Source organism: Bubalus bubalis, chromosome 11 (assembly GCF_019923935.1).
Source record: "Bubalus bubalis isolate 160015118507 breed Murrah chromosome 11, NDDB_SH_1, whole genome shotgun sequence".
In the NCBI taxonomy this organism is placed as follows: Eukaryota; Metazoa; Chordata; class Mammalia; order Artiodactyla; family Bovidae; genus Bubalus; species Bubalus bubalis.
In genome coordinates this window covers 76637036-76776981 of record NC_059167.1, presented here as the reverse complement: position 1 = coordinate 76776981, position 139946 = coordinate 76637036, and the positions used below count along the sequence as shown (strand labels likewise).

The following is a 139946-nucleotide window of genomic DNA, read 5'->3' as shown; positions in this document are numbered from 1 at the left end:
GAAGTAAGGCTACTTGGATATTGAAACAGATCCAGACATCCAAGACAGGAAATGTCTCCAGTCTGGAAAACTGCAAATGGTTTTATTTACCCAATCAATTGTTCCACTTCTTTTTTTTTTTTTTTTTTTTTCCCACTTCTGATTTACACCCACTATCCTGTGGTTCATAGCAGCCTGACCTTGACTTTAAATTTCAGTCATTTCCTTCTATTTTCTGCTTTCCTGTCAACTTTCCCTATCATTTCTGAAATCTCAAAATCTTTGGACTGTATTTGGTTCCTCCCTCCAACATAGCTATTTTGCTTTTTGCATTTTAGAACTGTATCATGACTTCATGAAATTTGGCTATTTGAGTCAATGATGATTGTTTACATATCTTTATCTATGAAGCCTATCCCAGCTCTCCATTCTCCACTTCCTGTTTCCAACCCTCAGCCGATAAATTCATGTCAGGTTTTGGAAACATGATGATTTAGTCCTAGATAAGAGAATATCCATAGCAGCTGTCAGTCCCTATGGTCTTGGTGAGTACAGTCAAGAGGTTATAGTGTTGATTCTACTTATTTCTTTAGCTGAAAGTGACATCATGAGATATTTTTAAAGCATCCTGGAGCTCATTAAAGCGGTATGAAAATCCTCTTTAGACATAAACAGAGAACTTTAGGAGGATGATTTGCTGTGTCTTTCAGGCAGGAGTTCTCTAATAGTGGTCTAGGAACAGCTTCTGTGATCTGCAAAGTCTATCAGGCTGAATTCTACACTGCCGGTGTTGATTCACAGTAACTAATAACAGCGTGCATGCTTAGTCGCTCAGTCGTGTCTGACTCTTTTCAACCCTTTGGACTGCAACCTGCCAGGCTCCTCTGTCCATGGGGTTTTTCAGGCAAGAATACTGGAGTGGGTTGCCATTTCCTTCTCTAAGGGATCTTCCTGACCCAGGGATCTAACCCAGAACTCCTGTCACTATCGCAGGGGGATTCTTTACCTGGTTAGCCATGGGGGAAGCCTAATAATAACAGCAACGAACTATTATGGAGCACTTGCTTCATGCTGGGCACCTATTGCATTTCACCCTCACAATTTGCTCATGCTATCCGTCTTTGGTGTCTGTTCTGCCCTTTCATTCTGACGTGAAGGCTGAGTAAAGGTGCTTCTGCTGAGCCCAATAGCTGTCTGGAGTCAGCAGGGATAAAACATACAACTTTATACACCATTTGTTTCTTTATGAGTGTTAACTCGTGTTGGACTCTTTGCGACCTTACGGACTGTAGCCTGCCAGGCTCCTGTATCCATAGGATTCTCCAGGCAAGAATCGTGGAGTGGGTTGCCATGCTCTGCCCCAGGGGATATTCTCCCCTCCAGGGATCGAACCCACGTCTCCTGCGTTAGAAGGCGGATTCTTTACCGCTGAGCTATTGAGAAAGCCACCTGCTTCTTTATAATTGGTTACTATTAGGGATTTGATGGAGAAGGAAATGGCAACCAACTCCAGTGTTCTTGCCTGGAGAATCCCAGGTGGGCTGCCATCTATGGGGTCGCACAGAGTCAGACACGACTGAAGCTACTTAGCAGCAGCAGCAGCAGGGATTTGAGGGAGAAGGAAGTGGCAACCCACTCCAGTATTCTTGCCTAGAGAATTCAGTGGACAGAGGAGCCTGGTGGGCTGCTGTCCATGGGGTCGCACAGAGTTGGACACGACTGAAGCAACTTAGCATGCATGCATGCATTGGAGAAGGAAATGGCAACCCACTCCAGTATTCTTGCCTGGATAATCCCAGGGACAGAGGAGCCTGGTGGGCTGCCGACTGAAGCAACTTAGCAGCAGCAGCAGCATTAGGGATTTGAAATTAACCCTTGATTCAATATGAAGAAAAGATCTATGTCTGTGGTCTAAGTATGACCTAACGGTCTAGGCTGGACAGGTTTTTAAACTTTATTTAATTTATTTATTTTGGGGGCTGTGCTGGGTCTTCCTTGCTGTGCAGGCTTTTCTCTAGTTGCGATGAGCAAGGGCTACTGTCTAGCTGTAGTGCATCAGCTTCTCATTGTAGTTAGTTTCTCTTGTTGCAGAGCACAGGGCTCTAGGCCTGTGGGACTCAGTATTTGCGGCTCTTGGGCTCAGTAATTGCAGCTCCTGGGCTCTAGAGCAGAGGCTCAATAGTTGTGGAACACAGGCTTAGCTCCACAGAATGTGTGATCTTCCCAGACCAGGAATCAAATCTGTGTCTCCTGTATTGGCAGGCAGATTCTTTATCACTGAGCCACAAGGGAAGCCCTGGATAGGTTTTTATTCTTGTTTTTTCCTTTTCTAGGCTACAGTTTTCACATCTTCTGTAGCTCTTCATAGGGATGATATGAATATTATACAATGCACTGCATGTAAAAGGGTAAATGTATTAGCTTTGGTTATTATAGTTACTAACTATGGTGGAGGTGCTGAAGATAATGGCGACCTTCTTCAAAAGGTCCCATGCACGCACTGCTGTACTCAATGCCCCCAACCCTGCAGCAGGCCACCATCAACCCACGCCTCCACTGGAGACTCCTGGACACTCACGGGCAAGTCTGGGTCAGTCTCTTGTGGGGTCACCGCTCCTTTCTCCTCGGTCCTGGTGCACACAAGGTTCTGTTTGTGCCCTCTGAGAATCTGATCATAATCACAGAAAACTAACCAAACTGATCACATGGACCACAGCCTTGTCTAACTCAGTGAAGCTATGGGCCACGTCATGTAGGGCCCCCCAAGACGGAAGGGTCATAGTGAAGAGGTCTGACAAAATGTGGTCCACTGGAGAAGGGAATGGCAACCACTTCAGTATTCTTGCCTTGAGAACCCCATGAACAGTATGAAAAGGCAAAATGATAGAATACTGAAAGAGGAACTCCCCAGGTCAGTAGGGGCCCAATATGCTACTGGAGATCAGTGGAGAAATAACTCCAGAAAGAATGAAGGGATGGAGCCAAAGCAAAAACAATACCCAGCTGTGGATGTGACTGGTGATAGAAGCAAGGTCCGATGCTGTAAAGAGCAATATAGCAAAGGAACCTGGAATGTTAGGTCTGTGAATCAAGGTGAATTGGAAGTGGTCAAACAGGAGATGGCAAGAGTGAACATTGACATTTTAGGAACCAGTGAACTAAAATGGACTGGAATGGGTGAATTTAACTCAGATGACCATTATATCTACTACTGTGGGCAAGAATCCCTTAGGAGAAATGGAGTAGCCCTCATAGTCAACAAAAGAGTCCAAAATGCAGTACTTGGATGCAATCTCAAAAACAACAGAATGACCTCTGTTTGTTTCCAAGGCAAACCATTCAATATCACAGTAATCCAAGTCTATGCCCCAGCCAGTAATGCTGAAGAAACTCAAGTTGAACTGTTCTATGAAGACCTACAAGACATAAGCATTCATGGGGTTGCAAAGAGTTGGACACGACTGAGCGACTGAACTTAACTGAACTGAGGTATATAAAGCCATGAGACTGGAGAAGACTGAGTGTCAAGAGAAGGTTGGTGTTCTACTTTGTTGCTTTTTTTTTTTAAGACAGGAAAAAATAACAGCTTGCTTATTGATAATAAAGACTAAGCAGAGAGGAAAAACTGATTAGGCAGGAGAGAAAGGAAAGAATTGTTAGAGCAATGATTCTGAGTGCTCAGACTCTGAAGGTGCATTACCTGGGTTTATGAGTGTAAATGTATTATTTTATCTGTGAATTACACTACACAATAGTAATTGGGGCATACCACATGTTTTGCTATGAGGAGTTTCTTAACCTTTAGAATCATTTCTGTAAGAACTACACTACATAATATAATGAGGAAGTATTCACTAGCAAGATATTTGCCAAATACCCTTAGTAGACTAGGCCTCATTGTGTTCTGTGGGTCAGGGTAAATGGATGCCAAGTTCTGCACACATTTGAGCACTCTGGGATCTAATGAAGATCCGTGTTTAGATATCAGGTCATCTCAAATAATCTTTCCAGTTCTGAAAAAAATGACCCCCCTCAAACCAAGACTTTTGTGTATTTGGAGGGTGTGTGAGTGACAAAAACTCTGGGGGAAAAAACCTAATACTTATCTGGCACACAAGCAGAGTTAGATTCCTTATTAGTAAGCCTTTGTTTAGCATTCTTTCTCTTCTTTTGTTTCTGTCTCCCATCCTAAGAAACTCCTCACAACTGGAAATCTTCCAGCCCAAGGCTGACCTGGATTCTTATATGCAGACAATTGTCACTAAAGAGTAACACTTGCAACTGAAAAATGAGGGGAAAATTCCCTTGTCCACAGTGTAGAAAGAACCCTGACCACCACTAATTCTTTTAAACCAGTGGTTCTCAAGTAGAGAGTGAAACCTAATACATGCTCTGCTTGGCAAACTGTAGAAATTGGAAGAGAGTTGACATCCTTGAGAGGAAGTGACTTTTTTTCCAGTTCATGCAAATGTGGTGATTAGGTTCTTTTCCTGGATGAGCCACCAGGGACGCCATTTGTTTTTCTAGAGACCTAAATAGATGGCTTCGCATTTTGGCTCAGAAATGACCTCATGTGACCCTTACAATTTCTTCACAAAGTAAGAAGCACTAGAATTTCTTTCTTCCTTCCTTCCTTCCTCCCCCACCTCCAATCTCTCTCTCTCTTTCACCAAGGACTTCCCTGGTGGTCCAGTGGTTGAGATCCCTTGCTTCCACTAGTGGGCATGGGGTCAGATTTCTGGTCAGAGAACTAGGATCCCTCATGCTGCCTGGTGAGGTGTGGCAAAAACATAGAAAAACAAAAAACTGAGGCCACACTGGTGGGTGGGTGGCAGGGTGGAAGAACAGGAATGGGACCCAGATCTAACGACTCCCACAGATTGTTCTTTCTCATACACTATCCTCCTTGACCCTGATAGTTTGTTCCAGCTGAAGTCATTTCCTCATTAATCTAGAGAACAATCAGTTACCACTGATGCCCAAAACTATCTTGCAAATGTAAGATGCATATTTCCAGCTATTGTTGAGAATTGTTAACAGTTCACATTTGTAAAATGTGATACACAGACTGTCTCACAATCTGTAGAACCCAGCCCTTCTAACCTCTGCCAGATCTTTCACTATTATAATTCTTTTATCCCCCTCTAATCACTGCAATGCTCCTAATTCAGGCTTTTACCTCTTCAGGTCCTGACTAGGCCTTGGACCTTTTGGTAGATGACCCTATGAGGATATTATTGAACTATGTCTTGTTCTTTCTAAATGAGTGACTTTGGCAGCTTCATGACATTGGAGGAGTTTTGTTAATAACATATGATCCATGAATGAGCCCACAACCTGATACAACAGGAACTTTCAGAACCAACAAAGTCTAAATAATGAGCTCCCCCAAATCACGTCCGAACCTTGACTCCTCTAAGTTCTCTGTCTTCTCACAGCCTACACCTTTGCTACACCTTTAGGAAAGATGCCAACTCACTGACATTCTGGATTGTATTCTCTATAAAAATTACGTTCATCCATTTTTATCAATCAGTGTAACATTCACTGACTTCTTTGAAACAAGCTTACAACTATCTTTTGAGACATTTTGTACAGCATTTTTTTGGGAAATGATTTATTAACTGGTTTTGCATGCCAAAGAAGCAAATAAGTTTCCCTGTAAGTTACACTACAGTAAGTCCCCTACATATAATCCTTCAAGTTGTGAGCTTTCAAAGATGTGAACATGTGTTTGTATGTGCAATCGTGTAAGTTAGTTCACTTGTCTGGTGTACACTGCCACGTGCATATATCCTCTAGAAGTGGTTGTGCTTTTGTGTAGTTTACTGTATAGAGTACAGCAGTACAGAATCTTTCAAGCCCAGGATGTCCGAAAGCAAATGTAAAAGCAGAGGTCATGTAGTTGGTACTGCTAAGCGGCACCAAACAACGGTGGAACTTGCTGTCCAACACAAGGAGCTAACTAATGAACCCGATGGAACTGGAGGCCCAGAGAAAGGATGAAGAGGACAAAAGGAAGAAGTGACTGAAGAACCGAAGAGTTTTACAATACGGGGAATGGCAAGGAGATTTTCTCTATTTGAGGAGGCACTAATAGTTTTGGGGGCACAGGATCAGAACACAGAACGATATATGAAAGTTGCAGCAGGCATTCATAATACAATCCAGGGCTACCATGTCATCTGTGATGAGAAATAAAGGGCAACTACCAGACATCACTGGATTGTTTTTTCAAGAGGGTGGATAGAATTGGAGGCTTCTTTCAGGGCTCAAGGGTAAAGAATCTGCCTGCAATGCAGGAAACATAGGCAGAGTTCAATCCTTGAGTCAGGAAGATCCCCTGGAGGAGGGCATGACAACCACTCCAGGATTCTTGGTGGGAAAATCCCACGAACAGAGGAGATTGGCAGGCTACAGTCCATAGAGTTGCAGAGTTGGACATGACTGAAGTGCCTGACCATGAGCATGACGAGATAGAATTGAATGCAGCAAGGAAGCAGAACCTGTGCCATCAGTGTCAGGCATGGGTGAAATTGCAGCTTGCCCTCTGTCTCCTTTGCTGATGATCCTGCAGCTCTACCATCTCACCCCTCCTCTCTCTCCTCCAGTCAGTAACTCTTCTTGCTTGTTCATTGCAGCCAGCAACTATATGCCGCTGTTGTACTGTACTACTGTACTTTTTAAGATACTGTACTGCAAGATTAAAAATGCTTTCTTCATTTTTTGTGTGTTTGTTTTTCATATACTACTTGTGTAAAAACTAATATATTAAAAACACAGCCCATGGGGTCGCAAAGAGTTGAATGCGACTGAGCGACTTTCACTTCACTTACATATCCACAGGTGCGGAAACCAGGAATACGGAAGGCCAGTTGTACAGCGCCATTCTATGCCTACAAGGGACTTGAGCATCCCTGGATTTTTATATTCATGGGGGTCCTGGAACAAATCCCCTGTGGATACCAAGAGATAACTGTACAGGTTTTGAATTAACACCACTTAGACATCTTTCATACCAAACCAGTGAACTGAGTCAGGATTTCTAGAATTCTTTTTGGTCAAAAATCAGATAGCTTCTGAGACTACTGACTTAAGAGCCAACAAAACAAGAATTAGCTGTATAAGACCAAATGAACTAACAAGGAACATTTGTGGTTATTTGTTAGGAATATTGTTCTACATTAATGTTAATGTTTTAATGTTCTATTCTGAATATATTACTATAAATAAGGCTTTTTTCTATCTTCTTAAACTCTCAGTAAGCCAAAGAAAACTATTAGACTCTGCTTTTTTTAACTGAAATAAACATTTAAAGATGATATTTGATTCTCACTGACCCACACACTTGAGCCATAAATTTACCAAATCTCCTTACTTTTCTTGGCAAATAGCTATTTCAATAGATTCAGTAAGAATCTGCCCTCTTTTTTACTGAAATATAAGAAAAAATCAGTTATGCAACCAATACCTTGTCCAGATATCACTTCTGACAATGATGTTCATTTAATCTGTATGATGAAATCATATTTACAAAGTCTTCTCAGGGAAACTCATCTAGGACCTGGCTTATCAGGTCCCAGGTTTGCAGGAGGTAGGAAGACCACTTACTGGCCACGGACTTTATGAAATCATAAGAACCTTGAGAAGAAAGGGATTTACCCAAATTTATATGTACTATGGGTAAAATCTGGTGGAAAAAGTTTCCTAGGATCAGGCTTGGTTTTTCTAAATTCAAGATAACAAATAATAGAGCCTTTTAAAAGTCCAATCTGAAATTCTTTAAGGAAAATTCTAGAAAGAAAATACTCTTGTGGCCTTATCAGTAGATACAACTCTAGATTTATAAAGAAGACTAAAGGAACCTATATGATAAATTAACATTCTTGCTGCACCTGCACAAATAATCAGGCCAAACCAACAGTCTTGCTGTTTTGCTGTTAATATTTTCCAGTGAACTGAGAGTTTCTTAGTCTATCCGTCTTCTGTTCTCAGTGCCTAGCCCAGTGTCTGGCATAAAGAAGGTAAGTAACATTATTTATTAGAAAAATCAATATCAGGGGACTATCCTAAGTGGTCCAGTATTTAAGACTCTGCACTTCCACTGCAGGAGGCATGCATTGGATCCCTGATCAGGAAACTAAGATTTTACATACCACTTGGTGTGGTCAAAAAAAAAAAGATCAGGTTATGAAATTGTATTTGCACCAGATTTCAACTGTGAAGCAGTCAGGAACACCAGGGAGGCTGGGCAAGGAGCTGTCCACACTTGGTTCCCAAATCGCACCTTTAACTCAGGGAGAAGGTGAGTCCTAAAAATAAATTCATAATTAGCATTAAACATACTTTAGGAATAAACGAGCACAGATTAAGAAATTAAAATGAAAGGAGAAATGAAACAAGATGGGCAAAACTCTGATTATTGTTGAAGTTGTGTGTGGTGGGCACTTGAAAACTAATCATACTTTTTCATAATAAAGTTTTTTTTTTAATTACCTTGAAGGAAAAAGAAAGGATAACAGGAAATCTGAGGGCTTTGTGTGGGAGGAAGTAAGCTCAGGCAGTTTTTCTGTTTGTTTAGGGTTTTTGTCATATAATAGTTCAAACTACTCTGAGTGACCTCTGCTTCGCCCTGCTGACAGCTGCGGGATGTGGATGGGGGAGATAGGCAAAAATGTCAGAGGTTTCAGGGAAATGTGAGCTCTGCGAGGAAGTCCTTGAGTCGGCCCTGGCAAGATTTGCTCCACATGGGCCTTTGGCTAAGCCGTGTCAGATCTGAGATGGCCAGTGGCCAGATACTGCTCTGAGCAGAATAGGAATGGAATGTTCTAAAGTCTAACAACAAGGTCGGGGGGAGGGGAATGTATGTGGGCCTAATCAGTGCCAGAGGCCAGGAGAGAGAAGAAAGGTTAGGGGGCACTGCGCCCTCTAATTGTCATTCCCTACCTCAACAGAGGGAATCTGGAAGCAGTGGAGCCCTGGGAGAAAGAAAGCAGGAAAAAGAATGCAAGTTGTTCATTTGCACTAGACTACAAACATTCCTTGGGTTTAAAGTCAGTATCAACTTGGCTTAACACAACATTGTAAATTAATTATACTCCAATAAAAATGAATTCGAAAAATTTAAAAAATAAAAAAATAAAGTCAATATCAACTTAGTGTGATTTCCTTTAACAAAGTACACTGCCACTGAGAGATGAAATAATAACCAGCATTTATGAAGTGCTGATTAAATGCCAGGGAATTTTCTTAAGCACTTTATTTACAGTCTCTCATCTAATACTGTGAGGTAACTGATACTATATCCCCATTTCATAAATGTGAAAACAAAGCATTAGGAACTTTCAGTGAAATATTCAAGGTCACAGAGCTAGGAAATGACAAGGACAGCATTTGAACTTAGATCTGTCTGACTAAAAAATGATGTTCTTGCAAGTTCTAGGATACAGAAGAAGCATGGAAATAGACCCTTAGGTCAGGGGGGCATTCTTGTCAATTCCTGTGGTGCATAGTGGTACTAGACACTAAGAGTGAGAAAGAAAAAACGCTAGGAAAGAAATGTGTGGTATGTTTGGCTCTTGGCAGGAAGGTGACCATTTGTGAAATGGCTGGAAGGTAATTGTAATACCGTTCTTTTACAATGACTGCAGAATGACACAGAAACAGTAAATTTCTCAGAAACAGGGCCAATCTCATGTCACTGTGTGGTATTTCAGCTTGAGGCAGCTGTCAAGCAAGTTTCAGTGTAAACCACATTTATCTCAAATGCTAAAAAACCTCTGAGTCAAAAGAAGACATACCAGTTAAACTGGTGACTTCCTAGGACTTCTCTGGTGGTCCAGGGTTGAGACTTTGCACTCCCTCCGCAGGCATCAGGGTTTCAGTTCCTGGGTGGGTTAGTAATGTCTGGCGGACTAGTGGTTGAAACATTGCACTTCCTCCTCAGGCATCTCGGTTTCAGCCCCTGGGTGGGGTAGTAAGGTCCTGCATGCCATGTTGTTCTTCAGTCACTAAGTCGTGTCTGACTCTTTGTGCCCCCAAGGACTGCAGCACGCCAGGCTTCCCTGTCCTTCACTAGCTCCCAGATAGTTTGCTCAGATTCATGCCCATTGAGTCAGTGATGTTATCTAACTGTCTTATCCTCTGCCACCCCCTTCTCCTTTTGCCTTCAATCTTTCCTAGCATCAGGGTCTTTTGCAGTGAGTCAGCTCTTCACATCAGATAGTCAAAGTATTGGAGCTTCAGCATCAGTCGTTCCAATGAATATTCAGGATTGAGTTCCTTTCGGATTGACTGGTCTGATCTCCTTACATCCCAGGAGATACCATGTGGTACAACCAAAACAACATCAACAACCACAACTACAAACTGGTGGCTTCTAATCTTTTAATCACCAGAGACCACGTTATTACTCCCATTCTTGCATTCTGATAAGCTACTCTTGTTAAGCTACAATGATTTCTCTGGCTTAGACTGAGGTGAGATAACAAAAGCATCCAGTGGAGCCAGATGGCCACACAGGCAGGGCTTCAGGTGGTGGAGGCAGCGAAATGACCCCGGTCACACTGGGTTTATCCTCAACTCACAAGTCCATGTTTGATTCTGTCTGTGCTTCTGGAAGTTTTCAGTCTCACAGGACTGATTCACAGCAACCAATTTCAAAATAGAACAGTAAACAAGAGCTACATTGAGAAATCTGTGTGGTGAAAAATGAGTCTGCCTCAATATTTTCTCCCTGACTTCAGTGGGAAAGCAAACCATGAACAGATGTTTTCTTGGTGAGCGGGGGTGGGGAGTAGTGTTGAGGTTCATTCAGGCCAGGATGAGGGTGAGGAAATATTTCTCAGAATTAATAATAGAGCCAGCGTCCCACTCTTGACCAGTGGTGACTTACAAGGAAGCAGTTCCCCAAATTTAGAATTTCCCTTTCTAATCTCTAAGCTTCTCAATCTCCTCCTTAAAATACATTAATATCTTGTTGGTTGGTGTTCTTTTAAAATCCACCTATTTCAAGGCAGGATTAAAGGTAGCTTATAAAACTATCCACAATAAATGCAACACAAATCAAATTTGGGTAAGAGAAAAAAGGCAGGATACACTTTGATTATATTTTTAGTTGTGAGGATGCTAAAATCACTGTACTCCCCTAAGCCTGCATTTTGGTCCCCAAACTGGAATCTGTGGAGTGGGCCACCCTTACTCCACTGATTGGAAATGTCAGTAGTTTGCTTTTACCAATGGTGGGGTCAGAGGAAGAAAAACACACAAACTAAAAGTTGCAAGCTGTGTTTTATTCCGTGAACCTATTGAGGACTATAGCCCAAGAGACAGCCTCTCAGATAGCTCTGAGGAACTGTTTCCAAGAAGTAAGGGAGGAGCTGGGGTATATAGGGATTTTTGCTGAAAAACAAACAAACTGTGGTAGCACATCCAAAGATTACTGCTAATCACAAAAACAGACATCTGGGGTTAATGATTTTAGTTCTTTGCATGCGTGGGAAGATAAACCATCTAGGGCTCACTGAAATTGCTCCTTAGATATTTATCTTAATCTAGGGCTGGTATCCTGTACTTTCCCATCTTGAATTCCCCTCGGGGGAATTCAATTGCACTGACTTGGCGGTGGCAACATTTGCCTTTTACTGGAATGGCAGGCGATGTTCTTTTTCCACAGTGGCTACTCTTTACCAACTACAGATCTAACCTGATTTAATTTTCAGATGGCACCAAAAATTTCAAGTTTTAAGGAAAGTCTGCTGCTATACTTACGAATCACCACAATTCAGTTTTCTCATTCATATTAATAAAAAAGAAAAACTTGCCAAAAAGTTTTTGATAAGAATGAGATAACCAGGGTTGCCATAATGGATTGATATCATTCAAATAGATTTAGTTTTAGTTAGTACGTGTCTTATTTAGACTAAACTTGTGATCTTCATTAAAATTTCTGAAATGTTAAAATTAGCTCACAGATCTCCGTGTTTACCTTCTTATACCCAGGAACGATTTTAAAAGGACAGCCAACAACTATATCCAAAAACAAACAAACAACAAAGTCTAAGTCAACTAAGTAATCACAGATGCCCTTCAATTTGCGAATCAGATATTTCCTTGCACAAAGAATTGTCCCAGTGGGAGCAACTCAACTAAAATTTCAGGGTAAAAGAGCTTGCTTTCTCTTCCTGAAACTGTGTCTGCTGCTCTGGTCAAGTAATGATGTTTATCAGGGCAACTGTCAGTTCAAATAACACAGACTCTGCCACATGAAGCTCCTCATATACACTCTAAGGTCAGTAGATGGGTAAGCCAGTCCTATGCGCATGATGCTCCTGAATAACAGGTTGCAGACCAAGGACAGAACCACTCACTGAGGAGAAATTCTACCTTTTCTGTACTTGAGATCAGGGACCAAGTTCACTTGGGTGGGCAGACTCGTGCAGAACGTAGCACAGAATTGGTGCATGGTAAAGCCTGGTGGAGCACAGAGGAAGGAAGGGAGGGAGGCCAAAGCAAAGCTGTCTAGCCCACAGCCTGGAGGAGAGCTGTGTAGATGAGCTCAGGGGAGAGAGAGCATCCTGGACTCCTCACAGAGATGCCCTTCTGACAGGCTTCCAGGTTCCCATGCTCTTGGGGATTCTCCTTCTTATCTCCCCTAGTACACAGCTGCTTTGATTCAGCTGACCAGGTAAGTGATTGCAGTTCTGTCTTCAAAGATGGACTAAGAATGTCACCTGCCATATCAGTAAACAAAGAATGTTGGGGTCATCAAGCCCTCAGCCACTACAGCTGCTCCTGGTGGTGAGCCCTGAGGGAACACAAAACACAGAAAAACAGGCTGCCATCAGCCACTACAGGCACTCCCAATGGTGTACCTAAGGGGATTCAGGATGGGAAAGAACAGGATACTGGCCCGAGACCACTGAAATGCATATCAAAGGAATGATTTCAATGAGCCCAGACTCTTGTATCTTCCCATACACAGAAAAATGCTAAAATCATTAAATTGAGGTAGTCACTCAGTCATGTCTGACTCTTTGTGACCACATGGACTGTAGCCTGCTAGGGTCCTCTGTCCATGGAATTCTCCAGGAAAAAGTACTGGATTGGGTAGCCATTCCCTTCTCCAGGGAAGCTTCCTGACTCAGGGATTGAAACCAGGTCTCCCGCATTGCAGGCAGATTCTTTACCATCTGAGTCACCAGGGAAACCTCAGCTTCCTTTAATAACAGTAATCTTTGGATGCTCTAACACCTGGTTTATGTTGCAAAAACTTTTATATATACTGGCTCCTCCCTTACCTCTTGGGAAGAGCTCCTCAGAGCTTATCTGAGAAGCTATCTTCAGGGCTTAAGTCCTCAGAAAGTCCACTGAATAAAACACAAATCTCATTATGCATGTGTGTATTTTTTTTTCAGTCAACAGAGAAATAAGAAAAGGGAAAGCATTTAGAATCTGCAGCAAAACATATTGATAACTAAGATATATGCAGACCTTACTGAATTAATCTTGATCTTGTGCTTAGCCATTCAGTCATGTCCGACTCTTTGCAACCCCATGGACTGTAGCCCACCAGGCTCCTCTGTCTATGGAATTCTTCAGGCAAGAATGGTAGAGAGGGTTGCCGCGCCCTCCTTCAGGGGATCTTTCCAACCCAGGGGTTGAACCCAGGTCAGATTCTTTACCTTCTGAGCCACCAGGGAAGCCAATGTTGATCTTAGGTGAGATAATGGTAATGTTATTACGTAGGAGAATGTCATTTTTAGAGACGCATGCCGATGTAATAAAAAATGAACTGCCATGATGCTTGAAACTATTTAATTTCAAATGGCTCAGGAAAAAAGGAAGTGTATATGAGGCTGATTGTTAAAAATTGATGAATTAGGTATAATAAATGGACTATTGCTTGCTATGTCAGGAAACAGAGGATGTCACAGTCTTCAGTGATTATAATTACAGACAATGGTGAGCTAATGAGCCCTGAGGATACTCAGGATGTGAAAACACAGGCTAGTGGCCCCAGACAGCTGAGGTGTACATCTAAGGAATGATTTCAGTGCTCAGACTCTTGTATTTTACCATACGTAGAAAAGCGGTAAATTTCTTAACTTGGCATATCTGGTTTTAATTAATAATAATCTTTTGATGTTTAGACTACCTGCCCTTGTTGCAAAACCGTTGTATGTCTCAGCTCCCCCACTGGCCTCCTCAGAACAGTTTTATCAAGGTTACTTGAGATGCTGCTTCCCTGGCTTGAAGTCCTAAAAGTTCCCACCGAAAAAAATATAACTCTCCACTTTGAGGTTGTGAATATTTTTTTAGTTCACAGGTGGAAGTTATGCCAGTGTTCGACGCACTATTGTTCTACTGTTCTTCAGGCTTTAAGATTTTCAAAGTAAACAGTTGGAGAGAAAATGGACTTTAAAATTTTCCAAAATAAACAACTAAGATTTACCGTATAGCATGGGGAACTATATTCAATGGTTTTTAATAAACTATAATGGAAACGTTTTTTAAGAAAGGATATATATACATACATATGTATAACTAAACTTCTTTGCTGTAATCTGCAACTAACACAATGTTGTAAATCAAGAATATTTTCAAAACTTTTCCAAAAAAATGTTTTTAAATCCATAATAAGTACACCAAACTGGTAACAGTGCTTATCTTGGCTGAGGCAACATAGGGGTTCTTTTTTGTTCTTTATATAATCTAGTTGTTCAACATCAACATACATTGTTTTTGTAATCAAATAAGATTTTTATTTCAATTTTTAAATATGTATATGCATATATTTTTTAAAGGCCACTGCAAGGACTCTTCCTTCAGCTCCTGTGGCCTCTCTCAGTGCCAAACACCACCCTGTGGCATAGCCCCAGCAAAATAAGCCTCCTACATGGCATATTTATCCACAAGTGCTTTCATGCATCTCACTAGCCCCATAACTCCCTTCCCCACAAACACTTTGCTCATGAACTACCGCCCACACAAAACACACTCCCTCTAAACTACTCTCCCAGAACAAATGGCTTCTTTTACCACTGACTGCACCTTTGCGCAAGGCTGTTGCCCATAAATCTCTCCTTTTTCAAAGTTCCTGTGTAATCCTTCCACCATCTATCTTTTTCTAACTTACTGCTTCAGTCCCCTGGTGAATTTCTCCAGGTGGGCTGCTAAAGAGTTCTCAGTTGCTGACTTGCCTGTCTGCTGAAGTAGTGAATTGCTTCCACTTTGGTCTGAGATTAATCACAGCTCCCAACTCTTCCTTTTCTAGCCTCCCAATTCCTCATCTCTTACCTTGCCGTTGATCAAGAAGAAATGGACATGTATAAAATTATATATATATATATATTTATTGCAATTATTGCAATATAATTATGTATTACTATATATATATATATATAGTTATTGCAACATGAGAGTACAGGGTAACATTTAACCTTCCTTCCGTATAACTTAAGTGTTGGAGAAGTGTACTGATGTTACTCAGGCTTTTGAAACAAGTCCTAATGTTTCAACATGTGTTGGAAAATTGTACCAGAGTTATTCAAACAAGTCCTATTGTTTCAAGCTACTTGATTTGAATAGAATTTTAGAGATTTTAAGATCAAAGAAATTCCTTTATGACTTTGCCAAATACTCATCTAGCCCCTACTTCCACACTTCAAGAATTTAATCACAAAAGAGAATATAATTTCCTTTTTGTGGAGTTCTTCACAAATTGAGTGGAGTCTGTTTTCCAGTCTAATTTTTTTTTTTTTCCTTACCCTGAGCATGTGGAATCTTAGTTCCAATCCACACCCCCTACAACGGGAGTGTGAAATCTTAACCACTAAAGTTTTAACCACTGAACTGCCAGAGAAATTCCTTCCAGTCTAATCTTAACTTTCCAAAGTTGCACAAAATAAATTTAACTCTTCTTTTACATCAACAATCTTTTAGAATGATATAAGACAGTTTTTCACTACTCCATTTCATCTCCAATTTGCCACAAAGTGGAATTCCATTGGACTTTTTCTATTAGCCTAAACATGTGATGCGTTTCCGAACATTACCCTCCCATATCACTCTCTGTAGATTCAAAGATACGGAGTCAAAAGTTGTGACTATTAGTCCTGGTTTAGTCATTCTTTTGCTGTGTGTGATAGTGGGAAACTCAAGTGACCCTATCTCTAAACCTCTTTTTTCATCTGAAGAATGAAAATGAGAATAATATTAATGGTAATTGCTCAAGTCTCCATAAATGCCCAAACTAAAAAGAACAAAGACTGTAAAATCTTTTGTCGATTGTAAAGCACTCTGTACCTGTTACATGCTGTGGTTATTCACATTAAAGATTCAGTCAAAGCAGGTGAATCTTCCCCTCCCCACACCTCATTACAGATTAAATTCTTCTCTCAGTTCAGTTCAGTTGCTCAGTGTCCGACTCTTTGCAATCCTAGGCACTGTAGCATGCCAGCTTCCCTGTCCTTCACCAACTCTCACAGTTTGCTCAAACTCATGTCCATTGAGTCAGTGATGCCATCCAACCATCTCATCCTCTGTCGACCCCTTCTCCTCTCGCCTTCAATCTTTCCCCGCATCAGGGTCTTTTCTAATGAGTTGGCTCCTCATTTGAAGTAGCCAAAGTACTGGAGCTTCAGCTTCAGCAGCAGTCCTTCCAATGAGTATTTAGGACTGATTTCCTTTAAGATTGACTGGTTTGATCTCATTGCAGTCCAAGGGACTCTCAAGAGTCTTCCCCAACAGCACAGTTCAAAAACATCAATTATTCGGTGCTCAGATTTCTTTAAGATCCAGCTCTCACATCCATGCATGACTACTGGAAAAACTAGCTTTGACTAGACAGACCTTTGTTGGTAAAATGATGTCTTAGCTTTTTAATATGCTGTCTCTAGGTTTGTCATAGCTTTTTTCCAAGGAGAAAGCGTCTTTCAATTTTATGGCTGCGGTCACCATCTGCAGTGATTTTGGAGCCCCCCAAAAATAAAGTCTGACACTGTTTCCACTGTTTCCCCATCTATTTCCCATGAAGTGATCGGACCAGATGCCATGATCTTCGTTTTCTGAATGTTGAGCTTTAAGCCAGCTTTTTCACTCTCCACTTTCACTTTCATCAAGAGGTTTTTGAGTTCCTCTTCACTTTCTGGCATAAGGGTGGTGTCATCTGCATATCTGAGGTTATTGAGATTTCTCCCGGCAATCTTGATTCCAGCTTGTGCTTCTTCCAGCCCAGCGTTTCTCATGATGTTCTCTGCATAGAAGTTAAATAAGCAGGGTGACAATATACAGCCTTGACGAACTCCTTTTCCTATTTGGAACCAGTCTGTTGTTCCATGTCCAGTTCTAACTATTGCTTCCTGACCTGCATATAGGTTTCTCAAGAGGCAGGTCAGGTGGTCTGGGATTCCCATCTCTTTCAGAATTGTCCACAGTTTATTGTGATCCACACAGTCAAAGGCTTTGGCATAGTCAATAAAGCAGAAATAGATGTTTTTCTGGAACTCTCTTGCTTTTTCGATGATCCAGCAGATGTTGGCAATTTGTCTCTGGTTTCTCTGCCTTTTCTAAAACCAGCTTGAACCTCTGGAAGTTCACGGTTCATGTATTGCTGAAGCCTGGCTTGGAGAATTTTGAGCATTAATTTACTAGCGTGTGAGATGAGTGCAATTGTGCAGTAGTTTGAGCATTCTTTGGCATTGCCTTTCTTTGGGATTGGAATGAAAACTGACCTTTTCCAGTCCTGTGGCCTGGAAGGGTTCAGTTCCCTAATATTTTTGAAGGGTATGGATGTGAGAGTTGGACTGTGAAGAAGGCTGAGCGCCGAAGAATTGATGCCTTTGAACTGTGGTGTTGGAGAAGACTCTTGAGAGTCCCTTGGACTGCAAGGAGATCCAACCAGTCCATTCTGAAGGAGATCAGCCCTGGGTGTTCTTTGGAAGGAATGATGCTAAAGCTGAAACTCCAGGACTTTGGCCACCTCACGCGAAGTGTTGACTCATTGGAAAAGACTCTGATGCTGGGAGGGATTGGGGGCAGGAGGAGAAGGGGATGACAGAGGATGAGATGGCTGGATGGCATCACCGACTCGATGGACGTGAGTCTGAGTGAACTCCAGGAGTTGGTGATGGACAGGGAGGCCTGGCGTGCTGCGATTCATGGGGTCGCAAAGAGTCAGACACGACTGAGCAAATGAACTGAACTGAACATTACCCTGCAAGGACAATCTTGCCACGCTCTTTCTCGGCTGCCCACTTGTGGATAGGTATCAAGTCAAAGTCAAAGCTATCAGTGTGGACTTATTTCATTATCAAAAGTCCCTATCAAACAGTACAGCTGTAACTGTACTATAAGCAAGTCATAGCATCAGTGATCTATTCAAGGTCCCATTTAACTCCCAGTCAACAGTAGAAATCATCTAGTTTCCTCCTTCATATTGTCTCTATTTCAAGATGTCTACCATTGGTACAAATTAAAAAAAAAAAATTAATCTTCTTTTTTTGACCTCACATGTTTCTTTAGCCACTTCTCTCCTGTGTAGCAAAATTTCTCAAATGAGTTGTTTGTACATGCTGTCTCTACTTCCTCATCTCTTATTCTTTCTGGTGTATAGTCCAATTAAGGTGTTGGAGTCGAATCTAGCCTCTGTACCCTGACACCGAAGTAAATCTCAGAGACAGAATTTTGGGTGAAATACAAAAGAATGGTTTTATTGTTTCGCTGGGCTTCTCTGGTGTCTCAGTGGTAAAGAATCCACCTACAATGAGGAGACCCAGGTATGATCCCTGGGTTGGGAAGATCTCTTGGAGAAGGAAATGGCAACCCACTCTAGTATTCTTGCCTGGGAAATTCCATGGACAGAGGAGACTGGTGGGCTACAGTCCCTGGGGTCATAAAAGAGTTGGACATGACTTAGTGACTAAACAACAATAACAAATAGTTTTATACCTAGCTTTCTGAGATACTGCCAAACTGTTTATCCGAAGTGGCTATACCATTTTATCCAAAGTGCTACATCCAGCAGCAATGTATGAGGGTTTTTGTCTATCTGCATCCTGCCAATACTTGTTAATATCTCTTATCTACTATAGACATAATAGTGAGTATGAAATGGTATCTCACTGTAGCTTTAACTTGCCTTTCCTTCCTCTATTACTTTCCATCCCCTTACTTTGATTATTTTTCCTTAGCACTTACCATTACCTGAGTTTTTTTTTTTTTAAACATTTGTATTTATTTGTCGTCTAACTCCTCAAATAAATATAAACTCTTTGAAGGCAAGAACACTGTCTTGTTCTTCTGTTTTCCTAATCCCTGGAACATTTGTTGAGGAAATGGATGGATAAACATACCCTCCTCACGTGTTTATTTTTCTCTCTGCACAACAGCCTAGAAAGGTACACTCAGCAAGTAGCTTGCTGAGACATTGAAAAGCTTCTAGCTTCCCCAAGGTTTCACGGGCAGACAACAGTTTCTAAGTTGATAATTTGGGGATTAGCACACAAATGTGTGTGTATATGCACTTGTATGTATGCACAAACACACACATATACCTCAGCATCTCTATATGCCTTAATACATCTGATTATCAAAGGGACACAGTTCAAAATAAATGTGGAAAAAATGGACAAACGTCAATGCAATACAGCATTGTCAAGTAAACATTGTGATTATCTGAGTGGCCAATATGTTGAAAAACATCAATACAGGGCAATGACTGATAACAAGACCTGACCCAAACATCACCTGAGTAAATCAAACACACTACTTATCCAAAGGGTACAGAACAAATTCAGCTCAATTAGACAGATGACGAAATCTTTCAGTTCAGACCAAAGTACAAACATCTTAGAAAACAAACTTATTGGGATTGACATTTACACACTTAGGGCTTCCTTGGTGGCTCAGTAGTAAAGAATCCACCTGCCAAGCAGAGACATGGGTTTGATTCCTGGGTTGGGAAGATTCCCTGGAGAAGGAAATGGCAACCCTCTCCAGTATTCTTGCCTTGCCTAGGAAACCCCAGGGACAGAGGAGCCTGGCGGGCTACCATCCATGGGATGGCAAAAGAGTCGGATACGCCTTAGTCACTAAACAACAACAAACAGCAATAAAAACACTACTATATATAAAATAGATAGCTAACTAATAAAGATCTACTGTATAGCACAGGGAACTCCACTCAGTACTCTATAATAACCTATTTGGGAAAAGAATCTAAAGTAGAGTGGATATATGTATATGTATATCTGATTCATTTTGCTGTACACCGAAACTAACACAGCACTGTAAATAGATTGTACTCTAATGAAAAGTTTTTTTAAAACAAAAAAGTACAAACATCTTAATTCCAACACCTTCACCAGAGGGGGTATTATTACTGGAAATGCTAAGTAAGCGAGAGTCATATTAGGGCCTATGGAACTCTATGTACTCATAAGCAAGTAAGGATATGCCCCAAGCCCTTCAGGTAGAAGCACCTCATGTGTCTGGTTTATACAATGTACAATCCTACTGCAGGGTTCAGTTTGGTTCTCTAAGGTACCTCTCTTCAGTTCAGTCACTCAGTCGTGTCCGACTCTTTGCGACCCCATGAATCGCAGCACGCCAGGCCTCCCTGTCCATCACCAACTCCCGGAGTTCACTCAGACTCATGTCCATCGAGTCGGTGATGCCATCCAGCCATCTCATCCTCTGTTGCCCCCTTCTCCTCCTGCCCCCAATCCCTCCCAGCATCAGAGTCTTTTCCAATGAGTCAACACTTCGCGTGAGGTGGCCAAAGTCCTGGAGTTTCAGCTTTAGCATCATTCCTTCCAAAGAAATCCCATTAGGCTAGTACATTCTGGTCTGAGAACGTTCCTGAACACAATATTGTGTAACCGTACCAGGGATCAGTTTTCTAGATCTTTGGGAGTCTTGCTAACAAGCCTTTAGGTCAACCATGGAGGTTTACTAAAATAATGAGCTGATAGGTAAGAAGTATTTTAGATGCTGGACATCCATAAAGAATGGCAGAATAGCAGAAGATATTCAGAGTTACCCTTACCATATTTCCATGTTTCTTTTTTAAACACTGGTGATTCCTATCCATTTGTGAAGGATAGAGGCAATTTGCGGAGGCAAGCATTCAAGGAAACCCAATGGCTTTCTTCTGTCTCCCCAGATTCAAAATCTTGCAGGTCTATCAGTGGATGTCCAGAGTGAGAACCTTCCCACCTCTAAAACAAACATATCAAAAACAACCACTGCACCAAATATCAAGTTTATTCCTTGATGGCAGTTAAATTATTTCCATACTTTGTTTGATAGAGTGGGTGGGATACTAACAATGGTAGAAGCTCTACCTTATTATTTAGAGGGAGCAGTGGAGATTAAAACTGTGAACTGGAATTAACCCGAGACAGTTTTTGAAGGGTAAAAAGAACACTGGATAGACCTAGAACATGTCAGGCTACACATAAAGTCGTACTAAATTCCAACTAATCTCTTACTATGAAATTACAACTAAAGTTCAAGTAGAAATAGCTCAAAATAAAATAGGAAAAGGAAAGACTAAGGCTAAAATCAAACAGCTGGCTGACATTCATTTTTAAAAAATGAATAAAAGAGAGAAGGGAAAGAGAACAAGAAAAAAAAGAGATTTGCAAGGGAGCTAAAGTAAACCTCCTCAATGAACACACTTAGGATGGAGTGAAAATGAAAACCAGTGGGGGTGGAGGGGAAGGGCTCTCTGACCCCAAAACAGGAGAACAAAGACAGATTAATCCCAAACAATATCAAATCTATTTTAGGCCAAAGCTACAACTCTGGAAAAAAGATTGAAAACAGGAAATTTTACATTTTTATTAAAATCCAAATTTACAATAACAGAAAAGCAAGGCAGATAGCCAGTATTTATTCAAAAGGTGTCCCTTAGAAACAAGATGTAATTATGAAAAGCAGAGGCCTATTTATAAGGAAAAGAGCAATGCAGATCTAAGCCAGATCAAATTTAGATGCAAGGCACAGCAAGGAAGAAACAGTTTCATTCTCTTTCACTTTCTTGTTTTAAAGGGACTTGTACTCCTAATACTAATCAACAAGCAGGCTGGGAAATAGCTAAAAACAAAACAAACAAAATCCAAGCATATTCTTCCTTAGGTTCTAAAAAATTTGAGATGACAGACATGTGTTCTTGACAGCATTGACCTAATTCATGAAGCAAGCACACTAATTTACTAAAGGGCAAAGATCTTCAAGATATATTAAGATAAAATAAAATAGCAAAGTGCAGAACAATACAAATAACATGCTAGCTTCAGTGTATTATAATAATAGGAGAAAAAAAATTGTATTTGTATTTCTTTGTATTTTTTTATAAATGCTGGAAGAATATACAAGAAGCTAATAAAAGTGACTCCTAGTGGGATAGGGAAGGAAGGGCAGATGGAGGACAGAACTGAGATGAATATTTTCGCTGTATACATTTTTTTTTTTTGCTTAACTTTTTAGCTATGTGATTATATCACCTATTCAAATTTTAATCTAAAAGAAGGAGAAAACTAATTTGAACTAACTGTACATTTTCATTTCTAAATTTCTTACATTCTTGCCTTTATGTTTCATTTTATAACAATATTTTCTTTCAAACACTACAAAAGACCTCAACCAGATTAAAAATTAAATATGTCACACCACCCAGCTAATTTGAGGCGAAATTAATTCTACCATCAAAAAAGCTGCCTTGGTTCTACTTAGGCTTTAGTCCATGAAAATATTTACTATAGTGTGATTTTCAACTAGCAGTCAGTTAAAAAGCCTTCAGTGGCTGGCCTTTTGCCTAGAAAACAAGATTCTTACTGCTCAGCCTGAAATCAGAGCCCTAAACAATTTAACCTCTCTCCACCTTATCTCCAACTGCTCCTTCTCATGATTTCTTCAATTTTACCATTCCAATTTGTTAAATGATTAGAAACGCCTGAATTTGACTGTGTATATTGCCTTCAGTTACATCTTCCTCATCTATCTTTCCTGTAAAGCCTACCTCAGGTCCTACCAATCCTTTTCCCACTCCCAATCCTCAGTAGCACATATGATCATTGGCATTTAGCACATGCTACTTTTCACATTATTATATTGCTCTTTCAAAAACAATTTTTCTAAACAATCGTCACTAAGTCCAAGCCCACTCTGCTTGCCGCACAACAGGCCACTAAATCTGAGAAAGAAGGTTTTGCTGCAAGGAATCCGACTTTATTTGGCAAGCCAACTGACCAAGAAGATAACAGATTAATGTCTTAAACCACTAATGCCGAAGAAGATGAAGTTGAACAATTCTGTGAAGACCTACAACACCTCCAAAACCTAACACCAAAAAAGATGTCCTTTTCATCACAGGGGACTGGAATGCAAAAGTAGGAAGTCAAGAGATACTTGGAGTAATTGGCAAGTTTGGCCTTGGAGTACAAAATGAAGCAGGACAAAGGAGTTTTGCCAAGAGAATACATTGGTCATAGCAAATACCTTCTTCCAACAACACAAGAAATGACTCTACACATGATATAACCAGATGGTCAATACTGAAATCATATTGTTTATATTCTTTGCAGCTAAAGATGGAGAAGCTCTATATACAGTCAGCAAAAATAAAACCTGGAGCTGACTGTGGTTCAGATCATCAGCTCCTTATTGCAAAATTCAGGCTCAAATTGAAGAAAGTAGGGGAAACCACTAGACCATTCAGCTATGACCTAAATCAAATCCCTTACAGTTAATATATTGGAAGTGACAAAGAAATTCAAGGGACTAGATCTGATACAAAAAGTGCCTGAAGAACTATGGATGGATGTTTGTAACATAGTACAGGAGGTGGTGACCAAATCCATTCCCAAGAAAAAGAAATGCAAGAAGTCCAAGTGGTTGTCTGAGGAGGCCTTATAAATAGCTGAGAAACGAAAAGAAGCAAAAGACAAAGCAGAAAGGGAAAGATAAACCCAACTGAATGCAGAGTTCCAGAGAATAGCAAGGAGAGATAAGAAAGCCTTCTTAAGTGAACAATGCAAAGAAATAAGGGAAAATAATAGAATGGGAAAGACTAGAGATACCAGGGGAACATTTCATGCAAAGATGGTCACAATAAAGGACAAAAATGGCAAGGACATAATAGAAGAAGAAGATATTAAGAAGAGGTGGCAAGAATACACAGAAGAACTGTACAAAAAAGCTCTTAATGACCCAGATAACCACAATGGTGTGGTCACTTACCTAGTGCCAGACATCCTGGAGTGTGAAGTCAAGTGGGCCTTAGGAAGCATTGCTACAAACAAAGCTAGTGGAGGTGATGGAATTCCAGCTGATCTACTTCAAATCCTAAAAGATAATGCTGTTAAATTGCTGCATTCAATATGCCAACAAATTTGATAAACTTGGAAGTGGCCACTGGAAAACTGGAAAAAGTCAGTTTTCATTCCAATCCCAAAGAAGGGCAATGCCAAAGAATGTTCAAGTTGCTGTGCAATTGCACCCAATCACTAGCAAGCTTATGCTCAAAATCTTCAAGTTAGACTTCAAAAATACGTGAACAGAGAACTTTCAGATGTACAAGCTGGATTTAGAAAAGGCAGAGGAACCAGGTATCAAATTGCCAACATCCACTGGATCATGGAAAACATATACTTTGTTGACTATGCTAAAGCCTTTGACTGTGTGGATCACAACAAACTGTGAAATATTCTTGAAGAGATGTGAATACCAGACCACCTTACCTGCCTCCTGAGAAACCTGTATGCAGGACAAGAAGCAACTTTTAGAACTGCACATAGGACAATGGACTGGTTTCAAATTGGGAAAGGAGTACATCAAGGCTGTATATCGTCACCCTGCTATTTAACTTATATGCAGAGTACATCATGTGACGTGCTGGGCTGGATTACTCAAAAGCTAGAATCAAGATTGTGGGGAGAAATATCAAGAACCTCAGATGATATCACTTTAATGGCAGAAAGTGATAAGGAACTAAAGAGCTTCTTGATGAGGGTGAAAGAGGAGAGTGAAAAAGCTGGCTTAAAACTCAATATTCAAAAAACAAAGATCATGGCATCTGGTCCCATCATTTTGTTAACAAAAATAATATAGTCACAACCCGAAAGTAGAGAGTTATTTTATTTGGTGGGAATGTTTAGAACTCCAAGCCCGGGAGATAGCATCTCAGTAGCTCTGAGAAAACTGCTCCAAGGAGACAGGGGAGAAGTCAAGCTAAATACAAGTTTGTAACAAAGGAAGCAGGCAGTCTGAACATCAAAGATCAGGTATCAAGAAATTTAGCATTTTGTGTGTGGGAAGATACAAGCCTCTTGGTTCACTGAATTCATTCCTTTCATATTCTCATCAGCTATCTGGGGCCAATCCTGTTTCTTGCATTCTGCTAGCTCCTCAGCAATCACTGTGGGGTGTGGTAGCATCCTCTGGATCTAAGTTTTGGAAGCCCTGATTCACATTTGGAGGCTAGAAATCACTGAAGGCTGTAACATTTCTTGTTGATTAATAGGGCATGAGATATTTTCAACAACTTCATAGCAAATAGATGAGGAAAAAGTGTAAACAGTGTCAGATTTCACTTTCCTGGGCTCCAAAATCACTGCAGATGGTGACTGCAGGCATGAAATTAAAAGACTCTTGCCTCTTGGAAGAAAAGCTATGACAAACCTAGACAGTGTATTAAAAAGCAGGGACATAACTTTGCTGACAAAGTCCATATAGTCAAAGACTACTGGTTTTTCCAGTAGTCATGTATGGATATGAGTGAAAGTGAAAGTCACTCAGTCATGTCCGTCTCTTTGAGACCCCATGGGTATACAGTCCATGGAATTCTCCATGCCAGAATACTAGAGTGCGTCAGTTCAGTTCAGTCACACAGTCGTGTCCGACTCTTTGCGACCCCATGAATTGCAGTATGCCAGGCCTCCCTGCCCATCACCAACTCCTGGAGTTCACTCAGACTCATGTCCATGGAGTCAGTGATGCCATCCAGCCTTCTCATCCTCTGTCATCCCCTTCTCCTCCTGTCCCCAGTCCCTCCCAGCATCAGAGTCTTTTCCAATGAGTCAACTCTTCGCATGAGGTGGCCAAAGTATTGGAGTTTCAGCTTCAGCATCATTCCTTCCAAAGAACACCCAGGTATGATCTCCTTTAGAATGGACTGGTTGGATCTCCTTGCAGTCCAGCTGTTCCCTTCTCCAAGGGATCTTCCTAACCCAGGGGTTAAACCAGGTCTCCTGCATCACAGGCAGATTCTTTACCAGTTGAGCCACTGAGTAAGCCCAAGAATACTAGGTTGGGTAGACTATTTCTTCTCAGGTGGATCTTCCTGACCCAGAAATCAAACTGGGGTCTCCTGCATTTCAGGCAGATTCTTTACCAGTTGAGCTACAGTTGGACCATAAAGAAGGTTGAGTGTCAAAGAACTGATGCTTTCAAACTGGTGCTGGAGAAGACTCTTGAGAGTCCCTTGGACAGCAAAGAGATCAAACCAGTTAATCCTAAAGGAAATCAACCTTGAATATTCATTGGAAGGACTGTTGCCAAAGCTGAAGCTCCAATTCTCTGGCCACCTGATGCGAAGAACCAGCTCATTGGAAAAGACCCTGATGCTGGGAAAGATTGAGGGCAAGAGGAGGAGGGTTGACAGAGGATGAGATGGTTGGATGGCATCAATGGACATGAGTTTGAGTAAACTCAGGGAGATAGTGAAGGACAGGTAAGTCTGGTGTGCAGCAGTTCATGGGGTCGCAAAGAGTTGGACTTAAGGAGTGAACAACAACAAATGTCTCAAAACAACCATCTTGTGTTTGTGTGTGTGTGTGTGAGTGCATGGGGGTGGGGGTGGGGAGAGGGGGTGTTGCTGGATGCCAGGATCTTTTATAGAACCAGAGAGAGAAGCTGTGAAGAACTAAAGTCAAAAGGTTTTTGACATTGCCTCTCTCTCCCTGAAAGAATATATAGAAAGAGAGGCAATGAGGAAGTAAAGTCAAAAGGGCTATCAGTCTTGCAAAACATCTCTGGGAATGACCAGCCTCTGAAAGTGATGTTTTAATATCTTCTCTCTTGCAGTTATTCACGGCTGGGCAGGGTTCTTTGAGTCAAGCCATTATGTAAGATTATTACAATAAAATCAGCAAAAACAAGTCAAAGAAATAGTTTCAATGTGGAGTCGGAATTGGCTCTTCCCTGCAACACAGTGACAGTATAACACACAAAAAGACTAAAAGTAGGCATAGAGAGTACAGCTAATCCACTCCCCCCCACCTTTTAATGCATTTATTCTGTCTTCTGTCTAAACTACAAGCACTTTGTCTTTTCACCAATTTATAGTACGGTTTTAAAGACAATGTTCTATATAAAGTACATGATTAATGATAGTATTGATAAAAGTAAAGATGACCCTGACTGATGGGGTGGCCTTCCCTGTGGCTCAGCAGTAAAGAATCCACATGCATACAGGAGCTGCAAAAGATGCAAGTCCCACCCCTGGGTCTGGAAGGTCCCCTGGAGGAGAACATGGCACCCCACTCTAGTATTCTTGCCTGGAGAATCCCATAGACAAGAGGAGGCTAGTGGGCTACAGTCCATGGGGTCACAGTTAGACATGACTGAAGCAGCTTCACAAGCACGCACGACTTGATGGAGTATGTGTGTTTTGACACATACGATGAGACTCAAGAAACTAAACCCACTTCTCAGGCATTCTGTAGGCCCCTCTGGAGAGTTTTTCCCCAAGAACTACCCTTCTCTAGTTGGTCCCTATCGCCTTGACTTTGTGCTTTTATTCTTTTGCTCACCTCAACTGATACATTCATTTTGGGCTGAATTGGTTGACATTTTGAAATTGAAAATACTTGATAAACCAAATGTGGTGTAGCCATACAATGGAATATTGTTTGGTTATAAAAGGAATGATGTACTTATACATGTGACAACTTAGATGAACCTTGAAAACACTAGGCTACGTGAAAAAAAACCAGTCACAAAAGTCCATGTGATTTCATGTATGATTCTAGTCATAGAATCATGAAAAACAGTCCAAAGTAGTTTACTCTGAAATGGAGAAAGACCCTATGGTCCTTGAGTGCCCACTCCCCCCACCCCCTGCCCACCCCCACGGTGTCCTCTGCCTGCCTTTCACCTGTAGAAAACTTTAGTCAAAGAATAAGTTTAATCTGAGAAGTGAAATGCTGAAACAAAGGAAAACACTCAAAAAGAATAAAAATAATAATGTAGTCATTTTAAGCATAGTCAAGGACCTTTCTTTCTTTCTCAAGGGCTTTATATAATATTCTGAGCCATATCCTGTGAGCTGTCTTATAGATACTAAAACAACAGGTAGAGAAGTTAACCACATGATGACCAGGCTGTACCCAGGACATGAGCTGCCACAGAATTGACTGCCAAGAAACGGGAACAAATGGACCCTGAAACTAAAGATCAACTGTACCAATCTTAGTGACAATCAAGATGATGCTGGTCAGATCACTGAGGACCAGATGAAGGTGACTGTTACAGATAACTATGCTGTTTCTGCATGTAACCCCCCCCTCCCAACTCTGTCTATAAAAGCTCTTACCCTCCGCTTGTTGGGAAGGTGGGGAGTAGGCCTTTGAAAAGATGTCCACCACCCTCACCCCACAGTCACCAGCACCTTAAATAAAGCAAATTATCCTTTCTATCAGCCTGGCCTGTCTATTGGCTTTTGAGCAGCCAGGGGTAGCAAAGCCTTTGACTGTGTGGATCACAATAAACTGTGGAAAATCCTGAAAGAGATGGGAATATCAGACCACCTGACCTGCCTCTTGAGAAACCTGTATGCAGGTCAGGAAGCAACAGTTAGAACTGGACATAGAACAACAGACTGGTTCCAAATAGGGAAAGGAGTATGTCAAGGCTGTATATTGTCACCCTGCTTATTTAACTTATATGCAGAGTACATCATGAGAAATGTTGGAGGAACCTTTCTCTCAGTTCCTCATGAGGCTGGAGGAAGCACAAGCTAGAATCAAGATTGCCTGAAGAAATATCAATAACCTCAAATATGCAGTGACACCACCCTTATGGCAGAAAGGGGAAGAAATATCAATAACCTCAGATATGCAGATGACACCACCCTTATGGCAGAAAGGGAAGAGGAATTAAGGAGCCTCTTGATGAAAATGAAAGAGGAGAGTGAAAAAGTTGGCTTAAAACTCAACATTCAGAAAACTAAGATCATGGCATCTGGTCCCATCACTTCATGGCAGATAGAAGGGAAAACCGTGGAAACAGTGGCTGACTTTATTTTTCTGGGCTCCAAAATCACTGCAGATGGTGATTGCAGCCATGAAATTAAAAGATGCTTACTCCTTGGAAGGAAAGTTATGACCAACCTATACAGCATATTAAAAAGCAGAGACATTACTTTGCCAACAAAGGTCCGTCTAGTCAAGGCTATGGTTTTTCCAGTGGTCATGTATGGATGTGAGAGTTGGACTATAAAGAAAGCTGAGTGCCAAAGAATTGATGCTTTTGAACTGTGGTGTTAGAGAAGACTCTTGAGAGTCCCTTGGACTGCAAGGAGATCCAACCAGTCCATTCTAAAGGAGATCAGTCCTGGGTGTTCATTAGAAGGACTGATGCTGAGGCTGAAACTCCAATACTTTGGCCACCTCATGCGAAGAGCTGACTCATTGGAAAAGACCCTGATGCTGGGAAGGATTGAGGGCAGGAGGAGAAGGGGACGACAGAGGATGAGATGGTTGAATGGCATCATCGACTCGATGGACATGGGTTTGGGTAGACTCCGGGAGTTGGTGATGGACAGGGAGGCCTGGCATGCTGCGGTTTATGGGGTCGCAAAGAGTCAGACACGACTGAGCGACTGAACTGAACTGAACTGAGGAGGGTAGCATGGGGTAAGGGGTGGGCAGGGTACAGAATGATAGCTAAAGGGTACAGATTTCCCTTAGAGGTGATGAAAGTGTTCTAAAATGGACTCTGATGATGGCTGATTGTGCATATCCGCATATATACTAAAAATCATTGAATTACACACTTAAATGGATGAATTTTATCGTATGTGAATTATATCTCAGTTTTTGTTTTTTAAATTGAAGACACTTTGTGTTCATGTTTCTTTCCAACCTATATCCCCTTGAACCTAGAATTCTAGGGATTTAGAATTAGTAATTATTACTATTACTTGCCTGTACCTACTTTCCTTGTCATAGCTTAGTTTGTACTATAAAAAATACACAATTTTCTGTCACCGTGAAAGTATATTTAATGTCCTAACATGAATACAGTAATATATACTTGTATAAAGTAGGTGAGTCCTACTTTTTGTACTTAGATCTAAGTAATTAGACTTTGGAATTAGGACATTAAATGCATAATCTTCCTTATTAGCCTAGTATTTTATTATGAAATACATGACACCTTCTAAATCTAAAAGGCTAGAGGGACTTCCTTGGTGGTCCAGTGGTTAAGACTCCACATTTCCACTGCAGGAGGCATGGATTCTACCCCTGGTTAGGGAACTAAGATCCTGCATGCTGCACAGTGGCTACACACACACAAAGTGTAGATTCCCTTTAAAAACTCTAGAAATGCCCTTAAATAGTCCAAGTCTCTCTGGGACATATTTTTCAGATGGCACTATTCTAGTTCCTGACCCACCACACTGCAGATCTGGGGTATGAAAGGCCAGCACCAAAAATGCAGCCCTCCTCTAACCTCCAAATGCCCATCTGCTATGTCTCCATGTCTTCTGTTCTAGTCACACCTGTTCTGACAATGACCCATGAACATGCCTAGTGCTTTTCATTACTCTGTACTTTGGGTCACCCTCATGTGAAATCCTTTTCCTCCCTTTCAACCTTGAAGACTAAGCTCAAAGTTAAACAACCTTCCTCTCAGTAACCAATCCTCACAATCCAGTGTATAAAATCAGTTTGTCCTTTAGGCTCCCATAACATGTGACTTGTACCTATTTTATACCACCTTATATGGACAGGTAATAGCTTTGTAAATGCGTATTTCTACTGGCAGGAAGTGAAGAGGAACTAAAGAGCCTCTTGATCAGGGTGAAAGAGGAGAATGAAGAAGCTGGCTTCAAACTCAACATTAAAAAAACTAAGATCATGGCATCCAGTCCCATCACTTCAAGGGAAATAGAAGGGGGGAAGGTGGAAGCAGTGACAGATTTTACTTTCTTGGGCTCCAAAATCACTGCAGACAGTGACTGCCGTCATGAAATTAAAAGACACTTGTTCACTGGAAGGAAACTATGACAAACCTAGAAAGTGTATTAAGAAGCAGAGACATCACTTTGCCAACAAAATTCCACCAAAGCTATGGTTTTCCCAGTAGTCACATAAGGATGTGAGAGTTGGATCATAAGGAAGACTGAGCACCAAAGAATTGATGCTTTTGAATTGTGTTGCTAAAGAAGACTCTTGAAAGTCCCCTGGACTGCAAGATCAAACCAGTCAATCCCAAAGAAAATCAGTCCTGAATATTCATTGGAAGGACTGATACTGAAGCAGAAGCTCCAATATTTTGGCCACCTGATGTGAAAACCAGATTCACTGGGAAAAACTCTGATGTTGGGAAAGATGGAAGGCAAAAGAAGGGGGCAGCAGAGGATGAGTTGGTTGGATGGCATCACAGACTCAACAGACATGAGTTTGAGCAAACTCCAGGAGACAGTGAAGCCTGGTGTGCCGCAGTCCATGGGGTTCCAGAGTCGAAAACCACTTGGAGACTGAACAAAATTTCTGTAGGGCACTGTAAGGCCCTTGAGAGGAAAAGACCATTTTTATATTCTGAACTTAACATTCTCTTAGCTAACGGTGTTAAACAAATATTCAATAACTTGATGAAAAGAAGAATGGATGAAAGGAAGAGTAGTCATACTGCCCCTGCAGGATGCTTTTTGTGTTGGATTCAGTTAAGTAGGTCAGTTACCAAACAAAGGATTATTTCTAAGAGTTCTGAAAAGCTTTCCTGCCAAAATTTTTCTTCCATATTATACTACTACTAATTGAAATGTTACCACTATTGGAGGCTCACCCAGCTCTATCCTCTATCAAAAGGCAAACATGCCAGCCAGCTGAAGGCAAGCTAATAAGCACAGAGTTCAGTGAGCCAATGAGTCATGCCTGGGCTTACGTCACAGGAAGGTTCTGATCAAGTAGAGTGAAAAGGCTAACGCCCATGAAGAAAACAATAGGAGGAAAAGGGCTGCTCCAAGAGAAGAGGCCAGGGTATGAGTCAGCCTCGCAAGGGCTGGCAGCACTCTCATCAGCGGTGGCGTGGCGGGCAGCAGAGAAAAGGGTACTTGCCATTGCACTGTGAGAATGGAGTGAAGGAGTGTATGGCTGCTGTGAATTATGGCAGGTGTTTGGATGAGGGAACCGAAGGAAATCAATAGGAAATACAACTAGGGCTTAACAAGGAAGTGGCAACTATGGAACACAAGCTGAGGTCAGTGAACTAATTCAGATATTCATGAGTAGACAGAAACTACCAGAAATCAAAGGGGCAGAGGAAGACTGATCCGAGGGAAGTCGCCATCATGTGCCCGAAGTTAACCTTTCCTATCTTCTAGCACTTCCTCTCACTTTCACCTCTTTGCCTTTCCTTCATCCTACCCCGAATTCACATACCACCTCATCTCAGCTCTTCGCTGTCTGAGAAGCAGAGTCGAACAAAATACGGGCTCATGATTGGTTCCATGTCACTCTCGGTCCATATCCCAACCTTATCCCAAATCACATAAAAATGAAGAAATTATTTCATCTTTCTCTTTATTCAAAATACAAAAGCGTAAAAATCCAAAAGGAATAATAGGCTGTTCCCTGTATGGTCTCCAATGTTCTGAGGAGGCAGAACTGAGCCCCGAGGAATGTGAGAGGACCATCTTAAGCCAGTAATAGTTACTGTGCTGAGCTCGAGGGCCCCAAACCAAAGCCCGGGATGTGTGCTAGGGCTGGGGCTCCAGTTCTTGAAGAGGAATAGGAGTGGAAATCATTTTGAGATGACAAACCGACCAGAAGAGGGCTCAGCACCAGTAAGGTCTGGTGGGAGAGGCAGGGAAGGTGACCCTCCTTTCTGCTGTCACCTAAAGCAGAGGCGTGTGACTCCAGCAAGGGCTGAAGTAAGCAGCGGCTCCTCGGATCCCATAATGGAGAGGCCAACCCACTCCGGGGCTGGTTAATTGGTGTGCCCCGGCAGTGGAATGCTAGCCATAAGAAGGGAGACAAACTGCTCTAATTTCTGTGCAGCTTGCTTCCCAGCCTCTAGTACTTCCTCGTGATTGGCCTTCGCCCGGCTTTCATAATCCATGATGACCTTGTTTGTGATGAGTGAGAAGCCAAAGACTCGAAGTCCACAGTGTCTTGCGACTATAACTTCTGGTACTGTGCTCATGCCTGACGTGAAGAAAGAGGGAAACCAACTGTCAGAATCCCCAAATGACCCTTAGCCTCACCTCCATTCATCACCTCGTTGACAATTCGACACTAAGAAAACGTCCAAAGGAGCAGCTAAACTAGTGTCAAGCTTAGGTTGTTCTGTGTTACCCAAGAGTTGGGCTTCAGGGGGCTTTACACATTTCTTATAATATCACTGTTGCAATACTTTATTTCTATCTCTGCTTGTGATCATTTTAAAGTCAGTTCTAACGTTGCAATTCTATTTTCTAGCCAGAGGTATAAAAGGTGCCTATGATATTTGTTAAAATAATCAAAAACAGTTATAACACAGTGGACAGTTCTCACATTAGCATTACACTGGTTAAAGTCCTTGGTGCTGGGTGGTGGGTTGAGGCCACAGTGCAAACCTCCCAATCCCTTTAAAGTCAGTAAATTCAATCTTTCCTTAAAGCAGACCCCTCCTTCAGTGTATCAGCTAAATCTACCATCTTTTACTCTTTTCCAACCTATTTTACCAGGATCCTCTCTTCAAGCCTCCAAGTCAAGAGAGTTCCCTAGCAATCAGGTGTTTAAGACTCTGTGCTTCCAATGCAGGGACTGCAGATTCAATCCCCCATTGGGGAACTAAGATCCCACATGCCCTGCAGAGCAGCCAAAAAAAAGACAAAACAAAAAAGTCTCCCCAAATTACGAAGCCACCAGCCAAGTTCCCTTTCTCACCAACAGCATCCGCCCCTAGCTTCTGCAGCAGGCGACACTCTGCCACAGTCTCAAAATTGGGGCCCCCCAACATCACGTAGGTGCCTTCCTGTAACTCTCTTTGCTCCCCCATTTGTTTCCAGGTACTGTGAGCTTGCTGCCTCATATCCCGGTCGTAGGCATCAGACATGGCAGGGAAACGAACTCCAAACCTAGAGCACAGGTTGGATTATGTCAGATTAATGGAATTCAGGGAGCTCTCCCAAGCTGACCCATCTAAACAAAAAGAAGCAGGATAGATACCTTTCCTCATTGGGCCCTCTGAGAGGGTTCTCACCACTGAAACCAGGTAGGTTGATGTGATCACGGATCAGCATGATATCGCCAACCTCAAATTTGGGGTTGAGCCCTCCAGCTGCGTTGGTGACCACTAGGGTCTCCACACCCAGAAGCTGGAAGACCCTCACTGGGAATGTCACCTTAGAAGCGAAAGATAAAACATCAGAGAGTTTTCTTTAAAATTTTACCAATACACCCATGCAGATAAACATGACATACATCATGAAAGAAGAGAAAGGAGGGGACCAAAAATCTACCTTGCCTAAGCAGCTAGGTAGTAAAATAGGAGAGAGAGCTCTATCTCCCTTCTTCCAGACCCAATCAGGCTTGTGCCCCTGTTTTACCTTCCAGAGCGGGTAGCCTTCATACATGTGGAACCTGCCCTGCATCATCACACAGGCTCTGCCATTCAAGATCCCAAACACCAGTCGACCAGCATGACCTGGCACTGTATACAGAAAAGAGAAGGAAATGCATGGAATGATGCTTTCATACAACACGTATCCCCTGAGCACCTACACTGGCCCGACTCACTGTGTTCAACATGTGAGGGTATAATTAACCAACAGAAAACATCATCCTCTCCACTCTCAGAAAGTTTAAGTCTGCTGGGGGTGTGCTCAGTCGCTTCAGTCGTGTCCAGCTCTTTGTGACCCTATGGACTGTAGCCTGCCAGGCTCCTCTGTCCATGGGGCTCTCTGGGCAAGAATAATACTGGAGTCGGTTGCCATTCCCTTCTCCAGGGGATCTTCCCGACTTAGGGACTGAATCAGGGTCTCCTGTACTGCAGGTGGATTCTTTACTACTGAACCACCAGGGAAGCCACTGTGGGGGAGACAGAAATTAATCATAAACTTAGATACCAGTACACTCTGAGATTAGAGTGATGGGGGTAAAGATGTTTAATGTGAATATACACCAGTTACTTTTTAAAGACCTTTAAAAGAATGAGAAAGACATAAGGCAAGAGAATAAAAGAAATAAGTGGGTAATAGAATAGTGGGTAAAAATAGAGTAACTGGGTAATAATGAATGCAGTGAGTGTTGTAATCATAGACCTCTGTTTCAAAATGCATATTCTTATAAACATAACTAAGCTATATGCTTCCTCACTTGTGAAAGGAAGCTCATGGTATAGCCTAGCTTCCTAAAAAGGCTATGCACAAGGAAAGGAGCTGACACTGGACCCATACAAATCTTTTTTTGTGACTCACAAAATAGTCCCGTGGGAATACATGCCCTGTATGTGAGAGGTAGGGGCATGGGACTGCAAAGATAACTCCTCACACAGACATAGTAACAATTATTACTATTTCTCTCATCTAACATTTCTAAAGGGAATGAATGGTCTGGGAGAAGAACCAAAACAAAGAGGGAGAGTTCAGGGGGTACTCAGAGATTGAGGAGCATATAAAAAAGTTACCTGTAATAGAGCAGAGGTGATACAGTTAGGAAAACCCAAAGAGAGTATAAAAAATAAGTTGACAAAATTTAAAATTAATAATAAACCAACAGAAGTTAGTCCTGAGAAATTAATAATTAAACCAAATAAACTACCCTTGTCTTTGGCCAAGTAAACTTGGCCGTTTCTCACCTGACCCTCCTCTAAGCCTCACACTTGGCATGAGAAACCTGCTCAATCAGGGATGGAACCCAGTCCCTGCAGTGAACTGTGGAGTGTTAGCCACTGGACTTCCAGGGAAGTCTGGCCTTGGAGCTTCTGGCTGCTATTGAGATGCTGGATACACTCTCCTCAGATCCCTCAGAGCTCCACTGTGCATAGGGGGCCCTTCCCCACCCACAACAAAGGTCAGTGTGAAGCGAGTCTTGTGTTTTCATATATTACCTGGGTATTTGTCTGCGAGAACATGGCAGTCAGTGTGTTCATTTGCTGGTATGTAGCAGTGTGTGCCTTATTCTAGGACTGGAGCCAGAGCTGGGGAGACTGAGAATGGTAGGAACACACAAGATAGGGTGAGGGTGGGGGGCTGACTTTGTCCCGGGAGGTTACAGGCACTTCTTTTTCCACTTAGGATGCAGACTGAAAGAAATGAGTGAGGTGTATGAGGATGTGCTGACCACGGTGTGTGTGGGGGAAAAGGATGTCTATGGGAAGTGATGTAAAGCTTTAAGGAACTGAGTCCTTAGGCATAGGAAATATGTCATCATACAGTACCATTGACACACACACATGCTCTGCCTGTTAAAATGTTTCTACTGGAGGACTTTCTTTCTAAAGTCATTCTGATTCTTGATGGGTTTTTCCCCTCTTTCACAACAGTTGTTGCTCGGCAAATGCTATAGAGGATACCCAGGATCAGGTATAGAAGCGTTGCCCTCCCATCACAATCCCATCAGAATCCCTCAGTCTCATCCCCCCTTCCCTTTGCCAGTACCTGTACTTTGGGGAAAGTTTGGTATTTCACTGTAGTCAAAGGTCTGGGCTTGAGTCAATCTGTTAACCAGACCTCCTAACCCAGAACCACAGATCACTGCCACTTGAGGTCGCTGTTTGGTGTGAGACAAAAGCCATTTTGCAGTGTCTTGATAATCTTCATATGTAAATCTAGCAGGAAAAAATGGAGAACCAAAGTGAGATTCACTCCCAACCCAAGAGTATCATAAAATAATAACATTCAGTGTAGAAAGGCTGACAGGGGTACCAAGATGACAAGGGATACAGAAGTTGGCCAAGGAGCTAGACCAAGCTACTGCACAAAGAAGCAAATCCAGGCCACAATTCTGGTTGTCAAGAGCTGGGGGAGAACTGCCTGTGTAAGTTTCTCAGCAGCAGCTTGTGAACACTACAGACTCTGGAGCCCACCTCTACAGATTGATCATTCTGGGGAGAGGCCCCACAATCTCTATTTCTTACAAAAGTGCCTCAGGTAATTTTCATCCGAAAACCAGGTTTCATAATTCTGGCCTAAGGGAAGCAGAACTCTATCTGGATTCTAGTCCCAATTTTGTCTTTTTAAGCAAGTCAACTTGTGCTTCTAATTCTTTTCTCTAGGGTAAAGCAAGGGAATGTGATTGGCCTCACCTATTGTATAGGCTCTGTTTGAAAATAAATTAAAAACTTGCTAACAAGCTCCAAAGACCTTTGAGTCCATAAAATCATGGTATAGGTCCACAGAACTTGAACCTTTTTTTTTTCTTTTTTTTTTTCTTTTTTTTTTTACAACTCTTCCCCCTGCCTGTATTTTTCCTCCCTGCCTTCTCCCATCTTTCCTTCTCTTCACTAAGATCCAAGGTCCTTTGCCCTTCAGAGACCTAAAGACATAACCAGACACCCCCAAGAATCAACTGGGAATTTTTCTCACAATTCTAGTCGAATTCTCTCATATTTATCTGGAAAAAAACAAGAAGGGAGGTGGGGAGACTGAGGTGTGACAGAGCTGAACACAACTAACTAACCAAACCGCCAAAGGAAAACTTTTTTTTTTTTTCCCAAAGTACTGCCTTGGAAACTAGATGACTCTACCATACACTGGGCTATGCTATGCTATGCTAAGTCACTTTAGTCGTGTCCAACTCTGTGCGACCCCATAGACGGCAGCCCAACAGGCTCTTCCGTCGCTGGGATTCTCCAGGCAAGAACACTGGAGTGGGTTGCCATTTCCTTCTCCAGTGCATGAAAGTGAAAACTGAAAGTGAAAGTGAAGTCGTGTCCGACTCTTAGCGACCCCATGGATTGCAGCCCACCAGGCTCCTCCGTCCATGGGATTTTCCAAGCAAGAGTACCGGAGTGGGGTGCCATTGCCTTCTCCGATACACTGGGCTACCCTTAGGCAAGTAGCTGGGCAAGGGACTAGGTGGGGGCAATAGAACTGGGGTCAAAGGCTGATGGAGATGAGAAAAGCAGTGAGATGGTAAAAATTAATCAAATATCATCCCCAAAAGGTGCAAAGGAAAGGAAAATAATTGTGAAGCCCTGGCCCATCAAGCACGTCCGAGCCACAGTTTACAGGACTTCCTCATTAGCCATCAATATCCCAAAATGCCCCGAATCCCTGGGCACCCTGAAGCCACCGTGATCCCTAACGCTGGGTAGGGATTTCAAGGACAAAAGCAGAAATAAAGGTTTTCAAAGGCAAGGGCGCAAGGGAGTGCGGGGTGGGATGTATGGGTGGGGGAGGGGTGGCAGGGAATGGGAAGGATCTGTCATGAGTAAGAATTTCGTTTTCTTGGAGAGGCCATCCGCAACTTAACTGGACCTCCAACTAGGAGGGAAGAGAAGTGTTCGCGAGGGACGAGGAGTACTCTCTCCTCCGAAGGACGAACTCTAGATACGGGCACCAAAAGTACCTCGCGGCTTTACCCACACTCTCGAATCGGAATCAGTGAGGAGCATATGGGTTAAGAAGACCCCTTCCTCGATATGTGGGGTGGAGAAGCACGCTCTGTCTATACTCGCTTCAATAAGTGCGCGGCCCAGCGCACGCACACACACACCGGCTCCTTTAGGGAGTAGTCCACGGTTTACTAACCCATCCCCTTCCTGCTCTGATGGCGCCACCCTGCTCGATTCCCGCGCGCGCCCCTGCCAGGGCCGGCCGCACCACCGCTCTGCTGCTTTGCCCCTGATACCATGCTCCGAGCCAGGCCTCTCTGAATCTCCGGGGCACTCGTTCCCTCTCTTGGCAATCTCGAGACCCAGAGTGCTGTGTTTTCAGGGCTCGAAGATAGCCATTTCCTCTCCCCAGGGTCCTCCTGGATCCCCTGGGCCTCGTCCCCGCCTTACCCATTCTCCATGGTCCCGAAGACGCCCTCTCGATGAGTTTGCCCTTCTCGGTTCGAATCTGCTCCGCTGAGCTGAGCTGGCTTCAGTCACAGAGACTTACCCACCCAGAGGACTGTTGGCACCGCGCTGGCTCATTATATCCCCAGCGCCAGAGTCCCCAGCCAATGGCAAGCGAGTACGCAGCCATTGGCTGCGTCTCCATGGTGACCCGCCCGGACTCAATAGCCCCGGGCAAGCCTGTAAATCTAATAGGAGTTCTTTCCAGCGGCAGTATCTTTCTCGAGCTGCACTTTACCTTAGGCAGAGGGGGAGGGGAGACCGGGCGGAGAGAGGTGGGAGCATCCACTGTTGTGCCTCTGCACCCAGTCCTTACAGCACGTCGGGTTTCCAGCTCGGAAGCCTGTGCGGGAAGAGGGCTAGAAGTCCGGGAGGAGAGCCTCTGACCATCTGTCTGCACCCCCATTCCTGACTGTGTCTACAGCAAATCATGAGAGATTTGAAAAGAGAAAAATTTAATCCTTAGATCCTGCAAACTCGAAATAAAATTAAGTAGCCTCTGTCTGAGTTCCTTCCTGAACAAAGGAAAAAGGGTGATTCTAAGAATCCGCCTGCAGTGTGAGAGACCTGGGTGCTGCTCCCTGAGTGGGAAGAGCCCCTGGAGAAGGGAACAGCTACCACTCCAGTATTCTGGTCTGGAGAATTCCGTGGACAGTATAGTCCCTGCACTGGAGAAGAGAGTGGCAAACCACTTCAGTATTCTTCACTTGAGAACCCCGTGAACACGTGACACTGAAAGATGAACTCCCGGTGCCCAATATACAGGGCACCTACTTACTGAGTATAGTCCATGAGGTCACCAAGAGAACAAGACTGAGCAAATTTCACTAGCCATTAGGCTGATCTGGAGGTTATAGGATTTGGAAAAACATATAGCCCTACCTTAGAGACTATAGGCTGCCTCAGGCCAAATTACAAGGAGGGAGCACAGCCCCACCCATAAGCAGAAAATTGGATTCAAGATTTATTGAGCATGGCCCTGCCCTTCAGAGCAAGACTCAGTTTTCCCCAGAGCCAGTCCCTCCCATCAGGAAGCTTGCACAAGCCTTTTATCCTCATCCATCAGAGGGCAGACAGAATGAAAACCACAATCACAAAAACTAACCAAAATGATCACATGGATCACAGCCTTCTGTAACTCAGTGAAACTATAAGCCAGGCGGGGTAGGGCCACCCTAGACAGATGAGTCATGGTGGAACGTTCTGACAAAATGTGGTCCATTGGAGAAGGGAATGGCAAAGCACTTCAGTGTTCTTGCCTTGAAAACCCCATGAACAGTATGAAAAGACAAAAAGATAAGACACTGAAAGATGAAGACTCCCAGATTGGTAGATGGTAGATACGCTGCTTGAGAAGAGAAGAGAAATAGCTCCAGAAAGAATGAAGAGGCTGAGCCAAAGCAGAACCTGGAATGTTAGGTCCATGAATCAAGGTAAATTGGAAGTGGTCAAATAGAAGATGGCAAGAATGAACATTAATCTTTTAGGAATCAGGGAACTAAAATGAATGGGAATGGATGAATTTAATTCGGAAGACCAACTACTGTGGGCAAGACTCTCTTAGAAGAAATGAAGTAGCCCTCATAGTCAACAAAAGAGTGTAAAATGCAATACTTGGATGCAATCTCAACCATGACCAGAATAGTCTCAGTTCGTTTCCAAGGCAAACCATTCAATATCACAGTAATCCAAGTCTATGTCCTGACCACTAATGTTGAAGAAGCTGATGTTGACTGGTTCTATGAAGACCTACAAGACCTTTTAGAACTAACACCAAGAAAAGATGTCCTTTTCATCATAGGGAATTAGAATGCAAAAGTAGGAAGTCAAAAGATACCAGGAGTAATGGGCAAGTTTGGCTTTGGAGTACAAAATGAAGCAGGGCAAAGGCTAACAGAGTTTTGACAAGAGAACGCACTGGCCACGGCAAACACATTCTTCCTACAACACAAGAAATGACTCTACACGTGGACATCACCAGATGGTCAATATCAAACTCTGATTTTATTTGCAGCTGAAGATGGAGAAGCTCTAAACAGTCAGCAAAAGCAAGACCTGGAGCTGACTGTGGCTCAGATCATGAGCTCCCTGTTGGAAAATCCAGGCTTAAATTGAAGGAAGTAGGGAAAATCATTAGGCCATTCAGGTCTCACCTAGATCAAATCCCTTACGATTACAGAGTGGAAGGGACAAACAGATTCAAGGGATTAGAGCTGATAGAAAGAATACCTGAGAACTATGGACAGAGGTTTGTAACATTGTACAGGAGGCAGTGATCAAAGCCATACCCAAAAAAAGAAATACAACAAGGCAAAATGGTTGTCTGAGGAGGCCTTACAAATATCTGAGAGGTGAAGAGACGCGAAAGGCAAAGGAGAAAAGGAAAGATATACTTATCTGAATGCAGAGTTCCAAAGAATAGCAAGGAGAGATAAGAAAGCCTTCTTAAGTGAATGATGCAAAGAAACAGAGGAAAACAATAGAATGGGAAAGGCTAGAGATCTCCTCTATGTTCAGTTCAGTTCAGTTCAGTCGCTCAGTCGTGTCCGACTCTTTGCAACCCCATGAATCGCAGCACACCAGGCCTCCCTGTCCATCACCAACTCCAGAGTTCACTGAGACGTCCATCAAGTCAGTGATGCCATCCAGCCATCTCATCCTCTCTCGTCCCCTTCTCCTCTTGCCCCCAATCCCTACCAGCATTAGAGTCTTTTCCAATGAGTCAACTCTTTGCATGAGGTGGCCAAAGTATTGGAGTTTCAGCTTTAGCATCATTCCTTCCAAAGAAATCCCAGGGCTGGTCTCCTTCAGAATGGACTGGTTGGATCTCCTTGCAGTCCAAGGGACTCTCAAGAGTCTTCTCCAACACCACAGTTCAAAAGCAGCAATTGTTCGGCGCTCAGCCTTCTTCACAGTCCAACTCTCACATCCATACATGACCACAGGAAAAACCATAGCCTTGACTAGCCGGACCTTTGTTGGCAAAGTAATGTCTCTGCTTTTGAATATGCTATCTAGGTTGGACATAACTTTCCTTCCAAGCAGTAAGCGTCTTTTAATTTCATGGCTGCAGTCACCATCTGCAGTGATTTTGGAGCCCAAAAAAATAAAGTCATTTTCATCCTGCTTATTTAACTTCTATGCAGAGTACATAGAAAATAGAAAATTAGAGATAACGGGAACATTTCATGGAAAGATGGGCACAATAAATGGTATGGACCTAAAAGAAGAAGAAGATAAGAAGAGATGGTAAGAATACTCAGAAGAACTCTACAAAAAAGATTTTAATGACCCAGATAACCATGACAGTGTGGTCACTCACCTAGAGCCAGATATGGTGGACTGTGAAGTCAAGTGGGCCTTAGGAAGCATCACTATTAACAAAGTTAGTAAAGGTGATGGAATTCTAGCTGAGTTATTTCAAATCCTAGAAGATGATGCTGTGAAAGTGCTGCACTCAATATGCCAGCAAATTTGGGAAACTCAGCAGTGGCCATAAGACTGGAAAAGGTCAGTTTTCATTCTAATCCCAAAGAAGGGCAATGCCAAAGAATGTTCAAACTACCCCACGATTGCACTCATTTCACATGCTAGCAAGGTAGTTCTCAAAATCCTTCAAGTCAGACTTCAACAATATGTGAACTGAGAACTTCCAGATGTACAAACTGGATTTAGTAAAGGCAAAGGAATCAGAGATCAAATTGCCAACATCCATTGGATTGTAGAAAAAGCAAGAGAATTCCAGAAAAAACACCTACTTCTGCTTCATTGACTACAGCAAAGCCTTTGACTGTGTGGATCACAGCAAATTGAGGAATATTCTTGAAGAGAGGGGAATACCAGACCACCTTACCAGAAACCTGTATGTGGATGAAGAAGCAACAGTTAGAACCAGACATGGAACAACAGACTGGTTCAAACTTGGGAAAAGTGTACATCAAGGCTATGTATTTTCACCCTGCATATTTAACTTCTATGCAGAGTACATCATATGAAATACTGGCCTGGATGAAATGCAAGCTGGAATCAAGATTGCCCGAAGAAATAGCAATGACTTCAGATATGCAGATGTCCCATCACTTCCCCATCACTAGATGGGGAAACAATGGAAACGGTGACAGACTATTTTCTTGGGCTCCAAAATCCCTGCAGCCAGTGAGTGCCGCCATGAAATTAAAAGATGCTTGTTCTTTGGAAGAAAAGCTATGATAAACCTAGACAGCATATTAAAAAGCAGAGACATCACTTTGCTGACAAAAGGTCTGTCTAGTCAAAGTTAGGCAAAGGTCCATATAGTCAAAGACTACTGGTTTTTCCAGTAGTCATGTATGGATGTGAGAGTTGGACCATAAAGAAGGCTGAGCTCCAAAGAATTGATGCTTTTGAATTGTGGTCCTGGAGAAGACTCTTGAGAGTCCCTTGTATAGCAAGGAATCAATCCAGTCAATCCTAAAGGAAATCACCCCTGAATATTTATTCAAGGACTGATGCTGAAGCTAAAGCTCTAATGCCCAGCCACCTGATGGGACGAGCCGACTCATTGGAAAAAACCCTGACTGTGGGAAAGATTGAGGGTGGAAAAAGAAGGAGGTGACAAAGAATGAGATAGTTGGATTGCGTCTTCAGCTTAATGGACATAAGTTTGAGGAAACTCAGGGAGATAGTAAAGAACAGGGAAGCCTGGAATGCTGCAGTCCATGTGTTGCAAAGAGCTGGACACATCTGAGCAACTGAACAACAATCAGGGATCTAAATCTAGACCCAGAGAAGAAGAAAAGGTTTCTAGTGGCAAGAATTCCCAGATCATCACAGGAGGATGCAGCAAATCCCCTTCTCCGGGTGTTTTCAACCAAATTCCTTATGGGTATTAAGCTTTGGGATTCAGTAATGAGAAATATTCCAATAGTCGTGTATGGATGTGAGAGTTGGACCATAAAGAAAGCTGAGCGCCGAAGAGTGATGCTTTTGAACTGTGTTGTTGGAGAAGATTCTTGAGAGTCCCTTGGACTGCAAGAAGATCAAACCAGTCAATCCTAAACGAAATCAGTCCTGAAAAACTGGAAGGACTGATGCTGAAGTTGAAACTCCAATACTTTGGCCACCTGATGCGAAGAACTGACTCATTGGAAAAGACCCTGATGCTGAGAAAGATTGGAGGCAGGAGGAGAAGGAGACGACAGAGGATGAGCTGGTTGGATGGCATCACGGACTCAATGGACATGAGTTTGAGTAAACTCCAGGAGTTGGTGATGGACAGGGAAGCCTGGCATGCTGCAGTCCATGGGGTTGCAAAGAGTCGGACATGACTGAGCAACTGAACTGAACTGAACTGAATGAGAAATAGGAATTTCCCCCATGTTCTCCAAATTATGTCATTTATAAAATATTTCCATACATTCTTTACTCATTATTATGGATATATATTTTTTAAGTTGTTGATTAAGAAATAATAGTATTTACAAAGAATTGAAGTCTGTAACTACAACTCTTTGTAAATACTATTATTTCTTAATCAACAACTTAAAAAATATATATCCATAATAATGACATATATTTTTTAAGTTGTTGATTAAGAAATAATGGCACCCCACTCCAGTACTCTTGCCTGGAAAATCCCATGGATGGAGGAACCTGGTAGGCTGCAGACCATGGGGTCGCGAAGAGTCGGACACGACTGAGCGACTTCACTTTCACTTTTCCCTTTCATGCATTGGAGAAGGAAATGGCAACCCACTCCAGTATTCTTGCCTGGAGAATCCCAGGGACGGAGGAGCCTGGTGGGCCGCCATCTAGGGAGTCGCACAGAGTTGGACACGACTGAAGCGACTTAGCAGCAGCAGTAGTCTGTAACAGATAGTCAAATGCTGTAAACTGTCAGTGAACATTATTGGGTGGTATTCTAATAGCAAGCAAAATACAGCTGTCAGTCTGTTTTGGTAAATAAGTTTTATTGGAAAACACACACATACACACACACACACAATTCCTGGATCCTTGACACAGACAAAGGATGGGGATAGGGTGGAGATCGAATGAGAAAATGACAGACAATTTCTTGATTTACACAATAATTGATGCAAGGAATTCAGATAATTAGAGAACTCTTCCCCAAAATGAACATTCTTGTAACAGAACTACTAAAAATAACATCTTTGTAAGAATTCAGCTATTTTCTGCCCCTACTTTTATAAGTTTAACCAAATTCATGTCAAATCACAGATCAATGGTCCTTACTTAGTTATTGGAATCCTCCACCTATTTCCACTCTCCTGAACTCAAACGTTTCCTGCTGGCCCTTTTACCCAACACCATGGCCCAAACCAATGTTTCCCAGCCCTGTTTCTAACTCATTCATGATCAACTATGTACTAGAACTGTTCTTGTGCTAGGGACATAAGAATAATGACAATATGGGTGCATATTCAGTTGTGTATGACTCTTTGCAACTCCATGGACTGCAGCCAGTCAAGATCTTCTGTCCGTGGAATTTTCCAATATATATAAAAACAAAAATAACATATATAAAGAACTGAGTGCAGTGTCAAATGACTGATTTATTCTATCACTATTATTGGTTTATTATTATTTTCCTTATTCATCCAGTAATTTTAGCAAAGGTAACAAATGGGTAGTCTAAAAGTAATGTTTCACCTTAGAAATGTGTGTACAACTGAGACATGGAAACCATGATTTTGAATGATGGATAAGTTCAGTCATAAAAAAAATCAGCCCAGGTATAATATCTATCAATATTCAATTGCTGAAGGTTTTTTTTTTCCTTTTAATTTTCTCGGTTGTGCCACATGGCAAGTGTGATCTTAGTTCACCAACTCATATCCCTTACGTTGGAAGCATGGAGTCCTAACCAGTGGGCCACCAGGGAAGTCCCTGAAAGGTTTTTTTAATTTATTTTTAAAAATTGTATTTAGTTTTGGCTGCTCTGGGTCTTCGTTGGTACACGCAGGCTTTCTCTACTTTTGTGAGCAGGGACTACTCTTCCTTTTGATGCTCTGGCTTCTTGTTGCAGTGGCTTCTCTTGTTGCAGAGCACACAGACTTAGTTGCTCCGTGGCATGTGGGATCTTCCCGGACCAGGGATCGAACCTGTGTCCCTTGCATTGGCAGGCAGATTCTTAACCACTAGACCACCAGGGAAGTAAAAAAATATTCTTGTTAAACACCCCAAATCCAATTCAGTTTACTCAAAAGACAAGAACAGAACATAATTATATCTAAAAACCCAAACTTAATCAATTATTATTATTTTTGCTGTGCCACTCAGCTTGTGGGATCCTAGCTCCTGACCACAAATTGAACCAGGCCCTTGGCAGTGAAAGCACCAAGTCCTAACCACTGGACTGCCAAGGAATTCCCTTAATTAAGTTTGTTTTTTGTTTTGTTTTATTTTAATACTTTTTTATTTGGCTGCACCGGGTCTTAGTAGTAGTACTTGGGACCTTTGAGCTTTGTCGCGGCATGCAGGATCTTTAGTTGTGGTGTGTGGGATCTAGTTTCCTGACCAGGGATTGAGCCCAGGCCCACTGCATTGGGAGTACAGAGTCTTAGCCACGGGCAACTGGGACAGTTCCTTAATCATTAATTGTAATGGTCTCTGTGTAAATTAAGTGAAGATGATATGCAATATATCTACAAAAGGAAAACTGGGGAACAAGGCTCAATATTCTGTAGTGTTTTTCCAGTGTCATTCAAGGAAGAGTCGGAAGTGTATATAAACTTTCTGGGCACCAAAGAAATGTACTATTATATGAAAGGCAAGGACAATTTACCAGATTGCACCTTGGCCAGGGTCACATAACCTTCAGAACCACACAACATACTTTATTCTGAATTCAAGTACAGAAACCAAGCTTCTATACACAATCATTTGGACCCTAACCTTTTTAATCTCAAATTCACCAATGGCCTAGTGAGAAGTCTCCTCTATGAGGCCCAGCAGACCTCTTCAGAACACATTTTAGTGGTCTATCCACCAGAAGGTCCCAGGCCCCAGACTGCCTCAAACCCTACCTTGGTTTCCTACCCCTAACCTTGGTTGGTTAACATCTCTCACTACTTTCCACAGGATTTTTTTCCTCACAGGATTTTTACCTTTAAAGGGAACAGATTTAGACATTCTGTCTGTGTGTGTATTTGGGGTACTAAGAACACTGGTATGCAGCTAATACTTAATGGCCACATATGTGAAATATCTATTAAATGTCTATTATTTCTTGTTAGGCCATCACAAGCCAAGTCTCCATACTCCATTTTGATCTGTTTTCAATATCCCAGTCCAGAGGTTTCCAGTTTCTCAGTTTATAGGGCACTTAGGATCTCAGCAATATTTTTACAGCACTTCTAGATCAAAAGAAACACCTAAGAGTTTTGCTTGGCGCCTGACAACTTAGTAACCATTTGAAAAAAAAAAAAATACACATAAGTTAAAAGAAAATATATTTTTTTCTTAAATAAGCACAAATAGTTACTAATGGACTCTGTGTGCCTGTTGGGCCCTGCCCAACTTCTAAAACCTTGGAGTCCAACACGTTTACCCTCATTTCCTGTTCCATGCTGATTTTCACACAGTTCTTACTTTTTTATCAAAGGGACCTTCTAAGTCTGGCTTTGCAAAGATATTTTATTATCAAAAGAAATGTAGCAGAGTCCAATGTTCAAATTGTGAACTTCCTTGAGCTAACAGGGGAGCCTGGCGGGCTTCCGTCTATGGGGTCGCACTGAGTCCGACATGACTGAAGCGACGCAGCAGCAGCAGCTGCAGTTTGCAGAGCACACAAGAGATATGTCAGCTATTACTGTGTTTCCCTTAAATTTTTAAAATATCCCATGGTACCCCTGTGAATTTGCCCCTTGGCACACAGTTTGAGAACTATGGCCCCGTGGCCCCGGGGCACTCCTTGCCACCTTGTTCCTAAATGTGTCCCGTAAATGAATGAACTCTAATCAAACTACTTGTGAATTCCATGGAATAAATTCCATCTCCACTCCTTACCTACCAGCTGTGTGATGCAAAACAAGTAAAACAAATCTTGTTATGCCTCAGTTTTCTCACCTGTTAAATGGTGATAATAACGGTATTTACTCTTATTGCAAGGATTAAATAAAATGCCAGTTAAATGTTCAGATAGGTGCCTGAAATTACAGTAAGCACATGGAAAATATTGGCTATTATTTTTGATTTCCCTAGACCATCTAAACATGAATTGGATCACAACAAAAACTAGAGGTATGCCCAGCCCATTAGCAGCAACTCTAACCCTGAACTGTTTAAAACAGGAACCACTAGCCAAATGTGACTATTTAAATTTAATAAAATCGAAAGGCAAAACAGATAAACAGATAAAAATTAGTTCTTAGTTATACTAAGCACATCTCAACTGCTCAAAAGCCACAGGTGGCTAGTGTCTACCACACTACATAGCATAGAAATATTTGAATCATTACAGAAAGTTCTATTGCATAACACTTTTCTATTCTATTGCATAATCTTTTTCTATTATTCTATTGCATAATCTTTTCTAGTTACTGCTTACCCTGTATCCACATTTTAAAAAGCTAAAACTATGTTTTATTCTGTATTTGTAAGGTTCCTGTAGTCAGGAACCAAACAATCAACTTTATGGTGATTTTGGCTCATTACTGCCTTATTACCCCTTTTCTATCTTCTTTTCATGCCTCCTTCTATTTCTGAGGGACTCCCATGGCCAGGCACACATGCAGTAACACATCCATTTTCTATGCGCAATATCAAGGAAACTGGAGAGTGGAAGTGGCTGGCTCTAAATCACCAAATATTGGCTTATGGAGTGGAAAGATGTCTCGAGTTAGTGACTCCCAGTGGCAACATTTATAGAAGCAGGCTCAACATCTTAGGATGTTTTAGGCAGGAAACATGCTTATTCCTTCCTCTCGCTTGAAATTACTCAGTCTCTCTATATCACAAGATAGATTTTTCCCTATTTTTTTTTATTAAATAAACAAAAACAAAGTTTGTATTTTGGGGTAATTAAAAATGTACAGACCTAACACTAAAAAGAATGAAAAACACATCCAAGATTATCATTCTGTAATTGTTCAGTTTAGCTCTTTTTACTCTAAGCATGTAGTCTTATTTGGAGAATGACAGCTGGTCAAATTTTTGCTTAAGACATTTATCCATACTTAACCAGAGGTTTCAGAGATAATAACACCAGTCAGGTATTCTGAATTATTTTATGTTAAATAGGAGCATTTTCTCAATAGTCTTAACATTTTCTCTTAAGTCACATCTATCTTCCTCCTTGTGAACTACATAGGCTTGTTTTAAATAGTTTACACCTGTAATAAACTACAGATTGCTAAGAGTAGAGGTACTCTGGTTAATGCTCAAAATGGTATGGCCAGAGGAAAAGCCAGCATTATTAAATATGAATGCAATCCTTACCAACACAAATTGAACCTTTTTTTTTCCAATAAAAAAGCTAGTCCGAAAAAAAGGTCTCACTCTATAAAGATTTATCATTTCCAAATCACAGTGAAAGGAACTTGAATAATTTACCAATTTTGTTTTCTACTATGTGCCTTAAAGATACCTCACTAAAAACTGGTATCTAGCACAACAGAATGACATATGCAGAAGGTAATATTGTAGCGACAGTACTGAGGTTGATTGTTACAGACACATTTCAACTCTGAGTATTAAATGTTACATCCTAATTATTTATATAGAACATCGGTCCAATAACAAAAATAGAGAACAGCAGCTGAAAGTGTAGCTCATTCAATGTTCAGAGATAAAAGGGTTAACCATTCTTTCCACTATTTTTGGCAGATCAGTCCTTTTTTGTCATATTTAAATCTGATGGTGACTGAAGAATTCTGGCAGTTTCCCAAGCTACTGTATGAAAAGGATGCTGAAGGCCATCACGATACAGCACACTGCAACATACGGACTCTTCCGTTCACCAATTCTGGCACACTTCCAAAATATACCCAACAACCCAGTTTTATTTCTGTCCAGGAGGCTGGGTGCCAAGGATTGGATATAAGCACAGGTACATATAAGCAGCAAGATTACAGTCAACAGACTCTGAAAATTGAAAATGGCAGACATAGTGAGGCCGGCGAAGCCCCAGCCACATCCAGATTTTTCCCTATTTAAATACCTATCCCACCATCACCAACAATCTTTTACCTTCCATTTTCCACAATTCCTGAAATTAAAATATTATTTTAGTTTAGTTTTTATCCTGGTGGCAAAAGGATCACTTTCATTTCTGTGTGAGATCCCTATCTGTGCCTCAGTCAGTAGGCACAGTAGGAGTAAAGTGACCTAACACCCTCACTCCCAGGGATGGGGGAGCCTGGTGGGCTGCCGTCTATGGGGTCGCACAGAGTCAGACACGACTGAAGTGACTTAGCAGAAAGGATTTGTTATAAAATTAGGCTTTTGTTAAGAAATTTTGAAAGGATTTAAAGAAATGGGATTTTGCTCTGGATTGGGTGCTGTTAGGAATTAGGGCAATTCTATAATTGGGTATCTAATCCATTTTATCTAGAAGCAGAGAAGACTACAACAGAGGCTAAAGCTCTAATAAGTAAAGAAGTAGCAGTCATTCATATTTGCTGGAGGAGGGGCTACTGGGGATTTTTGGCTTGGAGAATGTTCATGTTTTGACTGTGTTCAGACCTGATTGCAGAGTGGTCTCGTTTTTAAGGAGAGTTGGACTTTTAATCTCATTTCAATCTTTGTCTTAGCTTAAGTGACTCTAGTTTACAGAGCCTCAGTTTTCAGACTGCAAAATAAAAACAATCTTGCCTTCCCTGCCCAACTTACAGTGGGTTTTGAAATCAAATGAATATGGACATAAAACTGCTTTATTAGCTGTGAGCAAACATTATCACTACTTTTTGCATCACTCTGCCTACTGACCCACTCAAGTGAAGTGAAGTCGCTCAGTCATGTTCGACTCTTTTCGACCCCATGGACTGTAGCCTACCAGGCTCCTCCATCCATGGGATATTCCAGGGAAGAATACTGGAGTGGGTTGCCATTTCCTTCTCCAGGAGATCGTCCCGACCCAGGGATTGAACCTGGGTCTCCTGCATTGTAGGCAGACGCTTTACCGTCTGAGCCACCAGGGATGCTCAGGCAGAGCTCAAATCCAAGTTATCCACGCACAATAATATAATAATCCTTTATGTTTTCAAAGTTTTCTTTGGCTGCTCTGGATAGAAGTGATTTCCTCTTTCCTTGAATTTGTAGACTGTTTAATTCATATCCTATGAAGCATGTGTTGCACCATGAATTTCTAGATATTTAGAAATTTAGAAATTCTAGATATCTAGAATTGATACTTTTTCCCATGTAATAAAACATTACCTGTGTTAATATTTTATTTTATTCTCTTTCTTCTTCTTTTGGTTACATCACGTGGCTTGTGTGATCTTAGTTCCCCTACAAGGGATTGAACCCAGGCCCTTGGCACTGAAAGCATGGAGTCCTAACCACTAGACTACTAGGACATTCCCTAGTGTTGATATTTTATACTATGAATTTTCACATTGTTATTCCTCCCTACCCAGAGTTTAAGTTTCTTAAGGAGTGTTTTTCACAGAGTAGATACATAACAAATGTGTATAGATGTATTGCTTGCTGAAATTCTACCATTTATAATAGGTTGAAAAACATGGCCATAACATTTTACAGCTCCTCCCATCAAGAACTGAAGTCCTAAAGAAAAAAAAAAAAATTGAAGTCCTTTTCCCCACACCTTGAGCCTGGGCAGGCCTAATGACTTGCTATGACCTAGAATGAGGTAGGAATGAAGTTATACCAGTGCTGCTGCTACCGCTGCTGCTGCTAAGTCGCTTCAGTCATGTCCGACTCTGTGCGACTCCATAGACGGCAGCCCACTAGGCTCCTCTGTCCCTAGGATTCAGCCTAGGTCTAAAAATGTCTTGCAGCTTCTCCTCTCACCCTCTTGGACCATCACCCTAAGTTCCACCTGCTATAAAGAAGCTAGCCAAACCAGTATATACAATTGCCAGACATGTGAAGAGTCCATCTTGGACCATTCAGTTATTTTCATGAATGAGCCCAGGTGAGACCAGTGAAAGAACTGTTCAGCCAACCCGAAGAATCATGAGGAAAAAAATATATCATTTTGTTTGAGTGCTACTTATTACGCAGCAAGAGATAATGGAAGACCAGAAGAGGGATTCCTCTCCTTCACACTGATAGGAATTTTTCCTACTTCTTTTAGGGCCCTTCTCAAAAATTACCTTGCTTTCTGGATATGTCACTTCTGACCACTGCCAGGTTGTAATGTCACTCAGGTGAGACAATTAACTGATCTTAGATTTCTTCTAAAGTACTATGCCTAGAACCGTATGTAGTCAGTGATGAGTCCATTTGCCAAGTACATAATGGTTTCTTCCAAGCAAGTCTTGGAAATCAGGTCCCAAAGGAATTTATTACAAGGCACTTTCAAATGAGAGCACTTAGAGAGTCACTGTACTTCCCTTAACCCTCTCTCACACCTATATGGGTAGAGGATAGTCTAGCATTAAAAGAGCTCTGTAACAGGAAACATACAAGGATTATTGCATCATACCTCTCCTTCAGTGACTCACATATCAGTTAGAAAGAATATTTTTCTTACTGGTTAACACTTACCTCTTCATTTACTCATCTAGCACATATTTCTATATTTAACCTATGATGAAAACAGCACCAAGAGGCCAAACTACTAAAAAAAAAAAAAAAAGCTATTTTACTCAACCATCCTCTAGGATCCTTGGTACTGTATCCAATTCTCCAACTCTCCCACATTTTTATAAAACTAGATGAAACGAACATCAAATATGGCTTTGGTGAGGGTGAGAGGAGTCACAAAAGAACAGGTCGTGGAATGATGTGTAACCATGGTGCAAGTAATGAACCCTACTACACTCTAGAGCAAACATTTGAGCATCTGTATGCCCAGAAACAACAGAAAGAACAGCAGACTGGCCTGTTCCCCTGTGGAGCTACAACCCCCTCTCCATTTTGTATTCAGAGGTTCTTTAGTTCTGAATTGTCTGTGGGACCTACCTGGCCTGGGAAAGCTGTGTCTAAAAATCAGAATTCAGGTGAAGTCTCCAGCTCCTTTAGCAGCTACAAGTGCTAGAAAAGCAGCAGTTCTTCTTATTAAGTATTTGGGGCAGGCTGCACTTTCCTCAATGTTAGGCTCAATAGAGAGGCTTCTAGCTAAACCAGTGATGGTCCTCAGAGTTGTGTTTTTCAATTTCTTGTTGCTTCATCCATTTAAGACAGTCACACTTTGGGTTATGAAATGGGGGAAACTGAAGTGTGGTTCGGATTCTTGTAACAATCACATGAGGCTGGAGAAGAAAGCTGGTCCGCAAAGGTTGGGTTTAGAGGTTACGGAGAGACCCTTAGGATTCTGTTTTGGTTTCTTGAAAAGGGTAAGGTAAAACCCTCACCTGAGGGTTTCTTCAGGGAAAGGCAGCCATTCAGAATTATTCTCAGTCACGGACCCCCTACAGTTAATAGACCTGCTAAAATGTTCCTATTCAGAGCAGTCAGATATTTCCCAAGAGTATGAGCTGGAACCAACTTCCTTTGATCTCTGGGTACTCCTTTTTATGACAATGAGGTCTTTCCATTCCTGCACTTGCGCAACTAAAGGCAATTAGTTACATTGTGAAACCAAGATCTCTTTAAGGTGACTCACTTTTACTCTATCTGCTGCTGCTGCTGCTAAGTCCCTTCAGTCGTGTCCGACTCTATGCGACCCCACAGACGGCAGCCCACAAGGCTCCCCCGTCCCTGGGATTCTCCAGACAAGAACACTGGAGTGGGTTGCCACTTCCTTCTCCAACGCATGAAAGTGAAAAGTGAAAGTGAAGTCGCTCAGTTGTGTCCGACTCTCAGCGACCCCATGGACTGCAGCCCACCAGGCTCCTCCGTCCATGGGATTTTCCAGGCAAGAGTGCTGGAGTGGGGTGCCATTTACTCTATCATCCATCATCAATTCCAGAGAAACAGTCTACTCACCCTGCATTCAAATGACTAAGGAAATCCCTCTATATCATTGCATAATAACTTTGTCACCTGTACCTGCTCTACCCAGAACAGGTAGAAGCTTGAATCCTCAACAAAGCTGAAACAAAAAGTTCCTTTAAGCCACAGGAGGGAACTCTACATATTTCATTTCTGTCTGAACCCAGACAGAAATGGATTACCTTGATAGATTCGAAAATTTTTGCTATGCAAGTAGAGGATGGATGACGGTTGGATGACTATGGATGAACAGGAGAATGGCTAGGTGGATTGGCTGTATGTTTAAACACAGGAGCTGCTTAAGATCTTTTCCTATACTTGTTAGAATAAACTCTATTAGCAGTCTCGTGGTTAGTGGTGAAGTTGAGACAAGTCTAAAGGCTGTCTCTGTGCCAAACACAAACAAATATATCCTTGGACTTGACTGGTTAACTCAGTCGAAACACTCTTATCACGCATATGTTTACAACCGGGGGCCAGAAAACAGAGTAAAACGATGAGACACCCCTGTAGTGACAGAAACAGACTCACGTAAAGAAAATTTCATAATTTAACCGGAGATGCTAGGAGGGTGGATTCTGCAAGGCAGCTTTCTGGAGAAGCTGGTCTTGTGTACTGTTCCAGAGGTGACTTCAGCGAGGAAGACAAGGTAAACATCTTAACGTTTTAATCCATTTCTTCCTGGCATATCTTCACTCTGACTTTTCAGAGGTATTCCTTTGAGTTGAGTGGCTAACTGATGCCTATCCTTTCTACTCTCCGTGGTCAGAACAGCCCTAACCTCCTCACTCGTTTACTGCCTCTCTTTGAGCCACGCCCCCAGGTTCTGGGGCTAAGTTCGGGCCAATAAAGTTGCGCCCCAAGGATCGCAGGCCCAGGGAAGGGAAGCCTCCAGCCAATGAGAGGCCAACTATAACCGCAAAGAGTAGAAAAGTGTTGTAGTGCTATCTTCTGGCCGGTGAAGAGCAATGATTATGCGCCAGCTCTGGGCTACGGACAGATCACTGGCGGCTTCCTGAAACACGTGACCAGTGAGCTGAAGCAGCCCTGCCCCACCTCCTGGTCTGGAGGTAGCGCGATGGGCCACGCTTCCAATGGTTCGAAGAACTTCTCGTCACGTGCAGTTTTTGCAGGCCCAGCGGCGTCCTGAAAGTCATGTGACAGTTGACGTTGGCGCCAAGCTTCCCAATGGAAAACAAGAGCTGCCTTCACAGGACCAGAAATTGCTCTGTCTCTGCGAATAACAGCACGGCGGGGCGGGGATAGCCTATCACGTGCTGCGGGGCGGAACGGGGCGGGGCAGGCCACTGGTTGCGGGGCGAGCTAGGCGCGCGGCGCGCAGGCGCCCTGGGGACCCGGTAGCGGCGGCGGCGGTGGTGGCTGCGGTGACGGCAGAGGCGAGAAGAGCCGTATCTTTGGCCGAAGCGGGAGGCGGCGGTGGCGGCCATGGCGGCAGATGGAGAGCGATCCCCCCTGCTCTCCGAGCCTATCGACGGTGGTGCCGGTGGAAACGGATTAGTGGGGCCGGGCGGGAGTGGGGCTGGGCCCGGGGGAGGCCTGACCCCCTCCGCACCACCGTACGGAGCCGGTAAACATGCCCCGCCCCAGGGTAAGCCGGGGCGGGGTCCGAGGTGTTCCCAGGGGTACTCTGACAGGCGGAGGGGGCGGGGCCGAGGGCGGAGGCGGGGCCCAAGCGCCAGGTGCAGGGCTGTTGCACCTGTGACTGGGTGAGGCTTCCTTCCCTCTGCAATCGCGACCGCAGCTTGGGAGCAGAAGGAGCTCTGAGGAATCTGATGGAAGCACTGATCATAACAATCACGCTGAGCTTGTCAGAAGGGTTGAGGACCAGAAACAGTTGCCTTACTCCGTGTAGCATCAGTGGGGGTGTCTGCAAGTAATGCCAGCCCTTTTTACCTTTCTCTCCAGCATTTCCCCCGTTCCCCGAGGGCCACCCAGCAGTGTTGCCTGGGGAAGACCCACCCCCCTATTCACCCCTGACCAGCCCGGACAGTGGGAGTGCTCCCATGATCACCTGCCGAGTCTGCCAGTCTCTCATCAACGTGGAAGGCAAGATGCATCAGCATGTAGTCAAATGTGGCGTCTGCAATGAAGCCACTGTGAGTTATACAAACCTATGAAACGGGCCCTGTTTTCTGGATCCTCTTTCTGATCCTTTGATTCTAGACCCGGACCTTCAGGCATTGGCCAAGGGCCTTTCCTGAAACCCAGGTTTCAGTTCCAGGAGTCTCACACACCATTTCCCCAGAAGCCACTCACCAGGCTAATATTTACCATCCCTCATCTTCATACCTATCTTTATACTTAAGCTTAGTTTTAGTTTGTAAATCTCATGTTATATGCCTTTCATTTCTCTGTCCTGGCTAAGATTTTGTCTCTCTGATCTCTTCTCAGAAGGTGTTTTTGGAAGAACAGGGATTGGGATTAGAGATTTGCTTACTGATGTCCCCATTATTCTCTAGCCAATCAAGAATGCACCCCCAGGGAAAAAATATGTTCGATGTCCCTGCAACTGTCTCCTTATCTGCAAAGTGACTTCCCAGCGGATTGCCTGCCCTCGGCCCTACTGGTGAGGAGGAATAATTTGGGGAAGGGCATTAGTGGGGAAAATTGGAAAGCCAAAGAAGGATGAATGTTTACAGAGAATGTAAAGGCGAGAGAGCCTGGTGTTTATTTAGAAGGAGAAAAAGCTAAGAGCTGCTGTGTTTCTAGAACATTATAGCCATCTTTTTCATCTCAGTAAAAAGATTAGGATAAGACTACTCCATCTTTAGGAAGATGGATAGTTTCAGAGACTGGGTGAATTATCCTGAGGTAAAAGGGACATTAGAGACCTTAAGTTTAAGCAGTGCTCTTCCCACAAGTATTCTCTGGGGTAGGGCTGGCAGTGCAGAGAAGCAGAGGGACTTCTAAAGGCAGGGAGTAGGGGATGTGAGGGAGGAATAATGTAGGGATCCTTAGGATTAAAAACTTTCTAAACATAGTCGTTTTCTTCTATACAGCAAAAGAATCATCAACCTGGGGCCTGTGCATCCAGGACCTTTGAGTCCAGAACCACAACCTGTGGGTGTCAGGGTCATCTGTGGACATTGCAAGAATACTTTTCTGGTGAGGAGAAGTATTAGGAGGCTGAGGGTAGGGAGGGGCAGGAGTGGAAATGTAGTCAGGAATGTATTTCTGAGTTATAATGAATCTTGAAAAGGTCTGTTCTATAAGGAACCATTTCCCCACCTCCCACTGCCCCAGGCTCTCATTGAAAATGACCCTGTTTCTACTATTAATTGGTTTCTCCCTTTTCATTTCTCCATAGTGGACAGAGTTCACAGACCGAACCTTGGCCCGTTGCCCACACTGCAGGAAAGTGTGAGTGATTAGGGAGCAGCATCCTTGAGCTGGATAATGAATAGGGTAAAATCTAAAGGCCATTCCAAGTATCCATTTCTGTTTGCCTCCCCACAGGTCATCTATTGGGCGCAGATATCCACGAAAGAGATGTATCTGCTGCTTCTTGCTTGGCTTACTCTTGGCAGTCACTGCCACCGGCCTTGCTGTGAGTAGACCTTGATCCAGCCCCTTTCATTCTGCAGCCTCATCTTCTAAGGCTAAGATTGGGGAAATAGCTATCCTAAAAAGAAGTGAAACTGGGTGGCGGGGGGGAGGGGGGAAGGGGTTGTTTGTGTTGTTTCAACAAACAAGATGAAAAAACAGCTATCTTCTTTATGTGGCAGATAGAACAAAGAAGTGACTTAGATTCAGTTGCTATTAGGAAGTTGTCAGACATGAAGAAAAACTGACAGGTGTCTGGGATTGTTTGAGTATCTTCCTGCCTAGCAGAAGGGAATTGGACAACTGGGCCTTTTAAAAGGTCCCTGAAGGTGGCCACATGTGGATAGGGGACAGAAACTGAAGCTTGAATTGTTTGTTACTGTTACTAGGTTTCCTGGAGAGTGGTGAGAGATCAACAGTAACCCCATTTTTCTTCTTCATCTTCTTCAGTTTGGCACATGGAAGCATGCACGGCGATATGGAGGCATCTATGCAGCCTGGGCATTTGTCATCCTGTTGGCAGTGCTGTGTTTGGGCCGGGCTCTCTATTGGGCCTGTATGAAGGTCAGCCACCCTGTCCAGAACTTCTCCTGAGCCCCACGACGACCCACAGACTGTGCCTGGCCCCTCCCTGGTGGGGACAGTGACACTATAAAGGGAGCCGTGGTAAAAGGCTCCCTGGGCTTCTATAAGGGGAGCCAAGCAGCTGCCTTCCTTTTCCCTGGGGAGAGGTAGGAAGGAACCAGGCCCTCACCTAGGTTTGGAGGGATAGGTAAGACCACTGCTGGCCATCTGCTTTCCTCCAACAGTTGCTGTGTTTAGGGTGAAGTAGGCGAGAAGTTGCCCCTAAACCTGGGTCCAAAAAGACAGTTCTAGCCTTGTCCTTCCTATGTGCTCCCTGAGAGCCATTCCTGTCCCTTACACATTCCAGGGCAGGGTTGGGGTGGGTAGCCCTGGGGGGTCTCCCTCCCTCTTGTGCACCATTAGGACCTTGCTGCTGCTATTGCACTTCACCAGGGGCTGGCTCTGGTCTCAGCACCCTCAGTCTCCTCCCCCCCATTCTGTGTCCTGTGGGGGTGGGGTCAGCCGCTGCTCTGTACAGAACCACAGGAACTGATGTATATAACTATTTAATGTGGGGTATGGTCCCCTAGTCCTGTATTTCCCATAATTCCTCCTTTTCAACCTTACGCCCCAGTTGCGGTTATTTAACTGGGCTGGATAGGGTTGCTCTGTCATGGGAGAGGTTAGGGAGTCATCCTGTGCTTGTAAATAAATAAGGTCATGACTCTATTCTTTTCCAGTTGTTAATCTGTGTGTATGAAAGGATGAGGGGAATTTGTAGCCCCATGAAGGGATAGAATACACCACCACCAAAGCTGAAACTATGGCTCTTTATTTTCACAGGGACAGTTCAAAGGAAATATCAGTAGCTTTTGATTAATGTAAAAAAAGAAAAAGAAAAAAGCACCACCCCTACACAAACACCCTCCTTGAGAACTTATATCTGTTATTAGAAGCCTGGTTAAAGGATTCATAGTTTAGAAGGGAAATACAATGCAGATGTCTCTAGATAGCAGTTATTAAAGAAGTTTGGGGGTAAGAATTTTAAAGCTAGCTTGGTGGGCTTATTTCCCAGGCTCAACATGATTTGGAAGAGGTGTCACAGAGCTAGGTATAGGGTAATGGGACAGTGGTCACTGCCCAGAGCCTTGGAACGGATTTTACTGTCACACAACGCAGGCAACAGAGACTGAGATAACAAAAAATAATCAAGGCGCCAACCAACGTTTTTGGATCGCGCATTCATCATATAGGTCCAGAAGGTGTAGGCATAGGCCGTGTTGGGGTAGAGGTGCCGGAAACTGTCAGTGAGTGGCACAGCCTGCAGCAATTCCCCAAAGCCCTGCCGCTCTTGTGGAGTGAAGCCAGCATTCTTTTTATTTCCCTTCGGGTTGCGAAGGTCAATTTCTTCATGAGCCACGTTGAGGTCCCCACATAGCACAAGGGGCTTGCGGGATGCCAAACCCTTCAGGAATTTGCGAAAGGCTTCATCCCAGCGCTGGCGATACTCCAGGCGCACCAGACCTCGGCCTGCATTAGGCACATAGGCTGTCACCAGCACAAATGCGTCATATTCAGCCACAATCACTCGGCCTTCCTGATCATGTTCTTCCTCACCTACAGAAATGATGGACCAATTAGCAAAAAGAAGTTTTAAGAAAAGGGAAAGGAGAGAATAAAAGAATGAAGAATTGGGGCTGGCTGGACTGGGATACCAGCAATGAGTTTGGAGGTGCTGGGCTTTAGAAAATCAATAGGGTCTCACCAATGCCATAAGAGACTTTGAGTGGGCACTGGCGGGAGAGGAGGCCCACACCACTGTACCCTTCCTTGTCTGACGGAGCTGACCAGTACTGATGGGATAATCCAGACAGTTCTTGAAGTTCAACTGGTAGTTTGTTCTCTGAACATTTGGTCTCTTGGAGGCACAGGATGTCTGGGGCTTCTTCCTTTACCCACTGTAAGTGAAATTAAATGTAGAAAAAGTATTATCAATTCAGCAGCCATTTACTGAAAAATCTATATGCGAAGTACTAGAAATATACAGATGAAACACAGTCTCTGCAGAAATAACGTCTAGCAGCATAATATTAAAACTTATAAATGAAGGGCAAAGAGGCAAGAAGAGTGTTACATGCAACACTGAGGAATTCTTGTTTTTTTCCCTGAAAGGCCCTGGATAGCCAGCTAAGATTTTTAAGCAGTAGTTATTTAAATGTTGGCTATGCAAGAAATAAAATGGAGCAAGTCCAGTAAGGAGGTTTTCCCAACATGCCAGGGAAGAGATGAGGACATTATAAATAAGAAAATGGCAGTAGAACTGTTGAAATGGCATTTGAAAAATAACAAGGTTTTTTTGGTGAAAACCTAGTACCTTTCCCACAAGAAAACTATCGTGCTAGGGACTAAGATGGAAAAAGATGATTAAACCCCAAGATCAGCCTCTGCACCCCCTTAATTCCACTCACATCTAAACCTTTCTTCTTAATCCAGGCTCGAAGCCCATCCACATTCCACGAGCAGATCTTGAGTGTGGCTGATTTGCCACTGGGTGAGGTTTTCTGATCTGGGGGGTCTTCATACAGAACTGCGCCCTCTCCTACTGCCTCTTTTTCGTTCTTTTTCGCTCCTGCCTTACTCTTCTTCGCCTCTGGCTCTATAAAATAAATAATACATCATGGGATATAAGTTGGCGGTATCCAACTTTGATCCAGAGTTAGCTATAGACCCACTAAACCAGCAGCTGCCGCGACTTCTTCACAAATAAGAATACGGTCGGTGTCGGTCTGGACTTTCCGTTCAACGGTCCGTACTTCCCGTTCAGCTAGATAATTATAGACATCCCTATCGCTGCCTCTAGGGAGAGGGGCCCATTTCTTTCTCTTACCAGTCTTGGGCTCTTCCGCGTCTTCGACCACCGCTCCCTTTTTCCCACGTTTCGGCATCACTGTAATGTACGCCCTTCTGCACCAGTTCCACTTCGCCCAATGAAGCAGTATTTTGATCGCGTTGCCTACAAGTGCAAAGAAGCCGTGAAACCAGCTAGAGCAGAAGACTCCACCCTCAACGCCCACGTACCAAGTACCGCCTTTCAAACTGTTTTATCTCTGAATTCTTTCCCCGCCTCTGCGCACCATCAGCCTTTCAGCCCCTCACCCCTAAGACTAGATCATTTCATCGTCGTCTTATACAGTTCTCGCGAGATCCGCCCTCCGGGCAAACGAGGGACTTAATTGAGAGTCCCGACCTGGCTTTGCGGATCAGACGTCCAGAGAAGCTGCTAAGATGGGCAAAACAACACAAACCCTTTAGCTGACCTGCTTCGGCCCTGTGTGCCTCCTCCTTAACCCAGCACAAAGAATGGAGCACGCTGTGCCCCACGTGGGTAACTGGCGTGGTCACATGATCTGAGATGCTCTTCCAGGGGCGGAGGAATACGGGTCATTGGTCTAGTTGTACCACGTGACTGAAAGCTTCCCGCCCTTCTCGTGAACTCCGGGACATTGAAGGTCCCACCCTCCATTCTTGGACGGTTTATCAATATGCCAGATTCACAACTCTTTCTGCCACCATGACTAGAGATCCCAAAGCTGTGTAAGAGAGAACGAAATCAGTGGGAAAGGCTGGGCTGGACCATGGGAGAGAAGCAGAGGAACGGATAGGAATTTAAGGAGCAGACGCCGGCTCAGCGTTCCCGGCAGTTAAGCGAACAGGCCCTCGAAGGGGTCCTGATGGGTCGTCGTAACGACAGAGGTTGGGACCGGCGCTGGCGCGCTACCTATGGGCATTTTTTGGTAGCTGTTGTTCTGCTTGGCGCGGCTGCTTAGCACCCACTGGCTCATCCTCCTACTCTGCAACCTGGAGTCTGCGTCCCAGCGCGGACTGGTGAGGGCTCCTTGGTTCCAGTGCTAGCTCGGAGCCATGCCGGCGGTGCTGGGTTTTGAAGGCAGCGCCAACAAGATTGGTGTGGGAGTGGTACGGGATGGCAAAGTACTGGCGAACCCGCGGCGGACTTACGTCACGCCTCCCGGCACAGGTGAGGACTTGGGGATTTGTAACTCGTGGCGCACTTTTCCGCACAGCATACCCTGCCATCTTTATCTTTCTAAACGTTGGTGAAGAGTGCGCATTGTTCCCCCTAATTTTTGATCCTACTCTCTGAGATTGTGTAACGGTAAAAGGGCTTCCCAGGTGGCTCAGTGGTTAAGAATCTGCCTGCAGTACAGGAGACTTGAGTTCGATCCTTGGGTCGAGATCCTCTGGGAAATGGAATGGCAACCCACTCCAGTATTCTTGCCTGGAGAATGCTATGGACGGAGGAGTCTAGCGGACTACAGTCCATGGGGTCGCAAAGAGTTGGGATAAGACTAAGCACGCACACACAGTATCCCGAGGCTGATGGGTAGAAAAGTTATAGGCACTTGGAACTGTATCTTCTGAGTTGTTCAGCCTATACTGAGCACCTTTTATGTGCTAATTATCGGCTGCCCTTGCAGTATTCGGTAGTTGTTTTTGGACTTCTGTACCTTGTTCTTAAAATGGGAATGATAATACCTGCGTCATTCGGTCTGGAGAGTTAAAGTACCGGACGCATTGACCACTTTCCGTAAATGTTTTTTCTAAGTTCTATTGTGTAAGAGTCGGACACGACTGAGCGACTTCACTTTCACTTTTCACTTTCATGCATTGGAGAAGAAAATGGCAACCCACTCCAGTGTTCTTGCCTGGAGAATCCCAAGGACAGGGGAGCCTGGTGGGCTGCCGTCTATGGGGTCGCAGAGTTGGACACGACTGAAGTGACTTAGCAGCAGCAGCATTGTGTCTTTCCTACCTTCCCCCCAAACACCTCCTTCCATAGGAGAGGGCAGCAGGCTTGTGTATACCTGAGAAGCCTCCCTGAACAGGTGATGATGTAACAGGTTACTTGTTAGAAATGGATATATATGTTTAGCACTCAAGCTTCCTGGCATTTGGCACCAAGAATGTAAAGATAAAACAGGCAGTGCTTTGAGATGCTCATGGTTAAGCTGGGAAAAGTACCGATTAACTATAATGCTCTAATTGTTACATGTTACATATAGTGTGTTAATTTCAGTGATGTTACTATGCAGTGTTTGTAGAGTCACAGATCAATTGAGTTCAGTCGCTCAGTCGTGTCTGACTCTTGGCGACCCCATGAATCGCAGCACGCCAGGACATCACCAAAAAGTATGAGATAGGTATCATTGAGTCCTGAGTAGGAGTTGGGTATGAAGAAGGGCATTTCTGAGAGCTGTTTAGCTTAGCTGAACAGGCTGAAAAGACTATATCTGAAGACAGGATGTTTGAGGAAAAGAGAAGGGACTCTTCCTACCCTACTCAAATTCTTAGGATCTCTGACTTGTGTCTGTCTCCTAGGATTCCTTCCGGGTGATACAGCCAGGCACCACCGAGCTGTTATCCTGGACCTGCTGCAAGAGGCACTAACAGAGGCTGGATTAACCTCTGAGGATATTGATTGCATCGCATACACCAAAGGTATAGCTAGAAGTGTGGGCAACAGTGGAAGAATACACCTGGAACCCAGCTAGGTCAAAATAGCCTGCAGCTCACCTTTGATTACCACCACTACATCCGCTGTACCTTCACATCCCCCGCTTCCCACAACTCTGTTTTTCCCAATCTCTATAGGATTCTAAGCCCCATTCTGTCCCCATAGGTCCCGGCATGGGTGCCCCACTGGTTTCTGTGGCTGTTGTGGCCCGTACTGTGGCCCAGTTATGGAATAAGCCATTGCTGGGTGTTAACCACTGTATAGGTCACATTGAAATGGGCCGCCTCATCACTGGAGCCACCAACCCAACTGTGCTGTATGTCAGTGGAGGAAATACACAGGTATTTAGAATTCTTCACCATTCTTTTTTTTTCCCCCTCACAGATTTTTGGGTATTTTTAATGATTGAAACAAAACCGATTTAAAACCACAGCTTCTGGAAGAACCATTTGTTCTTGCTGGTTTTGTATCTTTCCTCAAACTTGACCTTGACCTTGACCTCTTGTTGAGCCACATATTTAAGAGCAGGGTCTCTGAAGATATTCTCATTAGCAATAGTTTCTTCCAAGGGGATACCTACAGAGTACCTTGTGGGCTTGAAGTGATATACTTCAAGTTACAAACTTTCACAAAAGACTTGCTCTCTGACCTCCTGGCGATTTGCTTCTTGCCCGTGGTAGCTTTCACTTTGTACCTTGCTAGCAAGGTAGCAAGATCATAGGTGTTCTTCATGATGACTGGCCAGGGGCATCACCACCTCCCAGCTTTCATGAATTTGCCCATTTTGACAGAAGCCATTCAGGACTACAGCAGAAAAGTTCCACCATTCCTTCTTAATTTCTGAGGCACTGTACTAGCAACTTTTACTTTCTGCCTGAGTGGTAGGAAAACTGGGCTCATCGGAAGCTAAAATGTGATACACTGGAACATTGGATGACCTTTATATGTGGCTATAGAGATGAGGAATTTCCAGCCTAGAGAAGGAAAGAATAGTAAGGATTGAAGTATTTAAAATAAGGATTTTTATTTTCATTATTTTGAAGCTTATTTTTCCTATGAATGTTAGCGATTAAAACTAAGGGGCACTTGGCAGTCCAGTGGTTAAGACTCTGCTTTCGATGCCAGGGGCATGGGTTCTATCCCTTGTCAGGGGACTGAGATCCTACATGCCTCAAGGTGCAGCCAGAAAAATTTTTTTTAAAAAAGAAAAAAATAAAGGGTACTATCTCATTTGTTTCTTTACAACATTTGTTTTGTTTTAGTTACTGGTGATAAATATATAGCTTTTTTTCTTTTTTTTTTTAAGAGTGAAAACATAAGTAATTAAAAAACATTTTATGAATGGTGGAAGAGGTTTTAAATTTATGGATGAAGCCAGAGTTCTTTGGATACCTTACAAGATCTTTTTAAATTGAGATTGGAGAACTCTAGCCCTCCTTTCCCACCTAACACCTGATGGGATTATTGTCTAGACTGATTCCTCTCTCCTGAAAGGATTATATTCTAAAAGTTCATTTTGTGAAATAGTTATTAAAGATAAAAGACGCATTTCTATGAAAATGATGTGGGAACTTTAATGGGTAGAGAACAAGTAATTGGTTGAGGCCTGAAGGATATTTATTATACAAGGTTAGGAACTTGGGGTGTGGAAAGTAACAGTGGAAGCTTACAAGATTTACTTGAGATGAGCAGTGATGGAAGTTTCTCTTTTCCTCTTTCCCTTTGAAGCCTGCTTAGGTGTGAAAAACAAGATGATTGACTAGGGAAGAGCAGATGACAGAAGTAGAAAGGCAGAATTTTTCTTTATGGTTTTGTTTCCAGCCTTTTATCAGTATAGTAAGGGCTACATCAGAATGGAAGAAAATCCCTAGCAGCACCAGAAAGGGAAGGGGACTTAGCGATCCTTTGGAAGTACTGTCAGAAGTCTGGAGCTTATGTATCAATGGCTGATAAATACTCTCTGTGCTAGAAGTTGGTCACATATGAAGAGTGGACAGAAGTTGGTTGCCAGTGCTGAGCTGGATGAGCAATTAGTCTGACCCAATATGGAATTTTTGGGTTTTGTTTTTGTTGTTGTTATTGCTGCACCAAGTGGCTTGTGGGATCTTAGTTCTCCTGCCAGGGACTGAATGCGTCTGCTACCAGGTTCAGGGAGTTCCCTGGGATTTTTGAGTTTTTTTTTTTTTTTTTCTTAACTCTACCTTAGTGGTTTCCAAATACTACCACCCTCGTAGGATAATCTTGAAGAAGTCTGGTTCCCTGCCTCCAAGAAGGAAAACTTTCCCTAGTCCACATTGTCTTGACTGCTTTTAAAGGAATATCAGTAACCTCCAAGCTAGAAAAATGTATCCAAAATGATAATTTACTTCTCCCCTGACCTAGGTTACCGTCTTTAGACTAGAAATCTACTCTGGGAATCCTTAGGGTGTATATAGACTTCTCAGGGAAGTGCTATGTAAAAGTACCTATTGAGGGTTTGGGAAAGTACTTTATTTCCATTGCTTATTGAAGTTCTAGTGACCACGTTGATCCTCTGCTATGTTCTTCCCCAAGCCAAATGCTCCTCTTTACAGACTTGAGGTTTCATGGACATCCTCATCACCCTTAGGTGATTGCGTATTCAGAACATCGTTACCGCATCTTTGGGGAAACCATCGATATTGCTGTGGGTAATTGTCTGGATCGTTTTGCTCGAGTGCTGAAGGTAAGTCATTGAGGATACAGAGAATATAAGTTGTGAATGAATTTTGGGAGAGCCATGGAAAAGGAAAGGGAAGATGAAAATTAGCTTCTTTTGCTTCATAGATACCCACCTTCATCCTGTTTTTCCTTCTGCTAGATTTCCAATGACCCAAGTCCAGGCTACAACATTGAGCAAATGGCAAAGCGGTAAGGGGAATAAGACGGAAGGAGGCTGACTGGTGGGGTGCCAAGGATTTCCCTGTGTATGTATTAATGAGCTTTGGGAGGGCTTTGGAGGGTGAGCAGCCAGCTGACTACAGGCTTAGTGCCTCATATACTCACTCCCACATAGAGGCAAGAAGCTAGTTGAGCTGCCATACACTGTAAAGGGGATGGACGTCTCATTCTCTGGGATCTTGTCTTTTATTGAGGTGAGTGTGGGGAGGTGAGGAGATGGGCACTTTCATGCTTTTTAGTGAAGTGTGCGAGTTTTGCTCAGTGTAGTATTTTCTGCATATAGCATAGTACTAGCCTATGTTAGATGCTGAATAAATTCATCTAGCAAATACTGATTGAACATCTTTTGTGTACCAAGTGCTGTTCAAGGTAATAGTGATACTAGATGGAGCAAAACAAAAATCTGCCTACTTGGAGCATGCGTTTCATGGGGCATGGGAGGAGGGAGGGAGACAGAAAAAGAAACACACAAAGAAATGGGAAAAAAATAAAAAGGGTCAGATGGGGATAAGTCTGGAGAAAAATTTACCAGGGTAGGGGGCAGAAGGTGAGAGGGCAGGCATTCATGATTATTGAATCTTGAAAGAAGGCTGCTGGTTTTATATATATAGCTCAGTGCCAGTGAAGAGCAAGATATACTGGTATGGGTGAATTGTGGTAAAATGCAGTGATCCTCCAAGTGTGCTAGTTTTTTGCTCACGTGTCATCCCCAGACCACAGTTCACTGTTTTATCTGTTTGCCCCTGTAACTACAGGATGTAGCCCAGCGGATGCTGGCCACTGGAGAGTGTACTCCCGAAGATCTGTGCTTCTCTCTGCAGGTAATGAAGTGAAGAGCTGGGATAGAAAGGTGGAGCTGACAGAACTAAATTGGGATCGCCTCTGACATTTTCAACTTATCTGCCCCCCACAGGAAACTGTGTTTGCAATGCTGGTCGAGATCACAGAGCGGGCCATGGCACATTGTGGCTCCCAGGAGGCCCTCATTGTGGGAGGTGTAGGGTGTATGTATCATTGGACTGGCCTTCTCTTGTATTTTGGGGCATGTGCTTCTTGCTCCTGATACTCTAAATCTCTTAAGGGTTTGGGGAAATTACTTATTTTGTTTCTGTCCTGTGCTTCCCAGCCCTTGCACCTACTTCATTTTCCTAAGTCAGTGCACATGAAGTGTGTAGCTAGACTGGAGAAATGGCTAAAAATAAGCTAATTGTACCCCTGCCTCTGTAGGTAATGTGAGGTTACAGGAAATGATGGAGACCATGTGCCAGGAACGTGGAGCTCGGCTTTTTGCCACAGATGAAAGGTAAAGGCCCTCCCACCCACACACACTCCCCTCCGCCTCCCAATTGCTGTGATTTTCTACCCTTAGATCATGAATTTCATACCTCTTTTCCTTCCCAGATTCTGCATTGACAATGGAGCCATGATAGCCCAGGCTGGGTGGGAGATGTTTCAGGCTGGACACAGGACCCCTCTCAATGAATCTGGGATCACACAGAGGTAAGTGGCCCCTTGGAGGAGGTAGACAGCATTATATGGGAGGTAGGCAAAAATCCAGCAGGAAGAGGACCCAGAATCGTGAGGGCAAAGAAGAATGGAATAAGGGATAACTGTCCACCAAGTTTTTCCTTTTTTTTTTTTTAAACAGGTATCGGACAGATGAAGTAGAAGTGACCTGGAGGGACTAACAAAGTTAACAGGATTGGAGTATTTGGTGCCCTGAGTGGAGCCCAAGGGACCCTAGGCCTTAATCTCTATGCTTACAAGGCTTTGGACTCCCTTGTCTCATCATTTGAACCTCAAGAATTGACTCAGCGTTAAAATATTTTTGGTTTTATATGTTGGCAATTGACTTGTGTTCTGGAAAAAATACACATTTGGCAATGGTTAAATCCTTTTGATGGGTCGATGGATAAGGACGGCAGGGGTCAGAGCAGCACCCTGGCGGACTGCAGGTAGCCTTGGGAGCTGCTGCTCTGGAGCTAAAATTGAGGAGAATCTGAGATATTCTCACCTTCCCTTAGGAATGCATTATCATTGGTACTATTTTAGCATCAGGTCTTGTGTTAATTGCTTTACATTCATCACCTTGTGTAAATTCTTTGAAGTGTAGGTACTCAGGATTTCCCTGAAAACAGCCTGAAGCCAGATATAATTTCATACTAATTGATAACTCAAAAGTAAAACTGTCCCCCCTCCATACACTTAAGCCTACAGACATTTCCATTGGCAGACCAGAGGGAGGCCCTGGGTATATGTCCTGCCACAACCACCAGAACTAACCTCATCATGCACTTTTATTTATACCAGTCACCATAAAAGTGTGACTATCAAGTCACCTCTCATCTTTTAAACTCATAACCATTACTCTCCACTCCCTTTTTTGTCCCTGTCCACTCGCTTCTTTTAACTCTTAAAATTCTTTTTGTGATCTCTGAAGTTAACAGCCAGTCATTAGGAAAAATCCCATGTATCCTCAACATCATCTCTGAATGTTCGCTGTACATAGTAGGTGTGCTCTGAGCCCTGGTTTCTCCTGAGGATTCTGCTGCTCCTCCCACCTGTCGTGGTGGTGGTTTCGCTCACACCCACTGTAGCACTAGGCCGCCTGGAGGCAGTGTGGGAGTCCTCATTTTTCCTCATACTATTTTTAGACTACTCTCATCTCTAACATACCTCAGCTTTAAAACAATATCTGTCATAAATCTTGGTGCTTTAAAATATCCATATAGATTATCTTGCTAACACTCTGGTCTCAGTTCTTTGCACCTCCACTGGTCTTGTCCTATAGTCCCACTTCAGCTACTCATTCCTTTGGTCATATTCCAGCCCTACTGCTACTCCATATCTCAATCTCAAACATCCCATTCTCCCATCATTACTTCCTGTTTTTCCAATTGACACCACATGCCTTCACTTCTGTCCTCCAACTAAGTGCCAGTCATGAGCACCTCATTGCAAATAACTAGTCTCTTCTGCTTCTCTTGCTTTTGTCACACTCAACTCTTCACTTACTTTATGCCTACACCCGTTCAGCTGAAAGGGCTAGGGAAAAACAGCCAAGTTGACTTTAAATTCATTACCGTGAAACTTCAGTGGGTCCTATATGCTAAAAGTAGTATTTGCTAGTCTTTTCACTTGCCCTTCTATTTTGGGCAGGGTGGTGGGGGGGAACTCTGTGTTGCTTGAGGCATCAAAGTTGGGAATTCATCACTTACCCCTTTTCTGATCCCTGTTTTATTCCTTCTGACCCCTCACATCTCCAGCATCCCCTTCATTCTCACTTTTTGGTAGAAAATAGAGACAGTGAAAAGGTTCACAAGCTCCTACCACTACGCTTACCATAACTTCCAGCATTTATACGCATATGCTCTGCTTTCTCTCCTGTTCCTGTATCTTTTTTTTTTTCTCTTACTATTTTTGTTGTTTATATTTTTCTCTACTGTTACTACGTACCAGTGGTTCCCAGCTGGGACTGAGTTTGCTCCCAGAAGGCATTGGGTTGTAACTGAGAGGTGGTGCTCTGGGTGGAGGCCAAGGATGCTGCAGTATAGCTTACAGTACACAGAACAGCTCCCTGCAACAGAATTATCTGGGGTTAAATGCTATTCATGTCAAGGTTGAGAAGCATTGCTCTAAACAAACTGCCCAGGCTCCCCTCCAAGTCCTTGGACAGCTAGTACCATGCTCTTTCAAGGACATCTCTCATCTCCTTTCCTGTAGGGTCTATTTTCCTTTCTCTCTTGGAGCATCCTATCAGCATGCAAATATGCTGTCATTTTTTTCATCTTAACAAAGACCCAAGTCTCTCTCGACCCCATTTCCCCTTCCAATTGCTTCCAATTTTCCTGTTCAATTTTTTAAAAACATAGAGTTATTTTTTAAATTCAAGTATAGTTGATTTACAGTATTATGTTTCAGATGTATAACAGTGATTTCAGCATTTTTATAGATTATACTCCACTTAAAGTTATTGTGAAATACTATATTCCCTGTGCTGTACTAATATATCTTTATAGTTTATTCATTCTGCTCTTTTTCATACAGAACATCTTAAAAGAGTCATCTGCACTTCCTCTCCACCAGTTTCCTATTAAGTTGACTGCACCCAGCTGTTACCATGATCACCAAGGACTTGCATGAACCAAAATCTAATGGCATCTTCTGCTTCATATTACACAGGCTGTCAGCAGGATTTGGCGCACCCTCTTAGAAACATTGTCTTTACTTGGCTTTAGGACATAATCTCTGGTTTGCCTCAGTTGCCTTTGCTGGTTTCTCTTGAGAGTTTAGTCCTTGGACTATTTCCTATTTACATACATACTTTGAGTGATGTCATCCAGTCTTACACATTAAAGCCATTTCATTTTGGTGGGCTCCCCATTTTTTAGCTCCAATCTGGATTTATATCCCGAATATCTAGTTGCCCTCAGCATTTCTACTTGATGCTTAATAGGCATCTCAAATTTAACATATACAAACTTGAACTTGTCCCAGCTTACTGCTGCAGTCTTTGCTATTTCAGTCAGTGACAACTCCATCCTTATAGTTGTTCATGTCAAAGTGCCTTGGTATTACCTTTGACACCTCTTTCATCTCCTCCAGTTCATCAGATCACATTGACTTTACCTTCACATATCCAGAATCCACTGCTGGACTTCACTGCTGCCATCCTGGCCCAAGCCAGAGTTATCTATCTCCAAGATTATTGCAGGAGCTGGTCTACGTGTTTCCACCGTTTCCCTCTTATAGTCAGTTCTCATCAGCCGTCATTCAGAGCAAATAGTGTTAATGTGGAGGCCAGATTATGTCACTCTTCTCAAAATCCGTGTTTTCCTACCTCAGAATAAAATCCAGAGTCCTTTCAAGGCCTGCGAGAACCTCCATGACCTGCCCCACCCTTCCCCCTTTACTGCTTTGACCTTATTACCTGCTACTTATCTTGTCATTCACTCTGCTCTGGCCTCATCTGTCTTTTCTTCCTTAAACACGGCAGGTGTGCCACCCCTAAGGTCTTGTTTCCCCCTCTGCCTGGGAGGCTATTCCCAGAGGTCTTGGCTTAGCTTAGTTTAGTGAGGTCTTCCTGACAACCCTACTTAAAATTGTACTCCTCTTGTGCTTTCTAACGCACTCTCCTGTTTTATTTCTCTGCATAGCACTAATCACCTTGTAATCTAATGGTTGTATTTATTATGTTCTTTGTCCTCTTGTTGGAATATAAACTCCCTGAGAGGAGGAGTATCTTGTTTTATTCATTGACATATCATCTCACAGTACTTAAAATAGGGTCTGGCACATAGTGGACATTGAATTAGTATTTGCTAGCGGGTATAGCTCCATGGTGGGCTTCCCAGGTGGTGCTAGTGGTAAAGAAACTGCCTGCCAATGCAGGAGATGTAAGAGACGCAGGTTCAATCATGGCAGTCCACTCCAGTATTCTTGCCTGGAGAAACTCATGGACAGAGGAGCCTGGCGGGCTACAGTCCATGGGGTTGCAAAGAATCGGACATGACTGAAGCGACTTAGCATACACTCACACGTAGCTCAGTGGTGGAGCATTTGACTACAATTAGTATTTGCTGAATAAGTGAATAAATTTATGGGAAACTAAACCAAAGAAATACAGGACTATAAAACAGGACTTGGGCAAAAAAATTTTAAAAGTTGAGATCACATGAGCTTGGAGACAGTTTCTTATTACTTAGTAAGTAGGAAATGATGATAAATATTCTTTAGTTGTTTTTTTTACAAAGGATAGACATAAGTGGGTTGAAATGCATTTGGGGTAGAGGTCTAAAGTGGAAACTTAGAGATGGAAGATAGAAGATAAATTCTTGTCTGTATTTCTCTAGGCTCAGGGAGTTTTCAAGTATGTTATTACACATTAGCCTCAGGTATTTATTTGTAAATTTTTATTAATATCATGAGGTAGAATAGATTTTGGAGAAGGGCTGTCTTTGGCACTGTAGCCGCAGTTCGTATTGTTCAGTGGAGGGGGGGTTCTCTCCTTAGGAAACTTTAAAGTGAAAGTGAAGTTGCTCAGTCGTGTCCGACTCTTTGCAACCCTATGGACTGTAGCCTACCAGGCTCCTCCATCCATGGGATTTTCTAGGCAAGAGGACTGATGTGGGTTGCCATTTCCTTCTCCTGGAGATCTTCCCAACCCAGGGATCAAACCCAGGTCTCTCGTAGGTAGGCAGATGGTAGGCAGATGCTTTACCATCTAAGCCACCAGGAAACTTTGGGCTGTTGTAAAACCCTTGTATGGGGCTTCCCTGGTGGTCCAGTGGTTAAGAGTTCTCCTGCCAATGCAGGGACATGGGATCAATCCCTGGTCTGGGAAGAGCCCACTGCCATGGGGCAACTTAGGCCCATGTTCCACAGCTACCGAAGCTCACATGCTCTAGAGCTCATGTTTGGTAACAAGAAGCCACTGCAATGAGAAGGCTGCGCACTGCGACTAGAGAGTAGCTCCCACTTGCAGCAACTAGAGAAAAATAGTGTGTAGCAACGAGGACCCAGCACAACCAAAAATAATAACAAAACCCTTGTATGTCCAAAGCTTTGGGCTACACATGAGTAGACCCCAAGTTTGTGCAGCCATATTAAAATGGCTCCTTGAGTCCTAAATTATGAACTCCTAGCTGTCTCACTTCCTGAGCCTCTTACTAACAGTAAAGGCTCAGTGTGTCCTGCTGACTTTTACAGATGAAGGCAAAAGGAACATCAGGCCCCTGGACAGCATCTTCAGCCAGCTGAGGTATAGGGGCCCAGGGCAGGCTGATGGGAAGACAGGTAGGCTTCTGTTATGGAAGGCTCTGTGAGAAAGATAACCTGTTGCTCAGCTTCTCTACCACTAAACTAGTCCAACCCCTGAGCCTTGTGACCCTGTAGCTTGGAATCTTCCCAGACTCATGTCTGTGAGAGCAGCCATAGGACTTCATGAAGGCATATGTGCCGCTCTGACTGCATGGTTAGGAAAAGGAGCAGGACGAGGGTAAGCACCATTGTCAGTCTGTACTCTGGGACAAGTGCCCCACTTTAATGGGGCAGTTCCTGTATACCCACCTGCTTTGGGTTTGTCCACAGGTCCTGCTCAGAGGTACAGCCTGAAGGAACAGGAGTGCTGAGAGAGGTAGATGTCGGGTCCCCCTTTGGTGTGGCTTCTGCACTCCGTAGAAGGCCACCAAGTCTTCAAAGGCCTTTTGGCTACAGAGAAAGGAAACCCCAGATTCAACAGGGAACAGTGTGTCCCCTGAAATTTCTGTCCTTGGGAGTTTAGATATAAAGGGCTTCTTTACTCTTCAGTTTTTTCTGCTTTGTTGGCATTTCTTCTAAACTGGTAACCATAAGCCTGGTTCAGACACATTTAGCTGGAGACTCTAGCCACTCTCCCTACGGCCAGTACCCGCCATCACAGAAATTCCTCTTTTGTCAGATTTTGGCTCCTCCTCCCTGAATCCACTTAAGTCATTACTGATTTTTGGGCATCTACTCTATGCTGGGAAATGGGTTAGGTAAGATTTATCGCTTTAATTTTCCCCTCTGGTTCACTCACCTGGTCATAGTCAGAGAGCCCACAGAGGCAAGACTGTGACTCAAATATCTGCTGAAACACCAGCCATACTGGCAATCTGACACTAGGCAGCACCCACTCTGTACACCCATGTCAGTCCTATTTCCTCAAACACCTCCCTGGTGGTCCAGTGGCTAAGACTCCACATTCCCACCACAGGGGCATGAGTTCAACCCTTGGTCAGGGAACTATACCCCACATGCTGTAACTAAAAAGATCTCACATGCCACAACTAAGACCTGGTTGGGAAAAAAAAAAAGACCCAACATCTCAAATCATGCAGGAACCCGGAAATGAGATTTAGGACACGTATTCCTTCATGGGGAGAGAACCCCCAACCCAAAGCAGTAGGACTGTCTGGGTATCACCAGTGCCAAAGAGGAATAGAGTTGGGGGGAGGACCAAATTCAGTAATCAAAGAACACCATACAATTCATCAATGAAATGAAGGATGGAGAGAACTGCTGAAAAAGGGGATGGGGCCTTCAGTTCAGTCAGTCAGTCAAGTCCGACTCTTTGCAACCCCATGGACTGCAGCATGCCAGGCCTCCCTATCCATCAACAACTCCCGGTGCTTGCTCAAACTCATGTCTATCGAGTTGGTGATGCTATCCAACCATCTCATCCTCTGTTGTCCCCTTCTCCTCCCGCCTTCAATCTTTCCCAGCATCAGGGTCTTCTCTAAGTTCAGCTTCTGGAGTCAGTTCTTCACATCAGGTGGCCGAAGTGTTGGAGTTTCAGCTTCAGCATCAGTCCTTCCAATGAACATTCAGGACTGATTTCCTCTATGATTGACTGGTTCAATCTCCTTGCAATCCAAGGGACTCTCAAGAATGTTCTCCAACACCACAGTTCAAAAGCATCAATTCTTTGGTGCTCAGCTTTCTTTATAGTCCAACTCTCACATCCATACATGACTACTGGACCATAGCTTTAACTACCTGGACCTTTGTTGGCAAAGTATGTCTCTGCTTTTTAATATGCTGTCTAGGTTGTTCATAGCTTTTCTTCCAAGGAACAAGCATCTTTTAATTTCATGGTTGCAATCACCATCTGCAGTGATTTTGGAGCCCCCCAAAATAAAATCTGTCACTATTTTCCATTGTTTCCCCACCTATTTGCCATGAAATGATGGGACCGGATGCCATGATCTTAGTTTTCTGAATGTTGAGTTTTAAGCCAACTTTTTCAGTCTCCTCTTTCACTTTCATCAAGAGGCTCCTTAGTTCCTCTTCACTTTCTGCCATAAGGGTGGTGTCATCTGCATATCTGAGGTTATTGATATTTCTCCCGGAAATCTTGATTCTAGCTTGTGCTTCCTCCAGCCTGGCATTTCTCATGATGTATTCTGCATATAAGTTAAATAGGCAGGGTAACAACATACAGCCTTGAAGTACTCCTTTCCTGATTTGGAACCAGTTTTGTTCCATGTCTAGTTCTAACTGTTGCTTCTTGACCTGCATACAGATTTCTCAAGAGGCAGGTCCGGTGGTCTGGTATTCCCTTCCCTTTAAGAATTTTCCAGTTTGTTGTGATCCACACAGTCAAAGGCTTTCGCATAGTCAATAGCAGATGTTTTTCTGGAACTCTCTTGCTTTTTTGATGATCCAATGAATGTTGGCAATTTGATCTCTGGTTTCTCTGCCTTTTCTAGATCCAGCTTGAACATCTGGAAGTTCATGGTTCACATACTGTTGAAGCTTGGCTTGGAGAATTTTGAGCATTACTTTGCTAGCATGTGAGATGAGTGCAATTGTGCGGTAGTTTGAGCATTCTTTGGCATTGCCTTTCTTTAGGATTGGAATGAAAACTGACCTTTTCCAGTCCTGTAAAGCAGGACTGTAAAGCATCTGCCTACAATGTGGGAGAGATCAGAGATCAGTGGCCACTGCTGAAGTTTTCCAAATTTGCTGGCAAATTGAGTGCAGCACTTTCACAGCATCATTTTTTAGGATTTGAAATAGCTCAACTGGAATTCCATCACCTCCACTTGCTTTGTTCACAGTGATGCTTTCTAAGGCCCACTTGACTTCGCATTCCAGGATATCTGGCTCCAGGTGAGTGATCATACCATCGTGGTTATCTGGGTCATGAAGATTTTTTGTATAGTTCTTCTGTGTACTCTTGCCACCTCTTCTTAATATCTCTGCTTCTGTTTGGTCCATACCATTTCTGTCCTTTATTTTACCCATCTTTGCATGAAATGATCCCTTGGTAACTCTAATTTTCTTGAAGAGGTCTTTCCCATTCTATTGTTTTCCTCTATTTCTTTGCATTGATCACTGAGGAAGGCTTTCTGATCTCTCCCGCATTGTAGGCAGATGCTTTACAGATGTTCTTTGGAACTCTGCATTCAAATAGGTGTATCTTTCCTTTTCTCCTTTGCCTTTAGCTTCTCTTCTTTTCTCAGCTATTTATAAGGCCTCCTCACACAACCATTTTGCCTTTTTGCATTTCTTTTTCTTGGGGATGGTCTTGATCACTGCCTCCTGTAGTGTCATGAACCTCCGCCCATAGTTCTTCAGGCAGTCTGTCTATCAGATCTAATCCCTTGAATCTATTTGTCACTTCCACAGTATAATCATAAGGGATTTGATTTAGGTCATACCTGAATGGTCTAGTGGTTTTCCCTACTTTCTTCAATTTAAATCTGAATTTGGCAATAAGGAGTTCATGATCTGAGCCAGCTGATCTGAGTCAGCTCCCAGTCTTGTTTTTGCTGACTGTGCAGAGCTTCTCCATCTTTGGCTGCAATGAATATAATCAGTCTGATTTCGGTTTTGACCATCTGGAGATGTCCATGTGTAGAGTCTTCTCTTTTGTTGTTGGAAGAGGGTATTTGCTATGACCAGTGCGTTCTCTTGGCAAAACTCTGTTAGCCTTTGACCTGCTTCATTTTGTACTCCAAGGACAAATCTGCCTGTTACTCCAGGCATCTCTTGACTTCCTACTTTTGCATTCCAGTCCCCTGTAATGAAAAGGACATCTTTTTTTTTGTTGTTAGTCCTAGAAGGTCTTGTAGGTCTTCATAGAACTGTTCAACTTCAGCTTCTTCAGCATTACAGGTCAGGGCATAAACTTGCATTACTGTGATATTGAATAGTTTGCCTTGGAAATAAACAGAGATCATTCTGTTGTTTTTGAGATTGCATCCAAGTACTGGGGGCCTACTAGCATACAAACTACTTTTAATATAATTGATGAATTCCTCTTGCTCATTTCATCACCTAGCCCTTCAGAGAAGCAGAAACCAGGGTTCTAGGTCATTGTACACTGAAGGCAGAAGTGGAGGACCTTACCAATTGTGGCAGAGATGCTCAGGTAGGAAAGTGTGGTCCATGAGATGGCAAGGACAGTTCGTGTGGGGATACCTGTAGTAGGGTAATATTAACAAAAGTTTACCCATTAGTGGAGAGAAGAGGGGCAATAGAGTGCACTCCAGGCCTGGACATCCTTCTCACCTTGAGATCCGCAGAGGTTTTGGTCCTGGTGAGTACCCCAGTGGCTGAGAAGAAGATGGAAAACGCACCAAGGACACTGCCCTCTGGACCACACTCACCACTGTGGAACCATATTTTCTAAGAAAATGCTTCCTATGTAAAGGAACAGAGAGAAGAGGTGAGGTTTTGAGGAGCTCTTCTGGTTTCTTTCATTCAGCCCGAAGTATTACCCCCTCTACTCAGTTTAGTGTTGGTGACTTAAGTTAGGCTGGGAAGCATATGGGAATTTTGGCCCAGGGACTTTACAAGGACTCTGAATGGTCTGCTGGCCAACTTGTGAATCACATAGAGAATCAGAAGTCAAGGGGTCTTTTCTGAGGAGGGTACACATTTTTCAGTTAATTTCCCACTGTCTCACCTTGACACCCAAAGAAGCCAGTGACTTGTTGGCTGGGGTTTGTGGGGAGAAGTGTCCCCAGCAGGTAGTTGATAAAGGAGAGGAAGATAAGGAAGAAGAAAATCTGCACCTGGAACTCGACAGGTGACATCCCCCACGCCCCACTCCCCCAGGGAGAGAGAGAAAGAGAGGTGGTGGAAGAGAAGGAATAACTCTTCCTCCTCCCTCTCTGTGTCTCATCTTCACTGTTCTCTCCAATCCTCTTGTTCCCTTTCTTGCCAGCCTCTTTCCATAAAGGATTGTGGCTGAATGGTTGTCCTTTTCCTTCTTGCCTCAAACTGCAAAGCATCCCTTCCCATGCTAGAGGTGAATCTGAAGATTGTAACTATCTGGGAGCACGAAACAGGGCATCTCTTACCTGGTAATCATGTCTAGTGCTTATCCCAACAGATCCTCAGAAGGAGTCCTCTTTACTTTCCCCTTCAAGAACTGGCATGGGGAGTCTCTCCTTGCAGAACTGGCTGCTTTCAAGTTTATGTAGCTGGAAATCAGTTCTGTCAACCACACACACACACACACACACACACACACACCTCCCCACATTCAGTCTGTTCCTGATGTGTCTAGCTCTCACTGCTATCCCCTTAGTCTTTTCACCCCCAACTCAATTCCCCTTCACCTGCCTTGGACTCCCACTCCATGCCTGCCAGTGGCATACCCAGAAGGATAGTCACAGTCACCAGGCCCACCACCCAAATCTCATTTACAGGATCTATGTTTAGTAGATGTGCTCCATGCTCCTGGAAGGGCAGAAAACAGAGGTTGGGGGTCACAGAGACTTTATTGGCTGATTTGATGCCTCCATCTAATTCTTAAAATAAATCGCCCAGGGCACTGTGATGACCTAGAGGGGTGGGATAAGGAGTGGGTGGGAGGGAGGCTACAAAGGGAAGGGATATATATATATATACACTGATTCACATCATTGTATGGCAGAAATCGACACAACATTGTAAAGCAATTATTCCCAATTAAAAAAAAATTTGACTTGCCCAGGCTGGAGCCACAAAAGTATAAGCTGGATGGTCAGTGGACTTGAGAAAAGGGTGCACCAAGGAAGGAAATGGGCTTTATCCAGAACAGGTCCAAAAGGGTCTTCATGTAGCCTGCCATATGCACAGCCATGGCTACTGCATTGGAGAAAGCAAAGATGATTCCATGGAACTGCTAAACTCAGAACGTGAGCTGTGCAAGACAGGGAAGTAGGTGCCACTAGAGAGGAGAGAAGAGTCAGTCAGTCTCAGCAACTCTTGACAGGACTGGGGGCCCTAAGAGATCATGGAGTCACAAGAGACTTAGCACTGGTGGAGGTGACTGAGATACACAGGCTGGTGATACCAGTGGCTAAAGCTGAGAGCAGTATTACAATGAGCCATCTGAGCCCTGGAGTGGGATAGGAATGGGTCTCCTTTAATTCACTCAGGCCGAGTCCTAAAGCCCTTCCTACTGTCCCACAGAGTGATGAGCCCATGCCTGTGCCTGAGCAGTGAGCCAAGGCAGCAGCAGGTAGAGGATAATGCCCCGGATGTCCAGCATGCAATAGATCTGGGGAAGCAGGGTAGGGAGGGAGGAGTCAAGGTGACCCTCAGCCCTCTCACTCTCAGAGGTACCGTTGAGACTCGCCTCTGGAGCAAAATCCTCTTTTCATGCTTTCATCCCCAACCTTTGAGAATCCTGAGCACCAATCTGTTACCATGACTTCCATGGTCCAGCTAACACAAACTGGGACTTGCCAGGTCTGGACTTGCCAGTCCTGAATTCTCCAGATCTTCTTAGGAGCATGGTTACACATGGGGCTCCTGAGTAGAGGTGGAAAAAATAATGTCCCTTGAATGAGATGCCAAGACTCCTCCCCAGCCAGCATGTCAGCAACAAGACCTGGAGGTGCTATGGAGGGAGGTCAGTCCCAAGGAGTTTAATGGAGGATGGACGATCGCCCAGAAGAGCGGATTTCATCCAACCTTTGTGGATTTGCTGCGAACTATGGGTCTCACCATGGCAGAGCTGAGCAGAGCTTCCTGAAACATGTGGCTGTGGTGGAGCTGTCCCAGGACCATGGGCTTGGCAGAGAACTCAGGGTCCAGTGTCCTTGTCCTTGTTGGCAGGGGAAGGAAGAGGTTGATCTGGGGCTTGTCTCTGCTGGGTGGCACTTCCTCCTCTTCCTGGTAGGGGCTCAAGGTGTTGGCCACCTTGTCTTTTGAAGGGGAGGCCATAAGAGGATCCACATGGAGGTTAGTCACTATCACCCATTTTGCAAGCCAGAACAACCAGAGGTTGCCTCTCTGTTGACCCATCTGGTGGATAGCTGCCCCAGGGTTGGGTTTGGCTTTCTCACCACCAACTCCACCTCAGGACAAGGAAACCCCTCTCTAAGAGTAGGTCACGGTTGGTAGCCCTACCCATACCCCTTCACCTCCCTCACCCCTCTGCCCTTCTTGGACCAGATGGGTTATATCTGAGATTCACCCCAGTACTGTTCACTCCAGGGTCTCAGCTTTAGCATGCACAGAAAAATCAACAAAGGCCAGGACTGACCCCTAAACTCACCCTTCACTCTCTCCCAACTTTCCCTTGTATCAGTCCAGACGTTCTTCACCCACCTCTCCAGCCCAGCCCAGTGGACACTGGGCTGGCTCACTCCACCACAGCCCCTCATCCTCCTTGGCTTCCGATTTTGCTTTGCTCAGCACCAGGATGTGACCTGCAAGTGGAAGAGGGGAGGAGGTAATCTCAGGTCGGGCCCAGGGGATTGGGTGTTGGAGTTTGGGCACCCGGAGACCAGCCCCTCGCCTGCCAGCAATGGCTATAATTAGCCAGGCGCCACCACTGACAGGGACAGGGTTGCATTCCCTCTGCCACTCTGTCAGAAGTAGAGCAGGCCCAAGTGAGAGGATAAGTGGGACGCTGGTGTCTTAGGAGGGTGACTACTGGGATGGGGGCGAGATGGGCGGGGTACAGTTTCAGGCACTGGATCTTTACTCATTGTTCTGGCCTTTGCCGCCCCCAGTGCACTTCATACTTGCCTGGTGTAGCCTAGATGCTAGAGCCCTGGGATAGGGGGAGACGGTTGAAGTAGGAAATGGGGCTGGAGGCAGGGCTTCCTCTGGCCTCTGTGGGTCCAGCTCTTACCCTCTTTTCTCTTTCCTTTTTCTATCTGTAGGGATCCAGCGAACTTGGGCCATGAGCCTCTCGGACTCCACACATCATCCCTCGGGGGCAGAGGAAGTCTCTCTTCTGGTCCAGAAAGACGACCTTGACCTCCCTTTGTCCACCCAGAGAACCCCCTCCTGGCCTCCGTCCCCGGATGAAGATCCTGGTTTGCCCCCTTTTCCTCTGGAAGAGCCTGCCCCCAGGCCCATGACCCCAGGGAGCCTTCCTTCTCCAGCCTTGTCCCTGGAGGAAGAGGAGGAGGAGGAAGATGAGGAGGATGGAGAAGACTCTGAGGAGCCCGAGGGGCTGTGCAGCGAGGAGCATCCCAGCCAGTTTTTCGCGGAGGCACAGCGGCTGCGAGAGCAGAGGTTGCTGCTGGACGAAGAGGTGTCAGTCGCGGGGAGAGCGTATGGCGTGCATCGGGTGATCTTGGCTTCAGTTAGCAGCCTCTTCAGAGGCAGGCTGCTGGGCGGCAGAGGTCCGCAACCCCCCCTCAGCCTGGACGTAACCCCGGCGGCCTGGGAGGCCGTGCTGACCTTTGCCTACGAGGGGGTGCTGGGATCCGCCGCACGGGAGGATGTGCTGGTCGCCGCGGAAGCCCTGGGAGCCCCCCGGGTAAAGGCTGCGGCCCAGTGGGGACGCCAGGGGACTGCAAGTGGACGGGAAGATGAAAAGCAGCCCAGCCAGGCAGAGGAACTGAGAGAAAACCTGCGCAGCATTGAGCTTCTGTACCTAGAAGGCATCGGGTGCGACCTGGAGCTGGAGGCAGGCGGCTGCCGGCTGCGGGGTGAGGGCCTGGGGGGGCATTGCATTGAGGCAGGTGCATATGCCACCTGGAATGGTGTGTGCAAGCAGTAGCTGATTCGATCCCTAGCATAGTGCTTTTGATCCCTGTTGAAATTAGAATTTCCCAGGGCGTGGCCTTGGCGGCTCTCCTGACCCACTGAGAATGGGGCATGCGCAGTTGAGTTGTTTTCCTAGGCGCACCAACAGATTTATGCTGTGGCTTTTCCTGTGTCCAGAAACAAGAAACTTCCATTCATCTGGCAGGCGCTAAGGTATAGTCCATGCCAGTAGAACAAGCAGAAGGTAATTGACTCAAACAGAGATTAACCAAAGCCCCTTCTTGGCATCTTCTATTTAAGACATAGGAAAAGCTAGAGGAACACGGTGGAAAAATTTATAGTGTGTCCTTTTGCCTAAGTGAGCTTGACACCATGGCAGACAAGGACCCTACAGCTCATGAGCAAGGTCTGGTACTGTTCTCCCAGAATCTAAGGCTACCAGGTTGTGGCATTTTGAAGTTAACTCTGCTAATCACTAGGAAAGCTAAAGTGAAAGTCGCTCAGTCGTGTTTGTGGAATTCTCCAGGTGAGAATACTGGAGTGGGTAGCCTTTCCTTTCTCCACGGGATCTTCCCAACCTAAGGATCGAACCCAGGTCTCCCACATTGCAGGCAGATTCTTTACAAGGGAAGACCCCAGGAAAGCTAAAGAGGATTGAATAAGTTGAGAATTATTCAGATTCTGTTAACATTTAGTGAGGTACTAGGTACCAGAAATTTTTTTTTTACTCATGCCATCTCTTTTAATCTCAGGTATTTCTAGCTGCAGATAAAGAATATTAAACTCAGAGATGGGAACTGGTGAAAATCAGGATATAAGCCCACATCCATTAGCCCAGTCTGCTCTCACTAGTCCATACATTGCTTCTTATGCAGCCAAACCAAAGGCACATAGCACCTGGCAAATGGAGCCAGAATGTAGACATATAAAAGTTTAAAATTAAAAGGGATTAGTTTAGCTATTATCTAGTTCAGTGCTTACACCTTACTGATAAGGAAATCAGACTTTAAGACATGTCCAAAGTCACATAGCTACTACTCATTAGAAAATGACTGGGACCCAAAGTGCTTCTAGGATTCCCCAAAGGAAAAGCATCCTATCTTAGTCAACTTGAGTTGCTATAACAAAAATACCATAGACTGGGTGTTTTAACAATGGAAGTTTATTTCTCTTGATTCTGGAGACTGGATCAGGGTGCCAGAATGGTCAGGTTCTGGTTAGGGCCTCCTTTCCAGTTTGTAGATGGCCATGTTCTCACTATATCTTCACATGGCAGAGAGAGACACAGAGAGATTGATGATCTCATGTCTCCTCTTATAAGAGCACTAATCCCATTCATGAATTCCACCCTCATACTTAATTACCTCCCAAAGGCTCCACCTTCAGATACCATTATGTTGGGGACTAAGGCTTCAACTGGAGGGGGCAATGGCACCCCACTCCAGTGCTCTTGCCTGGAGGATCCCATGGACGGGGGGGCCTGGTAGGCTGCAGTCCATGGGGTCGCTGGGAGTCGGACGCGACTGGGCAACTTCACTTTCACTTTTCACTTTCATGCATTGGAGAAGGAAATGGCAACCCACTCCAGTGTTCTTGCCTGGAGAATCCCAGGGATGGGAGAGCCTGGTGGGCTGCCGTCTATGGGGTCGCACAGAGTCGGACATGACTGAAGCAACTTAGCAGCAGCAGCAGCAAGGCTTCAACATATAAATTTGGGAGGGGCCCAAATGTTTAGTCCATAACAGATTTTGAAGTATTTGTTATAATTTCTGATAGCACTAGATGGAAGGGGAATTTAAAATTTCATAGTTATAAAGTTTTCACTAGGATTTGCAATGTAAACATACTTATATTGATGCTTTCACTTTCTTAAGAAACATTCCAACTTAATGGTGGGAATATGTCACTTAAAATTCTGGAGAATAATGATGAGGAAGAAGGGGCACAAAATACAAGTGGTTGTGACTCCTTTGATAGTTGGCTTTGAGCTATAGGCTGATTGATGGTAAGGAAGAGGAGATGGTCTACTTGCTTTGAGGAATGCAGATTTTCTCGGGGCAATATATATGTGAAAGCTGTCACTAATGTTTACCGCTTGGGAAGCACTGAGCTACTACCTACTGCTTAAAAAGACAATGGAAAGCCATGCTGACATCACTTGCCCTTTGAGAGAGGTGAACATGCTGCAGCTGGTCAACGTAGCCTGAGGTTCATAAACCTCACTGGGAGCTTGGGTCTGTGTGACCTGCCTCAGAGGACTTCTAACAGCATTTTCCCGCTTTTCTGTAATGAAGTATTTCAAACACATAGCAAAGAAAAGAGAATATTAAGATGAACACTAAAACACTCATCACCCAGACTTAACAATTAACATTTCACTATGTTTGTTTCTGGAAAAGGGAATGGCAACCTACTCCAGTATTCTTGTATGGAGAATCCCATGGACAGAGGAGCCTGGCAGGCTATAGTCCATGGAGTTGCAAGAGTCGGACACAACTTAGCAACTAAACCACCATATTTGTTTTATCTATTTATTTTTTGGTGAAGTTTAAAGTATTTCACTCATAAATACTTGGGTATGTGTCTCTCTAAAAGAGGAAAGTTTCTCATATAACCACACTATCTAACAAAATTAATGTGTTAGTCACTTGGTTATGTCCAACTCTATGCATATGCAACCACATGGACTGTTGCCCACCAGGCTCCACTGTCCATGGAATTCTCCAGACAAGAATATTGGAGTGGGTTCCCATTCCCTTCTCCAGGAGATCTTTCCTGACCCAGGGATTGAACCCGGGTCTCCTGCATTGCAGGCAGACTCTTTACTTTCTGAGCCACCAGGGAAGCCCTTTTCTCAATATCACCTCGTCCACACTGAAATTTTCTCACTTGTCCAAAATAGTGTCTGTTAGAGCTGTTCTGCTCAATCCAGGAGCCAATCAAGGTTTACACTGAACTCAGATGTCTCTGAAGCTTCCTTTACTTTTGTCCAGTCCTCCCTCCCTTTCTTTTCCTCCCCTTTTTTATGACTTGGTGTATTGAAGAAACAAGATTAGTTTTCCCATAGAAAGCTCCAATTTCTAGATTTGTATGCATTTTCCTTCTGTGTGTTTTTTTAAAAAAAATTTGTTCTTTTAGCCTCTCAATTTCCTATAAACTTGAATTTAATCTAAAGGTTAGATTAGATTAAAGTTAAATATTTTGGTCAGAATACTTTATACTTGATGCCAACTGCCTGAAATTGAGTTACATTAGGAAGCATATGTTGTTGTTGTTCGCTAAGTTGTGTCTGACTCTTTGCCACCCCATGGACAGTAGCCCTGAAGGCTCCCCTGTCCTTCATTAACTCCTGGAGTTCAGATTCATGTCCGTTGAGTTGGTGATGCTATCTAACCACCTCATCTTCTGCTGTCCCCTTCTCCTTTTGCCTTCAAGCATATGAGTTCTAGTTATTTAACAACATTTAAAAAAATATTTATTTGGCTGCGTTAGGTCTTTGCTGCTACACGAGGGCTTTCTAGCTGTGGTGTGCAGGCTCGAAAGAACATGGGCTTAGTTGCCCTGCGGTACATGGGATCTTAGTTCCCTGACCAGGGATCAAACCCATGTCCCCTGCACTAGAAGATGGATTCTTAACCACTGGACCACTAAGAAAGTCCCATAACAACATTTTAAATTATTTATTTTTAATTTTTAATAGGACATTTTCAGTGTCACGAGGGCCATGCGCATAAGCAGGGAACTGATACACAAGTACGCTCAGTGCAGCCTGGCAGCAGTCACAGTGCATGACACTCTGCCCAGACAGCTACTACATGGAGATAAAAAATAAATCACTGCCTTTCACTAGGACTCAGTTTCCTTATCTTAAAATGAGCTATTGAACTAGATGGTTTTGAAAGTCTCCAGTTTACAGTGTTGTGATTCCATAACTCTATCAAGGAGGTGGGTATACAAAGAAAAACTATAACACGTGGGAAGTATTAAGCACTAAATCTTGGGTAAGAGAAGATGACAGTTAGATGAGGTTGAGTCATAGCCATTCCTGAGTGTGGTACCATTTTCCAAGCAAAATCTGACTAACAGAATGGCTGATGTCAGTGGCTCTTCTAATTGTAGAGGAAAGAACTTTATTCTGTGCACAGTATGGAAAGACCTATATAAGTTGCACATTGATCTTTGCAGTTTATTTTTTACCCCCTTTTAGCAAATGTTCTTTATAGCCTCTTCTCCACGTAATCAGTCAAGACCCTTTTTCTAATTGGCCTGCATCAAAAAAACCAGAGCAGTGTTTTTTAAGGGGCTTCCCAGGTGGCTCAGTGGTAAAGAATCTGCCTGCTAATGCAGGAGACGAGGAAACACAGGATTGAACCCTGGGTGGGGAAGGTCCCCTGGAGGAGGAAATGGCAACCCGCTCCAGATTTCTTGCATGAAAAATCTCATAGACAGAGGAGCCTGGCAGACTACAGTCCATGGGATTGCAAAGAGTTGGACACGACGGAGCACATGTACACAATGTTTTTCAAAGTGTCTTCAGGTCACTAATATGAGAATCATGCAGGGTGCTTGAAAATGTTAAAACACAAATTTGTAGGATCTCCCTCTGGGGCTACTGGGTCAAAATCTCTGGGGGTGGGCCTGTGAAAATTTATTTTTAACAAGCACCTAGTGGTGTTCTGCGCATATCACAGTTTAGCCTGTGGTCTTGGGTGGTTGGCCCAAAGTGGGGGTTGTGAAATCGAGAGCCTGCCTAGTGGTTTGCAACACTCTGGATTCCCCTCTGCTTCTCCCTCTTGCAGTGCACCGAGCAGCCCTCGCCTGTGGCAGTGAGTTCTTTGGGGCCATGCTCCTGAGTGGGATGAGGGAATCCCAGGGCACAGAGGTGTCTCTGCACACCATCTCTGCCCAGGACCTGCGACTCCTCGTCTCTTTTGCCTACTCTGGGGTTGTGCGGGCAAAGTGGCCAGGACTACTGAGAGCTGCCCAGGCTGCTCTGCAGTACCAGAGCTCCTCCTGCCTGGCTCTGTGCCAGAAAGCCCTGGCACGAGGCCTCAGCCCTGCCCGTTGCCTGGCCCTGATCCCCATGGCAGAAGCCCCAGGGTTGGAGAGGCTCTGGAGCAAAGCCCGTCACTACCTCCTCACCCACCTGCCCGCTGTGGCTTTGTGCTCCACTTTCCCTACTTTACCGGCAGCCTGCCTGGCTGAGCTCCTGGACAGTGATGAGCTACACTTGCAGGAGGAGTTCGAGGCCTTTGTGGCTGCACGGCGTTGGCTAGCTGCCAACCCGGACACCCAGGAGTCAGAGGCCAAGGCCCTGCTTCGATGCGTCCGCTTTGGCCGTATGTCCACCAGGGAGCTGCGGAGGGTAAGGGCGGCCGGGCTGCCTCCACCCTTGAGCCCCGACTTGCTGCATCAGCTGATGGTGGAGGCTGAGGTTCCAGGACAAGAGAGACGGAGGGAGCCTGACCAGGCACTGGTGGTGATTGGCGGGGACGGGCTCAGATCAGACATGGCCATCAGACAGCCATCCCGAGGAGTATGGTGGGCCCGGGCCTTTCGCTGCGGCATAGGACTGGTTCGAACTGTGGAGTGGGGGCGGCTGCCTGCCCTGCCTGCCCCCGGTCGCTTCCGGCACGGGGCTGCGAGCCTAGCAGGAAGTGTGCTCTACGTGTGTGGGGGACAGGATTTCTACAGCCACTCTAACACCCTGGCTTCGACTCTCAGGTATGGATGGGCTCCAGAGAGTGGCAGGTCCCAAGGTGGGTAGCTGAGGGAGTTTGTGGGCCAGCAGACTCCCAGGGTCACTCTTCCCATCTCTTGTCCCACTGTCTCCAGGTGGGACCCCAGTCAAGAGGACTGGGAAGAGATGGCACCTTTGTGCCAGCCTCGGAGCCTTTTTCCCCTGGTGGCGCTGGATGGACTGCTTTATGCCCTGGGTGGACGAGACAGTGGTATTGCCCTCAGGTCTGTGGAGACTTATAATCCTGAGCTCAATGTCTGGAGGTGAGCAGGGAAGGGGGTGTTTAAGGCATCAGGGGTCTTGGCAGAGGAGAGCTGAAGATGACTGATGCCTAACCACGTGCTCTGTTCTCCACAGGCCAGCACCTCCTCTTCCCGCACCACGCTTTGCCCACGCAGCTGCTGTTTTGGAGGGCCAGCTGTATGTGAGCGGTGGCTGCAGTGAGACTGGCCAGTACCAGGCCTCGTTGCTGCACTATGATCCCAAACTTGAGAAGCCGGCGACACTTCTGAGCCCTATGGGGGTGCCTCGGGCTGGCCACATCATGGCTGCTCTGGGTGGGCAGCTGTATGTAGCAGGTGGGCTAGGTCAGACTGGGGATCTGCTGAGCTTCGAGGCCTATGATCCAAGTACTGGTAGCTGGACTCAGCTGACCCCCCTGCCCTCCCCCCATGTCGGAGCTGCAGGTGCCGTGCTGCAGGGGGAGTTGCTGGTGCTGGGGGGCTACAGCCACCGTACTTATGCCCCCTCCCACCTTATCCATGCCTATTGTCCTGGCCTGGGCCGATGGCTGTGCCTGGGAACTCTGCCAAGGCCTCGGGCTGAGATGCCTGCCTGCATCCTGACCCTGCCCGCTGTGCAGCACGTGGCTTTGGTTCCCACACGGCATCAAAGTAAACCTGCTGGGTGAGAGGGCAGCAGTAGTAGATGGAGGGAGGAAGGGATAAGAGAGGATAGAGACGATGAGTGCAGGGAGAAAGAGAAGGCTTTGTTCATCATGGCATTTCATTCTAGCGCAGCGCTTTACAACTCATAAATCGCTTTTGTATATATGATCTGCGTTGAGGAAAAGGTGGTTCTGGAATTCCTAGGGAGAGTATGGAGGAAGGAGAGGCAGTTGAATATCTAGGTAAGGAGAAGAGACCTAGGGGCAACTCTACAAGGTTTAGGGACCCTGGCTCGATTCTTGGTGGGGAAAGTGCATCTAACTAGGAAGACAGTCATGAAGCATCGGTAGCAAAGGTGTAGGGGCCGTGAGAGAACAGTCAGGAAAATTATGATTCCGACCAACGGATGAAGGAGAAAAATGAAGAAAGGTCATCTGTGAAAAGAGCTGAGGAGTACGTTGGGAGGACTCTAACTGCTGCTTCTTTTTACTCTCCAATTCCTGGGACACCCAAACCCTCTTGATGATGTTCTTTCTCAGGTAGCTGGTAGACTCAGTCTAGCGTTTCCTCAGCCACACACCGCAGGCTGCCCCTAAGAGCCTCTTGGATTTCAATATGAGGGTGAATTTCCTTCCTGGACCCGGCATAGCACAGGGGCCAATGCCAGGGCGACCAGGCAGGGAGGCTGCAGGTGGGGAAGAGGAGGAGAAAGAGGGAGGCGTCCATGTGGAAAGGGATGAAGGATTTGAGGGCATGGGGTGGGAGAGGTCAGGAGCTGACTGGCTTCTTTCCTCCCCTTTGGGATGAATCGAGGGATCAGGAGGGAAAACGGTACAGTTGTGGTGTGTGGTCCTAAGTTGTGAGAGGAAGCGGCAGAGAGGAGAGAGGCAGAGAAGACCCAGAAAAGTGGTTTCTTTCTCTGCTCCTTTCTTCCAGAGTTTTTTGAATCCATTTCCCTTTCTCCTGGCCAGGGAAGGCTGAGTCAGATGTTTCCTCTCTCTCTTCCTCCACCCTGCTTTTCTGTCCCCTTTCCCCTTCTCTTCTATCTTTTCTTCTGTCTCCCTCACAGTTAGAAATTATCTACTGTGTGCCAGGTACACTGTGAGGCACTAAGGACCCCAAGGTCAGGGATTTTGACCAGAACACAGACTTGTAAGCAAATACAAGTTTTACAGTGGACTTAGAAGTATGGACACTTGCCTCATAGCTCTCACAAGAGCCTCACACCCTACAAGCCTCACAGTTGAAGGTATGAAAACCCAGAGGACAGAGAGGGAACTCTGTCCAGGGAAGCCTTCTTTGAGGGAAGGCATCATTTGATGGGTATAGACTGAACTGGATCTTGAAGGTTCCCTAGAAACTCACCAGTCTGAGGAGGGAGGCATTCCAGTCAGAAGAAAGAGGCAAATGGGATGTATGGTGCCCTGTGTCTCCACAGCAAAGGGGAAGTCAGTATTCCAGGGGTTCTTCAGGGAATTCTGCTGCTATTCCAGCCTATTCTTTTCCCTGAAAGCTTCTTGAATACAGGGGCTTTCAGTTAACAATTGTGTGTTCCCTTCCTCCACAACTCCCCTACATCTTTCCTGTCTGGTGTTTCCACTTCTGACCCCTGAGCAGCTTAGGGCAAAGGCGGGCCAGTTCTTTGTACAGGTCAGTTTTCTCTTACCACTGCTTATTAAGATTCTCACTCTGCTAAGGTCAAGATGAGGGAGCCTTCCTTGCTTCTTTCTTCATCCTGACATGTTTTTGTTTGTTTTGAGATTTCATTATTTTGCTAAGGTTTTTTTTTGTATCTCTGTTTAGGAACATAGTTGAAAATGAGGAGGGGTAAGTAGGATATATAAGAGAACAGAGAAGAAAGATTGAAGAGGACAGGGAAGAAGGAAATTGGAAGCACTGAGAAACTACAAGGGTTGAGTCTTTAGGGTGAACTTCTGTGATCAAGTTCTTAGTGATTTGTATGCAAAGACAGACTTAAATAAAGGTTTCACCATGACTGACTCATTCTTGTCTGCATTTTTCCATTTTAAAAAAACATTCCTATCCCTTGTAATTTGGTTTTTGTCTCCACTGCACTACCGAAATCATTCTCTCTCATGTCACTGTGACCGATTTCTCACTAAATTAAACAACCTAAGGCCATCCTCATTCTCTTTCATCTTTCTGCAGGAACTGGCTGGCTTGAAAACTGGCTTTTGAAACTGGCTTTTGCAAACTAAAAATTTCTCTTTCCCTATCTCCAGAGGTGGTGCACTCTCCTATTCTTATTTATTCAATCCAAAGAGGCTGCAGAAAGTCAAATCATGGTGTCCAAGAGGGTATAGTGCCATCCGAGGTGGAGCTGATAGTCCAAAAGTATGTAGATGGGGGGAGATGGTTGCAGAAGGCTCTATCATTAGGCTTTTTAAATTTTTAATTAATTAATTTTATTTTTGGCTGCATTGGGTCTTCATTGCCTTGCGAAGGCTTTCTCTAGTTGCGGTGTGCAGGCTTCTCATTGCAGTAACTTCTCTTACTGCGGAGCACAGGCTCTAGGTGCATGGGCCTCAGCAGTTGCAGCACTTAGACTCAGTAGTTGTGATGCAGGGATTAGTTGCTCCGTGACATGTGGAATCTTCCCACACCAGGGATTGAACCCGTGCCCTCTGCCTTGGCAGGCAGATTCTTATCTACTGCACCACCAGGGAAGTCTGCTAGCCTTAGTTTTGAAACTGTGGTTGGAATGAGAAGAGAGGAAGAGGTTTCTGATTTGAAGTGGGACCCTGGCCAATGGTTCACTCTTCAGTGAGAGGGCCCTGAATTAAGCCAGGTAACAAGTTGGGGTCTTGGGCAAGTGCACTGAGATTCAGGGCAATATTTCACCCCCAGAAAGGAAGTGGAATAAGAATCAGGAATTAGGACAGAAATCATTCCTATAGAGTGGGCAATCATGGCAATCTAGGAGTTAGGCGACAGTTTGGTGAATTCCTAGAGGTGCAGGATTCTTATTTTGGTAAATCAGATAATGAGCCAAAGTGTTGTATATTCTCCCCTACTAGCTGCCTCCACAGTCTTCCTTCAACCTCCTTTCTGGATGAGGGTGGAATTTGCACACTTGCTCTCGTCTTTTCCAGGTTGACTCAGAAACTGGATAGGACTCGGAAGTGTGCAGTTTCAGTACCGATAAGTCTGTTAGACTATAAGAGTCTCCTATGCCTAATTCATGGATAGAGGAGCCTGGTGGGCTACAGTCCATGGGGTTACAAAGAGTTGGACTGAGCGACTAACACACACACACACACACACACACACACACCTAATTCTGGGTTGTCCATGTTCCTCTCTTATCTTGCTTCATGGTGCTCTTCAGAAAGCTCACTTCCCCTCTATCCTAGGCCTTAATGACTCACTCGGGTTCTGGTTAAATTTTTCTGTTTTTTAGCAGCCCTCACTTCCACTTGGATTTACCACTATCATCGGTTCAGACTCATCATGCTTTGTTGGTGCTATCATTTTTCCTAGACACAAAGCTTTATCATCACCTTGAGTTTGTTCTCTTATTTTCACTTGACTCATCATGGACTTCTGTACTACTGAAACAGAAACTTTACTGATTCCTTCTCCCAGTATTTTCCCTGTCAAATATACTGTCCTGGACATCTGGAAATCTGATAGCAGAGAAGTTTAAAAAACAAAGGAAAAATATATACAAAAGAGTAAAAATCACATAAAAATCCTACTTCAGGGAACTCCCTGGCAGTTCAGGGGTTAGGACATGGCCCTTTCACTGCTGCAGGTCAGGGTTCAATCCCTGGTTGGGGAACTAAAATCCCAAAAGCCTTCCAATGCATCCAAAAAAAATATCCTACTGCAAAACTAAGTGCCATGATTTATCTAGACTGACAGTCCAGGATATAAAAGCAACAATGTCCAACTCCAAAGAGTGAAAAACTACATAGAAAGATTGTTCAGTAGAACATGGAATGAAGAGATTTTGGAGACAGTGTAATTCAAACCTTCCTTTACACAGTGTAAGAAGCCAAGGCAAGTGGCACAGTCTGGATAATGAAGAGGAACATTTTCAATGAGCGCAATATCCAAGTGACATACCTATAACACTGGGACCCGGAGACTGGCTGGGACAAGCATCACAGGTTAGGTTTATATGCAGGACAGTCATAATTACTCTTTTAGGGCCACAGACTACATTCCAAATCTGAGCTAACTCTTGGGATCAAAGGATCATAGCTGGAAAAGTGTGAATTTATCACAACTCCTGCTAATACAACTACAAAAAAAATACATACATTACATACATACATATACATATGCATATATACAAGCATGAATACATGAGTTCATTAGTGGTGAGATTATTGTCTTTTATAGTCTTTATTTCCTCTGAGAGATAGATGTTTATAGATGATTCAAAATACAATCATTTGTATTTCTAATCAGAACAGTGAAAAAAAGTACAGCTTGAGAGTGAACTGAATTAGAAGTAGTAACTTGTGCTCAAGCTCCAAATCAATTGCTGTTTTGGTAATCATGAGTAGATCCCTTAATCACTTTGAATGCCAGTATCTTAATCCATAAAATGGGGATAACACCTATATATGAACATCATAGGGTTATTATAGTCACGAGCCACAAAACTTGGGATAGTCCTAAGGACCTCTACGCACATCTTGAAAAGAATTTAGCTGATAGTTTGTAAATTAAGTTTCCAGGCTACATCCTCTTAGATTAGTGAGCTAGATGATGCCAAAAAAAGGGGCCAGCGTGTTGCAGCACCCCTGAGACCATGAGTGCCGTACAGAGGGTTACAGGTTTATGCCAGCTAATGCAGACTAACATTGCTCCTGAGATAGGGATATAGATTCATCTGGACTCCAGCTGAGGGTAAGGCACTTAGGGGGCTAGAGGTCTTCTAGTTATATATCAGTTTGACTCATCAGCAGACAGGTAATCTGAGCCCCAATGAATTACATACTTTTCAAACAACTTACTGATGAAGGTCAACTCTCATAAAAGAGAAAGAACTAGTTTAAGTGTTTGCTATGTGCCAGGCAGTGTGTTAAGTGCTTTACATGCATGATCTCATTTAAATGCCAATAAAACCCATAAAAAGTTGATGCTATTATTACCCTCATTTTACAGATAGGGAAACTGAAACTCAGAGGCATGAATTTATGCACCCAAGGTCATAGAGTTTATAAATGCTGAGCATTATTTAAACACATGTAGAAGGACTTTTGAGCCTGCTTTCTTTATCATATCACATCTCCGGTGTAGACTCACCTCCATGGATGAAACTTATTGATGAAACTCTTACTTGGACTCTAAAAGTGGAAATAGTTAAAGGTTATCAATATCTTCTAGCAATCTATAATGGAAAAGAATCTGGTGAAATTCCCTGGCAGTCCAGTGGTTAGGACTCAGCGCTTTTGCTGCTGTGGCCTAGGTTCAATCCCTGGTTGATACTAAGTGCTCTCAAATAGGTGCTTGTTCATAAACCACTTGTTCAGTGCAATTCTTTGAAGCAGGTAGTGGTTAGACTGAATGGAAGCTTCCCTGGTGGCTAGCCATAAGGAATCCGCCCACAATGCAGAACAGGCAGCTTCCATCCCTGGGTGGGGAAAATCCCCTGGAGAAGGAAATGCAACCCACCCCAGTATTCTTGCCTGGGAAGTCCCATGCACAGAGGAGCCTGGCAGGCTATAATCAATGGGATCCAAAAGAATCAGACACAACTGAGCGACTGAGCATACACACACACAATTAGGCTTTAACGTTATTTTAAATATAAACATAAGGCATTTTACGCATAGTTTAATATACACTAAAATTTCTAGGAATGCCACTACCATGAATATTGTGGGATGACTATACCTTGTTTCATCCAAAAATTTGCTAAAAATTATTTTGGAAAATCATGCTACATCAGCAATTCTGTTTGTGATAACTGAATCACCATTAAACACCCCTGTATCATGCTGCATCTGTAACTGTTAAATTCAAGGTGATTCTATAGAGAGATGTGTACATCTAAGTATCTCATTGTGTCTTCTTGTCGTGTCCAACTACTTACGTATATAAACACATAGTATTTTATAATAAATTACCTTCTCTCTACTGTTCTTTTATATTTCTTTAGACATTTTATAAACTTTTGGACTGTGTATCTAGCTAAAGTACACTATTTATAATTTGTAGCTCAGGATCAACCAGGGAATATAAAAATATTTCTTATAAAAAGAGTGCTGGGACTAATGGGATAGGTAGTAAGAGAGGCAACTAGGCAAGTTAGGTGGGATCTGGGTGCCCTCGATTCTGAGATGAAGCTCAGTTGTCACCTGAGAATTCAAGTGCCCTCCCAGGCTTGTATGCATGCTCAGCTGTGTCAGACTCTTCCAAGACCATAAACTGTAGCTCACCAGGCTCTTCTGTCCACGGAATTTCCTAGGAAAGAATACTTTAGTGGGTTGCTACTTTCTCCTCCAAGGGATATTCCCCACCTGGGGATTGAACCCCTCTCTCCTGCTTGGCAGGCGGACTCTTTACTACCAAGCAACCTGGGATGCCCACTCCCCACCCTTAGGAAAAGTGAAAGTTAGTCACTCAGTTGTGTCCGACTCTTTGTGACCCCATGGATTGTAGCCCACCAGGCTCCTCTGTCCACGGAATTCTCCAGGCAAGAATTCTGGAGTGGGTTGCCATTTCCTTCTCCAGCAGATCTTCCTGACCCAGGGATCAAACCCAGGTCACCCGCATTGCAGGCAGACTCTTTACCAACTGAGCCACTAGGGAAGCCTACCCTTAGGAAAGGGATATTTTATTGGAGACAGATAATCATAATCTGTTTTATAGGAGGTAAGCATGTTTGTCCTGCTGGAATCTGTTTGGCCCTGCTCTTTATGAAACAGCACTAGCATTACCATCGTAAAGGTCACTTGTCTCTTCCCTGAGTCTGGTCCCACCTTTTGGGAAACAGTTCTGCATCAGTCATTCAGAATGGCTCCAAAAATTTTTTTGTAATCCAGGGACCTCTCCCAGATGGACATAGGCATGCTCTTAGTTCACTCAGGTTTGATCATTTGATATTTACATCCAGTTATAGGCCATTGCTTTAGACCTTCCCTTTCCTTTTCTATTTTTACCAAGTAACTTGCGCCTGAATTAACAGTCCCACTATATTTGATACCAGAACAAAATGTGTCCAGATCAGCAGCGAACATTGGAAGACATAACAAAAGAGGAAATTTCGCAAAAGAAGAGAATTTGGTAGCAGAGAATTTGGTAGAATTTGGTAGAATTTGTCCCTGAGGGACAAGAAAAGAGAGGGCGAGGAAGGGGAAAAGAAAGTGCGGCTTGATAGTGGCACTAACCGCAGGCCCCAGAAAAAGGTGCAAAGTGCTCGCTCTGTCCTCGTCGTCAGCCGCTCTTCTCTCCGCCCCGCGCGCCGCGCCTAGTCCTGCACAGTCTCCGCCCCTCTCCCCGCCCGGCTCCGCCTCGGGTTACCACTCTTCCTACCAGTGGAGCCCAGATCCTGATCCTATTCCTGCTGCCCGGAACCGAGCGTCCCGCTTGGCAGCTAGCTGCTCCAGGCCCGGGTGTCTCCCGGAAGGATCGAGCGCCGGCAGCACCGGCCCCGGCCTGGATCTCGGCGTGGGCTCGGCCGCCAGGGCGAGCGGGAAGGGCCTAGCGCGGCCAGGTAGTGACCTCCCCGGACGCGGCAGGGCGGGCGCCGCCTGGGGTGCCTCGGCCGGGCTACTCGGACAGCTCTGGGAGCGGAGGTGGAGTGTGAAAGAGGGAGCGAGAAGGCGGAAGGAACGGGAGGGCCCGGGGATGGGAGGGACACTGGAGGAGGGAGGAAGAGGCCAAATGAGAATGGGTCCTCTTCCTTGTTCTGTATGCTCCTTGGAAGGGAATCTGGGCTGTGCTTAAGCAGGGTAGAGTGTCACACTGCTGCTGCTAAGTCACTTCAGTCGTGTCCGACTCTGTGCGACCCCATAGACAGCAGCCCACCAGGCTCCCCTGTCCCTGGGATTCTCCAGGCAAGAACACTGGAGTGGGTTGCCATTTCCTTCTCCAATGCATGCAAGTGAAAAGTGAAAATGAAGTCGCTCAGTCGCGTCCGACTCTTAGCGACCCCATGCACTGCAGCCTACTAGGCTCCTCCGTCCATGGGCTTTTCCAGGCAAGAGTACTGGAGTGCAGTGTCACACAGTCAACTTAAAAGTGTGGTGGCTATTAACGTGGCTTCCCAGGTGGCGCTAGTGGTAAAGAACCTGCTTGCCAACGCTGGGGACATAAGAAATGCCAGTTCGATCCCTGGGTTCGGAAGATCCCTTGGAGGAGAGCATGGCAACCCACTCCAGTATTCTTGCTTGGAGAATCCCATGGACAGAGAAGCCTGGTGAGCTACAGTCCATGGGGGCGCAAAGAATCTGAAAGTACTGAAACAACTTAACACGCAGCGTCTGAAGTGTGATTCTCTTTATTGTTGTTTATGCCAAAGCCTTTGACTGTGTGGATCACAATAAACTGTGGAAAATTCTGAAAGAGACGGGTATACCAGACCACCTGACCTGCCTCTTGAGAAATCTGTATGCAGGTCAGGAAGCAACAGTTGGAACTGGACTTGGAACAACAGACTGGTTCCAAATAGGAAAAGGAGTATGTCAAGGCTGCATATTGTCACCCTGCTTATTTAACTTATATACAGAGTACATCATGAGAAACGCTGGGCTGGAAGAAGCACAAGCTGGAATCAAGGTTGCCAGGAGAAATATCAATAACCTCAGATATGCAGATGACACCATGCTTATGGCAGAAAGTGAAGAGGAACTAAAAAGTCTCTTGATGAAAGTGAAAGAGGAGAGTGAAAAAGTTGGCTTAAAGCTCAACATGCAGAAAACTAAGATCATGGCATCTTCTCCCATCACTTCATGGCAAATAGATGGGGAAACAGTGGAAACAGTGGCTGACTTTATGTTTTTGGGCTCCAAAATCACTGTGGATGGTGATTGCTGCCATGAAATTAAAAGATGCTTACTCCTTGGAAGGAAAGTTATGACCAACCTAGATAGCATATTAAAAAGCAGAGACATTACTTTGTCAACAAAGGTCCATCTAGTCAAAGCTATGGTTTTTCCAGTAATCGTGTGTAGATGTGAGAGTTGAACTATAAAGAAAGCTGAGTGCTGAAGAATTGATGCTTTTGAACTGTGGTGTTGGAGAAGACTCTTGAGAGTCCCTTGGACTGCAAAGAGATCCAACCAGTCCATCCTAAAGGAGATCAGTCCTGAGTGGTCATTGGAAGGACTGATGTTGAAGCTGAAGCTTCAGTACTCTAGCCACCTGATGCTAAGAACTGACTCATTTGGAAAGACCCTGATGCTGGAAAAGATTGGAGGCAGCAGGAGAAGGGGACGACAGAGGATGAGATGGTTGGATGGGATTACCAACTCAATGGACATGAGTTTGGATAAACTCTGGGAGTTGGTGATGGGCAGGGAGGCCTGGCATGCTGCGATCCATGGGGTTGCAAAGAGTCAGACACGACTGAGCGACTGAACTGAACTGAATCTCTCTTTGCGACCCCATGCTCTTATAGCCTGCCAGGCTCCTCTGTCCATGGGATTTCCTAGGCAAGAATACTGGATTGGGTTGCCATTTCCTTCTCGAGGGGATCTTTCCAACCCTGGGATCAAACCTTTGTCTCCAGCATCGTCAGGTGAATTCCTTACCGCTGAGCCACCCGGGAAGCCCCCAGATTACAATACATTGGCTTGATGAATTCTGCTTTACAATGATAGAAAGCGCTGACATCAAACTATCAAAGAAGGATCCTCTTTGTGTAAAGCAAAAGAAAGGAGAGGGTGGTGGATATGGGGGAAGGAGAAGTATAGACCTATACATGTACTTGTTTCCGAAGCTCTTCATATAAAACTTAGCAGTGGTTGTTCCTGGAGAATGGAACTCGAGATAGGGATTTTTACTTTTCATTTGTAGGTCGGTTGAATCTCCTTCACAAGCACCAGGGAGAGAAAAACATGTAACTGTAGTTTTTTCTATTTTTATGATAGGACTTCTTTTTAAAGTCTTGAGTCAATTCTGAGATTCCTCACTCCTTTTGCTGGGGGCTTATATAGCACAAAGACATGAGGGAAATGTACTAAGCATACGGGCCGTCATTCTTTTTTGTTGCTGTTAAATTTTTTTTTTTTTAATTGAAGTATAGTTGATTTACAGTGTTGTGCCAATCTCTGCTTTAAAGCAAAGTGACTTGGTTGTATAGATATATACATTATTTTAAAATATTCTTTTCAATTATGGTTTTTTCAGGATATTGAATACAGTTCCCCTTTCTACATATTAGGACCTTGTTTGTCCATTTTAAATGTAATAGTTTGCATCTGCCAACCCCAATAGCTTGCATGTACCAATCCCAGTCCATCCCTCTGCCTCCCTTCCTTCCCTTTGGCAACCACAAATCTGTTCTTTATGACTATGAGTCAGTTCCTGTTTTGTAGATAGGTTCATTTGTGCCATATCTTAGATTCCATGTATTAGTGATATAATATGGTGTTTGTCTTTCTCTTTTTGACTTACTTCACTTAGTATGATGATCTTTAGTTACATCCCTGTTACTGCAAGTCAGGCCATCATTCTTTTTTGTAAATTAATTAGTTTTTGGCTGTGCTGGGTCTTCATTACTTTGTGAGGGCTTTTCTGTATTTGTGGTGAGTGGGGGCTTCTCATTGCGTAGTTTCTCTTGTTGCGGAGCACGGGCTTTAGGGCTTGCGGCTTTCGGTAGTTGAGGCGTGTGGTCTCAGTCATTGCGGCTCCTGGACTCTAGAGCCCAGGCTCAACTGTTGTGGCACAAGGCTTAGCTGCTCCATGGCATGTGGGATCTTCCCTGACCGGGGATTGAACCTGTGTTTCCTGCGTCGGCAGGCAGATTCTTTACCACTGAGCCACCAGGGACATCCAGGCCATCATTCTTCATTCCATTTGCCCACACTGATGTCCAGTGAGGTAGCCATTGTCCTTTCTAGTTCTGGATTGTCAGTCCATTCAAGTCTTCTTGGAAGTATTCTACATTTCAGTACATAAACTCTTACATATTAAGACTTATGTACGTATTACATAAACTCTTACGTATTAACAACATACTTTTTCCTAAAATACTTAAATGTAAATAGGAGATAAGCATTTGTCCAAATAAGAGAGTATATACATTCCTAATAATATTAATTCAAGCATTCTGTCAGATGGAAGTTCTTAATTTGAAGTTAATGGAGATTCTAGGAGATACATGGGCGGACTTCCTGAAAACTGAATGTAAACTAGTATATACTCATGTGAAAAAGCTCCATAGCTTTCACCAGATTTTCAAAAACTTCTGAATCCCATGGACTAGGCACTGTTCCGAAAATGGTGAACAAGGCTGAAGGGTCTTTATCCTCAGGAATTTACAGTCTGGGGGGATGAAAGACAAATGAATAGACAATTACAATACAAAGATGTCTTCTCTGCTTGAGGAAGTACAGTGTGGGAACATCGAAGGACCACCTGTACAAGGCTGGGGGCTGGGTTTCACCCGAGGCTCCGACTGTTAAACTGAGGCCTTGAGAGAGAAGGAAGTAGAATTTGGCCTAGTAAAGAAGAGGCTGGGGAAGAGGGGTGGTCTCAGTAGAAGGATGAGTGTTTCAGGCCTCTGCCTGTACAAAGATCGAGAGTCAAGAGATACCTTGGCAATTCATAAGCTGAAAAGAGTTTGTATGGTTCAAGTGTAAAGTTAGATGGGAGTAGCAGGAAAAAATGAGACTGGGAGATTAGAAGCCAGGTTGTGTGTGTGATGCTGGGCATACAGAGGTGAACAAGACAAAGGAACCCTGACCTTCAGGGAGTTTTATCTTATTAAGGAGAAATGGTGAACAAGTAGGCAGATAACCTAACAAGATAAATTTTTATCTTGATGAAATAAAGTGATGCAGTAAATGGTGGCTGGGGTATGTATTGCTGCTGCTGCTACTAAGTCATTTCAGTTGTGTCCGACTCTGTGCGACCCCATAGACGGCAGCCCACCAGGCTCCCCTGTCCCTGGGATTCTCCAGGCAAGAACACTGGAGTGGGTTGCCATTGCCTTCTCCGGGGTATGTATTGGGAGCTCCTTTAGGTAGAGCTACATACTGTGTGCCATGTGGACTGGAGCATTTCAGCAGAGATGGTGGCAGGCAAAACAGAGAGAATTAGATTTGGGAGATAATGAAGGAGTAGAATCAATAGGATTTGGTAGTTTATTGGATAATAATAATAAAAAATAACAACTTGCATTTAAGCTCCAGGCACTACTCTAAGTGCTTCATATATTTTTTTCTTACTTATTCCTGTACAACTATATGAGGTAGGCATTTATTTCAGTTTTGTCGATGAGGAAACTGTGGCAGAGAGTTTAAGGAACCAGTCCAAGGCCTCATCAGGATTCAAAGTCAAGCTTATTTGATTCAAACCCCTGTAAGCAGAGGGGGCAATGAGGGGAAGTGGATTTGGGGAAGACGTAGAAAAATGATGACTTTGGGATCTATGGAGTATTGGGTACCTTTGGGTCATCCAAGTGGTGATGTCCAACAAGGGAATGGATAAATGAGTATGAAGCTCAGATGAGACCTGGGTCACGGAGTAAATATGTGAGTTGCCAACGTAGCAGTGTTATTTGGAGCAACAGAGTAGGTGAGACCATCTTGAGAAAGTAGTATATAGAAGGGTTAGAAAAGAATTCTAAAGAATATCAATATTCAAGGAATGGCAGAAGAAGAACCCCCAAGAGGTGCGGTCAGGGTTTTAAGAGGAAAACCAGGATGGCACCATGGAAGCCAAAGGGAGAGTTTCAGTGAGAGAATGATCACAGTGTCATAGTCTACTTGAGAGATAAAGTAAATAAGGGGCCAAGATATGTCTATTTTTGTAGTAACCAGAATTTCATTAGTTACCTAAGAGGGTAGCCTTGGAGAACTAGTGGGGATAGAATCCTATTTAGTTGGTTAAAGAGTAAGAGGCAAGATGTTGACATGGTATTTTTTTTTTTCTGCTTAAAATTGCTTTATTTTTTCTTTATATATTTTATTGAAGTATAGTTGACTTACAGTGTTTCAGGTGCTCAGCAAGGTGATTAGTTATACATATATACATATATTATTTTCAGATTATTTTCCATTATAGGTTATTACAAGATATTAACTATAGTTCCCTGTGCTATACAGTAAACCTTTGCTTGTTTGTATCTATTTTTTTTTAAATTAGAATCCTAGCATTCTATTCATACTGAGTCAAACAAGTAGAATCAAAATGTCATAATTTTTTTAGCTAGGCAAAAATTCATGTTCTCTAAAATATATATTATACATACTATATATATATGTATACAAAGGCTTTTCTACTATGCTTGATAAAAACATTTTATGCTTGAGCAAGAACATTAAAAAAAATGAAGTGACAGAAATTGGAAAACATAAACTAAATGAAATGGGAGCACTGAATATGAAATAGAAAAAGTGAAACTAGATAAAAGTAAAAGATCATCATATAGTCTGGTTTTTAAACATGGCTGCTCATTAAAAACACATCTGGAGTTTTGGAGAAAAAAAGCAATAGAGGTGGTGAGTATTGATACCTGATCAAGAGGTTTGTTTTTCTTTCACCAAGAATCCAGTCCAGATGACCAGTATGGCTCCTGTGCTAAGTGGGGATCATACTGATAGCTCTAGAGTTTTCCTTACCCCTTCATGTGAAGACATGTTCCTTTCCTCTCAAGCCCTTGCTTTTTCTTTTTCTTTTTAAGACTTCCTTACTCTTATTAAACTTCTGCCTTATCTTTTCCCTACTCCTCCTCCTTAGAATACTCCCTGTATACTCTGGATTGAATACTCCCTGAATACATCCTTGGAATGAACCCAGTCCTAGAAAAACAAATATTGGTTGTTCTCTACCTTCAGGTCACTGGCATTACCAGGAAGACTATGGGAAAGATTTAGTCCCAGTACACATGCATTCCCACTACAGCCAGCTGCTCATCATCTGTCTTTCTCTCCTTCTAGCTATATACAGGCTGGGCCCCAGTCATGGAGAAATTCCATGGGTACGTGTCTACCCACATGGACATCCTTTCCTTGAAGAACCGGTGCTTGGCCACACTTCCTGACCCGAAGATGTTGGAGAAACCACTTGGGCATGTGTCTACTCACTCAGACATCCTCTCCTTGGAGAACCGGTGCCTGGCCACCCTTCCTGACCTGAAGACCTTGGAGAAACCACCCGGGCATGTGTCTGCCCACTCAGACATCCTCTCCTTGGAGAACCGGTGCCTGGCCACCCTTCCTGACCTGAAGACCTTGGAGAAACCACCCGGGCATGTGTCTGCCCACTCAGACATCCTCTCCTTGGAGAACCGGTGCCTGGCCACATTCACCATTTTAAAGAGCACTGTGTCTATCAGCCCATTGCTCCAGAATCTCCAGATATCTCACTTGGCTCAAGCTGATCTGTGCAGCCTGAACAGCAGCAACCACCTGCTCTCTGAGCCTCCAGCCTCGAGGGTGCAGTACCTCTCTGAGGGACGAGGCCTTCTGACCTGCCCCAGGGTCTCGAAAACCATCTCTGCCCCAGAGAGAGTTCAGGAAGCAGTTCTGGTAATGGCTCCAGGCAGCTGTCTTCACTGCAGCCATATGTGTTAGATGCTCTAGTCACTAGCTTTCAGTGCCACACTGTCCCTCTGTTCTGCGTCTGTGTACCCTCTCTCCTCACAGTCTCTTCCTGAGGTGCCCTTTACCCAAAGGCTCTCTTCATCAGCATCAATACTCTTATTGCATATATAGTTCAGAGATTCTGAACAGTAGAGCAAAAGTAGATTTTATTTTTAGAAAGCCTCTGCATGGGAGGAGAGCTGGCATTATACTGCAGTAGCAGAGTCAGTCAGGTGCTTTTGAGATCTTACAAGGCAGAGACACAACTGTAATACCCAGGATCACTTCACTGTGTGCATGTGCAAACACACGTCCACTTACACATCTATATAAACACCTTTGGTATACAGGTCAGGATCGATAGGCAGATACACATTCCTTCTGTGGAGACTTGAGATTTGGACTGAGGGAAAGGTGAATCTGAGCCTTTCCCCTTCTCTACCTATTATTACAAGCCACTCAAACTTGGGCAAGACTCTTAACCCTTTGAAGCTTTAATTTCCTCACCTTTAAGATGAAGTCAGTGAAAGTCCACCTCATAGGGTCATTGTGAGGATTACAGCTACTGCCACCTTACATTTATTCAGCGCTTTGCAATTTGCAAACAGTCATATACACATCCCATTTAATCTTCTAACAGCCCCATCAGGTAGGTGGCAGAGGATGAGGAAGCTGAGGCTCAGAGAGTAAGATCACGGTTGCTGGGGGATTCATCTGGGACTTGGTCTTTTTTTCTTCTAACTCCATAATACCTTAATAGCAATTAGAAGATGTGTTGTGAGGGGCCCCAGGCTTCTCGGCTATGACATCAATAAGAAGACAAAAGCAGATCATGAATCATCTGAGCAAACGCTCAGAATGTTGATTTGGGAGAGGGTGTGTGTGTGTGCCAGTGTGTCTCTCCATCAGACCAGACAGATCCATGCTAGGGTGTGAAGGGAGAGGAGTTTAGGTGCTAGAAGGTAGATGTGGACTCTTCCTAGCCCTGGATGTTTCTTTCAGCTCTTTGTCTGTTTGAGGGGCTGCCGGTGTATGCTGGGATTAATAACTGCCACTATCCCCAGGGTCGATGGTCATCTTCAGGAGAGAAAAAGGCAGAAGAGAAGGAATGGACAGAGGCTCAAATGCCTTTTTATAGCCTAAGCTTGGGAGAGGAGGAGGAGGTGGAGGAGCTGGCCTTGAAGCTCACCCCTGGGGACTCTGAATCTCATCCTGAGCCTACTGAACAAGTCCTTCAGGAAGTGAAGGTAAAAGTTCCGGAGCTGGGAGAGGTTGGTGATGGTGGAGGGGAGGGGATGAGGAAGGTGAGAAGAATGGTCACCAAAGGCTGATCCAGATTCTCTCCATGGAAAGAAGGGGCAGGAGCTCTGGTGTTTCACTTGCTAATCCTCTTTTTCAGACCTCTTAGCCAGACAAACATCTTCCTGAATCTGGGTTCTTTTTCTCTGTCTTTGACATTGTAAGTTGGCCTGAGTGGATGCTTAAGTTGGTCCTTCTGACCCCTTTCCTCCCTTTCTTCCCTCTCTTTCTTGATTCCCAGATGGTTCTCATGAGCTTTCTGTGTTCTTCGCTGGTGGCAAATGTAAACAGAAATGATGCAGCGTACTCTACCCAGGCTTTCCTCCTCAAAGTCTGTAGCGAAGTTGCCCGCTTTGAGCCTGAATTTATCCTCAAGGTATTGTGACGTGAAGGAAGGGATGGGAGTGGGAAGCTAGGAGGAAGGGAATTTGGTTATGGTATATGATGGGGATGGTGGGCAGATTCATATTAGGGGCGGGAGGAGCTTTACTTAGGAAGACAGTAGGATCTTTGGGTGAGCCTGAGGCCCAGTCCCTAGGGTTCTCTGAGGAGGAGGGGAAGAGAGGATTGAGAAAGAATATACTAGGGTTTGTTTATTTAGTAAGTTCAGTTCAGTTCAGTTCAGTCACTCAGTCGTGTCTGACTCTTTGCGACCCTATGAATCACAGCACGCCAGGTCTCCCTGTCCATCACCAACTCCCAGAGTTCACTCAAACCCATGTCCATCGAGTTGGTGGTGCCATCCAACCATCTCATCCTCTGTTGTCCCCTTCTCCTCCTGCCCCCAATCCCTCCCAGCATCAGGGTCTTTTCCAAAAAGTCAACTCTTTGCATGAGGTGGGCAAAGTATTGGAGTTTCAGCTTTAGCTTCATTCCTTCCAAAGGACTGATCTCCTTTAGGATGGACTGGTTGGACCTCCTTGCAGTCCAAGGGACTCTCAAGAGTCTTCTCCAACACCACAGTTCAAAAGCATCAATTCTTCAGCACTCAGCTTTCTTTACAGTCCAACTCTCACATCCATACATGACCACTGGAAAAACAGTGGCCTTGACTAGACGGACCTTTGTTGGCAAAGTAATATCTCTGCTTTTTAATAAGTACACAGGCTAAATACACAATGCCTTGAGGGCTATACCAAAAGATATAATGATACTTGGATCTGGCTCTTAGGGCATGTGTGGTATTGTTAGGGAAACCAAAGCAATCCCAGATATTATGTAAATGCAAATGGAGTAGTAGATAGCAAATGTCTCAGAAGCAGAGAAGAGGGGGAAAATATTTCCTATTAGACTTTGGAAGATGGCAGGATAAATCAGCAGTCTGAAAAGTGAGAGGTCTTCCAAAGAGGGAAAGTGAAAGTGAAAGTATTGGTCACTCAGTCATGTCCAGTCTTTGCGATCCCATGGACTGTAGCCCGCCAGTCTCCTCTGTCCATGGAATTCTCCAGGCAAGATACTGGAGTAGGTTGCCATTCCCTTCTCCAGGGGATCTTCCTGACCCAGGGATCGAACCTGGGTCTCCTGCATTGCAGGCAGTTTCTCTACTGTCTCGACCACCAGAGAAGCCCTCCAAAGAGGGAAAGGGTTAAAGGCCCTTAAGTGGAGGTATGTAGACTTAGGAGAAGACTGGTGAATAAGGGCTAGATTATGGAGCATGTAGAATGCCAAGCCAAGAAGCTTGGACTTTACAGACAGTATGGAGGGCTCAGGAAAGGTTTTATGCAGGCAGGTTAGATAAGGAAGTTAGTTTATGGCACGATGCAATGAAGAGGTGGCTGAGAGGCCAGCGCTACCTACCCTGTTCCCTAGGCATCTCTGTACACCAGGCAGCAGCTGAATGTCCGGGATGTGGCCAACAAAGTCTTGGCCATTGCTGCCTTCCTGCCACTCTGCCGCCCCTACCTGCGACGGTACTTCTGTGCCATTGTCCAGTTGCCTTCCGATTGGATCCAGGTAGCCAGGTTCTACGAGGTATGGCATTCAGTTTCCTGAGCTTGGATTCTCACTTGGTTCCCTTTCCTTTGCTCACTGCATCCCTGGAGAAAACTCTCAGACACTTTGACCTGCTGTCTCAAGCCTGGTGCCCAGACAGGACAGTTTCTTGCAGTACCAGGCTGGGTTGCCCAACAGGGAGGGCATGACTCAGAAGGGCTGGGCGGAGTTTGAGAAAAATTGGTGTTACTCTGGACCTCGTGTTTACAGTGAAGAGAAGAAAACTCTGAGGAGTCTGCTGACAGGTCCAGGACCACAGAAATTGCCATTGTTGAGCTGGGCCTGGGGACTTTGTATCCTGTGCTGTTACTGAACCCCATGAAGTGGTCTCACCCTTGATGGTGTTTCATCTCTTTGACAGCTCCTGTGTAGAGAACAGGAAGACTGTCTCGCGCCCCTGCCTGCCTGCCTGCGTGCTGCGATGAGGGACAAATTTTCCCAGTTTGATGAGTACCAGCTGGCTAAGTACAACCCTCGGAAGCACCGGGCCAAACGGCGCCCCCGACGGCCACCCCGCCTGCCAGTCAGTCCCTGCCTCAACCCTGATCATTTACAGCCTGGCCCCTTTTTTCCCTAGAAAGTTGGCGGGGTGTGGGGGGTGGGCAGGCAAGGTGAGGGAACACACTGATTTTCCCTCCGCCGCCCAACCTTCTCTAAACAACTGACATGTTTCTACCACCAGGAACAGAGGGAGTCAGAGAAATGCAGAGGAGCTGAGTAGAGCTCAGGCAGCAGAGAGCAGGGCCCGCCTCTTTCCCAGCCGCTTCCTTTGTGATAGAGATGGGCTATTGGAATGGGTCTCTTTAAGGACAACCATCACCTCCCTTTTTGAAACAGTTTCTTCTGTCCTTACAGAAGGAACATACATTTTCTGAGACACAGACCTATTTGCCAAGGTTCATTTGGCGTATTCGAGGTGAACAGAGGATGGTGAATGCCTTTTTCTGGGGTTCTAAATGTACATGTACAATCTTTTCTCAATTAACACTTAGAAATGGAATTCCATTTGGTCTAGAAATACTAGTAGTGGGTATAGTAGGCACATGCCAGTGTCCTTGGAATTCTCAGCTGTGGTTTTGGGGCTTTGAGAACACTGGGAAAGGCTCCTTTTGTTTCCACTTTGCTCTCCTTGGTGTCATTCTTTACTGACAGAGGTCATGTCCAGCTCGATAAGTGAGTTAAAAACATTATGGAATCTCTACCTTCCACAGGAATTTAAAAAAATAAGCCAAATAAAAAATTTTTATTTTCTTTTTTACTTTAATAACAAATTAGGCACTAGTCTTAGTGGTTATGGCTTCCCAGGTGGCGCTAGTAGTAAAAAACCATCTGCCAACACAGGAGACATAAGAGATGCAGGTTCAGTCGTGGGGTCGGGAAGATCCCCTGGAGGAGTGCATGGCAACCCACTCCAGTAGTTTTGCCTGGAGAAGCCCGTGGACAGAGGGGCCTGGTGGGCTACGGTTGCCATAGGGTCGCAAAGGGTCAAACACGACTGAAGTGACTTAGCATTCACACACACACACGCTTAGTGGTTAAGAGCATAGAATCTGGATCCAGACCACCTAGTTTTGAATCCCACCCCATCCCCACTCCTTACTTGCTGGCTGTGCAACCTTGGTCAAATGACTTACCTTCTCTTGCCTCTTTTTCCTCACATATAAAATGAATCGGATACTAGCAGGACCTACTTCATTGGGTTTTTTGTGAGGAGTAACTAAATCAGTTACTGTATTTAAAGGATTTCTAACAATACCTGGATCTGAACTATGATATCATATTCATTAAAATAAGATTATTAGGGAAATATGTTAGTATTACAAGAAAACACATCCTCAGTTGGTCCACTGGTCTTTTCATCCTGTTAATATATCCCAAACTTAGCTCTTTTAAGATAGAAGATTTTGAAAGCCAGCTTCTTACATTTTTTAGCTCCTCACAGCTTACACTGTGCTCCAGTTGCATGCTCCAAGTCTCAGACATTTGTTCCCCAACCAGGGATTGAACCCATGCCTCCTGCGGTGGAAGCATGGAGTCTTAACCACTGGACCACCAGGGAAGCCCATCAATGATTTAAATAAGAGCTGCTTTCCCTCTCTCTCCCTCTAAGAACTGGGTCTTCTCTGTTTAGTCAAGCCCCATCTTGCTTTTCACAAGCCGTTCATCCGTTGTTAACCATTGATAGTCCGACTTGTGTAGATGAAACACAGTGACCCCACACACCTACTCAGAAGCTCCTGCCGCTGAAGAGTTTTACTCTTTAGTTCTATTCTTTGTCAAATCTAGGTGTAGGATGGTCTTGTTTTTTGTTTTCTGAAGAAAATGACCATGTCATAGATTGAATGACCCCTGTGGGACTTGGGAATATTTCCACAGTTTGAGACAACCTATGGTTCAGTGTCAGAGAAAAAGAGTGAGCAAAGGTTCACCCTGAAGAAGTTGGTACGGAGACTGCACATCCATGAGCCTGCACAGCTTGTCCAGGCCCTGCTGGGCTGCAGGTGAGAAGATGCACACTCCAGCTGGATAACCGCCTGACTCTTCAATGCCCATAGCCCCAGTCCTTATAGTTGAAGCAGACCTGGCCTTAACCGGGACTTACTGGCTTTGACTGACTCACTGTTCCTTTCCGAGTTATTTTCAGATGCCTTTGAAATGATGTTTTTCTTCTCTGTTTCAGATACCCCTCCAACCTACAGGCCTTTTCTCGAAGCCGCCTCCCAGGGCCCTGGGATTCTAGCAAAGCCGGGAAGCGCATGAAGCTCGCTCGACCAGAGACCTGGGAGCGGGAGCTGAGCTTACGGGGAAACAAGGCCACCGTCTGGGAGGAACTCATCGGTAGAGTAACCTTGACTATCACACTCCCTTCCTGTCTTCCTCACTCATGCCTCTACATTTTGGCCCCTGAAAGAGAAGTTTCCATGGCGTGGTGCAGTTATTCTCACTTGGTAGTTTCATCACTGGACATGACTGGATTTAACAGGTCTGCTATTGACCACACCAAAGTGGTCAGTGGCCTCTGCTTTGAATAGCACTGACATCGTAGGCAGGTCATAATTTCAGACGTGATTAGATGATATGTTAGGTGATATAGTACAAGCCTTTATCAATACATGACAAAAGCATCACCTTCTCTCTGATATCACTTGTGCCAATATCTGTGTCACTCTTCCAGACAAAGTAGGACTGGGACATGGCACATTGAAATCTCCACCAAAGCCCATTTTTAGGACACAGATGTTCTAGGTCATATGCCCACATGAGTAAAAATAATTCAGGTGGGGAGGACCAAGTTACTCTCAATCTGTTTTCTTGCTAGTTTATTTTTAACTATAGAAGGCCCTTTTTATACCATGTTTTCTTTTACTTCCTCCTTCATCTTTGAAAGTTTAAAATCAGCTTCTTTCTGTCTGACTGTAGACTTTTTGCCTGCTTGAGGGTTTCCTGCGTTTGTTTTGTTTTCGTTTGTTTGTTTTTTAGTTGACTGTGTCAGGTATTAGTTACGGTGCGTGGGGTCTTCCTTGCACCCGTAGAATCTTTCATTGTGTTGCACCGACTCTCTAGTTGTATGCAGGCTCAGTAGCTCCACAGCATGTGAGATCTTGGCTCCTTGACCAGGGATCGAACCCGAGTCCCTTGCATTGCGAGGTGGACTTTTATCCACTGGACCAGCAGAAAGGACCAGCAGAAAGTCCTGGCTGTTTGAGTTTATGGACTTCATATTTTGGAGCTTCAGAAACCCAGGCTTTTCTTTTTCTGTGAGCTGTCATTTATAGACTGTACTCAGGGCAACCAAGTAGCTCGGCCGCTTATCATTCCTCTCACTTTGTAATTGTCACTGACGGTGTATATATCAGAATCACATGAGAATTAAAACACAGAAAGACACACACATGCGCGCACACAGGCTTGACAGCATTTTTCCCAACATTTGGTACAACTTTGGGCAGAGTGGGATAAAGAGACCTGGATGGCAGCTAGCATGTCTTGGTGATTCTAGTATGCATCATCTCCTCTTCCTCCCTCTGCCCCTGAAAATTAAAACTGTGCCATTTATCTTGGTTGAGACAAATGCCCATAATCTAATGCAGTGGTCCCCAGCCCACTGGATTATATATTGCAGAAAGAATTTTTGGGATACACCAGAATATATGTACATGTATTTTTAAAAATTTTATACATGTACTAAGAAATTGTGTACTTTAGGAACTACATAACTTATATAAATATAGATATGAAGATAAATGTAAAAAATAAAGTATACAATATAAGATAAAATATAATTAGATATACAGATCCCTCTTTGGCCCTCAGAGGCTCATTAGTAACTCATTAACAGGTTTTTTAGATTGAAGTCAGTGAACTACTTCATCTATAGAATGAGTATTCATTTTATATTCTAGTGTATCAAAGAATATGATATTGAATTTAATTTCTTATCAAATTGATCAGTATATCTTTCATATATAGCAACATTTGAGCAAAACTTATGAGTTGACAAAGGATGCAATAGTTCATGACTTGTCACATATCATTTACACTGTGTATACAACTTAATTGTTTTACACAATCTAACTCAGAAGAAGACTTATGACTGGAGAACCCCAGGACTTCCAGGAGGCTGAAAGCTTTCTAGCTATAATTCAAATGAGACTTATATAACCTTAAAAAGGTACCACCAGTTTCCTGTTGAAAGCTGTTGATGGTAGGGCTAGTGACTGGGATGTGGTTTGCGGCCTCATAGGCCAGGGCTGTAATGTGGTCTGAGTGTGTTTTGGGGGGGTACCCAGGAAAAATATCACACCTCCTGTTTATGTCTACCTTTATCTAAAGAGTGTTTCCAGTATTTACTATACAGATTGAACTCCTGTAATCACTTAGTCCATGTTACATGGTTGCTAGTACTCCATGTATATAATTTATAAGATTACACTTGGAAATTTCTCTTTTAGCCATCTAAAAAGTTTGGAAATCATTATTGTAGAGAATGTATTTTGCCAGTTAAGCCCAGTCTCAGGACTGAAGCCAACAAAGTGATGACCTAAGTTGTTTGTTGAAATAGCTAATTCCATAAATGTACAGATTTTGTTCCAATATCAGGCAACCCAATTTTTATCTTTCCAGGCCTTTAAAACATTTTGTGGACAATAGATCACTTATTAGTACCTCATTTCCTCTAACGTGCATATTCTCCCAGGCCTCTGGTCGTCTTGCTCTGATCTCTGACCTCTCTCATTCATCCTTTGTTTGCTTTTGCCACCCTATGTCTACCTTCGGCAGACAGTGGGAAACTCCCCTTCATGGCCATGCTTCGGAACCTGCGCAACCTGCTGCGGGTTGGAATCAGCGCCCGTCACCATGAGCTTGTGCTCCAGAGACTCCAGCATGCTGTACGTGTGAGGGGCGGGGAGCCAGGCTTCTCTGAGTGGCTGGGGAGGGTCATAGCCACTGTGCTGTTTGAGAACTTTCCTTTTTATTTTCTGAGATCATTTCTGTGATTTAACTCACTTAGGAGGGAGTCTGATATGAAAGAAACAGGCAACCTTCTGTTACTTCCTCTCCTTTTTTCTTTCCTCATAGTCTCTCAGGACATCTATTCTTTTCTACCTTTGTCTAATATCTATTTTGTCCTTTCCCACCTTCCCACAGATCTAATAATGGGGTTATCTCATCTTCCTGGCCCCTGAAGCCTCTGATGCTCCCCATCCCTCTTGGTCCTCTGCTCATGACCCCTCTTTTTGCTTTGTAGAAGACAGTGATCCACAGTCGGCAGTTTCCATTCAGATTCCTTAACGCTCATGATTCCATCAATGACCTTGAGGCTCAACTCGAAAAGAAAGGTAATATCTCTCTTCTTCCAACTCCTGTTTATCTCTCATGTCTGAGAACAGATGAGATAGCAGCACTGGTATTTTCAGCCTCTTACTTTCCACTCTCAGTGTATGGGGTGGGCAGAGGTCAGACACTGGCCAGCCTCCTCAAGACAGCATTGATGGGAAGATAAGAGGAGGGAATAGAAGCTGCCTAACTCAGATACTTACCTGTTGCCACCCAGAGTTGCCATTTCCTTCCAACACACAACTGATAAAGCAGATAATAATTAAAAACACAAAATATGGCAAGAAGCATGCCTATTCCTGGCAGTTTCGCCAACCAAGCCGTCGGGAACTTCGGACAGCAATGATGATCCCTGTGATATATGAACAGCTCAAGCGGAAGAAGCTGAAAATACACAAGGCCAGGTGTGTGCGTGAGTATGTGCCATCTGGGAGCAAGGGGTGGGCATGAGAAGCACCCTAAAAGGGCTTGGAAGTCATCTTGAAACCCCAGCTTTTATTCTGTGAAAACATGCTTGTCAGTCTCCCAACCACTGAAACTTGACTGTTTCCGATCGTCTTGTGCATAGAAAACCTAGTCTTTAACTTTGTCCTGCAGAGAGATAGTGGAACAAAATCAGTGTTTGGCCTCCACTCTAGTATCTGTGGTTGCTTATTGGTTTCTGTGGACTCTGTCAGCCTATGTGGCATTTCCCTTCCTCTTTGTACCCGATAGTGCCTCTCTACCTATGCTCTGGTTCATACTCGTCTTTCTTTTTCTTCTCTGTTTTATCTGTTTCTTTTTCTTTTTGTTTCTCTCTTCTGTGTATTTTCTGACCCATTCACTTTCCTTTCTCTTTTGATACGTATAAAGATTGTTATCCTCAAGCAGACTCAAAGATAGGTATAAAATCGGTTCTGTAAGCTTGATGAATTCCCAGAATTTTGTTCTTTTAGATACTTCTTCATTCATTTTCATTCAAGACAAATGCAGGTCTCATCTAACCTTCTAATAGGACTCAGTGGCCAGGACTTGCCTGAATGAGTGGATCAGTGGCTGAACACAGGGCCATTAAAGAATTAAGCTGAGGGTGTAGTCCTAACAGTATGTCTTTGCTGGTCATCTTGGTAGCCACCAGCCACATGAGGCTCTTGAACACTTGAAATGTGACTAGTGGGAACTGAGATGTGCTAGATTTTGAGGACAATGTGAAGAGGGATGCAAAATATCTCATTTTTAATTTTTGTATTAACATGTTGAAGTGAAAAATACATATATATATATGTACCTATGTACATTAGACTAAATTAAATGTGATATTGATCTTTCCTGTTTCTTTTTACTTTTTAAAATGTGGCTACTAGAAAACCTTACATTACATGTATAGTTTCAATTTCATTTCATTAATTGTAATTTATTTCTACTGAATAGGCAATGGTAGAGACTGCTGGCTTCTCTAGATTAAAAAAATGATGAAAAAAATTAAACATGTAATGAGAATAACATAATGGACTCCCATTCAGTGAAAAATCATGATTTTACCAGCCTTCATTTCCTGATCCCTCTCTTTTCTTTTTTTGAAGATGTTTTTAAAAACAAATGCCAAATAATATGATACATTTTCTATCATTCCCCATATTTACTAGCTGGAGCTCTGAAAAGAACCACCCTCTGTGAACTAAAGCTATTTAGTTACTTTGAAATAGAGATTGTCTTGGAAAGGTGGGATGAATGTTTCTTTTTCCTTTAATTGCCATTTTTCAGAGTAAGAAGTTAGTGTTTGTTCTTCAAATTGCAATTTAAAAATAAGCAGCAGTTGGAAATTTCCTGGTACTCTAACTACTGGGACCAGTTTTGTCCCTGGTTAGGCAACTCATATATCCAAAGCTGCCCTGCACAGCCCCCACCCCCCAAAAAAGTTGCAGTTAAATCTTGCTTCATGAAGTAAATACGGGTTGATGTGGTAAGCATGGCAAGCAGTGTCTGAGAGTGGGTCTACTCCATGGGATGGATTAGCAGAGTCCTGTAGAATGGGGCCAAGGGAAGTTCTGTCCCTATTTTTCTACTGACACTGGAGACGGGCTGTGGATGGGTGGAGACTTAATACTTGAGTGGCAAGTTCTCATCTTCCCGTCTGCCTTCAAGTGGCAAACAGAGAAGCCCCTGAGCCCTCCGTCTGCTTCTTTCCTGCCTGCAGACAGTTGAAATGTGACCGTGAGATGCTGGCTCGGTATCGACAGGCCCTGGAGACAGCTGTGAACCTCTCCGTCAAACACAGCCTGCCCCCACTGCCAGGCCGCACCCTCCTGGTCTATCTGACAGATGCCAGTGCAGACAGAATCCTTCCCAAGAGCAACCCACAAGGGGTAAGACACTCCTGCTCAGCAGGCGGATTCTTTACCACTGAGTCACCTGCGAAGCCCATCTATTTTTGTGGGGGGAGTATTTATTTATTTACTTATGTGGCTGTGCCAGGCCTTAGTTGTGGCATGCAGAATCTTTAGTTGCGGCATGTGGGATCTACTTCCCTGACCAGGGATTGAATCCGGATCCCCTGAATTGGGAGCATGGAGTCCATCACTGGACCACCAGAGAAGTTCTTGAAACTATCTCAGTTGGGGATTTTGTCCACTTTACCCTATCCAGTAGAGACATTTGGTGTCCAGATTTGGGTGGGCAAAGTGGGTTCTAAAATAGGGGAGCCTATTTCACCCTGATGCTTGTCCAATCAGCCCCCTCTGAACTATGTGCTGCTGTTGATTGCCATGATGATGGTACGGACGGAGCAGGTGGAGCTTTTGCTGTGTGGAGGGGGCATTGTAAAGACTGCTGTGATTAAGGCAGAGGAAGGCATCCTGAAAACTGCCACCGAACTCCAAGCTCAAGTCCAGGTCAGACTCTCCCCCCTTCCTTGCAAAACTGCATAACTAGACAGAGGCCTGGGAACAGCTGACTTCAGGAAAGGCTCGGATCTACTCAGATCTGAAGATTAGCAGACTACAGTCTTTGTTGTTTACTGACCATCTCCTGTGCGACTGCATGACATGAGTTTCTTTCCTTCAGAAGTCAGATGAAAGCTGTGAACAGTCCCTGACTACTCTGGGGAAGCACTTGCTGTCTCTGGCTACCCAAAGGGTCCCTGTGAGTACTGCTCCTTCCCTGAGAAATCCTCCCTTCCTCCACGTTTTCCTCCACACGGATGTTTCTCATTTTTCAAAGCTTCTCTGTAACCTATGCACAATACCCTGCTGACTGCAACCCCCTACTCAGTGGTATGCTGGTAAATATTTTTTTTTATGCTGGTAGATATTTGCCTCAAATAGCAATCTGGAAAAATCATCTTGGTTAATAGCTTTTGCTATTTTCCATGGTATGACTACTTCTTCCATGACTGATTTCAAGCTACCCACATGCTTCATTGACCACAGAGTCAGAAACAGTTGCTCAGTAGCACACCTTTGTATAGTAATTCTATAATATATATAACATGGATGTAAATAAGGTCAACAGTATTTAATGGTGAAATGTGGTAAAATAATTAGGAAGTGATGATGTTTTAGTATTTATTACCTTTGTTTTTAATGTAATTTATTTGACTGTGAGCTTATACAATTTAATATTTAATAGTGGCCATATTTAACAGCTGACTCACAGAATTCCTATAAGTTTGACAGTCAGCTTTTGTGAGCCTAAATGTGCCAGCTACACACTGCCCCTACCCCAAACTCCACTTTATTTTTTATTTTTGTTAAAAATTTAATTTTTAAAGATTACGTTACAAGTACAGTTATTATAAAATATTGACTATAGTCCCCATGTCGTACAATACATCCTTGAGCCTATCTTGCACCCAGTAATTTCTGTCTCCCACTCCCCCACCCCCATATTGCCCACCACCAGTAACCACTAGTTTGTTCTCCGTATGTGTGAGTTTGCTTCTTTTTTGTTTTATTCTCTAGTTTGTTGTATTTTTCAGATTCCACACATAAGTGTTAACATATAGTGTTTGTCTTTGTCCTGTCTGACTTATTTCATTTAGCACAATGTCCTCCAGGTCTACCCATATTGCTGCAAATGGCAAATTTTCCTTCTTTTTTATGGCTGAGTAGTATTCCATTGTGTGTGTGTGTGTGTGTGTGTGTGTGTGTGTGTGTGTATGTGTGTGTGTGTATGTATCACATCTTCTTTATCCATTCATCTGTTGATGGACACTTAGGTTGCTTTCATATCTTGGCAACCCCTAATCCACTTTGATGCTCTTCAAGTCAGGGTGAAATGACTTTTTGTACCCTAAGTACGCTCCAGAAAGGCCATTTACACCCACCTCAGATCTTTCCTAGTTCCTCTGCCCTCAGAGATCCTGTCTCTTGATATCCTGAGCTCTTTGGCACCTCCCTCGTCTCAGCCCCTCCCCTTTCATCTTACAGGTGGACAGGGTCATTGTCTTTGGCCAGACTACAAATGAGAAACTGATAAATGCAGCCAAACAGCTCTTCTGGCAGCATGTGAATCCCAAGTGCCTCTTTGTTGGTGTTCTCCTAAGGGCAAGTTACCTGTAAGGGCGCTCATGTTCCTTGCTCAGTGCTGGCAGATAGTGATCCATATTTCCTGTCTATCCCTGCTAAAGCTTGGGATACTCCCACTCTCTAGGCCCCTTCCCATTTCTGCCTCTTACCTCTGTTGCACTTGTAGTGCTAGAACCTTCTCTGAAGTCTTCAGCCTGGCCCCGTACCCCTTTGCGACGGTCTACCCCAGTTCTAGTCTAGCACGGAATCCCATTAAAGGTGCAGAGGTGGGGGTGGTGGTCCGTCCTAGGGTGTTAGGGGGCAGTGACTCTGTGTTTCTGGCACTGTTTCTGACTACTAGTGACTTCTTTTTTTGCCAGATGTACCGATTTGAATCCCAATGACGTGACACTCTCAGGCTGTACTGATGGGATACTGAAGTGAGTATAGCATGGACATTGGAGAGGTTGGGGGCTTTGTTAGAACATCTTTTAGAGATTATCTGTGGCTCCTCCTCTAACCACTTCATTTTTAAGCGAGATAAAAGATTATTCTGCTTTTACAGCTGTCTAGGCATGGCAGCCACATGATATTACAGGTACCTGGTCATCTTCTATCTGTTGCTCTACCATTTTCAAATACTCTGCTTCTACTTTATAGTTCAAGATGGCTGCTACAGCTCCAGCCATCATTTTTGTATTAATCTAGTGGGAAAGGAGAAAAGGGAACATAGGAGATTGTACTATTTGCTTTTAAGGGTACAACTCAGGAGTTGGTCCCATCATTTCTATTCATTCTCTGAGGCCTCTGTTCCATTCCATTTCAGAGGAAATACCATGTTAACTTTATTTATTTATGCCTGATCTTTGTTCTTTGTTTTTCTGTCCGCTATTAGGCTTCCCATTTATTTGTTTTCTCCTCTGCCGTTTCCTTTGGATGCCACCCATTGTCCGATGTTAGGAAGCCTCATGCTCCCCCCTCCCCAGGGAGCTTTCATGGCTGGTACAGAGCTAGCTAATCAAGCCCAGAGCTGATCAACCTTAATCTTTACATCTTCATTTAGCCCAGTTGCCCCTGGTCCAACAGAAAGCCTGTGATAACCATGCACACAGAAGGGGCTATATCTGGGTTTCTTCTCTGTTCCCTCATTCCTCTGGTTCTGCTTCCTTCCTTATTTTAATCTATGTTTACTCTTCATGGTAATCTTCCTAAGAACCTCCAATTAACTGGTTGACCTAATTTAGCCATATCTTTGTCCCTTGCCCCCTCGGAGGACCTTCCTGATTCCCTCTCATTTATTTTCTCACTCTTTATTTCAGGTTCATTGCGGAGCGTGGGGCCTCCCGGCTTCTAGAACATGTAGGCCAAATGGACAAAATATTCAAGATTCCACCACCCCCAGGGAAAACAGGGGTCCAGTCTCTCCGGCCACTGGAAGAGAATACTCCAAGCCCCTTGGCTCCTGTTTCCCAGCTTGGGTCAGTCTGTTTTTTATGCCTTTGTGAACTGAGAGGGGCTTTAGTCGAAACCTAGAGATAACTCAAGTGTCTGAAATTCTGGCCGTTGAGATGCTGCTTGCTCTATTGTTGAGGAACATTTCCTCTTCCCAGGCAGGGGTTTGTCCAACACAGATGGTGAGCATGTCCCTTACTGTACTAGGGAGAGGGGGCTAGAAGGTGAGGCAGGCAGCGGGCACCAGGGCTCAGGCAGAGGGCTTTGAGGCACGGGCCGTGGCTTTCTTATCTTGGCTTTGCCAAATAATAGCTGAAGTTTGGGCTAGTTGCTTGATGTCTTAAGCTGTAGTTTCTTTCATTTATTTATTTTTGGTTGCACTGGGTTTTTTCATTGCTGGGTGGGCTTTCTCTAGTTGTGGCTAGTGGGGCTATTCTCTAGTGGCTGTATGCAGGCTTCTCATTGTGGGGGCTTCTTTGGTTGTGGAGCACAGACTCAAGGCACACATACTTTAGTGGTTGCGGTGTGTGGGCTCGGTAGCTGCGGTTTACGGGCTCTAGAGCATGGGCTCAGTAGTTGCGGCACACAAGCTTAATTGCCCCATGACATGTGGAATCATCCTGGACCAGAGATTGAACCTGTGTCCCCTGCTCTGGCAGGCAGATTTTTAACCACTAGGCCACCAGGGAAGTTCAAGCTGTAGTTTCTCGATCAGTAAAATGGAGAGAATGATTGTGCTTACCTCACAGTGCAACTTGGCCCATTTCATGGGCAGGATAGTAGATGCATAATAATCATTGCTGACACAGGAGGGGTGCACGAGAAATAGCCAGTGGGATTTAATTTCCAGACTCTGCATTTGAGGTTACAAGCCTGTTATTCACTGGAGGCTGGTTGGATACCCCCTGCCATCTGTTGTACCTGGCTCAGCAGGGTTAGGGGTGGTCATAGCCCTGTCTATGGGCTGTGGGGCTGACCCCTGGTTTACTGGCAGATGGCGAAGCATCCGGCTTTTCATTTCCTCCACTTTCCGGGACATGCATGGGGAGCGGGACCTGCTGCTGAGGTCCCTGCTGCCAGCACTGCAAGCCCGAGTGGCCCCCTACCGCATCAGCCTTCATGCCATCGACCTGCGCTGGGGCATCACTGAGGAGGAGACCCGTCGGAACAGGTGTGGAGGCTGCTGAGAAGAGGGGCTGGGTTGGAGATGAGGGGCTTGAGTGGCGGCAGGGCTGGGGCTGCAAGGATGGCTGAGGGCTGTGGGCCAGAGGTGCTCTTTGGATGCTATGGGATGTGAGCCGGGCCCAGTCACCCTGACACGGTGCTCCCATAACCTTCCTGCAGACAGCTGGAAGTGTGCCTCGGGGAGGTGGAGAACTCGCAGCTGTTTGTGGGGATCCTGGGCTCCCGCTATGGCTATATTCCCCCCAACTACAGCCTCCCTGACCATCCTCACTTCCGCTGGGTAAGACAGACATGGTTGGGGCAGGGGCGGGAGAAGTCACGGTGTGTCTAGAACCCTGGGACTCTGCACAGGCAGATCCTTGAGACTTGAAGTGAAACACAGGCAGAAGGTTCTGTGAGTGATCAAGTCCTAGATGAGGGAATTCCTTTGGGAAATACCTCTGGGTTGGCCACAGGATGCGAGACGTAGGTGGTCGGTTTGATTAGGCTTTGCCATCTGACAGAGCTGGGTTCTGATCACTCTTCTGTCATTGTGAGGCTTAATGGAAAATGGTTTATACTAATCTAGACTCAGCTTCTTCCTATATAAAGGAGAAGCAGTGATGTCTACATTTCAGGGTTATTATGAAAATCAGAAATCTATTTCAAGAAGGCTCAAAAAATGTTCAACCTGTGAGAGGCATTCAATAAACATGAGCTTTTAGCTCTATTTTTACTGGCTAGTGTCTGGAGAGAGAGGGGAACATTACTGAGGTGAAGGGCTCCGGGTCATGACAGGTCTCAAGGGAGGGGATAGTGTGACCAGGACTGAACCCACCTGCTCCCTGCCCTCTCCCTGCAGGCCCAGCAGTACCCTGCAGGTCGCTCTGTGACAGAGATGGAGTTGATGCAGTTCCTGAATCGGGGCCTCCGCCTGCAGCCTTCTGCTCAGCCTCTCCTCTACTTCCGGGATTCTAGCTTCCTCAGGTACCTCCACAGAAGGCCAGATAGGCTCAGTGGGGGTGTCTTCTCTCCCTAACGTTCAGAGTACAAGAGGGGGTGCCTAGGATGGAGAAGCAGGAATCAGAGAGCTTGCCTTGCAGCTGAAGGCAGGAGATCTCCATTGGAGCAGTTTCTTGAGGAGTTTCAGGGAACCACAGCCAGGTCTGGTGGCTGGCGGTGGAGACATGCTTTGGTCTGAATCCAGCCCCACTCTTGGGGTGTCTTTGGTGGTCAGCTCTGTGCCAGATGCCTGGAAATCGGACTTTATTTCTGAGTCTGAAGAGGCTGCCCATCGGATCTCAGAACTGAAGAGTTATCTGAGCAGACAGGAGGGGATCACCTGTCGCAGGTGAGCTGGGAGAGGTAGGGAGCACCTGCCTGCAGAGATGCAATGAGGGGTGGGCCAGGCCTGCTCTGACCCTGTTTGTGCTCGCTCTGCCCATAGATACTGCTGTGAGTGGGGCGGTGTGGCAGCTGGCCGGCCCTATGTCGGGGGGCTGGAGGAGTTTGGGCAGCTGGTTCTGCAGGATGTGTGGAATATGATCCAGAAGCTTTACCTCCAGGTCAGCAGGAGTGCTGGTGGCCAGGGGAGTGGAGAGGGGGTAGGATGGTCCTGGGTGGGAAGTTACTTGGTGGGGGTGCTATAAGTTTTAGGCCTGGGGTCCTGAGGAGCGTGGAAACATAGATAGTCACTGCCCCATGTGCCCTCAGCCCGGGGCCCAGCTGGAGCAGCCAGTGCCCATCCCAGATGACGACTTGGTCCAGGCCACCTTTCAGCAGCTAAAGAAGCCGCCGAGTCCTGCCCGACCACGCCTTCTTCAGGACACAGTGCGGCAGCTCATGCAGCACCAGGGGAGGCTGAGCCTGGTGACCGGGCAGTCAGGACAGGGCAAGACCGCCTTCCTGGTACAGGGTCCCAGAGGCCTGGACAGGAGGGAGCGAGGGCTGTGTGTGCTCAGGAGGGCTAAGGAGGTGGGGCACTGGAAGCTGGCGTATGTGACCATGTTTTCTGTTCTCTTCCCCCTCAGGCATCTCTTGTGTCAGCCGTGCATGCTCCGGATGGGGCCACGGTGGCCCCCTTAGTCTTCTTCCACTTTTCAGGGGCCCGCCCTGACCACAGTCTTGCCCTCACCCTGCTCAGACGCCTCTGTGCCTATCTGCATAGCCAACTGGAGGAGCCAAGTGCCCTCCCCAGCACCTACCGGTGTGTTTCTCCCCCACCTAGACCGGCCTGTTGATAGCCCCTGACACCACCCCCACTGACACTGGCCCTCCCCCTCTGCACACAGGGGTCTGGTGTGGGAGTTGCAGCAGAGGCTACTGCCCAAGTCTGCTCAGTCCCTGAGAACTGGCCAGCGTCTGGTGCTGATCGTCGACGGGGCTGACAGGTTGGTGGACCAGCGTGGGCAGCTGATCTCGGACTGGATCCCAAAGACCCTTCCCCGGGTGAGTGTGAGAAGGAGGCGAGGTGGGATGAGGTAGGGAGAGGGGCTTCTCCAACAATATTCTCCCCGCTCTCCTTCTTCATCGCTACCCTTTTGTCCAAATCTCACAGTGGGTGCACCTAGTGCTGAGCGTGTCCAGTGATTCTGGCCTGGGGGAGACCCTTGAGCAGAGTCAAGGTGCCCACGTGGTGGCCCTGGGGCCTCTGGAGCCATCTGCCCGGGCCCAGCTGGTGCGAGAAGAACTGGCCCTGTATGGGAAGCGGCTGGAGGAGTCACCATTTAACAACCAGGTTGGGTCTAGGCTGGCGCTGATAGATGTGAGGGGTGAATCTGGGAGCTGTGAGGATCTGAGTGCTAAAGCTACCAGCTGCCCTGCACAGACCAGCTCCTTCATTTTCTCAGGAAGTCTGTGCAGGGGAAGAGGATTGTGATTGCTGATAATATTACCTGGTCCTTTTCCACTGGTGAATGTTGGTTATCTATCTGGGTGGGCTGAACCAGCGGGTGCAGGGGGAGAGCGGGGCGAGCTGGGCAGAGCAGTGCCGGGCAGAGATAGCTGTGTCCTGAGTGACACGGTGGGTCTCTCCCCTGTGGGGGCTCCCAGAGGAGAAGCTGCCCCGCACTGGGCTTGGTGCCCGAGTGGAGGGCGGGGGGCCGGGAGCACTGGTCCGGTGCTGAGTCCTCTGAGTCTCGTCAGATGCGGCTGCTGCTGGTGAAGCGGGGGTCAGTGCTGCCGCTCTACTTGCGCTTGGTCACCGATCACCTGAGGCTCTTCACGCTCTACGAGCAGGTCGGTTGAGGATGTGAACCCTCACTCCTCCATTTCCCATTCTCCATTCAACCTTTTCATTCGCATCCCTCACCCCTTCCCACCCTCCTCCTTTGCCACTCCTCATCCACACCCGCAGCCTGCTTCCCTCCCACCGGTGTTTCCTTTTCATCCCTTCCCACGCTTTTCCCTGCTGCCCCAACTCCTACCCACACCGAAGCTGCCTCTCCCCTTCCCTGCGCTGACGGAGGCCCTTCGCGCTCCTCCCCCAGGTTTCCGAGAGGCTCCGGACGCTGCCGGCCACCGTCCCTCTGCTTCTGCAGCATGTCCTGGGCACTCTGGAGCAGGAGCATGGCCCCGACGTCCTTCCCCAAGCCTTGGCCACTCTTGAGGCCACACGCAGCGGTCAGTGCTTGGAGTGGGCTCAGGGGTTGGATGACCTTGGTTGTGTTGGGGTCTCAGCAAGCCGTGCAGGGAGTGATTAGGGATTAGGTGGGGATGGGTATGCTGCCTGGTTTAGGGCCTCAGTGACCTTGCGTTTTCAGGTCTGACCGTGGACCAGTTGCATGGAGTGTTGAGTGCATGGCGGATTCTTCCCAGGGGGAGCAAGAGCTGGGAAGAAGCAGTGGCTGCTGGTAACAGTGGGGACCCCTACCCCATGGGCCCATTTGCCTACCTCGTCCAGAGTCTGCGCAGGTACAAGTGCCCTCACTGAGCTCCCACTGACCTGTGCCTCCCTGTCTTTGAGGCAGGGCCCCATGTGACCCTCTCTCTTCATCCTCTTCCTCTCTTGGTATAGCCCCTCACACTTGTCTCCAGACCCTGCATGGCTGTCACTCAAGTTACCACTGTTTGAGGTGGGACTGGGAGCCCACCTCTGTGCCAGACTGCTCACTGACAGCCCTTCTCCCTCTTCTCTTGCCTTCTCTCCCTCACACGGGGTCAGTTTGCTAGGGGAGGGAACCCTGGAGCGCCCCGGCGCCCGGCTCTGTCTCCAGGATGGGCCCCTGAGAACGGCTGCCAGGTGTCGTTACGGGAAGAGGCCGGAGCTGGAGAAGACAGCGCACCTCCTCACTGCAGGTGACTGCAGCCCGGTTAACCCCCGGGGCACTGAGCGTGGGGCCTGGCGCTCCCCATTGGCTGGCCTCCTCACCTGCCACCCCAGTGAGGGGATGGCTCTCGCTGTAGCCTGAGGAGTGTGATCTTTGGAGATGCTTCATGGCCGAGCTCATCTCAGTGTCTCTTCCTGTGACCCACACCTGCAGCTCAGCTCTGGAAGACGTGTGACCCTGATGCCTCAGGTACCTTCCGAAGGTGCCCTCCAGAAGCCCTGGCAGACCTGCCTTACCACCTGGTTAGTCCCCAGAGCCCATTGGCACCTTCTCCCAAGAAACTGCTTTGGCCGTTCTGAGCCCCCTCTTCCCCCAGCCACCACCATCATCCCCACAATCATTACCCGCCTTCCACACTCTCTGTACCTCTCTTCTTTCAGTTTTCCAGCCCTCCTCCTTCAGGTCCTCTGTCCCAGCTCCTAAGTCTAAGTGTCAGCTGCACAGGCAGGGTCCAAGACTAGACTGTCCCTCCTCACCAGCCTTGTCACATCCCTAATGAATTCAGTCTGACTTTCCAGCTCCAGAGCGGGAACCGCGGCCTTCTTGCCAAGTTCCTCACCAGTCTCCATGTGGTGGCTGCACACCTGGAACTGGGTCTGATCTCTCAGCTCCTGGAGGCCCATGCCCTCTACGGTGAGATGAGTTATGGGCTGGAGTCTTCTCCAAGCTGTGGGGTCCTGGGTGTGTTCGTGGGGTCCTGCTCAGAGGGAGGTGTAATGGAAGGAGCAGTTGATTTCTATTCCAAGGTGAAAAATGCCATGAGTGTGAGCAAGTGATTCTTAGGAGACCTTTTACTCAGCTGTCTTAAATCTTAGTGGGCATAAAATTACTTGGGAAACTTGTTCAAACTGCTGATACCTGGGTCCTCAGATTTGGTTTCCTAGGTCTAGAGTGGGACCCAAAGCTTTACGCTTTTTTTAAAAATGATTTTATTTACTTATTTATTTTTGACCGTGCTGGGTCTTCATTGCTGTGTGGGCTTTTCTCTAGTTGTAGTGAATGGGGGCTACTCTCTAGTTGCTGTGCACGGGCTTCTCACTGCGGTGGCTTCTCTTGTTGGGGAGCACAGGCTCTAGGGCACATATGTTTCAGTAGTTGTGGCTCCCAGGCTCTAAAGCACAGGCTCAATAGTTACGGCCCACGGGCTTAATTGCTTTGCGGCATGTGGGATCTTCCCAGATCAAGGATCGAACCCCTGTCTCCCGCATTGGCGGGTGGATTCTTTACTACTGAGCCACCAGGGAAGCCCGGCTTTGTAGTTTTAACAGATGTGCCTGATCTGGAACCGAGGGCCACACTTTAAGACTTAGCATTTTGGACACATCATATGATTGGCTTGGTCCTGGGGTTCATGGGGGTCAAGGCTGACTCTGCATCTCTTCTCTAGCTTCCTCAGTCGCTGGTGAGGGACAGAAGCTTCCTGAGGCTGATGTTGCTGCATTTCACACCTTCCTGAGGCAGCAGGCTCCCATCCTCAGCCGGTACCCACTGCTCCTGCACCAGCAGGTAGCCAACCAGCCTCTGGACTCGCCTCTTTGCCGCCAGGCCCCCCGACTCTCCCAGCGACAGCACCTCCAGTGTGTGCTGCGTTGGCTTAATAAACCTCAGACCCTGAAGCACCAGCAAAGGTAAAACCCTTGACCCCAGATGCTGACAAGCCCTGCCAGAGAGCGAGCTGCAGCCCTCTCTGAAACTAGAGAATAAAGAACAGACTGGAGTCACCAGTGAGATGGGACTTCAGGCACAGAAATGCACATCCTTCCCCTGGTCCCTCATTTCCACCTTTTCTTGCTATTTTTTCTGTAGCTCCAGCCTATCCCTGGCAGTTTCCTCCTCCCCCACAGCCGTGGCCTTCTCCCCTAACGGGCAAAGAGCAGCCGTAGGCACTGCCAATGGGACAGTTTACCTTTTGGACCTGAGAACCTGGCAGGTATGACACTCAAGACGGGGCAGAGTTTACCTTCAGAAAAGCCTCCCAGCCTGCCCCGAAGCCCAAGACAAGCCAAGCCTACCTGTTATCACCCTGTTTGATTCAGCAACTTTACTTTCACATCAGATCCCAAGGGCTTGGTCAAAAAATGAATCCTACAGCAAATGCTTGCTCTGTACTTTCCTTTGAAGGCAGTGTACTAAGCACTGCAAGAAACACAGGACTTAGGACACTGTCTTTGCCCACCAAGTGGTCAGTTTTGTTGAAATTTAAAGCACAGAAGGTTAAAAAGGGAACCAGAATGTGGCCATGTGACATAGATAAGAGCTAAGTGAACTGTGCAGGTACTAGAGGACACAGGATGAGAAGGGCAGGTGTTCCAGGTTGAGTGTGGAGCCTGGGCACAAACATCGGGGGGAACGTTTCCTTAAACTGCTGGCAGTGATTGCAGTGGAGTGTAGGTAAGGGAGGGGCCGAGTAGATGAGGCTGGAGAGGTGGGCCCTCCAGCCACAGTCACTCTCTCCTCTTCCACCCATGTCAACCCATCTCCCCCATATATATGTATGTGTATAACGTCATTCCCAACTCAGACCAATCAGAATCTTCTGTGACTTGGGGATGCTTATGGGGTTTGAAATGGGGGAGACGATGTGACCTCACTTGGATCATGAGGTCCCACTTGAACCTGTTCGAGCTTGGCCTGGGTCTGGAGTGGGGCCCAGAGCTTTGCACTTTTCACAGGTGTCCCTGTGTGGGGCCAGAGGGCCATAATTTGAGACTCAGCAGGGACTGTAGAGAGCCAAGGGCTTCAGCTTTTCTAGCCATCGCCTCATTCCTGGTTGGGGCTTGGGGGAGCTGGACGTGGGGTGGTGAAGGGAGTGCCCTGAGTGACTTCTCCACTCGCTGTCACAGGAGGAGAGGTCGATGGTGAGTGGCGGTGATGGGGTTTCCTCTTGTTCATTCCTCTCGGACAACGCCCTCTTTCTAACTGCCTTTGATGGGCTCCTGGAGCTCTGGGACCTGCAGCACGGTTGTCGGTAAGCGGTCCCCGTGCTTGGCGTGAGGGCCCTCCCTGTTTGTTGGAAGCCCACGGGGCAGGGAATGAGGAGGGAGGCAGTGGCCAGAGGACCCTGACCTTATCTCCCTGGGGTAGGGTGCTCCAGATCCAAGCTCACCAGTACCAGATTACTGGCTGCTGCCTGAGCCCAGACCGCCGGCTGCTGGCCACCGTGTGCCTGGGTGGAGGCTTGAAGGTAAGAGCCAGGGGCCTGTGGTGGTGAAAAGGACCCTAAACGTGGCATCAGCCCCATGAAGTGGCTCTCTCAGTGGGGCAGAGGCTCTGACTGCTTGGCCTGCTGAGGGCTGGGGAGTGGATGAGGTGGCCCCTGGAGCTCTGGGACCCAGCAGCTCAGGGGTCTATTCAGCTTCCCGTGTTCTCTTTCCCTTCTCTCTCCTCCAGCTGTGGGACGTAGTCCGAGGGCAGCTGGCCTCCCAGCACACCTGTCCCAAGCCCCTGAATTGCGTTGCTTTCCACCCAGAAGGACAGGTGGTAGCTGTTGGCAGCTGGGCTGGCAGTTTCAGCTTTTTCCACGTGGATGGGCTCAGAGTCACCAAGGTGAGAGGAGCTAGGTGGCCCTGTGGCGGGAAGCACGGGAGAGTGGAGTGGAAGGTGGGGAATGGCAGACACTTGCATCCTGGCTCACTCTGGGTTTGGGTTGAGAGCAGGCCCTGCCATTCCAGTTTCTATCTCTTTGTGTAGGAACTGGGGGCCCCGGGAGCCTCTGTCCGTACCTTGGCCTTTGGTGTGCCTGGGCGGGTTGTGGCTGTGGGCCGGCTGGACAGGATGGTAGAGCTGTGGGCCTGGCAGGAGGGGGCACGGCTGGCTGCCTTCCCTGCCCACCAAGGCTTCGTTGCTGCTGCCCTTTTCCTGCGATCTGGGTGCCAGTTACTGACGGCCGGAGAGGACGGCAAGGTCAGGTTACCGAGAGCTGGTGGTGGGCTATGAGGAGGGGGCAGCAAAGGCGTGGAAATATTTGTGTGAGGGTGGGACCTTTGTCGAGGAGTCTAGAGGGGCTTGGCTGGAGAGCTACAGGGAGAGGGCTGTGGGTGTGAGCACAGAAGCTCTCCAGACGAATTTCTGGAGGGAGGACTTTAATAAGGGCGGAGAAGAGGGTGGGTTATCTTTAAGGCCCTTTCTCGGCCCACAGGTTCAGGTGTGGTCTGGGTCTCTGGGTCGGCCCCGTGGGTGCCTTGGTTCCCCCCACCTCTCTCCTGCCCTCTCCGTGGCTCTCAGCCCAGATGGTGATCAGGTGGCTGTTGGGTACCGAGCAGATGGCATTCGGATCTACAGAATTTCTTCAGGTACCGAAGGGAGGAGGGCTGGAGTCTTTGAGCCTGGAAGGAAACCACCACCTCTGTTCCTGCCCAACTCTGGCCCCCTGTGCAAGCGGCTTATTCTCTTGTCTGTTACTCTCTAGCTTCCCAGGGGGCTCAGGGTCAAGCGCTCAATGTGGCAGTGTCCGCTCTGACCTGGCTCAGCCCTAAGGTGTTGGTGAGTGGTGCAGAAGACGGGGCCCTGCAGGGCTGGCTGCTCCAGGGGGGCGCCCTTCAGTCCCTCTGGCTCTTGTCCAGACACCGGAAGCCTGTGCTGGGACTGGCCACCTCCCAGGAACTCTTGGCCGTTGCCTCAGGTACGGTGGGCAGGGTTGTGAGTCACTGTTCCTTTTAAATATATGAACACATTTCTTCAATACATATGTATATGTGTGTGAAAATACACCTGTATAACTTATTTTTCCAACTTTCAAAGTGCTTTTATTTACTTATTTTTTAAACTTTATTTTTAATATGGTCAAAATCACATAACGTAAAACATAGCATTTCAACCATATTTGACTGTATTCAGAGTGTTTTTAAATGCATTTATCTTGCATAATCAGTCTAGGCTGTTTTCTTCTTGTTCCCTGACCCTGATTCTTGGATGCCTTTGTAAACCCTGTAAACCTGTGAGTTTCTGCCCAGTGGGGATTTTGCTGTGTGAAGGGTTTCCCTTAGGAGAGAGGGAGATGTTGAGGTGAAAATGCAGGATGGCCTTAGTCCTTTCTAGGTAGGAGGCTTGGTCAGAGTGACACTGGGCACTTTAGCAGAGGAGAGTGTGGAGGTGTAGTTAGAGAGAACTGCAGGGCTGGGGCTGGGTGTCCTGGCATGCCTTCTTGTGACCTCCCATGGGACAGACCTGTGTCCCAGGTCTCAGTGTGACTCACGGAGTCCCTCCCTTGGAGCTGTGCCTTCAGACATCACCCTCAGCCCCCAGGATTGCCTTTGTCTTTGGCTTTCCAGGCCTGTCTTACTTCCTGTTTTCAAGAAATCTTCCTCTCTCCCCATTTCCAATGCAGAGGACTTCACAGTGCGACTGTGGCCAAGGCAGCTGCTGATGCTGCCACAAAAGACAGAAGACTTTCCTCGTAGCACTGAGCTCCGGGGACACGAGGGCCCTGTAAGCTGCTGCAGCTTCAGCACTGATGGATGCAGGCTGGCCACTGGGGGCAGGGATCGGGTGAGTCTCAGGAGGATGCACCTCTGGGCCCTCCTCCCCATGGACCTCCAGCCCCTTGGGGGCCCACAGCCCCTGGATTCCCTAGCAGCTCACTTCCTACTGCTTCCTCTGGCTTTTTGCTTTCCTAAACCTCCTGTACTGGATCTGCCCACCCACCCTCCTTTGTTACTCCTTCTTTCCTTGAAACTTCTTACCTGAGATGGCCCTGCTATTCCTACCTCTGTCCTACTATCCTGACGACTTCCTCTCTTGGTACCTGTATCCAGAGTCTGCTCTGCTGGGATGTGAGAACACCCAAAGCCCCTGTTTTGATTTGCTCCTTCTCTGCCTGTCACCGAGACTGGGTCACTGGCTGTGCCTGGACCAAAGACAGCCTCCTGGTGAGTGAAGGGGTTGGGATGGTGTAGGGCTCAGCAGGGTTCCTGGGAGAGGGAGTCAACACTTTCTACCTCATCCTATTCCTAACACTCATTTATAATAATATAGTATTAATATAGTTTTCTTACACCCAATATAATAGAGCACTTTTTGAGCACTTAGTATGTGTCAGACATTGGACTGAGTCCTTAGCATGTGTTGCCTCATATAGTCTTTACAACACCCTGTAAAGAAGTTACTGCTATTCTTTCTATTTCATAGACAAGGATATTGAGCTCAGATAGATTAAAGACCATTTCCAAGGTCATGTAAATGAAGAAGCTGAGTCAGTAAACTTTATGATGAGAAAGTCCATGCTCTTAACAGGAACACAGAGCTGTCTCTCTAAGGGTTTAGGATGCCCTGTTCCTGCAGGAGATGTGTATTGCTATGATTTCTTTGGTCTTAAGTGAAAAATCAGTCTCAATTTATGCACTCAGGGTTGGTAAAGCCTAGTTTCCCAACACAGAATCACTGTTGTTCTCAAAAAGAAATGAGTAACAATTGAATAGACTTGTCATAGTCTGTTCTGTCCCTGCCTTCTAGGCATAGATCTGTCCTGGGCATTGCAGACTTCTCACCTTTGTCAGGGTGAGACAGAGTTGTTGACTAACATTATGTTAATAACAAGGACAGTAGGTACTATTTATTCAGTGCTCACTATGTACCAGGCAGTGCATTAAATCCTAAATATATATATATATATATAGCACCTATATATAGATGCTTCAGCCCCATATCAGTAGGTACCCTGTCCTTATCCTGGTTAAATAGATGAGAAATCTGAGGCCCAGAGAGATGAACTGGTCACCAAGTAATGAATGGTGGAGCTAGGATTAGAACACAGGATGACCATTGCTCTTAATCACAAGGCTTACTGCCCTGCATCCTACATTATAAGCACAGAGAGATGCTGGAGGGATGCTGGTTGAGTCTACTCCTCCACCCTCTGGCTCTGCAGGTCTCCTGCTCCAGCGATGGTTCTGTGGCCCTGTGGGACCCAGAGTTGAGACAGCAGCTTGGTCACTTCCTGGGTCATCAGCATGCTGTGAGCGCCGTGGTGGCCATGGTGAGAAGGCGGTGGAGAGCTCACTGGGGGTCCCTGGGAAGGTTAAGGGGACTTTGGGAGGCTGGATGCATGGGGTATCTAATCCTAAGGTCAGAAGAAGTACCAAGAGTGAGATGCTTGGGCCTAAATGAGAGCAGGGTTAGGTGTTGAGGCTGAGGCTCGGTGTGAGGGGAGGGAGAGCATGAAGACCCAGTACCCTAGTGTCATGGCCTTGCGCCGGGATGGCAGCCCTGAGCCCCCTGGCCCCACTGCCGGGTTGTCCTCTTTCTTTGACAACAGCTTCTAGGCTCTTAATGCTCAGCCCACACCTCTGTGATGGGAACTGTAATTCCCACGTACTGCTCAGTGTGACTCTTCTCTGATCCTGTTTCCTGGGGCAGGAGGAGCACGTGGTATCCGTGGGCCGAGATGGGACCTTGAAAGTGTGGGACCATCAGGGTGTGGAGATGACCAGCATCCCCGCTCACTCAGGACCTATCAGCCACTGTGTGGCTGCTCTGGAGCCCCGTGCAGGTACCGGGATATCAGCCACTTTCCAGTCCCTGCTGCCTCTTCCCTCCTCCCCTTCTTCTGACTCAGCCTCTGCATCTTACCAGCTGGTCAGTCGGGGTCAGAGCTTCTGGTGGTCACTGTTGGATTGGATGGGGCCACGCGGTTGTGGCATCCACTCTTGGTGAGTTCCCTGAAAGGACCGGGCTGGGGGCTGTGGGAGGGGGTAGTGGGACAGCCTCCTGTTGTGTCAACTCTTCACTCTTCTATCTCCATCTTTTCCTTCCAGGTGTTTCAAACACACACTCTGCTGGGTCACAGTGGCCCAGTCAGTGCAGCTGCTGTTTCAGAGACCTCAGGCCTCCTGCTGACCACCTCAGAGGATGGCTCCCTACGGCTCTGGCAGGTGCCCGAAGAGGCAGGTGAGTAAGGTGTGGAGAGAGGCAAGGTGTGAAAGGGGGGTGGTGTGTGTAAGTGGGACCAAGAAATTCAAGGGTAGCCTTCTCTTTCCTCTTGTACCCCAGCAGTGGTCCAGCTGCTAATGAATCACTTCCTTTCTTCTCCAGATGACACATATAGACCTAGGAGTCCTGCAGCCGTCACTGCTGTGGCCTGGGCCCCAGACGGTTCTGCAGCAGTGTCTGGGAATCAAGCTGGGGAACTGACCTTGTGGCAGGAAGCTAAGGCTGTGGTCACAGTACAGGTGAGTGGAGTAAACTTCAGTTTTATGTGAATTCTTCCCTGGTTGTGTATCTGGTGGCATGTGCTAGGGTCATAGGTTGTGTAGAAGCCTGGGGGTGGTGGGTGTGGACAGGTTAATCCTGGTTTCTCAGAAGGGTGTTCATTGGAAGGACTGATGTTGAAGCTGAAACTCCAATACTTTGGCCACCTGATGCGAAGAGCTGACTCATTGGAAAAACCCTGATGCTGGGAAAGATTGAGGGCAGGAGGAGAAGGGGACGACAGAGGATGAGATGGTTAGATGGCATCACCGACTCGATGGACATGGGTTTGGGTGGACTCTGGGAGTTGGTGATGGACAGGGAGCCTGGCGTGCTGCGGTTCATGGGGTTGCAAGGAGTCAGACACGACTGAGCGACTGAGCTGAACTGTGTTCACTAGGCTCCGGGCTGCATCAGTGCTCTGCTCTGGTACTCAGCACACACCTTGATTGTTGTCAGTGCTAATGAAAAAGTCAGCGAGTGGCAAGTGGAACTGCAGAAGGGTTCAACACCCAGAAATGTCAGGTGAAATGAGGTGGCTGGGTTAATGGATATGGTTAAACTTGGGATTTTGCTTAAATCTTTCCCCTCTCTTTCTGAACTCGGTCAACAGGATATTAGTTAGTAAGCAGGGAAAAGGTCCCTGGGAAATTGTTTTTTGCTCCTCATTATGTCAATTAAAATAATAATTATCAAGCTTTTACTGTATGCTAAGTTCTGGGCCAGGCAGCATGAACCAGATTGAAATTAATTTTTATTTAAGGGAGCTCACAGTAGAGGAATATGAATATAAGTAAACTGCCAACAATATGTGGAGTGATCACTGCTATAATAAATTATATAAACTTCCTGGGGCTGCAGAGTTTAAGAAATTTACTGTTTACAAGAGTGGCTGTTTGAGACTGGGCTTAAAGTAAGGGCAGGGAATGGTGTTTTAGGAAGAGGAGGTAGCATTAATAAAAGGCACAGGGGTGTGAGAATGCATGGTGTATTCTGAGTATAGCTAAGTCTTTGGGTTCTTGGTGCGAGTGGTGGTGGGGTATTGCGTTGAAATAATACACTAGGGCCATGCTGTAGAGGGCACAGTGCTAAGAATTTTGAGCAGAATAATTATCTGAATTTTAGAAAGAGAACTCTAGTGGCCATGTGGAGGATGGATAGTAGTAGGGAGATACTAAAGGTAGGGCAACCATGTTTACAGATGATGCTATAGTCCCAGGAAGACAAAACATGGGCCCTAATCTGGGCAACAGGGATGAGACGGAGAGAAAGATTTAGGCATATGTTGAACGTTGACTCTGCAGTGCTTATCGATCAGTTGCAGGTCAGGAGGGAAGGAAAGGACAAAAATATTAGAGATTCCTAGTTTGAGGGATGATAGTATGATAAATACTAATATGAGAGAATCAGAAAGAAGGCAATTTGTGGGGAAGGGGATACAGTTTGTTTTGTACTATACTCCTGAGGAATTCATGGGGAACTGAGGAGCCCGAGAGACGTGGACTAAAGTAGACTCTTTCTTGTCCATGTGCCTTGTTTGAACTTCAGTCTTCGCCTGAACCGAGTTCTTCAGGAGGACTTAGGTTTCCTGACAAGTGTAGGCCTGGCCCCTGATGCTCACTCCCTCATCTTGGCCAAAGCGGATTTGCAGTTGTTGCACATGAAGCCCGGTGATGAGCCCTCTGTAATCTGGTAAGACCCCAAGTGCTGTTTTCTCTTAGGCTGGAGAAGAAGGAAAAGTGGGTTAATGGTTACCCTGCTGCTGCTGCTGCTGCTGCTAAGTCGCTTCAGTAGTGTCCGACTCTGTGCAACCCCACGGACAGCAGCCCACCAAGCTCCCCCGTCCCTGGGAGGTTGGGTCTAACTAAAACAAACACTGGGGTCTTATAGAGGGGTGTTCCTGGGCTTAGCCTCTTCCTTTCTTGTAAACCAGGCAAAGTTATTCGGAAGACCCTATGATGTTGTCCACCCACCAGGACTATGGTGTGTTTGTCCTGCAGTCAATGAAACTTCAAGTTCTTCCTTTCTCAGTAAGTTCTGTTTGGGTGTGTGTTAAAACAACCATTTGTTCAGGACTACTATTTTAAAGTCTTGAGGCCATGACTGAGTAAAAGAGGAAGGAAGTGAAAAGCAGTTGGTTCCAAATCCCCTTCTCTTCCTTCAACTGGAACTCTACTGAAGAGTGCTTTATATTGGGTTCCCTTGTAAGATTTCACTGATACAAAAAAGGATTCTATTGTTTAAAAGAATCATGGGAAACCATAAACCTAGGTGGGTGTTCAGTAGCTCAGCCATATCTGACTCTTTGAGACTCCATGGACTGTAGCCCACCAAGCTCCTCTGTCCATGGAATTTTTCTGGCAAGAATACTGGAACTGGTTGCTATTTCCTCCTCCAGAGGATCTTCCTGACCCAGGGATCAAACCTGCATTGGCAGGTGGATTCTTTACCACTGTGTCACCTGGGAAGCCCCTATACTACACTTCATCTTAGCCAAAAGGCTGAGGAGTGATCAACCTAGGCATTTTCTTAATTGCATTATCTTCATGTCTCTTGTCTTGTCACTATGGGTATTAGTCTGGAACAATACAGACATATCTCATAGACATTATACCAGGTGAAAGAAGCCAGACACAAAATAGTAGATATTATGTAATTTCACTTAAATGAAGTTCAAGAACAAGCAAAACTAATTTATAGTGACAGAAGTCAGAATATTGTTGACTCTGGGGGTGGTGATAGGGTAAGGGGCATGGAGGCAAATTTCCAGGGTAGAATGTACTATGATTTGATTTGGGCAGTAATTACAAGGATGGATAAAATTTTATCAAGATGTCCATTTAAGATTTGTGTACTTTATTGTATCATGGATACAATTTTGAAAAGTCTTGACCAGCCCAGAGCAGAAAAGAGTTACTTTGTCTGGGAAGCAGTAAGTGATACAAGTAGGCTAAATAAAATGCTCTGTCCTTTCACAGGGGCAAAAGGAATTAGGAGAGTTTGAAGAGTGCCTGGAATTTGATCTGAATTTAGAGAATCCCAGTAATACCCTCATATCAGTAACTCAGGCCAAACCTGGATCTGGTGAGTGGTGTTAGGAGGGCCCAAGGAATCCAGAGATGGCCTTGGGGAGGATGGTATATTCTTCAAAGTCTAAGACCTGGCTCAAACTCTGCGCTTGAAATGGCAGAGTCCTCATTTTTGTGTGCCAGCTCTGATGGGATGCTGTGGAACCTAGCCAGATGCACCGATAAAGGAGAATGGATCACAGATAATATCTGGCAGAAAAAAGCAGAAATGCCTTCAACTCAAAGTTCAGAGACAGAGTCATGTATATGTACTGACACCTACAGCTGGTCAACAGTCACAGAGCTAAAGACGCAGCAACGTAGAAAGGTGAGTTTGAGGGAAAGGTCACAAGATATTGGGGAGGAGGCTCTAGGTCTGACCCAGCAAACTTCTCTTCTCCCTTGACTGAGGAGGGTCCTTCTAGAACTCACCACACCTCTTCCTCTTCCTCTCTAAGATTCACTCAGGCCCTGTCACGGCCCTCCATGTGCTGCCTGAGTTTCTGGTAACAGCTTCAAAGGACAGAGATGTTAAACTGTGGGAGAGACCCAGTATGCAGCTGGTAAGTGTGTATGTGTGTGTGTGTGTGTGTAAGGAGGACAAAAGGGATGTCAGAGAGCAAACTTGGGGTAAGGAAAGACAGAAGATCAAAATTGTTTTCTTCTCTCCTTCTTGCAATAATGTGTAACTAACTTGTTTCTAAATAAAAGTCATTGGTGTGGGAGACAAATAAGTTAGTAAGGAGGCTCTAGGCTTGTAGCCCTCATCTCCCATTTTTGTTCCATTGTAGCTGGGCCTGTTCCGATGTGAAGGGGCAGTGAGCTGCCTGGAACCTTGGCTGGGTCCTGACTCTACCCTGCAACTCGCAGTGGGAGACACTCAGGGCAATGTCTACTTTCTCTCCTGGGAATGAAGATCACTACTCAGGGCAAGGAGACTGCTCGTGCTAGAGAGGCAAAGCCTGAAGACATCAGTGGCTACTTTCCTGATACAATTACATAAATAAAGGGACAGAAAATCTGAGAGTGTAGTCCTGTCCGTGTTCTCATGTGGATTTGGACCAAGAGGGAAGAATATGGATGTTCTTATGTTTCTTTTCTGAATTAACATTAATCCTTACTAGAACTGTAAGAACGTGAAGCAGATCTTTGGTAGATATTCTTTGAAATTAGGCTTTAGAATTCTTGTGTCATTTGCTGGCCCCAGAACCCTAAGGGATGACTCCTCCCAGGAGGAGGTATGAAAAGGATGTTGACAAGCACTTAGTCTAAACAGATATCTGAAGATCTCTCACTTGTTCAAAGAAGAGGAAGAGAAGGAAGACTGAGTCAGTTGTCTCCTGTCTAGGGCACTGGGAAAGAACTAGGATTGAACCAGGACATCACTAGGTTCCTCTCACAGAAATAGCCCGTCTACTCAGAGCCAACAGCCCAGGTGAAAGGTGAGAAGCCAGGATACCGAGAGCAGAGTGAGTCTTCTGGCTTTTACAGACACTGAGGGACCAGTGGCAGCCGCTTGACCTGCAAGCATTAGTCAGTATAGTAATTTGCCTTCTCAGAAGAGATCACAAAATGGTTATCTTTCAAATTGCACAAAGATTAAAATGAATTGAAAGATGAAACAGTGCAAACATACGGACTAGCTGTGGACTGTGACCCTCTTAAGTAAAAGTTCTCCAACCTTATATTCTTATCATCTATTTTATGGGCGAGGAAGTTACCTGAGGCCCTTTCTTCCTAAGGGTTAAGGAAGGGTTTAGGGTCTTCTGTGTCCAAGAATTTGAGGACTTGTATTTGATAAGCTAGTGCTGTTACAGGATTTTATCCTGGGTTTGTAGGGTTCTTTCAGAGAAATACAACTGCACTCTGATGTAGAGTTTTCAGGATTTAGGGAGTTGAGGGGTACTCAGTTTTGTTCTTACTTTGCCCTGAAATCACCTGAAGAATTTTATTTTATTTTTATCAATGCCTCATATTCTTCCTCAACCTGAGGATAAAGACACGAGGAATGCCAACAGCTGATGTCTTAATTATAGGTCATGCTTCTGTCATTCCTCATGGCCTCATGCAAGGGCTCTAAATAAGCCTTCTGGACCAACCGTTCCACTTGCACCTTGTGGCTAGAAGTCCAAGTTAAGGTAATTTGAAACCTGTGATTCGTAATACTACCCAGAAATGCTACAGAGAACCATGACACAGCATCATCCAGAAAGTCGATGGTTTCATTTGCCTTTTGTTCCCCTGAAAAGCATGGGCCAAGGACAGGAGGACACCCTAGATGTCTATCTTCCAAGTTCTAAAAATTCTATCAAAGTGCCCCAGCTGAAGCTGGAGGTGTGGGGCTGGAGAAAGTAAAGTCTACTTGCTCAGTTAAGATTATTATTATATATTTTGGCCTTGTGGGACCTTAGTGTCCTGACCAGGGATTGAACATGGACTCCCTGCAGTGAAAGGTCAGAGTCTTAACCACTGGACCACCAGGGAAGTCCCTACATTAAATATTTTCTGAGTTCTTCTCACTGAACAGAATTTCAGGATTGTGATGAGTTGCACAATTACAGTCACTGGATTGTAGGATTGTAGCACATTGGAACAGTCTCTTCTCCTGCATGTGTGCTAAGTTGCTTCAGTCATGTCTGACCCCGTGGACTGTAGCCTGCCAGGCTCCTCTGTCCATGGGATTTCTCAGGCAAGATTATTGGTATATATTTAATGTCAGATGAAACCTGGACTCCATTCTTCGGTTAAAAATAATATATATGGGGAACTGATAGCATTTTATTAAAAAAGGAAAAAACCACTTGTCGGTGCTAAATCTTCTACCTGGAAATGAAACATCGCTTCCACTCATATTTTATATATGTGAGCAAAGCAAGTCACATAGCTCTACCGAATGTCAAAGGGGAGGGAAGTATCATCCTACCATGTACCTGGGAGGAGAACTGGGAACCAGATACACAGTTATCCCCCAAAGAAACTGTGTTGATGCTTTTTCCAGTAGAATGGCTTTTAGTCCTTAAAAAAAGATCATTTTAAGATTTACAGAGAATCTTCTCACATACCCTTCTTCATTCAGCTTCCTCTGTTAACATCTTACATAACCAAGAAATTAATGTTGATATAGTATTATTAATTTGGATGCAGATTTGCATTTTTCCACTAATATTGTTATTTTGTTCTGGGGTCCAATCCAGAACACCACACTGCATTTAGTCATCATGGCTCCTTAGTCTAATCCTGCAACTGTGCCACCTTCTCAGACTTCCCATAATCTTGACATTTTTGGAGAGTTCTGGTCAGGTGTTTTGTGGAATCTCTCAGTTTGGCTTTGCTGTTTTCTCATGAAAAGATTAAAATTATGAATTTAAGGGAAGAATACAAGAGATGATGTGCCCTTCTTGTTATATCATATCAAAAGCAATCATATCAACATGACTTATTACTAGTGATGTTAACCTTGATCATTTTTAAAGCTGAGGTGATATTTGCCAGGTTTTTCTTACTGTACCATTTTCATCTGTTTGTTAGAAGCAAGTCATTAAGTCTAGCTCACACTCAAGGGGAAGGGGACTAAACCACTAAGAGGGAGATGTATCAGAGAATTTGTGATAATTGCCACAAAATCAATACATTTTGAGGTAAGTGTTCTTTAGACTATGCAAATATCCTGTTTCACTGACTGTTTAATATTCATCCATGAGCAATTATTACTGTGATTTTCTAGTGATTTTCTATTTCCCCCTTCTGTATTAATTGAAATTCTTCTGAAAAGAATATTTATGCCTTCTTCCTTACTTATTTATATGCTGGTTGAGTCATTCACATATCAGTCTGGACTCATGAATATCTAGGGGGGCCTGCTGTATTTTATTACTCAAACACCATAGTATATATATATATCAGTGCAACTTTTTCTGGCCATTATTTATAAAAGACAAATACAGATCACAGAAATTCAGCACAGCATTTTTGAGGAGTAATTCATTTTAATCCCTTTAAAGTGTGCAATTCAATGTTTTCTAGTATATTCCAACACTGCAACTATCACCACTAAAGTCAAGAACATTTTCATCACCCCCCAAAAGAAACATTGTACCTATTAGCAGTCACTCCCCTTTCACTCCTTCCTTCAGCTATTGGCAATTGCTCATCTACGTCTTATCTTTATGGATTTGCCTATTCAAGACATTTCATGTAACTGGAATCATACAGTGGCCTTTTATGTAGCTTCTTTCATTTAGCATGTTTTCAAGGTTCACCCATTTTGTAGCATATATCAATACTTTACTCCATTTTATAATAATAGTAAAATACAAGAGATAACACAATAATATTCCATTGTATAGATAAACCATATGGTGTTCATCTACTCTTCAATGGATAGACATTCTGGCTATTTCCACTTTTTGGCT

The 139946-nt window shown here is 45.0% G+C and overlaps 8 protein-coding genes across 17 annotated transcripts in view; 4 read left to right on the top strand and 4 right to left on the bottom strand.

Annotated features, from left to right (window-relative positions):
* RNASE10 (ribonuclease A family member 10 (inactive)) overlaps positions 1 to 2 on the bottom strand; it is a 3444-nt gene extending 3442 nt beyond the window's left edge. Inside the window, exon 1 of one of the 2 annotated variants that reach the window (XM_006048385.4) lies at positions 1 to 2. This exon is cut by the window's left edge and continues 244 nt beyond it. The gene's annotated coding sequence lies outside the window, so the exon portion shown is untranslated. The other variant, XM_025295993.3, reaches the window with a different exon arrangement.
* Positions 3 to 32775: 32773 nt separating this feature from the next.
* On the bottom strand, positions 32776 to 39360 carry LOC102416061 (purine nucleoside phosphorylase). The gene is made up of 6 exons (XM_006048382.4): positions 39202 to 39360; positions 36854 to 37023; positions 34802 to 34905; positions 34422 to 34597; positions 34140 to 34330; positions 32776 to 33416 (listed from the first exon to the last, which is right to left on the bottom strand). Exons 1-6 carry the CDS (start codon positions 39210 to 39212, stop codon positions 33199 to 33201), a joined length of 870 nt encoding a protein of 289 aa, XP_006048444.2. The 5' UTR covers positions 39213 to 39360; the 3' UTR covers positions 32776 to 33198.
* A 9966-nt stretch (positions 39361 to 49326) lies between these two features.
* On the bottom strand, positions 49327 to 51245 carry LOC102415731 (protein kish-A-like). Its single transcript, XM_044925256.2, has one exon. The coding sequence runs from the start codon at positions 50365 to 50367 to the stop codon at positions 50149 to 50151; it is 219 nt and encodes a 72-aa protein (XP_044781191.1). The 5' UTR covers positions 50368 to 51245; the 3' UTR covers positions 49327 to 50148.
* Positions 51246 to 55617: 4372 nt separating this feature from the next.
* PIP4P1 (phosphatidylinositol-4,5-bisphosphate 4-phosphatase 1) lies at positions 55618 to 59178 on the top strand. Of its 2 annotated transcripts, none has more exons than XM_006048380.4 (7): positions 55618 to 55909; positions 56248 to 56438; positions 56802 to 56908; positions 57342 to 57447; positions 57650 to 57702; positions 57799 to 57889; positions 58336 to 59178. In XM_006048380.4, exons 1-7 carry the CDS (start codon positions 55768 to 55770, stop codon positions 58477 to 58479), a joined length of 834 nt encoding a protein of 277 aa, XP_006048442.1. In that variant the 5' UTR covers positions 55618 to 55767; the 3' UTR covers positions 58480 to 59178. The 2 variants fall into 2 exon arrangements, with proteins under 2 accessions (XP_006048442.1, XP_006048441.1); XM_006048379.4 differs by having other exon boundaries at positions 55619 to 55930.
* Positions 59179 to 59265: 87 nt separating this feature from the next.
* APEX1 (apurinic/apyrimidinic endodeoxyribonuclease 1) lies at positions 59266 to 61921 on the bottom strand. Of its 3 annotated transcripts, none has more exons than XM_006048377.4 (5): positions 61767 to 61921; positions 61337 to 61462; positions 60918 to 61105; positions 60215 to 60407; positions 59266 to 60066 (listed from the first exon to the last, which is right to left on the bottom strand). In XM_006048377.4, the coding sequence occupies exons 2-5, from the start codon at positions 61392 to 61394 to the stop codon at positions 59549 to 59551; spliced, it is 957 nt and encodes a 318-aa protein (XP_006048439.1). In that variant the 5' UTR covers positions 61395 to 61462; positions 61767 to 61921; the 3' UTR covers positions 59266 to 59548. The 3 variants fall into 3 exon arrangements, with proteins under 3 accessions (XP_006048439.1, XP_006048440.1, XP_006048438.1); XM_006048378.4 differs by having other exon boundaries at positions 61755 to 61875; XM_006048376.4 differs by having other exon boundaries at positions 61697 to 61839.
* A 128-nt stretch (positions 61922 to 62049) lies between these two features.
* Positions 62050 to 68738, top strand: LOC102414056 (O-sialoglycoprotein endopeptidase). Of its 2 annotated transcripts, none has more exons than XM_025295990.3 (11): positions 62050 to 62485; positions 63847 to 63966; positions 64247 to 64323; positions 66591 to 66686; positions 66822 to 66871; positions 67017 to 67095; positions 67657 to 67722; positions 67815 to 67905; positions 68129 to 68204; positions 68303 to 68401; positions 68550 to 68738. In XM_025295990.3, the coding sequence occupies exons 1-11, from the start codon at positions 62371 to 62373 to the stop codon at positions 68587 to 68589; spliced, it is 909 nt and encodes a 302-aa protein (XP_025151775.1). In that variant the 5' UTR covers positions 62050 to 62370; the 3' UTR covers positions 68590 to 68738. The 2 variants fall into 2 exon arrangements, with proteins under 2 accessions (XP_025151775.1, XP_006048437.1); XM_006048375.4 differs by having other exon boundaries at positions 64148 to 64323.
* Positions 68739 to 81554: 12816 nt separating this feature from the next.
* On the top strand, positions 81555 to 90996 carry KLHL33 (kelch like family member 33). Its single transcript, XM_025295989.3, has 4 exons — positions 81555 to 82311; positions 87169 to 88093; positions 88205 to 88372; positions 88467 to 90996. Exons 1-4 carry the CDS (start codon positions 81555 to 81557, stop codon positions 89017 to 89019), a joined length of 2403 nt encoding a protein of 800 aa, XP_025151774.3. The 3' UTR covers positions 89020 to 90996.
* Positions 90997 to 96462: 5466 nt separating this feature from the next.
* TEP1 (telomerase associated protein 1) lies at positions 96463 to 136558 on the top strand. 5 transcript variants are annotated; one of them, XM_006048369.4, is made up of 55 exons: positions 96467 to 96689; positions 103081 to 103671; positions 104790 to 104972; positions 105266 to 105400; positions 106834 to 106995; positions 107378 to 107539; positions 107875 to 107946; positions 109393 to 109517; positions 109697 to 109854; positions 112297 to 112406; positions 112766 to 112856; positions 113072 to 113258; positions 115031 to 115199; positions 115566 to 115724; positions 115897 to 115974; positions 117261 to 117388; positions 117719 to 117778; positions 118658 to 118816; positions 119785 to 119961; positions 120135 to 120255; positions 120817 to 120941; positions 121192 to 121305; positions 121402 to 121519; positions 121668 to 121862; positions 121985 to 122160; positions 122246 to 122402; positions 122512 to 122691; positions 123099 to 123191; positions 123443 to 123575; positions 123716 to 123866; positions 124117 to 124250; positions 124436 to 124524; positions 124801 to 124915; positions 125670 to 125910; positions 126089 to 126212; positions 127126 to 127250; positions 127367 to 127466; positions 127673 to 127828; positions 127973 to 128185; positions 128421 to 128574; positions 128691 to 128903; positions 129609 to 129769; positions 130036 to 130149; positions 131148 to 131255; positions 131636 to 131768; positions 131852 to 131928; positions 132034 to 132166; positions 132311 to 132447; positions 132867 to 132991; positions 134015 to 134158; positions 134400 to 134496; positions 135445 to 135550; positions 135657 to 135862; positions 135993 to 136097; positions 136326 to 136558. In XM_006048369.4, exons 2-55 carry the CDS (start codon positions 103105 to 103107, stop codon positions 136446 to 136448), a joined length of 7878 nt encoding a protein of 2625 aa, XP_006048431.3. In that variant the 5' UTR covers positions 96467 to 96689; positions 103081 to 103104; the 3' UTR covers positions 136449 to 136558. The 5 variants fall into 5 exon arrangements, 4 of the variants coding, with proteins under 4 accessions (XP_025151772.3, XP_006048431.3, XP_006048432.3 ...); XM_006048370.4 differs by lacking the exon at positions 107875 to 107946 and having other exon boundaries at positions 96468 to 96689; XM_025295987.3 differs by lacking the exons at positions 107875 to 107946; positions 135993 to 136097; positions 136326 to 136558 and having other exon boundaries at positions 96465 to 96689; positions 135679 to 135840.
* Positions 136559 to 139946: the final 3388 nt, after the last annotated feature.

Coding starts and splice junctions, on each gene's coding strand:
- LOC102414056 (XM_006048375.4), top strand. CDS start 62,371: ATGCCGGCGGTGCTGGGTTTTGAAGGCAGCGCCAACAAGATTGGTGTG. Junction 66,687..66,821: donor GTTTTGCTCGAGTGCTGAAG/GTAAGTCATTGA, acceptor TCCTTCTGCTAG/ATTTCCAATGACCCAAGTCC. Junction 67,906..68,128: donor CATTGTGGGAGGTGTAGGGT/GTATGTATCATT, acceptor CTGCCTCTGTAG/GTAATGTGAGGTTACAGGAA.
- APEX1 (XM_006048377.4), bottom strand. CDS start 61,394: ATGCCGAAACGTGGGAAAAAGGGAGCGGTGGTCGAAGACGCGGAAGAG. Junction 61,106..61,336: donor CGCGGAAGAGCCCAAGACTG/GTAAGAGAAAGA, acceptor TTTATTTTATAG/AGCCAGAGGCGAAGAAGAGT. Junction 60,408..60,917: donor TTAAGAAGAAAGGTTTAGAT/GTGAGTGGAATT, acceptor TTTCACTTACAG/TGGGTAAAGGAAGAAGCCCC.
- LOC102415731 (XM_044925256.2), bottom strand. CDS start 50,367: ATGTCTGCCATTTTCAATTTTCAGAGTCTGTTGACTGTAATCTTGCTG.
- LOC102416061 (XM_006048382.4), bottom strand. Junction 34,906..36,853: donor AAACTTTCCCCAAAGTACAG/GTACTGGCAAAG, acceptor TTCTGTATACAG/TGCCAGGTCATGCTGGTCGA. Junction 33,417..34,139: donor GCTAGGGGCGGATGCTGTTG/GTGAGAAAGGGA, acceptor TCTTCACGTCAG/GCATGAGCACAGTACCAGAA.
- PIP4P1 (XM_006048379.4), top strand. CDS start 55,768: ATGGCGGCAGATGGAGAGCGATCCCCCCTGCTCTCCGAGCCTATCGAC. Junction 56,909..57,341: donor GCCTGCCCTCGGCCCTACTG/GTGAGGAGGAAT, acceptor TCTTCTATACAG/CAAAAGAATCATCAACCTGG. Junction 57,890..58,335: donor TCACTGCCACCGGCCTTGCT/GTGAGTAGACCT, acceptor CATCTTCTTCAG/TTTGGCACATGGAAGCATGC.
- TEP1 (XM_006048369.4), top strand. CDS start 103,105: ATGGAGAAATTCCATGGGTACGTGTCTACCCACATGGACATCCTTTCC. Junction 128,904..129,608: donor ACTCTTGGCCGTTGCCTCAG/GTACGGTGGGCA, acceptor TTTCCAATGCAG/AGGACTTCACAGTGCGACTG. Junction 132,992..134,014: donor TCAACACCCAGAAATGTCAG/GTGAAATGAGGT, acceptor TTTGAACTTCAG/TCTTCGCCTGAACCGAGTTC.
- KLHL33 (XM_025295989.3), top strand. CDS start 81,555: ATGAGCCTCTCGGACTCCACACATCATCCCTCGGGGGCAGAGGAAGTC. Junction 82,312..87,168: donor AGGCGGCTGCCGGCTGCGGG/GTGAGGGCCTGG, acceptor TCCCTCTTGCAG/TGCACCGAGCAGCCCTCGCC. Junction 88,373..88,466: donor CCTGAGCTCAATGTCTGGAG/GTGAGCAGGGAA, acceptor TGTTCTCCACAG/GCCAGCACCTCCTCTTCCCG.